This window comes from Anolis carolinensis, chromosome 5, assembly GCF_035594765.1.
Source record: "Anolis carolinensis isolate JA03-04 chromosome 5, rAnoCar3.1.pri, whole genome shotgun sequence".
In the NCBI taxonomy this organism is placed as follows: domain Eukaryota; kingdom Metazoa; phylum Chordata; class Lepidosauria; order Squamata; family Dactyloidae; genus Anolis; species Anolis carolinensis.
The window spans coordinates 51,134,083-51,276,915 of NC_085845.1; the positions used below are offsets into that span (position 1 = coordinate 51,134,083).

The following is a 142,833-nucleotide window of genomic DNA, read 5'->3' on the forward strand; positions in this document are numbered from 1 at the left end:
TATTAAACATCAAATTAGGTTATGATTTTACAAATTAAGCACCAAAACAAATTTGACAGAAAAAGTAGTTCAATATGCAGTAATGTTATGTTGTAATTACTGTATTTACGAATTAGCACCAAAATATCACGATATATTGAAAACATTGACTATAAAAATGGCTTGGATAATCCAGAGGCTTGGATAAGTGAGACTCTACTGTATCTGTTCTTTCACCTTGCACATTGAAAACTAGATTCAAAATGGAGGCACAAAATGTTGTTGTCTCAGTAATTCCATGGTACTGAGCCATGACAGTCAAAGTAGTGAAAAACTGCATTAATGGATGCTCCATTTGTAAACAACACGTATATGTCCATATTTACCTAAATGCAAGAAAATGTTCATTGGGGAATCAAAATGGAGACACACAAGGCTAAGCAACATCAAGCTGCTATCAAATGGCAGAAGTTACTAATAAGGAACAACCCATAAACTAGAAGAGGCCACAAGAGTTTGATTTTGCCTGATGTACTGGGAATGGCAAGGGCCTGCCCCCTGTTTTCCTTACTGAGTTAATACTTTGAACTCATTTTGCAGAAAGCTCCCCATGCTGGGACGTAAAATAATTATAAATACACACAAACATCAAAATCAGTTATATCTACTTTAAAATCAGCTGTTTAAACCCACTCAGGACAGCATGCTGACTCCAATCAGGGGCGCAGGTTTCCTATTATTGCCTCATTGTACTGCCCCAAAGGCTTGGACCCACAGCCAGGTCTTGACCATCTTTCTGAAGGACAGGAGGGAGGGGGCTGATCTAATCTCGCCAGAGAGGGAGTTCCATAGCCGGGGGGCAATCACCAAGAAGCCCTGTGTCTCGTCCCCGCTAATCGTACCTGTGACTATGGCGGGACCAAGAGCAGGGCCTCCCCAGAAGATCTTAGTCTTCACAGTGGTTTGTAAAGGGAGATGCGTTCAGACGGGTAAACTGGGCTGAGGCCATTTAGGGCTTTATAGGCCAAAGCAAGCATTTTGAATTGTGCCCAGTAGCAAACAGGCAGCCAGTGGAGCTGACGTAACAGGAGTTATGTGCTCCCTATATGCCGCCCCAGTTAACTTGGCTGCCTCTCGTTGTAGCTTCCAGACATTCTTCAAAGGCAACCTCATGTAGAGCACGTTGCAGTAGTCTTTTAAAGACCTACTTGTGCAATCTAGCTTATGGATTTTGCCTTGACATCGGATATCTACCTCAGCCAGCTGTTGTGGTATACTATATTATGCTTTTAATATATTGAGTTTTAATTACTCTGACCTTTTGTGTTATATTATGTTTATTTAGTTTGCTTGGTTAAGTTTGAGGCTATAAGTTATATTTAGTTTATTTTATTTTAAGTTTGTCTTGATTCTTGATTGTGGATTTCACAGTGTGGGAAAGAACCAGTTGGTTGGTTTCTAGAATATATAAACTAGATAAAAGAGTTCCCAGTGGTTATGAGTTCTTAAGTATGAGAACCAGACGACAACGATGATGGTGGTGGTGCTGATTGCCTAGGAATCCAAAACATTTAATTCCATTCAGAACCAGGATATAAGCACTGGCTCCAGTTTTGGAAGGTTCTTGTGATAGAATGGGTTCATCCCATGCGCTGTGAATTTTGGACTCTGAGAGTACTCCTGCCTAAAGGGCAGGAGAAAATGCAACACAAATGGAAGAGGCTGCTGGTGATGGCTTTGGCTCTCCTGTCATCTGAGATGTGTCAGCTCAATTATCCCCATTATTGCCACTGTCCTGCCACCATTGTAACCCCACAGGCTCATTATTGCTGCCAGCTATCCCATATCTCGCTCTGCGGGTGATGCAGGTGACAGACAGATTCTGTGAAGAGCTGACCTTACTACACAAATGTCTGGCTCTGACAAGTCCACAGAGACAGGCATGTGAGACCTGGCCCTCTCGTGAATCTCATGTGGTTTTCCAGAGCCAGAATGGCAGGGGTCCTCCAAGAGAGGAATAAGGAATACCTTCTCTGCGCTTTGTAGTCGGCCTACTGCTTTCAGATGTGAAAGGTGCTACTATATGATCACCAGCAATCCAGTTGAGTTTTGCACAGGGAACTACCTTGTTGCTTCTGTCTTAGGCCAGCCCTGGACAAGTTCCTAAGGCTGTGTGATGTGAAAGCCCTCCAGACCTTCATAAAGAAACATACGTTTCTCTGGCCATTCTATTGTGAAGCATTCTGTGTGAGTTAAATGCTTTTCCTTACAGTTTTAAAGGCTACACTGCTAAATAATTAAAGGCTAAATGGCCGGAACTGCCTTCTTCAATATTTCTTATTCTGCAGGACAATTCCAGTTCTTGCTTTTTTGGAACTGTACTATTCAGAATGAAAATTGGGAATGACAGGTGTGCATTATATTGCATTATGTTATTGTTGTGTTCCTTCAAGTCATTTCTGACTAATGACGCCCCTTAGGCTAACCTACCGCAGGGTTTTTTGGGGTTGAACATGTGTGACTTGCCCAGGGACATCTAGTGGGTTTTGATGGCCACAAGAGGTTTGAAGCATGCTTACAAAATATGAGAAGATTTCACTATTAAACTGTGTAATCTTCCTTCCTATGTTCATAGTTGATTTTTTTTTCTTGTGTCAGAAGCAAATTGAGGCAAGTTGCTTCTGGTGTGAGAGGATCGGCTGTTTTTAAAAATGTTGCCCAGGGAATGCCCAGATGTGTTACCATCCTGCGGGGGGCTTCTTTCATGTCTCTGCATGGGAAACTAGGGCTGACAGATGGGAGCTTGCCCTGTCTCACAGATCCGAACCGCCAATCTTCAGGTCAGCAGTTCAGCTGGCACAGGGTTTGACCTATTGTGCCACCATGGCTCATCCAAGGAGTGACTATTTCTGTTTAGAGGTATCTCTGTCCCTGTCACATTTTCTAATATTATTCCAGTTCATTGTTCAGAAATATGTTCTTGTTACATCCATATTTCAAAAGAGTTTGTCCCTGATTATATCTTACTCAGAGGATTTCCGCTTTCCTATGTTAAATGCACCCTCCTGCCAAATGTTGCTGGACTGCAATTCCCAGAAACCCTAAGCAGCATAATCAATGGTGAGGGATGCTGGACTTCCCATTCAACATCTAGAAGGCTATGCTATTCGCATGTCTGTGCCAGATACTGTCCCACTCTTTAGATCTTGCTATTGTTTCTTTGTGATTCTATTTTGTAACTGTTTTTAATTTCACTTTTCAGCCACCTGACGAGACCAGTCCTTCAAACTTCATGCAAAATTGAAAAGTAATTTAATGGCTTGTGATGTAGAAAATAGACCAGACTATGTGCAAGGTCTATATTATCTTCAAACACTAGTTTCCCATAATACCAGTTCTTGACATTGGTTTTAGTTTATTACTTGGTATATTGTGTGGCTGTTATATGGCATAAAACCCATACATGTTTTAACCACGAGATACCCTCCCATCAGATATTTTCCAAAGATTCAGCTATAGTGTTGGTTATAAATAAGTTCAGCACACTAGAAACTTCTTTGAGAGTGAAGCTGTTTATTTTATTTAATAGGCAGAGGTCTCTCAGTTGCATTTAATTTGTTTGCTTTGGAATAAAAAAAGCATATGAATACACACACACAGAAAAATCCATAATTTTGAGGTATATATAATTTGTGAAGTTGTTCTCCTCCCCAACATCTAGTCTGTTGCTAAAGGGCGAATTTTCATTCTAGTGACTTTAAGAGAGTAGTCAGAGGGCTTGAAGGGTACCCAAACCACCCCGTTTTCAGTTTCATAGGGAACATTGTTCCTTGGGTCATACTGACCTCCTGGGTAGTAAATCCCATTGAGATTAGCAGCTTGGCAATTATTGTACCACCAGCCACCTCCATACACCTCAGCACAGTTTTCCTCCCACTGATCACTGTCTCTATCAAAAGTACTGAATTTCATGTTGTTGTGAGCAGTATATTCACTGCCTTCTTCCTCTGAGCCTTTGATAAGAGCATCCCCAGCTGTCCCCACATAGTCAGACACACTGAGTCTATAACTTTCTGATTCAGAACCTATGTGTATAATATACTCTGCATAAGCTTCATTGCCTGCCCAGTCCTCTACTTCAACCCGGAGGACCGTGTCCTTCTGAGTCAATAGGTAGAGATTTTCATTGCCCAACCAGAACTCTCCTTTCCCTCTGCCATCCACGTTGCCGAAACCTTTCTTGTAGTCTTCCCAGGTCCGGTTAAAATTCAAAGACCCATCCAATCTCTGTTGGATCAGAAGCCATCCTCCCAAAGTGGTCGCTTGGTCGCAATACACTGAAAAAACCTTAGCGGATCCCGCTGGCTTGATTCTGAAAATGCCACTTTGGGCACCAGAAGTGTGTTTTTGATGGATATCCTCACAGTCTAAAAAACAAAGTTGATCTGGTTGGCAGGGATGTTCAGTAAAGCTTTATTACAAGGTCACAGGAATCCAAACAGTAATCATGCTGAAGTCGATTGACTAAACTTAATTTAGTGCTACAGTGGAAAAACACTTTTCACCTTCCCTGCACCCCAAATTGATCACTTTTCATGCAAATTTTATTACAGATGAAACTGTGTGTGCAACTGTCTTGCTATTCAATTACTTATGATAAGAACACATTATTCTGTGCCTTTTCTAAATGGCAACAAACAGACACATTGCTTTTCTTGTTTAAAAAGTGTCATGAATTGCAGTAAAGCTTTTAGCCTGTGTCAGTCGATTGAAAACTTCACTCTTGTTCCCTCAACAATTATTTTCCAGGAAGTGGATGGATACCTGTCCCGGTGTAGCTTTCCCCCAGCTTCACTCCTCCTGTGGCCAAGCTCCGCGCTCGGAAATCAGGATTATCCTCTGCACTCTCGTCATGCTGCACCACTTCTGAGACTTTTCGTGACTTGGTTTCAAAAGCGGAACCCCCTTTATTGAAGCCTGTAGTACTGCTACTGCTGGACACAACAGTCTTGGAATGGCCTGAGGTGGCACTGCTTGTTCTAGAAGGGAACCCATGAGAAGGGTCATCAATTCTTGAGAAGTCATCATAATCTTCCTCATGTAGATGGGAGAAAGAGTCTGGTCTTCCAGGTGTTGTCACATGACTGGCAGTTTCTGACACTCTGCTGCCATGACCAAGGTTAAAAAAATCTCTTACATCTGGATCAAAGGAAGAAAAGTCAGGCAAGCCGCTTCCACCACCACCACTAGAGCTCTCTTTGATATGATAGGTGCCTCCAGCTTCTTTGACCAGTCCTTTCAAGTGGGTACAGTCTGAACCATCGGGAGTTTTAAATTCTTCAACAGTCTCTTCTTTGATACCTTGAGGGCCCTGAATTATTTTTTTGGTGAAGGTTCTGATGCAAGTCTGTGTGGCATGGCCAGTTGCAGAAGGTATCACTTTCATATCAGAGCCACCTCCTCCAGGCTGGCTGTATCTAGTTGTCACTGCTCCAGGCACGACATACTTGGTGTCCACTGGAGTTCCTCTGGACTCTGCTGTTGAATCTTCCAAGACTGCTTCAACCAGTTTTATATGGCTGAGTATGTTTGCTTCTTGTTCAGACAGAGGAGCAGTTTTGAAATGGCTAGGAACAGTAGACTCCTTCAGGGGTCTCATTTTCAGTACCCTCATAGGTTTTGTGTCAAATGTTGGTTCAAGATTGATGGAACCGGACTGTATGAGCTGTTTCTGTATGTTGTCATAACTTTCTGTGTCCACATGGTAGTTGTAAGTTCGAGCGCAAGATCCTTTGCAGGCACGTATCTTAATATCAATGTCCACCTAGATAGAGATGGATGAGGGGAAAGATATAGATCTTCAAATATTTACACAGTGATCCCTCGCTCACATCAGGAAATTCTGTTTTTTAAACACTGGGTCATTATACTGCCAACAGGGCTGTTGCTAATGGCAGGCTCACTGCTTCTTAAAACAGTGGCTAGGCTTTTGTGCAGTGTAAAACCCTCTGCAATCTCATCCATAACAATAAACCAGACCCAAATTTAGAGTTTTTGGTGGCATAAAAAGATCCCGTGGGTCTAGAAATCCCAATAGTCCCAGCGACCATGCTAGTCTGAGAACTCCAGGAGCTCTCCTCCAAAAAATTCTGGTTTGAATCTCTGGTGTAATCCTTCTACAACAGTGGTTCTCAACCTGTGGGTCCCCAGATGTTTTAGCCTTTGATTCCCAGAAATCTTAACAGCTGGTAAATTGGCCGGGATTTCTGGAAGTTGTAGGCCAAAACACCTGGGGACCCCAGGTTGAGAACCACTGTTCTACAGTTTCTTAAATCCCTTCTCAACATCATGAGAGTTCTATTGTCCAGCACACACAACAAACTCTGTCTTGGGGGAAAATGAATGACACAACTTACCTCCAAACGCTTCAGCTCCCCAACTTGATTTCTGATGGTATTCTGCAGGACTTTAATCCTGTTTACTTGATTAAAAACTCTCTGCTTTAGTGTCACAAGTCTCCTCCTCAGGTCATCAGAAATTTGTCCATAGCCGTTGTCTAGCTCTGAAGGAGAAGAAACTCTTAGTCAGAGGCCTTCCCCGTACTAGTTATTTAACAGACCTGAAATACTAATTTTGGCATGTAAAGATAAGTGTGTTTCTTAGACATAGGAAAATCCACTCAAATTGTAGTTTTACTCCAGCTGCCAGTTGGCTACCAGCCTGAATTGAAAATCTTGATGATGATCTTTAAAGCTCTATTCAGTTTAAACCCTCAATGGTTCAAGGAGTTCCTTTCCCTATATATACTTATCTGAGGATAGAGATCTGCAAGAAAGAGGTTTGATGTTTTAATATACTATTATTATTATCTTTAGAACTGTTTTAAATTGTTTTTCATTTTATCTGTATGCCACACTGAAATTCCACTAATAATAATAATAATAATAATAATAATAATAATAATAATAATAATAATAATAAATTTTATTTATTACCCACCTCTTCTGATGGCTCAAGGTGGGGTACAACCATTCAAAAACAAATCATGCTAAGAAAATCCAGCAATAGGCTTATCTTAGCATCGCCATAGTCAAAAATGACTTGAAGATACACAACAATAAGAAATGTGTACACATGAATGGATCTGGAGACCAGACTCTGAATCTCCCCTTGGTCATGGAAAGTTACTGATGGCTTAGGGCAAGCCACACTCTCAGCCTCAGTAGGAGCCAAAGGCAACCCCCCACTGAACAACTCTTGCCAAGAAAACCCTGTGATAGGGTTGCCTTATGATTACTATAAATCAGAAATTACTTGAAGGCACACAACCACTCTATCTGTAATGTGTGTATTTTATCAGAAAGCGATATTTAGAAGGGATCTAAGAGGGGTTCGCTTAAAAATTGTACCACATACATGTGATCTTTTGTGCTGTAATGGCCCCTGTCCCTCTCTTTCTAATACATATTTTTGTGTTCATCTCATATTATTCACATTTTTTTGTTACGAATGAACAGCACAGGAAAAGTAGTAATCAAGGACCATCACTTGGATTTGTCATCTGTTTAGAACTAGCTCAGCAGTCTTTCAGAAAGAATATAATCCTTTCAGGAATTTGGTCCAAAACAATGGGCTAAAATTGGGAGGGAGGATGCAAGTGTCTGTGTAAGCACTGCCATATCTCACAACCCCAGACACTGAAAGAACAATAGACGTTCATGTGATAAAATTGGGATTCCATTCATAGCTTTGAGATCACATTTCAGACCTTTGCGCCCAATGAGTAAAGGTGCTCAAAGATGTTTGTGCCACCATGCATTTCTTTGGCACTAATATCCATGTATGTAAGTATCAAGGAGATAGATGAACATTTGTTCTTGGATAGTAGGATCATCCAGGATCATCCCTAGCATTAAACAGACTGGCAACTTTAGACAGCAAATGTTAGTGGTTACAAAAGGACATTAAACATTTGATGTATGAATAATTACTGTTGTATTTTTACTGGAAGGGTGTGAAATTTTGGGATTTTCGGTCCCAAAATAATCTGATTGGCCTTGAATATCTTGGCTGGGAGAAGGCAATGCCATTTGTGGATGGGCCTAGAGGAACAAAATGATTTGGTGGATTGTGCAGGCCTCATACCTAACTAGGGGACAAAATGCATCCTCAGGTTTACTTAAAAATGGAGTTGAATATACATCAAGCAGTCTACTTTTGAAAGGGAAGATGGGGAAAGTTTATTTGAAAGGTTTTCACCACAATATTGGGTTACAATGAAGACGATTTCATTGTGCTATCAGAGGGGTTGAAGGGTCTAAGGGACCTTCCACACAGCCATATAACCCAGAATATCAAGGCAGAATAACCCACAATATCTGCTTTGAACTGTGTTATCTGAGTCCACACTGCCATATATCCCAATTCAAAGCAGATAATGTGGAATTTTATTCAGGTGTGTGGAAGGGGCCTGAGGGACTGAAATGGGGCGCTAAATTGTTACCCCCAATTATCTCAAATTATAGTTTCATCCCTGTGCTAATTTATGTTACTGAAGAAGGAGCTGCTTTGCATTTTAGCTCATTTAACTTTGCATAACAAGTGCAGGAAATGAAACATTACTTTCAATTGGTGAATTTTCATCATCAGAAGACAAGATAGTTTTCGGGGTACAACTCACCTTGTTCATCGACCAGATTCCTTTCTAGAAAAGAAGTGAGCTCCTGTTTCAGAATATTTGATTTCTTATAGCTGTTTTGATTATCCGAGAGCAGTTTCTTAATTTTGTTTATCCTGTCGTTAAATTCCCGATCCGTTTCATCTATCAGTCCCTGCATCCTGCATCCTGAGGGACATTTAATGCCCTTAAAGAAGAAAATAGTAAGAAGAAAGTAGCGTTCAAACTTAATTGTTCCTCAAGCTTTATATGATGAATGGAATCTGGCTAATCGTAACATGTTATACAGTGAAGACATCTGTCCTTGCGCTTTGCTACTCTGTGGTATGCATGGCCGGTGTGGAACACATCTCACCATGTTAAAACAGAGGATGTGACTCTTAATGAGACATGCCGCATTATCACAGGATGTCTATGCTCTATTATTATACTGTTTAGCCAGTATTGCACCACCTGACATCTGCCGGGAAGTAGCAGCCAATAATGAAAGGACCAAGACATTGACATCTCCAGCCCATTCCCTGTTCAGATATCAGCCAGCACACGAACGCCTTAAATCAAGAAACTGCTTTCTAAGATAGATACTTGCAGGAGCACCTCAGCAAGCAAGAGTCAAAAAATGGCAGGCTAAAATCCGGAACCTCAAGCCATGGCTAATACTGAATGAGAGACTCTCTCCCCTGGGCACACAAAAGACTGGACAACTTGGAAGGCACTGAACAGACTGCGCTCTGGCACCACAAGTTGCAGAGCCAACTACAAGAAATAGGGCCACAAAGTGAAGTCCACGACATGCAAGTGTGAAGAAGAGCAAACCACAGACCACCTATTACAATGCAGTCTGAGCCTTGCCACATGCACAATGAAGCAATACCAAAGGCACTCCAAGTAGTCAAAGGACATTTAGTATTATACCAAGTTTTTAACTTTGTGTTTTTAAATACATTACAACTGTATTCTTGGTTCACTTCTGATACAATAAATAAATAATGGTTTTAATTTGTTTATGTTTCATTGTGATAATAGCATTATAGCAGTTTTTACATATGTATCCTTAAGAAGTATGTCCTTTAAGGCTTGCATGACATCCCTGTCTCCAGCCCATACATAAACAAGAGTATTTAAACAATTTAAAGAGACTTCATCTAGAGTAATCCTATTTATTTAGACCCAGAATTAGTCAGAGAAATCCGTTGCATCTGTTGACATCAGAAAGTTAATCATGACTAACATAATTTGGGGATTTATTTGTATCTGCTCTGATTCATTTGTTGATATTGGTGCTAAGTATAAGATGCCAAATGCTAAACCTTGTAGACTAGTCCTTTCATCTCACTGCTACTGATATTCTAATGCTTAATTGCATGACCTCCAAGTAGCACAAAGTATTTGGCTTGTAGAGATAAAAAAAAGATTTCATACAGATCTATTCTTACCCTACCACGTTTATTGTGTTTTTATAAGTCACATCTCTTCATTTTAATCTCCTCCTTTTCTTCTTCTCTTGATATGGCCAAATTGTAGTCACTTAAATGTCACTGAAGTTAATAGAACTTAAGAGGACTCATATATTAAAGAACATGCATATATAGTAAACAGTAAACATGTATATAGACTAAGTTCTGTAATAACCAGGCATTTGTAATTAATCTATAATGTTTATGAAGCTAAGCATGGCAGAAACAAGTCCCCCTGAACTGTGATTTAATGCCAGGTAAATGCAAAGAATTACAGCCTGAATCACTTTCTTACCAGATTTTTTTTTCTCATAAATATATGCTTCTTTAAAATTATGTAAAATTTATAAATAGTACAGTTTCTGTTGTACTGTGTACGCCTTGTGGCATTACATACATCTATGATCTTTATGTCTATTACTTTGCAACCATAATGTTGTATTGTGTGGTTGGCTAATATATTTCAGGTTCTGCATTATCTGTTAGCTCACCCATTCCTCATCAGAGCATGTTGGCCAACTCTTTTCTTGCTTGCATTGACCCTGGGCTTTATGCTCCACTATTCTAGGACCACGTACTCCTCCTCCATGTTCTTCGAAAGTGCTTCCTTGTTCTGTTGCCTGTCATGGAGAAAAATGGGGGAAACATCAAAATTAAGACCGAATTAGTCTCATGGTAATAATTACTTTAGTTAAGAACACCCCATATACCCATACTAAAAAAGCTCTGCTACTTGAAGGTGCATTGAAAAGAATGTAGGTTACCACACATGGATATTTGCTTTCAATTGTTTCACCAGAATGTTTTCAAAATTTGAAATATGTACTAGTGTTCCAAGTCTAAAGTATTTTGATGGATTATTTTAAATTTTCTGCAACAATTACTTATGCTAAGGAAACATTTCTTAATAGATTTGCATGTATATTATTATAGAAGAGATTCTATAGATTCATCTGGTTTCCATTGCTGCTGCTGGAATTGACTCCAATTTGTCCAAGGAACAAAATTCTTCCTTGAAAACCCAATGACATTAAAGGAGAGATCCTGTCATTGGCATAACTATGCTTTGAATCTGGACCATAGATATTTTGGCAAATATTGAGGAGGGTTTCATTTGGTTTTAATTTCACAATCACAACTCAAACCTAGGAAAAAAATTTGGACTGCAACTCCCATAATCCTACAGGCAGAATTATTACAGTCATGTTAACCAAAAAATAACATTTCTAGTTCTGTTCAGACTGAAACACATATAACTTTCCAAATAAAAGCTCAAAATATGGGAATTCCTTGGAGAATTCCTTAAATGATAGATGGAACGACTTTCACATCAAATAGATTTGAATCCAGAGTAACTGATTTCTACATTGATCATATTGAAATCAATGTGAAAACATAGCTAGGCATCCACTGATTTTATTGGAACATCATTATGACTGTTTTGCTTTTGTGTTGCTAGTTTTTTAAAAAGTAGTACAAAGTATTTCCATAAATATGCATCACTATATAGATTTAATATGTTTGCAGTGCTATAAATGCCACTTTACAAGTTGTCCTGTATCTTCAGTTTATGATAGAAGTGCTCACTAAAGAATATAGTTTCATGCCATTATTTAAGCTTTTGTAACATCAACACAGATAGTGATTACTCATTGTGACTTACCCAAATATCGTGTTACCGGAAAAATATAGGAATTATCAAATCACTATGACAGAATCAATTTTTGACATACTTTTTATTGTTATGGTAATAAAAGTGTTGTTAAATGATAAAGTCAAGAATTAACATCTCATATGGGATATAACCCACCTCATTTAAAATCCATTAGTTTTAATCATGCTCTGAATGTAGGATTATCTATTTAATTAATGCAAGTGGACTAAATAAGTAAATGTGGCATAGCTCTGATGGCTCCATTACCACAGATGGATTCGACGAGATTGTAATATTACATTTTAATATCAAGTGTTCTCCTGACTCAGGTTCCAAGTTCTGAAGTGAGGGAGAAGTTGATCTTCTATCAGAAATACTTTAATAATAAATAGTAAAGAAATTGTAAATAGTAAAGAAAGAGTGTGAACCATTTATTTTATATGTTTTAGGGATTTGGATTTCATTCAAAATACCCTAGTAGTTCAGTTTTTGGAATGCAATTAATTGGGGGTACCCTTCTGATCCCTTGGAGTGAATTGAGCTTAATTCTTAGTATATTTGCGCAGTCAGACTTTATTGTAATAGAACTGTAAACACACTTTTTAAAACCCTCATCTATGACATAGAATAATAATTCTTATAAAATAATTTATAATAATAATAACAATAACAATAACAACAACAACAACTTTATTTGTATCTCGCCCCATCTCCCCAATAGCATGGAATTAAATTATTTCAAGGAGTACCTAAACACTCTTTCTGGATTTCATATGAAGCAGATACACACAGATATAGGCTTATACTATCAATAAACGTTTGTAACAAACTAATGCCATGTTTTCGCCAAAATAAGACATGTCTTATATTAATTTTTGCTCCAAAATATGTGTTAGGGCTTGTTTTCAGGGGCAGTCTTATTGTTTCAAATTGACTTTTTAAATGAACTATATCTAGGGCTTATTTTTTAACTAGGACTCATATTTCAAGCATCCTCAGAAATGCTAAAAACATTATGATAGGTCTTATTTTCAGAGTAGGTCTTATTTTTGGGGAAACAGGGTAGGCATCGCTCTATCAAGCGAGGTGCAGTAACATACTTGGATGGGCATCCACTGCAGTGCATATGAATCTCATAAATGGGTCCCACCAATGTGGCTAGAGACTGGAGAGCTGTTTATGAGCCATCATTTGATGGAGAAGCACATCAAAGGTAGCTCTTGCTACCGCCTTACCCAGGTATTAGTTACCTTAAGTCCCCATGGGGAGAAAGGCAGGGTATAAATAAAAAATAAATAAACAAAGAGGTGGTTGAGCCACAGTCTCTTTTTGTATACACACAAACAGAAGTAAGATTGCATCCTAGCTACCAGGTATACCAAGAACCACTCCTCTCCAGTTTAAGCATTTAAAAAGTTAAAAACTTGCAGTTTCTTGCCTCCCTTATGGAAGCAGGTTAGTATTAATTGAAATATATCAATAAATAGATACGCAACGGCAAGAAAAAATATCAATATAACTGGTAAAGAAACAGGAGAGTCAGATAAAATTAACACAGTTTCATACCCAGGCAATGCTGAAGCACAGAAGGGCGCAGAGGACTCTCATCTGGAGCATCTTTAGAAAGATGTAGATGAGAAGCCGTGAGTTGTTTTTCAAAAAGGTCTCTTTGGCTGAATTTAAATCTTATCTTTTCCTGCTTCCCCCCCCCCCCCCCCGCTCCAACCACTCAGTTTAATGATTAGTTTTTCTTCTGTTTGCAGGGTCATAATGCAATATGTGAGTGTGGTGACCCAGGATCTATTGCACAAGCTCTTAACTTTGTTTGCTGGAAGACTGCTTGCACAATGCCAGAATACATGGGGGACAAATGGGAAATGGCAATCCAGCTATATTCCGGGAAGGGTTTTGCCTGAAGTTTGGAACAGATTGTTTATAGGTAAAATCATCAGTAAAGATAAAGGTTTTCCCCTGACATTAAGTCTAGTCCTGTCCAACTCTGGAGGTTGGTGCTCATCTCCATTTCTAAGCCGAAGAGCCGGCATTGTTCGTAGACACCTCCAAGGTCATGTGGCCGGCATGACTACATGGAGCGCCGTTACCATCCCATCCTATTAATCTACTCACATTTGCATGTTTTCAAACTGCTAGGTTGGAAGAAGCTTGAGGTAACAGCGGGTGCTCACTCCGTTCCTTGGATTCGAACCTTAGACCTTTCAGTCCGCAACTTCAGCAGCTTTAACACACTGCGCCACCGGGGGCACCAGGTAGGATCATTGGAGAATTTTAAATATCATACAGGCACAAACTCTCGTCTTGGAAACTAAAAAGGGTTTGCCCTGGTTGGTACTTGTATGGTAGACTGCCAACAAACTGTCAGTTGTAGGCTATATTTCAGAGGAAGGCAATGGCAAATTCTTGCCTAAGAAAATCCTACACAATTCATAAGATCACCATGAACAGGAAACTTATAGGTACATAAACACACAAGTAAGATAATTAGAAGAAAAACTATCTAATTATTGGAAAATGTCAATGTGCTATAGCTGGTATTTCTTGAACTGCATGAGTGTCATGTTTTAGTACATAGCAGGGAACATATCCCTTTGCAATCCATGTTGTTGATGGCATAATAACATCACAAAAGAAGAACCAAAAGTAGGGGTAAAATGTCCCACATTAAAATGAATGAATAAGTAAAGGTAAAGGTTTTTCCCTGACATTACGTCCAGTCATGTCTGACTCCAGAGGTTGATGCTCATCTCTTTTTCTGGGCCAAAGAGCCAGCATTGTCTGTAGACACCTCCGAGGTCATGTGGCCGGCAAGACTGCATGGAGTGCCATTACTTTCCACCAGAGCAGCACCTATTGATCTACTCACATTTGCATGTTTTCGAACTGCTAGATTGGCAGAAGCTGGGGCTAACAGCGGGAGCTCACCCCACTCCCTGGACTCAAACCGCCCACCTTTCGGTCAACAAGTTCAGCAACTCAGTGGTTTTATCCGCTGCACCATCAGGGGCTCCAAAATGAATGAATACTCCAAGTTAATAGCAGATTGAACCCATTTTAACTGCCCTTATTCCATTTTGATGGAATCATGGGATTTGTTGATGAAGCATTTCAGATTTTATGCCAGAAAGCCCTATCACAGTCCCCTACCTGGCTGTGCTAAAATACTTCAGCACAGGATTTGAAGTAGAGCACAAAACAACCAATCCCAAGATTGCACAAGATGAAGTCATGACAATTAGAAGTTAAGTAAAAAAGTAGTTGATCTCTAACGATTAAGAAATTAATCTAAACCACCCCTCCTACCTAAACAGTGGGGCTTCTTGCCTCAAAGACAAATAACTAGGAGCCCTTCCACACAACCATATAACCCAGAATATCAAAGCTGAAAATACCATAATATCTGCTTTGACCTGGGTGATCTGAGTCTACACTGCCATATATTCCAGTTCAAAGCAGATAATGTGGGATTTTATTCAGATGTGTGGAAGGGGCCTGGGATGATTTCTTTATTCACTATTTGTTTCTATCAAGTGAGCTTTCATTGGAGCAAAGTCTTACAGCAATCTGAGGCTACTCCTGTTTCTTGAATTATGGATTTAAAAATACTCCAAGTTGCTCAGAAATTATTCTCTTCTTTATTATCTACCATTAGGAAAGGCAGGCAACAAATAAAGTTGTTGTTGTTGTTGTTGTTGTTGTTGTTGTTATTATTATTTTCCTTCAAACCAGTGAACTTTGAAAGAATGACTTGGAGAAACTCCCCTTTGCACAATGATGCCTTGGCATTTCATTTCTCCACAACCACTGTGCTTGTTAAAGAGAAAAGTAATCCAATCTTTCAAAATTTGTTTCCTTACTGACCTCAAAGTCTAGGACCATCTGAGTCATTGGGCAATGAAGCAACTATTTCTGGTGTTCTACTGCAGAGGGGCATCACCAGCCTCTCATTGTGTCCTCTTGAGCTCCTGACTTTCCACATCTCAGGGCCCTTCCACACAGCCATATAACCCAGAATATCAAGGCAGATAATGCATTATATCTGCTTCAAATTGGGTTATCCGAGTCCTCACTGCCATATAATCCACATGGAACTGAATTATATGGCAGTCCAGTTATACCTGGATTATCTCAGGCCTCTTCTACACTGCTATATAAAATCAAGATTATCTGCTTTAAACTGGAGTGTCTTGCTGTGTAGACTCAGATAACCTAGTTCAAAGCAGATGTTGTGGAATATCTGCCTTGATATTCTGGGATATCCTGAGGCCCCTCGGATACCTTGAGGCCCCTTCTACACTGCCATATAATCTAGATTAACAAAGCAGATAATACACATCATCTGCCTTGAACTGGATTATATGAGTCTATACTGCAAAATACTCCACTTTAAAGCAGATAATCTGGATTTTATATAGCAGTGTAGAAGGGGCCTCAGATAATCCAGTTCAAAACAGATAATGTGGATTATCTGCCTTGATGTTCTCGATTATATGGCAGTATAGAAGGGCTCAGAACCACTTGTCCTACACATACTGAGAATTGTCACTTAAATGGCTGTTTGTAGATCTTCCATTGTTGATCTAGACAGCATCTATAATCCACTTTATCTATGCAGCAAAATGTATTGGATCAGATTAAATAAAGAATTCCATACTGCAAATGCATCAAAGATAGACTATGGCCCCTTCTACACTGCCATATAATCCATTTTATCTGATTTGAACTGGATTATATGAGTCTACAATGTCACATAATCCAGTTCAAAGCAGATTATCTAGATTTTATATGGCAGTGTAGAAGGGGCATATGATCTTCCTAAGAGAGATAGTTTCCCCAACCCTTCAACATGGGAGACACCAGGAATAGGCCATTCTAAGTGAGGATGATTGTTCCATAGTGTCTATTATTTTCCTGTCCTTTATTAACCTTATACAGTAGAGTCTCACTTATCCAAGCTTCGCTTATCCAAGCTTCTGGATTATCCAAGCCATTTTTGTAGTCAATGTTTTCAATATATCATGATATTTTGGTGCTAAATTTGTAAATACACCAATTACAACATAACATTACTGCGTATTGAACTGCTTTTTCTGTCAAATTTGTTGTATAACATGATGTTTTGGTGCTTAATTTGTAAAATCATAACTTAATTTGATGTTTAATAGGCTTTTCCTTAATCCCTCCTTATTATCCAAGATATTCACTTATCCAAGCTTCTGCCGGCCCGTTTAGCTTGGATAAGTGAGACTCTACTGTATCAACTACTGTCTATCACTGAGCTGTGATGCTTCTCCCATCTAGATTTCATGCTAGAGATACAAGCCATTCATCCAGAGATAAATGCCTTCATGGTTTCACAATAATTTATGCCTTGAAAGCTTAAGAACAAACTATTCATTATCCTACTTCATTTTCACTAAACTGTGAATGACAAGGAAAGCACCACTTTCATTCCCACGTGTCAGATGTCATAGGATGAGAAGAAATCTTGCTACATTCAGGGTTAGTTGTTCTTGGTGAAGCAGCTTATTAAGAATTCAATAACCACCATTAAATATCTTACTTTCAGCACCAGAATGAGGAAAGTACTTTTTGGGTCAAGGTTTCTGCAATTTCCCAGTGCAAACGTAGTATGTGTTCTCTTTGGAAAGTAATGCATACATAACAACATTTCACCTCCTTAGAAAGATATTAACAACCCATCTGAATTTTATGATACTTGTTCTTACAATTCATATAGACAATGTATTTCATGTGAGTTTAGAACATTTTGCACATGTGAATAAGACAAGTGATGGTTTGGATTACCACTTTGCACACTCACTGATGAGTGAGGTTAATACAACAATAATAAGCACGGACTGGCATCCTGTTAGTAGCATACTCACCTATGAGTTTCCCTTGCACCTAGGTGGGCTCTTTTTTAGGTACTGCAAAAGCTGATATTTTTCCCTCCTTCACAGCAGCAAAAGCTTCCCTGGTTGACCAAATAGCCTCTGACCATAGGTGAAATGTTTATAGTAGTAGAGAGGAATCTGGATGATCATGGCAGATCTCAACCAGGATATGACTTCACATCTGGCTACACACAGTGGTTCTCAACCTGTGGGTCCTCAGGAATTTTGGCCTACAACTCCCAAAAATCCCAGCCAGTTTACCAGCTGTTAGGATTTCTGGGAGTTGAAGACATCTGGGGACCCACAGGTTGAGAACCACTGGGATACAGGGACATAGTCAGATGCTTCTATGATCCTGCCTGCTCCCTTCAAGCTATGGAATAGCCACGAAGGCTGGGAAGTATAAAGTAAGTTGAAATTGAATAGTTAGTATATGGCTCAGCCTAGTGCAGATCATAAGTAAAACTATTACTCTATGTTGAGCCACATAGGATTGCAGCCACAAATTGCACTCATTGTTATAAAGTTCCACAACTTAATTTGTTGGTTGATTGTATCATGAGATTTTCCTGGCAAGGTTGGTTCAGAGCAAATTTATCTTCTTTTTTGGCTGAGTGTAACTAACCTCAAGTCAACCAGTGAGTTTCTGTGGCTCGGTGGGGAATCATACACTGGTGTCTTAGATGGTTAGGGCAAAATTCCAATTGCTATATCACACTAGTTCCTTTCAGAGTTATGAGAAATTGTGTGTGTGAGTGAGAGAAAGAGATACTTCATAGAGCCACAGAGTTGGAAGGGGCCCTATGGTCCATCAAGCCCAAACCCCTGCTCACTGCGGGTTCTTGTGGAAGAGCATCCCAAGCAGGGAGATATCCAACATCTTTTTGAAGGCATCCAGAGAAGGAGACTCCTAGACAATTGTTTCCATTCCAAATTGCTTTCACTGCCAAGATGTTTCTTCTAATGTTCAGTAGAAATCTATTGTCCTGTCACTTGAAACCATCAGACTTGTGACCTCATCACACGAGGAGAAATAGGTCTCCAGAGCCCACCAAGATGGCATCACACGATGTATGGCAACTTCCAGCGGGGTCCATGGAGGAAGCATCCTGACAGCATGGTAGGATACTTCCCTCAGGACACAGGAGGCTTCCCATGTATTGCAGGGAACAACCGGACTAGCGCAGAGGGGGAGCCACGTGGCAATACTTCCCAACATGTGATAGGGAAGTGTTGCTGCAGACAAGGCAGGGTGCGAGGCAATAAGATTGCCTCGCTGCCACACAGATTTGCCACGGAGGTTGGTGAATCACTCCGTGCACCTTCATCACCAGTCAGGGGCACCAGAGAACAAACCTGCCCCATTCCCTCAGTAGCAGACATTGAAGTCATAAAAAGTGCAATCACATAACTCCTTCTTGTCCCTTCAACAAGCTGGACATGCCCAGCCTCTTCAACCTTTCCTCATATATTTTGTTCTACATATGCTTAGCATTCCTGTTGGCCTTCTCTGAATCTGCCGCAACTGGTCTATATCCTTCTTACAGAACTGAATGTAGTATTCCAATGAGGTTTGATCACTCAGTGCAGGATGTTATTGAACTCTTGCTTTCCTCAACTTGGAAACTATGCCTCTATTAATGCAGACTAGAGAGGATTTGCTTTCTTTGCTTGCAACATTACACTCCTCTCTCATGTTCAACTTATGATCAATAATAGTCCCAAGATCCTTTTTACATGTGTAACTCATTCTATACCTATGCATTTGGTTTGCCTGAATGAAAATGTTTACATTTGTCTCAGTTCAATTTCATTTTATTAATTCCAACTCAGCTTCACAGCTTGACAAGAATCCTTTCAAATTGGGTTCCTATCTCTCAAACTTGACCATATAAACATCTAACTAAAATATTTCACCATTTAGAGTTAAAAAATAAACCTAAGGCTCAAAGTGTCTGTAAAATATTTGGCACAACTGTATTTGATTTTTGCTACAACTTTATTTAATTCCTGGCTTTAAAGAAGGTGGTTCTCATAGTGCTCTTTCTATTCCATTGAAATACAGTGGAAATATTTCTGAAAAAATAAAAAAGCAATGGAAGAATAACTTTGCATTTAATAAAGATGGATGCATTATCACTGCTTCTTTTTCAGTATAATGGGTTTACCAGATTTGGGTAGTTTGGGTTATTGACAAGTCAATTTGCATTCTTAAAATGCAGTTGTCTAGTTGGTTAATGTTAAAAAGATCATTCAGCAACAGGTAAATATATGTAATGCAGCTTTGTCTGTGTGTGACATTGTTGATTGACAGTTTCATCAGATGAGGTGATTTGAGCGTACTAGGACACTTTCACCCCATGTGGGTGGTGGAAGCCAACACCGAACATCACATTGTGTGAATTCTGGTGTAGAGCACGTCCCCAAATGGAGTGAAAGCGTCACCGGACACTTCCCCAGCAACATGCGAGGCCTCTTGTGTTGTGCTGGCTTCAATGAAGGGCCTTTCCGCAATTGCGACGCTTTCCCCATATGATGGGGAAAGGATTGCCAAGAGGGAGCTGTGCACAAGGCAACAGATTCAAGCCGCTATTCCTTCTTTCCTCCCCAGAAGCCTGGCAAAGTGGGACACTTCACCAGAGCTTTATGATGAGGTCCTGAAAGTCATATAATATTGATGCATAAACTAATAGTACACATGTAGATTTATAAGCTTTTTTAATGTTTGTAGATTTTTTCATATGAGTGTGATAGCTAAGATGCAAATAGGCACCTCTTATTTGTTCATAATTACTGAAATACTCAACTTTTGAGATATATTTGTGGCTTGTCACTGTTGTGGGGGTCCTGAATCCCTAACCCTGCAACTGCAGAAATAATTTGATATACAGATGGAAATGCCATATTAATATTTTACACAGACAGACATAATCTTAAAAATTAGTTATAAACCTGAACTTGTGAGCCATCTATTTTTCCAATACAACATTGTACATTTGTGATACATACTTGGGTTTATGCAATACATAATATCCCATTGGCAAACAAAACAAAGGGGATATTTTACACCTTTACAGTCCCATCAGTTTTAAAATTATCTGAGTATGTGAGGATCCTACACCATGTGAAGATCCTACACCATGTCTGGAACCAATCCCATGAATTTGTCTAATTCAGAGATTTATCGGATGTTATTGGATTGTAATTCCCAGAATTCTGGGATATATAGTACAGAAATATCTGGAGAGACAAAGCTGGGGAACACTGGCTTAATACATCTTTAAATCCATTCAAGTGAGTGGCCACTGCTACATGATATGGCAGCAAGTTTCACATATTTGTGATACAATTTAGGTCTTTTTTAAAATGAGACAACAATCATGTATTTGTCTTTTATGTTTTTTTAAAAAAATGATATTGTGATTTGTTTTCAATGGGAAAGTTAAAATCTGAGAAGAGTTTCATCAGAGACCAGTACAATAACTCATGTTGTTCAGATCTCATAGTGCTGAGAACAGTTTCCGTAAGAGACTTGTGTGATATTGAGACATTGTTAAGATATAGAGTTGCCTTTGCCTAAATTTACAGTGAGTTTCATTATCGCTTCTTATTTTTCTAAATGTCTCCTCGATTTCCTAGTCCAACTTCTTTTACTCCTCCAATTTGCTGTCCTGATACTGATGAAAGCCGACTGAATGGAATGATTTTCATCACTGTTTTCTTCATGGAATACCACCGAGAACGCCAGGTTGCCCAAGTAATACCATTGTCATGTCCTCCTGGACCTGCATCTTTCTCAGTGTAACTGCCACCTGAAATGCAAGCAACACCATCATATGTAAGAAGATTGTGTGAGATATTTCCTACACATTTTGAAGAACGATATCAACTATTTCATGCAGAACTTGGAAAACCTACTTCTTTTTACTACATGACTATACTTTCTAAAGGATGCCGGAATTGTAATTACCAAATAAACATTTCCATAATTTAATATGTATATGTATGTTTTTGTATGCAGCTTTCTCTTTATGTTTTTTGAGGTTGTAGGAGGGGATGCAGACCACATGATCACTCCATTTTAGAACATAGAGATGCTTTAGACTTCAGATTCCAGTACAGCACAGTCTCCATCAGATCCCATGAGATGCCATGAGACTTTGGACTACTAAGAGGAAACTCAGGTTGCTGTTGATTATAAGAAACATGCTCTGTGTTATCTGCACAGAGAAACTACTTCAAATCCTATCTGTAACTGGATTGACAAGTTATGCACCTGTATGCTGAATACATGAAGGTTGTGAGTAAACCAGATATGAACTCTACTTAATTTTAGTCTACTGAAAGCATGATATAGAAACAAGATGTTTTATGAGAGAGTAGGTGTTTTTGGGCACTGAAAATAATACTTTCAAAGAACTGCTATATGTTGTGCATTGGCATAATCTCTGTTCGTAACAGATCAGAGACAACTAGGTTATCAGTCTAACAAGTGAAAACCAAATTGCCTTGCATAAGTACATGTGGATATATACCACTGAAGAGAAGATTTTACTCAATGAGTTTTCGGCTCTTCTCTGGAAGATCATACTTTTACAAAAGGTTATGATTTTCAAATGGTTGTGAATGCCATTTTTCTCCAAAAGGTTATGGAGATTCTGGTTTTCCAAAGGTTACGATCTCTAAAGAGGCCACGCCTTTCCAAAAGTAGCACCATTCCTTGAATGTTTGCTTAGACCAGTGGTTCCCAAACTTATTTGGCCTACCGCTCCCTTTCCAGAAAAAATATTACTCAGTGCCCCCTGGAAAGTATTTTTAAAAAATTTTTAATAGCAATTAAACAGAAAGATATATGTATTAATGCATATGGCAAATGCACCTATGGCCATCACCGCCCCCCTGGATCACTGCAGGGCCCACCAGAAGGCGGTAGCGCCCACTTTGGGAATCACAGACTTAAGACCCACTGTATTGGACCCATGGAACTGATCATCTCCTAAACTGCTTCAACATTCTAGGAAGTTCATGTTGTTACCTTTGTAATATTTGCCATTGAGGTGAGCTGCATGACATTTGTTCATCCACCAACCGGATCCATCCTGCTCAGCACAGTTGTCATCATATCTGTCATTGTCATTGTCATGTGTGCTGAACTGCATGCCATTGTGGGAGGTAAAGAACTTGTCACTTGGATCATCACCAAAATCAAAACCATCAAAGGCATCTCCGGCATCCCCTCCAACAAAGAAGGCATAGGTCAAACGGTACTTGTCTAGTTCACTTCCCACTTTGAAGTGGGCATAGTCTGCATAGCTGGTAAAAGAAAGAAACATTAAAAATCCTTAATGTTAGGGGTGTATATTTTTCCTGCCTTTTATTTCATGATGCAGACATGATAGTTGTGTTGCACCATGCAAACGCTTCAGGATTAACTGAGTGCATTTACCTTACTTTCTTAAATTGTAGTTTATTCCATCAGGAGCAAAGTACTTGATTTCTTCATGTTGACAAATACACAACAGTAATTTTCACCATGCCACAGTTGCAATGTCAACAGGCAGAAGAGACATTTTCTATCTCTGCAATTACCATTGAATTGCAAGAGCACATACATGGTATGCCAAATTTGATTCTATCATTATCGGTGTTATTTTAAGGTAAAGGTAAAGGTTTCCCCCTGACATTAAGTCTAGTCATGTCTGTCTCTAGGGTTGGTGCTCGTCTCCATTTCTGTGCCGAAGAGCCGGCCTTGTCTGTAGACACCTCCAAGGTCATGTGGCTGGCATGACTGCATGGAATGGTGTTACCTTCCCGCTGGAGTGGTACCTATTGTTCTACTCACATTTGTGTGTTTTTGAACTGCTAGGATGGCAGAAACTGGGGATAACAGCGGGAGTTCACCCTGCTCTCCAGATTCAAACTGCTGAGCTTTCTGTCAGCAAATTCAGCAGCTCAGAGGTTTAACCCGCTGCGCCATCAGGGACTCCTATGTGTTATTTTTATTAAACATAATTATTTTTTTGATCCAACAAAATATTGTCAAAAGAAAAGAATACTGAGGTATATCAGTGCTTTTTCTTTAGTGCTGTATAGATATGTGTTTGGAATATTTCACTGGTGATTGAAAATCAGGTTCTTGGTTGATGCATATTCCTTACAATCTCAATAGTAATTTATACTGTGTTAGATGCCAACTAAATAATGAATAGTTGGCATAGGAAATATCAAGTACGACATGAACAATAAGGAAAATCCATTTGTTTTCAGAAATATATTCCAAAATGGAAACTCTAATATGATCCAGGAAACAACAGAATCTATAGAAACCAGTAACAGTTGACTTTAACATTAACAATATAAGATATCAGATATAGGCAGATGGGGAAAATGGTATGTAATGCTGTATAATCAGCTGGCCTAATGTTAGTTAGGTAAAAGTTGTATGTGCAACTATGAGCAGAGGTGAAAAAGAAAGGGGGTGTCAGGGGTGGAACCAAAATCCTCTTGGCTAGACCTTAGGTTTTCACAATGGCATTTATAAACTAAGAGTGTATAATCATTTCAACATTGAGAAACATCTGATGGTATCTTCCGTGGTGCTGCAGCTGCACACACATGCTCTTAGTGTTGAAAAAAAAAACCAATACTCTTGGAGATGAGATTGCTGGATGTTGAGAGATATTTGCGCCTATCCAATCCCAGCAATCTTGCTCTGTATTCTTCCATTGGAGCTCAGCTGCTCAACTGGGCCACAGCTTGGTCATCCCTGGCATGAACTCTGAACGATAAGAGTTCAATAAGTCTGAAAACTATACCATCATGTAATCAAGAGCCAGAAAGCACACTGCCCTTGCTGTTGTGGAACACGGTTCCAACAATGTCAGAGGACCATGTTTAGAATTAAGTGAGGGAAAATCCCTATGGTGTCCTGGGTCATCACCACAGGAGCTTAATAAAGTGCCTAGAATGTGTCCATATAGTTAAACTAAAATCTGATCCATTCTTTGCATATCAGACAAAAACAGTGTGCCATACCACTGAAGAAATACAACTCATGGCATACCTTTTTTGGCCACTCCAGTCTTCGAGCTCTATTCGCAAAACATATGGAATATTAGATTGAGTGGTTACTAAATGAATCTTTTCATTTCCCAACCAGAATTCTGTCTGGTCATTGGGTGACAGGTGTCCAAATCCTTCTTTATATTGAACCCAGTTTCGATTAAAATCTTCGCTGCCATCAAGTCTCTGGTAATAAATAAAAGGAGATTTAGAATGACCTTCATTTTATAAAATTGATATTTTGCTTTATATTTCAAGACAAATCCAGGGGTTAGTTCCAACTACAGTGGCATAAATGGAATACAAGTGATGATTTACCATGTTTTTATTGATTTGGTGGATTTAATCTAGCTGGGACTAATAACTGGATTTATCCCCAAAGACTTCATTTCACACAAATAGTTTACAGACAACCTACCCTCTGGAAAACTGTCCATCCATTGCCTAGAGTATCAATTTCACAATACACCAGGAATTCTTCTTTGGCTTTTAGAGGTTTGATGAAATAGAGACCACTTTGTCTGCCACCTTTGTTTGCAATGTCTTGGCAATCTATAATAAATCAATAGGGGCGGGGGGTGTTCAGTTCACTGTATTCACATTTTAAATAATATTTTCACAATGCCATCTTAGTAATTTTTATTTTGTTTTATCTTGTCTTTTGCCCAAGGCATTTGGGGCAATACTAATTGTGTACTCACTTTCACTTTACTATCACAACAATCCTACAGTATGAAAATACTTAGGCTGAGTAAGATCTGAACCCAAGTCTCCTTGGCCTAAGGCCCAAATTCTGTCCTCTAAACCACACTAACTATACACTGCTTTATTGATTTATTACAAAATTTATAGGGCTGAAGTATATCAAAATTATCATCCACATGTCCCATGTATTGCTTTGTCACAGCTAGACTCATATGTTATGTTCTTGAAACTATCTTCTATGCAGTAATAACACTTGTTCTTGACTTTGAATGTGGACATGTTTTCAATATATGGCTGCATGGGTTATATATCAATTTATTATGAACTAATTTAATATTGCCTGAGCATATGAGTATGTCCTTAATACTATATGTGCCAATTGGAATGAACTGCAATTTTTGTTAGTTGATGCATGTTTAAGAAAGTTTTCAAGCAAAGCATGGAAAAGTTACTTCTTTGGAGTAAAATAAACTTGTTGAGTAGGAAATTATGGAAAGTGTAGCCACCAAAAGTAAATTTTCCAAACTGCTGTCATTCAAAAACTAATGGCTGCTTCAGCATGAGAAGTAGATGTGCAGAAGAATAGAAGACTATTGTGAACGATGATGATGACAACAATGACAGCAAGGTTGTCATTGATAAGGATATTACTCTGCTAAAATGTTTTGTCAGAATCTTCACATGGTGGAAGCAGAAATACTTTCTATAAAGGCTGACAGTCCTATAATTGTTTGCTCTCCTATTTCCAGTGCATGAAAAAGCTTCTGTTCTCTACTATAACTCCAGCACTAATAGGAAAATTCTTTTTTGTAATCCAAAAAGTAATTTTCCCAACTAACCCAGCAGTTTATCTTTCAATCTTCAGATGTCAGCTCAATTATTTCAGTGATTATTATTTACAGTAGTTCTGTTTCTGTTAGGTGCTTTGAACTCAATTTGGAGGAAAAAAAATGTGAAACATAAATGATATTATAAGCATAAATTTAAAGTATAGCTACTCCTTTGCCAGACTTACCTTTTCCACTTAAAGTCTGTATCTGGACAGTGTCTCTACATGGCTGCTGACACTGTGCCTCAAGCTGAGCAGTCTTCTGCTTTAGCTGTTGGATGTTGTTATTATTTGATATGATTATGTCTGTCAGTTGTCTGGAAATGAAAATATTGATGCCATATAGATATATTAGAACAATTCACAATGCTGCTCAGACTTCTGATACATATGTACACTGAATGTGTGGAAGAAAAAATGGAATTGTGCCATGCGTGGTTGCAGCTGGTGGCTCTGATATCCGTGTGGCCATTATGAACATTTAAATGGCTATTGAAAATGCTGCTTAAATACTCTAAAAGTACTAGATCCTGCCTGATCTTGGAGGCCAATCAGGGTCAGCCCTGTTCAGTACTTGGATGGGATACCACCAACCAATACCAGGTGCTGTGGGTTATATTTCAAAAGAAGGAACTGAGAATTCATTGCCTATGAAAACTCTATGAAAAATTAATGGGGTGGTCATAAGTCAACAGGCAACTAGATGTCACATAACATTTTGAAGTTGCCAAATTTATTCTGAGGAACACCCCATTTAGCCCATTTAAAAGTCAGACTAGATATTGAACCCCCAACCCATTGATATCAGACACTAGTGGCCTCTCCTCTGCACAATGAACTATCCATGCATTGAGTACACAGAATTTGGGGTGGGGTTACCACTGAATTACCTACTCAGTTCTACATGCATTTAGAACACATATGGATGGCTCTAATGTTTTCAAATCAACTCCTATTCGTTTAGATGTGATGCATGAATATGAACACTAAGCATGATACAGAAATAGAAACATAAGAAAATAATTTCTGGTGAAGAAAGCTAGAAAAGCAGAAAGGTTGCTTTCTGCTTATGAAACCTTATGTTTTCTTAGGCCTAGAAATAGTAACCTTGGTCCAGTTACTATTTCTTAACCTAAGATAATTGTTGTGAGAGGAAGAACCCTAAGTCCTCCGGAAGAAAAGATGGGACAAGCAAGAAAGCAAACATTTATCCTGAATTCTTTGAGTAGAACAATCATACATGATGGAAAATAAATACAGTAGAGTCTCACTTATCCAACATAAACGGTCTGGCAGAATGTTGGATAAGCGAATCTGTTGGATAATAAGGAGGGATTAAGGAAAAGCCTATTAAACATCAAATTAGGTTATGATTTTACAAATTAAGCACCAAAACATCATGTTATACAACAAATTTGACAGAAAAAGTAATTCAATACTCAGTAATGCTATGTAGTAATTACTGTATTTACGAATTTAGCACCAAAATATCATGATGTATTGAAAACATTGACTACAAAAATGTGTTGGATAATCCAGAATGTTGGATAAGCGAATGTTGGATAAGTGAGATTCTACTGTAATTAGCTTTTGCATTTGTACAAATCCTATCTGATTTATCCAGCAGATTACACAAGCTATGCCTTTTTTGGACGCATCTAGTATATACTGAGTCCAACCGCATTTACATAAAAATAACCCCAATGTGTTCAGTGAGGCTTACTTCCAAGGAGAATTGGACAGGATTGCAATCTCTTTGGTAGGTAATAAATTAATTATAGATGGTGATTACGCAGATACGTCAAACAATGCAAGCATCTTCTATGTGTTAAGAAAATTAGATGTAATAATAGGTACATACTGTATTGTATTTTCATGGCCCACAATAACATTTTCATATCTGATGATTTCATCAATGATTTCTCTAGACTTTTGAGTGTAACCTGGAATCACATCTGTAAGACAGGTGCAACGTTTCACAGAACATTAGTGATACAATGCTGACTGAACTGGGAAATAAAGTAAAGCTATGCCGTAGTGGCATCTATGTTCTCACTTGGCTGAGTGGAGGGGTTTGGGGTGTGAACTTGTTTTATCTGCTGCATCAAATGTTCTGTTAACGATGAATCGTTGGAGACATGCTGTAAAGTGCGTTCAAGGATCTGGAGATCTCGGTCTACCTCAGGTTGATATGTGCTTAAGAAGGCTGCTATGCCACATGTTGTGGGGCAAAAGCTACCCTATAGCAAAAGAGAAGACTTAATTATATTAAGTAAGACATTTAATAATCTGCAATTTTTCCTTTCCTTTCCTTTCCTTTCCTTTCCTTTCCTTTCCTTTCCTTTCCTTTCCTTTCCTTTCCTTTCCTTTCCTTTCCTTTCCTTTCCTTTCCTTTCCTTTCCTTTCCTTTCCTACTAAATATACAAACATGGGGGCATTCAATATGCAATATGGGAGATCTAACCGGTGACCCCAAAAAACCCATTTGAAATATCACTACCCATAGGTAAGTAACTTAAAAGCTAATTATATTTTTCAATGTCAGTTTGATAATCTTAACAGTGATGCCCCTGTAAGAAATATATTAATTAATAAATAGTGTGGAATTAAATAACACAAATATTGACTTACAAATCGTTCATCTAGGATGCAGCAGTTATCCTGGCTGGCAACATACTAAGTTGAAAAGAAAAAGAAAATGGCAGTTTAAGTGATTTTGCTACTTTCCTGAATACTTTAACTATTTAAAAAATAACCACCCCCCCCCCCCCAGATCATTATCATGTAAGATTACACTTACTGCAGTACAAGTGAAAAAGAGAGAAGACAGAAGAGCCAACCAGGTGTTGAACTTTGGTCTCATTGTATCTGTGAGCTCCGAACGCTGAAGTCAGTGCTTAATCAATGCCCTGCTGTGGGCTTCCAAGGTCTGGTCTTGCCTCTTGAATTGCACAGCGGCAGCTTAAGAAATCAGGTGGTACACAGTGGGTGGACACAGAATTGTAAATAGGTGGGATGGTGTAGAGGAAGGTCAGCCTCTTCCTGAGCTTTATGGGAGCATTTCCAGGGTTTGTTGGCTTTTGATCTTTCTATGTTGAACACCAATGTACGTATTTGTCATCTGCTGGCCACCCCCACAATTCCTACTTTGAAAAGTGGGGGGATGCTGTAGAAGAACAAGCTTGTCTATGGGGCAATCTCTTCCAGTAATCATTGTTAAGAAACCTGACTTATATCTTTCTGAGGACATGAATTGAAAGAGGATCTGAAGAGGAACACCTGGGTGACAGCCATCTCCCAATTTCACACAACAAGAAAGTGATCCATTGTTCTGTGAAATGGCTCATATTATTTGAGAAATTTGCTATTGTTACTCAAGGACCATTTTTCAGTCTTGCAACTTGGAAATGTTTTCCTGTCCATCTTTAAGATTTTGAGAAGTCTACAAGTTTATGAGATTCATGGAGTTGAGACTGATCACCTTATCACATTAACGTCAGGATTCGCTACACATCGTGGTGAATCCGTGAGGTCCTGGTGGTGGTGGTGGGGGCATGGAAAACCCTTCACCCCATGCCACACACCACCCATCTTACTTTTGGCCCTAACCCACGAGGGGAAGTGCCCGCCTTCCTCCCATTGTTGCAAATGCAACATGGGAAACCTCCCGTGTTGCTGCGTCCTCGTTGTACGCCACTTCCTCTCCTCTTTTGCCATGGATCTGCACTGGAAATAAATTAGCCTATATGATGAGGTTGTTAGTGCCCTTAACAATCATGTGGGAGCATAAATTTGTCAGTATATGGCAATAGAAGCATGCAAAGTGTTTTTTGAAACCTAAGCAGGGCTGTTATTTATCCTCCCACTGTGAATAGCAAGCATGTGGCCCTGGAGTGTTTATCTCCTTTATGCAACAGTCCAGATCTGGCTACCTTGCTGGTTATTGTTAATAGTATCAGTCACATGACAATGACTGATGACAACCATAAGGCTAACTTCATGTCGTTGGACCGTAGCATGATTCTAACTTAGTTTCCTTAACTAGTTCATATCCTCCTGAAGAAGTTTTCAGAACTAAAAAGAATGAACTATATCAGGAAATCACCCTGAAGACAGGCTGTTTCTTGTTGTGGCTGCCAGTCAGGATAGATAGAAGGTGGCATACCTGTGGTAAGGATGACTATAGTAGCCCCTCCATATTTGTGGGAGTAAGTTTATGATTTGACTATCCATTGACTTGAATTATATGTTCTCTAGGAATATCTAGGTCCTAGCATGACACTATGGCCAACTTCTGCCAGAAGTTGATTATATAGTCATTCTCAGGTTTAAATGGTTTCCTCTACTTTTATGGGGGTGCTACACCCCTAACCCCTGCTAAAATCTTGAACCCACTGTAATTGGTTTATATTTTAGCATGAACTTCTCTGGATATGACCACTCTACTTCAGATGCAGTACAGAGTTTACTGTTTACATATGCTTTATAGCTTGGGGCTTCAATGTCACTTTGCACTGCATCTGAAGTAGTAGATTCCTATTCAGAAATGTTTATGATAAAATAACCAGTTAGTTTTAAAGATGTTACATTTTAAATTCATTCCCTAAATTCCTTCCTGTGCTGCAAGAGACTAACATAGCTCCGTCTTTGAAAAAAATCTGAATTTAAGGACTTCTATTATTACTGTAAATTGCAGGAAGTGCCTTCCACATAGGAAGAAATTACTTGTAGAGCAGTGATTCTCAACCTGTGGGTCCGCAGGTGTTTTGGCCTACAACTCTTAGAAATCCCAGCCAGTTTACCAGCTATTAGGATTTCTGGGAGTTGAAGGCCAAAACATCTGGAGACCCACGGGTTGAGAACCTCTGTTGTAGAGGATGACTTAAATTATATTGTGATTCCTGACCACAATAAAGCCATGGAAATATTGAGATTTACCTATGTATCGATTCACCCTTCAGCAACTGAATAAATTGATTTGTTCTATTTAAGATTGTCAACAGGATTCCATGCTGATAAGCAGGTGATCATAAGGACTAATGGTTTAAAGTTAATTATGTGCAGTAATATATTAGAGAACCCATGATGTCAGAATGTGATACTTACAACATTATCACATTGGCCACCAGAATTGCCGCCCCAAGCCCCACACTGCTGGACTTACCCCAAGCCCCATCCCATGGGGGAAGAGTCAACCGCTCGGCTTACCCCGTTGATCCCTAAGCAACATGGAGTATGGCGGCATACTCCGGTTCCTCTCCATTTTTGCCACGGAGCCTCACTGGAAGTAGCTCTAGATAGTGGGATGGTATCCAGTGAGCTCTGTGGGGCAAGTGGAAAGGAACCGGAGTATGATGCCATGGGAGGCTTTAAGTCCGTCCGATGAGGTCGCCAATGCCAGCATCTCTTTGCTTCACTGTGACCATCATGGCACTAATTAGAGTTTAGGAGTCATTCATATCTTATAACTTAAGTTCTTCATCTTAGTCAATACCTTGAATGTGCATATTTAAAATGTTTTGCACAAAACAGTTTTAACGTATTGATAGAACTTAATATTTTGGTTAAATTGTCTGTTCTTATCCTTTCTCACGAGCTATAATTATTGAATTGTGAATGTCAGAAAAATTTAGATCTCCAGATGTTTTTGATTACAAGTCCTAGAATCTCCCACCATATGTTATGCTAGTTGTGGCTGATGGGAGATGTAGACAAAAGCATTTGGAGTGCCGAATATTCCATATCCTTGGTTTAATGGGATCCTGGGACTAAACAGCTCTGTGCTGCTCTTTAAGACTACAGCTGTACAATGTAGAACCATTTAACTGTCATAGCTCAATGTTATGGAATCATAGAGGTTATAGTGTGGAAAGGTACCAGCATTTTTTAGCAGAGAAGGCTAAAGACCTTGTAAAACTGTAGCTCTAAGGATTCCATAACATTGAACCATGACAGTTAAAGTAAGGTAAAACAGCATTCGTTCTACAGTGTAGATGCACCCTTTGACACATTGAAAGCAGTGGGTGTGACTTCTGAGAAGCTCTGTATAGGATTTTCTGCACAACAACAACAACAACAACAACAACAACAACAACAATTTTTATACCCCAACAGCATTTCTCCGAAGGGACTCAGGGCAGCTTACAAGCATAACCAAGCAAAGGAAATACAAAAAAAATTCAACAACTTAAAATGCATTTAAAAATATAATAACAAATAACACTCCGTGACACAATTAATTAATTTATTTTGTAGTAAAGCTTTATTGTTTTATCTATTTCACAGAATGAAAAAACAATGAATTCTTACTGCAAAAAATAGAAGGACTATAGGTGTGGTGGCGCAGTGTGTTAAAGTGCTGATCTGCTGAACTTGCAGACCGAAAGGTCGCAGGTTCAAATCTGGGGAGCGGAGTGAGCGTCCGCTGTTAGCTCCAGCTTCTGCCAACCTAGCAGTTCGAAAACATGCCAATGTGAGTAGATCAATAGGTACCATTCTGGTGGGAAGGTAACAGTGCTCCATGCAGTCATGCCGGCCACATGACCTTGGAGGTGTCTACGGACAACGCCAGCTCTTCGGCTTAGAAATGGAGATGAGCACAACCCCCAGAGTCGGACACGACTGGACTTAACGTCAGGGGAAACCTTTACCTTTACCTTAGGTGCTACGATACCTTCTGCTTTACTTTGTTGTTCACATTCCTTTTGCTTTTGATCCTGTGACCTTTGAGAAAATCCTTCAGATAGAAATCCTTAATTTTTTTAAAAAAGAATGGGCAATTCATTTTTAGAGGACAAAATGATTTAGAGACTGACACAATTCATTTTTGGAGCTAACAACTGTGTTCCATTGAGCAATTTGGGCCTTCCTGTGATGTGCTGACAGATTTCTTAAGAAACCAATGATTAATACAAAGGGAGATTGAAGGAACATTTCTTAAACCTGGATTATTGCAGTCCTTTCCCAAAATGATAAGAAAGGTGAAATTAGTGTTTATTTAGAATTTCTTTTTTAAAAGGAATTGACCCCTTAATGCAAAAACATCTCATTGCATTTGTTATGTAAACATAGACTTGACTCAATCTTTGTTAGCTTTTGTCTTCAGTGAAACATTGAAAAGTTGTCCTAAATGTTCTAGCTGAACGTTCACATTTGACAAAACAGAAAGATCTGGGAATTATCTCTGAGTTTATAGTGCATTTACGGAAACTTGGGTAATAGATAGGACACTTACAGAACATTTACACAAAATCTGTATGTCAGTTTTGTTTATATTTGAACATCACTTCAAAGTTGGAAATGAAGTAAAATTCTAAAACTCATAAGAACATGGGATGCTGGCTTTTCTCTGGTCAGATTACGATTTAGCTGTCTGTAGTCCAATAGGGATGAATAAACATTTGATCCCTAGCCATGGAACTGGTGGTTTTCATTTGGTATGGCAAAAATATACTCTAAATTTTAGTCTGAATTCTAAAGGAGGGGATAGCATACAGTTCCTTGGAATGCTCTAAAAGTTTAGAATAAAACTCAGAACAGACACTGCCTAACTGACATGGAAGCCACCGGTCATCATAGCTTTCTTGCAGTTTTGACCTATAATTCTCCTGTGTGCCACCTTGTGTGGTCAGCAGTAAGGGATTCTGGGAGCTCTATTTTGCTAAAGTAGTTTCTTTCAGTTTTACGCAAATAGTGATCTATGAATTGGTGTCAGCCTGCAAGTTATTGGCTGCGTCTGTGAAAGTTTCTAGGAAAAAATGAACCCATTATTGGACATAAATAACGTACCACTCCCTGGAACATTGGGGGGAGGAAGCCTGGTTCCCACATCAGACAGCAAGAGAAGCAATGGTATCTTCTGTTAGGAAATTCTCTTAATGTTTAGCTGAAATGTCCTTTCTTATTATTTGAATCCATTGGATAGAATCCTATCCTCTGGAGAAGTAGGAAACAAGCTCAATCCATCTTCTCTCCATTGCAGCCTTTTAGATATTTAAACATGGCTATTGTATCACATGTAATTTTTTTCTCCATGACAAGCTTTATAGCATTAATATTTTCAAATCTCAACAGGTATTTTCAAAACTGAGTGTTGGGAGGGATAGCCAACACTCCAGAAGACAGGAGCAGAATTCAAAACCATCTTGACAGACTAGAGAGATGGGCCGAAACTAACAAAATGAAGTTCAAGAGGGATAAATGCAAGATACTTCATTTTGGCAGAAATAATGGAATGCAAAGATACAGAATGGGGAACGCCTGGCTAGACAGTAGTACATGTGAAAAAGATCTTGGAGTCCTTGTGAACAACAAGTTAAACATGAGCCAGCAATGTGATGCGGCTGCTAAGAAAGCCAATGGGATTTTGGCCTGCATCAATAGGGGTATAGCATCTAGATCCAGGGAATTCATGCTCCCCCTCTATTCTGCCTTGGTCAGACCACACCTGGAATACTGTGTCCAATTCTGGGCACCGCAGTTGAAGGGAGATGTTGACAAGCTGGAATGCGTCCAGAGGAGGGCAACTAAAATGATCAAAGGTCTGGAGAACAAGCCCTATGAGGAGAGGCTTAAAGAACTGGGCATGTTTAGCCTGCAGAAGAGAAGGCTAAGAGGAGACATGATATCCATGTACAAATATGTGAGGGGAAGTCATAGGGAGGAGGGAGCAAGCTTGTTTCCTGCTGCCCTGCAGACTGGGACATGGAACAATGGCTTCAAACTACACGAAAGGAGATTCCACCTGAACATCAGGAAGAACTTTCTCACTGTGAGGGCTGTTCGGCAGTGGAACTCTCTCCCCCAGACTGTGGTGGAGGCTCCTTCTTTGGAAGCTTTTAAACAGAGGCTGGATGGCCATCTGTCGGGGGTGCTTTGAATGCGATTTCCTGTTTCTTGGCAGGGGGTTGGACTGGATGGCCCATGAGGTCTCTTCCAACTCTACTATTCGATGATTCTATGAACATGAATGAATAGATGTTTGCTCATCTCTTGAGTATATTTTTCATTCCAGCATGTAAACCTGGTGTCTTTCATTATACATACTCCACAAACAAAATACATGAAATGTGCAAGAATCATTACATTGTTGATTCTGCTAGATCAAGCAACTGTATTTCATGCTTGGTGCATCTTTCTCAATCAATGCCTTCTGCAATATTTTAAGACCTTCTTGGTGGCACATCCCTCAACTGGCATGGGATTTCATTACTAACCATAAAAGACCTTTTCTTTGTCATGTTCTTTGCTTAAACAGCACATTCTAAAGACACAAGATAATGATCCAGTCAAGGAAAATATACACCTTCCAAGCCAAGCCAACACTGAGATTTTTGAAAGTTTATCCATTTAAATATTTATTTGTTATGTGCCTTTCAGTCATTTCCAACTATGGCAACCCTAAATTGAATCTATTACAGAATTTTCTGGGGTTGAGAGTACAGAACGTGGCTAACCTAAGATCTCCAAGGGATCTCCAAGTTTGTCTCCACAGACAAACAGGAAATCAGCCTCTGGCCTCCAAATTCAATGCTCAAACCACTACACCATGCTAGCTATACCATATATGATATATATAGATAGCCTATCTTATATCTGTGCTCTGAGGGTAGTGTACAGGAACAGGATAACAAAATCCTGCATGGTTTACAGATTTGGATTAAATTATTGAGGCTCTAAGGCATTAGCATAAGAGATGTGTTTTTACTTGGCACTAGAGCGACCAATTGCACTTTTCAGAACAGGGTATTCCTCTTTATAGATTTATGGAGGGATAATTTGATAAGGTCTACAGAATATGGGATCCATGAGCTAAATGCAGTCCATCAGTACCAATCAAATATGAATGGATTGGTCGAAGGCCAATACAATGAAGCTCAGTTTAAAGATATTAGAGATACCATTGGGGAATAGGTCACTTATCCTGGGGTGGGCGGGGGGGTTGATTCAAATCAGGCCCAAGTGGCTTTCATTTTACATAATACTTTCTACTAGTTACAACTTCTGCTAAACAACATGGATAGGTGATAATGCAGAGATTCAAGGAATGTTAATTCCAGAATAGACACATTAAAATGAATTGAACATATGAATCACCATTTAAATACACCCCACTGATTTTAATGAGTCTAGTTGGAAATGTATTTTCGCATAGTGGTTGGAATTGTGCAGCCGTTCAGATGCTATTGAACTTCAAAATGTCAATGGTCCACATTATTGGTGATGCGGATGGCTGGTTCTCGTAACTCAACATCATTTGTAGGGGTGCACAATTTCCATGCATAATTTAGCCCATTATGGAAAAAGACTTTTTAATATTAACATTAGACAGAGAAAGGACTTTTTTCCTGCAAGTTACAAGGTAACTCTTGTTCCATATTCTTTTATTTGCTATTTGAACATGTGGATTATATTTATTTTGAAATGCACTCATACGAACAACAAAAGTTGGAAGCATTTTCAGATCAAACAATTGCTTGCCTTGCATATGCATCAACATTTGGAGTATTTTCTTAGTTCAGTGATAAATAAAAGACTGTTGTTTAAACTTCTTCATTCAAAAGGGATTACAGTGTATGCTTTACCTTGAGCTGAAGAGCAGTGAACTCTGTTTGCTAAACAAAGAACTGATGCACTAATGCTCAAGAGAAAGGTAAATAATCAGCTCAAATATTTGTATAATGCTTTGCACTGAGGTGAGGACAGAGTCTACAACAAATTCAATTGTTTTCAATAATTATTGATGCAATAGGATCCAATAGGAAAAGGCTGGAAATAGAAATTATATAAATATAATTATACAGACATATTTTCAGTGCATGTTGTGTTGAACAGATATCAGAAACATGTACATTGTTCAAAAAGTGATCATTAGTCTTCAGTAAACAAAATTTGCTATCTATGCCCCTAAAGCTGATATGTGGATTGATCTGGAACACAGTGTTAGTTCTTGTTTGTACTTTCGGCTACAACTGAGGTTGAAGTCCCAAATTCTTTGTGTTCTTAATCTTAGTTGCGGCATCCAATAGTTACTTATTTGATTAGATGTTACTCAGATAATTGCATCCCTGTATAGCAAGGGAAATACTTTTTACAGCAAGGGAGATCCCCTTTTAAATTCTGTTTCTGGTTCACATTTGAAGGGTGTTTTCATGTGAGGTCCATGAAGTTAACAGAGGCCACAAGAGACTGTACACTTTGTGCTGTTAGTCCTACTCATGTATTATTCATGTGAATAGGGTAAACTTGGTCAAAGAGAGGGAACATTTAGCTGTAACCTCACATTTCTTGTCCAAGTCTCTTGTCTTTAAGTCTGGAATAACTTCTGAAATTGCAACCTTTCCGTGGTTGTACATGCTCCCATAACAAACTAAATTTAGAGCTTGGGGAATTGTTGGGCCACAGAATCCTCTTTGGTCCCATGTCTGGAGAAAGGTGGGAAATGAATCAAACCCCACCCAATACAGCCATTGAACTCTATTAAATCTAATAGGGACCCTCCCCTAATAGAACAGGCTTCCCTAATTAGACATTATGCCAAGAACAATGACAATCTTGGTGAGAAGAGTATCACAATGATGCACCACTGGCCCTTTCACTATTTCTGCCCCATTCATATGAGTAATGTGTGAAGATGACTGCTACCTTTCTTTTTAAAACTAGACTCTTCTTGATCTGCAGGAATTAGAAGATAGTGCATTTCTCCATTCCAAGGAAAGTTTGACCTATTAATTCTCTTGAACAAGTTGATGTCAAAATATACAGGAGCAGCCTTGAAACATAGATGACTTTAGAGCTCTGTTGAATATATCTTCTTCTGCATCTGAGACCACCCACTTACATAAAAACATGGCACAGCATAAAATAGAGGGCCTTTTCATAGCTTCCCAGAGGAGATATACTTCATCCCTTCATTGTCTATTTTTAGGAGAACATTAAAAATAATGGATTTATAAGGCTAGTGTTAGAGTAACATCCTGTAAACGTGTTTCTCTTATGAGTTACTTTGTCAGCTTCTTTAGACGGCTCTTTCTGGTACTTTTTCATTTAATGTTTACTGGTTTTTCCAGAAGTCAGTGGTTCTGAAACTTTTCATGGCTGGCATCAGAACGATAAGCTTGTAAGCAGTGTTGAAACTGCAAATATTTTGTAAACCTGTGTCAAACAATAGTGTGTACTTCTCTGAGTGTTCCTTCACATTGCCTGCTGACGTACAGAGGCCCAATCATAGACTGTGGTTATTTTCATTAAAAGACTGCCACCTACTGTCTTTTTGTCTTATTTGACTTCTTTAGGGTTTGTGTAGTGACTTAAGAAAAAGAATAATTAATAAAACTTTGATTATTTTATAGACAGTGCAATAGAGTCCCCTGCTGGTCAGAGAATGTACACTGGAGAAAGGGTTTGGGCAATTGCTCAAAGGATGTCTGGAGCTGTATTAGCATGAGATTTTTTTTTTCGTGTCAGGAGCGACTTGAGAAACTGCAAGTTGCTTCTGGAGTGAGAGAATTGGCCGTCTGCAAGGACGTTGCCCAGGAGACGCCCGGATGTTTTGATGTTTTTACCATCCTTGTGGGAGGCTTCTCTCATGTCCCCACATGGAGCTGGAGCTGATAGGATGATAACATGAGATGAAATGTGCTTCTGCTTCTGTAGTAACATTGCAAAATCTTATGTTCCCACTCATTCTTGCTATACATACAAAGTGCTTCTTTGAAGTCCGACCAAGACTTTTGAAGATGACATGTTCTTAGTTCTATTTATGAATATGGTTTTTTAATTTAAAAGAAATCCTTTGACACCGATTGCACTACTACGGCTCAATGCTATGGAATCGTAGGAGTTGTAGTTTAACAAGGCTTTTCGCCTTCTCTGCCAAAGAGTTTTGGGGACTCACCAACCTACAAATTGAAGGATTCCATGGCAGTTAAAGAAGTGATTCCGTTTAATCCTCATTTTGGCTAGTCAATCTGAAGACCATAGGGAGCAGAAAGTGTTAGAACAAGGTCTCCTTTCCTTAACATGAGATCCAGATGCCATCTTTGAAGAACAAGATGTGAGAAGATAGTATGATCAGGGTGGAGAGAGTGAACAATGACATTTCCATCATGTTCTCTATCCACATTTTTAAACCATATGTCCTTCATGTAAGAGGAGGAATCCCAAATGCATCTTCAAATGGTGGAAACATCAGCAGTGAGTCCTTCTCCTTCCTCACTATAAGTCCAAGGGGAAGATGGAAAGTCCATAGATTCTAAGTATGACCTAAATAAGGAGCTCATAAATAGGATTGTCCACCAAGAAAGCTAATAGGGTTCCCACTTTCCCTCATCCCTTGGAAATGCCCTGGGGCCACTCTTCCTCCAACAGTCATGAAATCTCACAAAGAACTTGGAATAGTTCTCCTGGCCCCTCCCTACTTCCAGGATTACCATAGGAACAGAAATAAACAATTTTGCATCTTCGCCATCATCTTTCAACTGCCCACTCCTTACCGAATGCTCAAACAGCGAGGAGATTAGAAGTGGAGGTCTTGAGTCACTGTTCAGAGACCTTGAGTAGAGCTTTAGGATCAGCATGACAAGTAAGAAAGAGGGATATTTAGATGTCTAGGTGGGTCATTGAGTCATTTTATTCTCAGAGTTAGTTCAGATAAAAAGCTATGTGTTCAGGTTTGGAGAAAGAATAGAGACAGGTTAGGGAAGAGAAAACTATTTTCATTTGAATATTTTTTTGTTTCCTAAAGTGGTGGGTTTGAGAGGATTTTAACATTACAGTTGCAAAACAAAACATCCAGATAAAATGCAAAAAGACAAAACTCTTAGCAATGGATGCTCCAATACAGGGAACCAAGTTTAATGATTAATCAACCAATACCTAGAATAAAAGAGTAAAGGAAGATCCAAGACTACAGAACACAGTGATATCCCAGGAAGGTCAGCAGGACTTGAGCTGACCAAAGAGTTCAGGAGGACATTTGATGTGGCCAAGGAGGCAAAAGACACCTCTGGTTTGCAAAGGGTTTTTTTTTGGGGGGGGGGGGGGCACACTGATAATAGAGAAAAAGAAAAAAATGGCTGGTAGGGCATCTAGAAATGTTGTCTAGATGCTATCCAAGGGCTATCTTTCTTATTGGGACAAGGGGAAAAGTACTCAGGTGACTTTGAAAGGTGTCAGTATTGGGATGTCCATATTTATGGACTGTAGTCACTTAAGAGTGATCCTTGTATCTCCAAAATATAGACAGAAATGGGTCAGTACTTGGAAATGGCTTCCACTTGCAGAAGACATCTTCAGAAGACTCAAGAGTCCAATTTCAGCCTTGTTTTGGTTTGACCCGAGCTACCTAACAAACATTAGATCTATAGTCCAACCTGGCCAACTCACCCTCACTCTAAAACTACTTTTATATCACATCATTTTTGTCCTCCTGGCATCTTGGGGTTGCTCTTGTGGCACCAAAAGACAGTTGAGAAGGCCCCAGTTCTGTGGGTTCCCTTGACTGACGGCTTCATGGAGCAAATCCCACATCACTGTTTTCTCTTAGGAATAGCCCAAATATCTCACGGCTTCTTTAGGATCCAGTGGGATGACCTGGGACAGGATCTCTTAGTGGTTTAGGCCAGGTGTCTCCATGTGGCTGATCAGGAGGGATTAGCACTAGTAACACATTTCTTTTTGTTACAGATCAGATGCCAAATTAGCAGCCAATAGATGGCTCCAAAGAACCAGTCAACCCAGCCCACCAACCCCCAAAGAACCTGTCCCATCCCACAATGTCCCTTCACAACCCTCCCACTATGCCCTTTCTCTTCCAACATCTTCCTCCTCCCGTTATCTGTGCCCCACCCACTGGAATCACTTTGCCCATAAGGAGCAAAAAGGCATTTCAGGTTTTGCTATTACACCCAAGCCACACCTCAGCCCATTCAGTCATGCTGTTTGCATGAGAGAATTGACTTTGTTTGGTGCCCCTAGCCTCTCTTGCCTTGCATTCCCTGTCCAGAGGGTGACCCCTCTTTACATGGGCTTTTCATCCCACTTGTCCCAACCAACAGTGTGGCTTCCCTGTCAGAAGGCGAAAAACCCAATCCTCTTCAGGGACCTCTACTAGCTCCACCACATTCTCCTCCTCCTGTCATAAAGGTGGGAGATATGGGCTAGACTGGGGGGATTGGCTTTGCAACCTAACATTTTAGGTGTGTGTTCAGCTGTCAACTAGCGCATAAAATGATGGCATTTCCAACTCCCAACTAGAGGGGTGCAACTATCAGACCTTTGTTACAATCTTTTGCTGCAGCCCTGGTAACTGGTGTAATGAGAGGAAACTCTGTTCTCCAGATCATAATGGACAGCTATGTAATAACTGATGTGTAATTCATTAAAAAGAATGTGATGTAGAAGGTGGGTCTTTGTAATTGAATGATTGAAAAAGACAGTGACCATCTGCTGCATACTGAGACACAAAATTATACCTCCTAGAGAATTTTCCATCTAGGGTAAGAAAAGTCAAGGGAGGAATGGGAGCGATTAAAAAATCCAACAAAAGGCATGTTCTTTAGAGGCTGCTTCTACCCTCAGATGTAGATTTGTTCCTAGGGATGGGAAGGGTAACTGAGCTGAACTGGTCTTCTCTTCTTCTCTTTCAGCCTCAACCTCCTTTTCCAGAAACCTCTCCTTAGGCCCCTATGGAGAGAAGAATGATAAGGAAGGTGGAAGAAGCTGGATGGGAGTGTAGCCCAGAAGAGAAACTGTGTGTCCAGTGGAGGAGAAGCATCTATGCAAAAGAGATGGGCAAGGACAGATCAGGGACAAATCCACCTCTGATCCTAGGGATGGGAAGAGTAACTGAGCTGAACTGGTTCTCTCTTCCTCTCTTTCAGTCTCAACTTGCTCTTCCAGAAACCTCTCCTTGGGCTCATATGGAGAAGAATAGTAAAGGGCAGTGAGAGAAGTTGGATGGGAGTCTAGCCCAGAAGAGAAAGTGTGTGTCCAGTAGAGGGAAATCATCTGAGGGACCTCCATGCAAAAGAGATGGGCAAAGGCAGATGAATCATAGAATCATAGAATAGTAGAGTTGGAAGAGATGAGGCCAAACCCACCTCTGCTGACCCTGACAACCCAGCTGCCAAGAGCAATCTGGTCCAGGACATGCTGTAGTCCATTCAGGCCTTCTATCCCATGGGGAAGAAGCTCCAAATCCTCCTCACAAAGGTGGCCCCTCAGAGCAACCACTGCTCACCATGGCCATCATGGGTCGGGGGGTTGGGATGCCACTTCTCCCAATACCTCAGACCTTCACCTCAATCTCGGAGGCAGCAGGACCCCCTCTCTCCTCCTAACCAGTATTGAGACCACTGCAATACCAGCCCACCCCTGGAGCCATAGTGGCCCGGCAGGTAATTCAACTCAACCCTCCCCAAATCTGCACAGGGAGAGAAGCCTTCTCCAAAGCCACAGCCCTTCCTTCCATAACTACTACAGGGGTGGAGAGGACATCAAAGACCACCAGTAGACCAGGTCCATCATCTCCTTCCTACAGAGGGGACACCTACATCCTCTGGACGCCCGATTCCGACATGGTCTCCCAGGCTCTTTGCAATGTCTTGGGGATGATAGGGATTGTGGTCCAATACATTGGAAAAGCTGAGGACAGTATTCATGAAGACCACCCTGACCTTCCTCTGAGCCTGGGAGAAAATCCCTAACCAATGCCTCCCATTGAATTTCCATGACAGAGGCAAAGATGAGCATCATCCTACTCCTTTTGCTTTACGAGAGGGCGATGATAACAAAGAGACACACATTCAGTCTCCTTTTTGGCTGAGATAGGGTTAGCATCCCTTCTCCAAAATGCTCAGGACCAGAAGCATTCCATATTTCAGATCTTTTCAGTTATTGTAAAGGCAGTCCGCCGGGAAAGCCAGGCCCCTTACTTGGCTCGGGTCTCCTAGGGGGCCAGAGAATGAGGCCCTTCTTTGTGCAGCCTCGACCAAGCAGCTGTGTCCCCTCTGCTGCCTCAAGTCTACTGCTGGGCTTCTTTGGCTGACATCTTGGGCACTAGCCAGGCCTAGCTCTGATCCTTCCCGCAAGTAAGTGGAACACATCATCACGAGAGTCGCCATGATGAGGGTAGGGAGTTTTGCGCATGCACAACTCTTCTTTCATGCTCCTGCCCTTTTATACTTTAGAGCAGGGGTTCCCAAAGTGTGTGCCAAAGAGTGGTTGTGAAGGGCTTCGCAGTGCAGAGCTGCTTCCCTCCTCCTCCTTCTCTTTCTCTCCTCCTCCCCTTTCCCCATCTTTGTGACACAGGTTGCTGGACGTGCAGTTCATCCAACTGTGATATTTATTGAAAGAAATATTAACATCAATAAATGTAGACTGGGGACTGAAGCACACTTCAACCTAGTATCAAAACATATTGAATTATAATGTAAAATGCATGCGTTTTTACAGTGAGTGAAATAACTGCCACCTTCTGTTGAATGATAAGTGTTGGAAAAGTGATTTCCCCATGCAGACCTGAGACATAAGTAAAAACTGAACAGGAGAAACCTGAATATTGGCTTTCTTTTTCAGAGAGGCTGCTGTGCCTTTTATCATAGAATCATAGAATAGTAGAGTTGGAAGAGACCTCATGGGCCATCCAGTCCAACCCCCTGCCAAGAAGCAGGAAATCGCATTCAAAGCACCCCTGACAGATGGCCATCCAGCCTCTGCTTAAAAGCCTCCAAAGAAGGAGCCTCCACCACAGCCCGGGGGAGAGAGTTCCACTGCCGAACAGCCCTCACAGTGAGGAAGTTCTTCCTGATGTTCAGGTGGAATCTCCTTTCCTGTAGTTTGAAGCCATTGTTCCGTGTCCTAGTCTGCAGGGCAGCAGAAAACAAGCTTGCTCCCTCCTCCCTATGACTTCCCCTCACATATTTGTACATGGCTATCATGTCTCCTCTTAGCCTTCTCTTCTGCAGGCTAAACATGCCCAGTTCTTTGAGCCTCTCCTCATAGGGCTTGTTCTCCAGACCTTTGATCATTTTAGTTGCCCTCCTCTGGACGCATTCCAGCTTGTCAACATCTCCCTTCAACTGTGGTGCCCAGAATTGGACACAGTATTCCAGGTGTGGTCTGACCAAGGCAGAATAGAGGGGTAACATGACTTCCTTGGATCTAGACGCTATTCCCCTATTGATGCAGGCCAAAATCCCATTGGCTTTCTTAGCAGCCGCATCACATTGCTGGCTCATGTTTAACTTGTTGTCCACAAGGAATCCAAGATCTTTTTCACATGTACTGCTGTCTAGCCAGGCGTCCCCCATTCTGTATCTTTGCATTCCATTTTTTCTGCCGAAGTGAAGTATCTTGCATTTGTCCCTGTTGAACTTCATTTTGTTAGTTTCAGCCTATCTCTCTAGTCTGTCAAGATCGTTTTGAATTCTGCTCCTTTCTTCTGGAGTGTTGGCTATCCCTCCCAGTTTGGTGTCGTCTGCAAACTTGATGATCGTGCCTTCTAACCCTTCGTCTAAGTCGTTAATAAAGATGTTGAACAGAACCGGGCCCAGGACGGTCACTGCAGGCAATTCAGTGATGAAAGATGAATTTCCACTGCATTTTTAAATTGTTCATTAGACTTGGAATCCTTGTAGGGATGCCATTTCAGGCAAGGGAAGCATATAAATCCAGTGAAGTCTGATGATGTTCCATGGTCACTTTCACATCACACCTTTACAGGTGACCCTCCGTATCCACAGGTCCTGCCATCCAGAGCTTGAAAATATTTTTTTAATCCAAAAAGCAAACCTTGATGTTGTTTTATTTAAAGGCCACCATTCTACTATGCCATTCTATACAATGGGACTGGAACATGGTTTGTATTTTAAACAGGGATATTCAGCATTTCCTAACCAGAAGGATCTAATGCAGGGATTTCTAAAATATGGTCCATGAGCCAGATGCAGCCCTCCAAGGCCTTTTATACTTACATTGGCTTGTTGCTTTTTATCAGTTCCATATAAACCATCAACCTATCTTTAATTTCTCTTATTTTACTCTCTTGCACATCATCCTGAGTTAAATATGCTATAATGTCAGATTGAATGCAAAAAAGTAAATGATGTAATACAAAGCAACCCAACGAATACACTTTTTGGCAGAGAAAACTAAAGACCTGGTAAAACTAAAACTCCCATGATTCCATAATATTGAGGCATGGCTGTTAAGGTGGTGAGAAACTGCATTAATTTTACAGTTTCAAACAAAACACAACAAAATGGGGAGCCTTCTGTTTACGTGCATCTGGATTTAAATCAGTTTGACACCACTTTAACTGCTATGACTCAATAGTATAGAATCAAGGGAGTTTTAGTTTTATTATTTATTTATTTATTTATCTTATTTCTACCCTGCCTTTCTCTACCCCAAAGGGGACTTGAGGCAGCTTACATATGGCAACCATTCAATGCCTTAAAAATACATATAGAGCAGAGACTTTAAAAAAATTAAAAATTAAAACATTAAACATTTAAAAACATCACACTGCACAGGTCTTGCACCACTCCCAAACAGCATTCACCAAACTATCTCCTATAACTTCATAGCAATGAGATGCATCTAACACCTCCATATTAACCCAGTTTCTGAATCCAGATTTTCTGATTTGAACTGGATTACACAAGCCCACATTGCCATATATTTCAGTTCAGAGCAGATAAATTGGACTGAGAAACCAGATCATATGGCACTGTAACTCTGTCTCCCTTCCACACAACTGTATAAAATCGCACAGTATCTGCTTTGAACTGGCAGTGTGCACTCATGACCCTTTCACACAGCCTTATAACCCACAATATCAGGGCAGAAAATCCCTTCCACATAGTTGTATAAAATCCACATTGAACTGGATTATTTGGTAGTGTGGACTCAGATAATTCAGTTCAAAGCCCTTATACCTCCTAGGAGCCCTATTCAGAGTTCTACACAATTTTACCCTCTGAATGTTTAGTTATGATGATTGTCCTGGTTTTAATTTTGTTGATGTGTTTTATTGTTTTATGTAGTTATAATTGTTTGTAGGGGGCCCCTGGTGGCACAGTGTGTTAAAGCGCTGAGCTGCTGAACTAGTGGACCAAAAGGCCTCAGGTTAAAATCCCGGGAGCGGAATGAGCGCCCGCTGTTAGCCCCAGCTCTTGCCAACCTAGCAGTTCGAAAACATGCAAATGTGAGTAGATCAATAGGTACCGCTCTGGTGGGAAGGTAACGGCGCTCCATGCAGTCATGCTGGCCACATGACCTTGGAGGTGTCTACGGACAATGCCGGCTCTTCGGCTTAGAAATGGAGATGAGCACCAACCCCCAGAGTCTGACATGACTGGACTTAACGTCAGAGAAAAACCTTTACCTTAACCTAATTGTTTGTAATTGATTATTCTGTATTTTAACTTGTGTTGTTGGGCTTGTTCCCATGTGAGCTGCCCCGAGTCCCTTCGGGGAGATGGAGGTGGGATATAAAAATAAAATTATTATTATTATCATTATTAAAGCAGATATTGTGTATTATTTGCCTTGATATGCTGGGTTATATGGCTGCGTGGAAGGGCCCTGAGTCCACACTGCCATATATTCCAGTTCAAAGCAGGTAATGTGGGGTTTTATACAGTTGTGTGGAAGGGGCCTTTGTCAGAGAAGGCTTAAAAACATTACGAAACTATAACGCTCAGGATCCCATAGCAGTGTGCCATGGCGGAGTAATCGGCGTCAAAACTGGATTAATGCTAGTGTAGGCGCAACCAAGATTGAGAGAGTAGAGCGGGCTCCCTTGCCAAGGCGAGGCCTCCTTCTACTCCCAAGGCAGGGTCCGAGGGCGGCCTGCTGCTGCTTCTCTTCCGCTTCTTCCCCCGGAGGAGCCCGCCCAGGCCGCGCCTTCGGAAAGGGCGCCGGAGCTATGAGTGGCGCCGCGTTGTTGCTGGGCCTCCGAAGACATGCTGCTACTCGGCGGCTCTTGGCGGCGGGAAGCGGCGGCGGCGGCCTTCGGTGCGGCCTCAGCCGTGGCCGGAGCACCGACGCCTGCGCCCCCGGGCCCAGCCCTGTGCGAATTGGCTGCGCCTCGGGCTTCTGGGGAGACACGGCCGCCTCAGGTAGGAGCCAGGCCTCTCCCTAATAGAGAAACGCCTCTGTATGCTGTGGAATCCTGGTAGCTGTAGTTCGACCAGGCTTCCTCTGCCAAACAGTGCCTCACAGAACAGGCAACCCTCAGGCTTCCATAGCACTGGGCCATGGCAGTTAGAAGGGTCGTCGACCTGTGCTAATTCGACAGTGTAACTAAAGCAGGGCCAACTTCGGCCCTCCAGGTGTTTTGAACTTGTTGGAGTTGAAGTCCAAAACACCTGGAGGGCCGAAGTTGGCCCATGCCTGGTGTAGCTGCACACCTCCCACCTTTCACGGGGTTTTTCTTGGCATGTTTTGTTCCTCTGGGAGTTGCTGCTTTCGCCTTCCGCTGAGGCTGAGAGGGAGTGAATTGCCCACGACTGAGGCTGGATCTACATTCTGCGGTGCCAAATAATAATAATAATAATAATAATAATAATAACAACTTTATTTATTTATTTACAGTATTTATATTCCACCCTTCTCACCCCGAAGGGGACTCAGAGGCATAAGAAATAAATTCTTATTTCTACCCTGCCTTTCTCTACCCCAAAGGGGACTTGAGGCAGCTTACATATGGCAACCATTCGATGCCTTAAAAATACATATAGAGCAGACTTTTTAAAAAATCAATTAAAATTTAAAACATTATAAACATTTAAAAACATCACACTGCACAGGTCTTGCACCTCTCCCAAACAGCATTCACCAAACTATATCTCCTATAACTTCATAGCGATGAGATGCATCTAACACCTCCATATAACCCAGTTTCTGAATCCAGATTTACTGATTTGAACTGGATTACACAAGCCGACATATAAGGCAAACATTCAATGCCATAACATAGAACAGAGACAGACGCAGGCATGGGCCGTCCTCAAACTCATGATCTCTTGGTCAGAGTGATTCGTTGCAGCTGGCTGCTAACCTGCCTGCGCCACAGCCCGGCCTATTTATAAATAAATTTATTCATCTGTGTGGAAGGGGTCATTGTGGAGTTTTCTGCCTTGACACCCTGGGTTATTTGGCTGTGTGGAAGGGCCCTGAGTCCACACTGCCATTACTTAGGCGATCCCTCGTAGATGGAGGATGATGGTCCTCCAATTGCATTGTCCTGGGGGTGAGTCCGTAGGTGGCTGAAGAGACCTATTTTTTATCTGCATGTTCTCCCGCAGTGAAGACATCAGTTTCCAGTTGGAAGGCGGTCCCAGTCAGGGTTGGCTTGACGCACCTTCCTCTTGGCACGTTTCTCCCTTAAGCCCTCCATTCGTGCCTCTTCGAATTCTGCAGCACTATTGGCAACACCTGACCTCCAACTAGAGCGCTCAAGGGCCAGGGCTTCCCAGTTCTTGGTGTCTATTCCACAGTTTTTAAGGTTGGCTTTAGGCCCATCTTTAAATCTCTTTTCCTGTCCACCAACATTCCTTTTTCCTGCCATATATTCCAATTCAAAGCAGAAAATGTGGGATCTTATACAGCTGTGCCTCTGTAACACGGTTTTTGTTCCTGTATTATAAATATCATTTCCTAATTGGTTATATCATTAAAAACATGAGAAATGCTTTTGTTGAACATCCTGCAGCACATTGGCTATAGCTTTTCAAGGAAAATCTCCATGCTCTTGGCATTTTTTCTTAAATCAGCGAACATCTTAGAATCGATGAAATGTGAAGTTGCCATTCAGCACAATGCCTTCGAAAAAGCAACAACCTAAGGCCCTTCCACAGCACCATATAACTCAGAATATCAAGGCAGATAATCAACTATATCTGCTTTGAACTGGGTTATCTGAGTCCATACTGCCATATATCCCAGTTCAAATGAGATAATGTGGAATTTTATACAGCTGTGTGGAAGGGGCCATAGTTTGTGGCAGCCACAAAAACAAAGTTTCTGGAGGATAACAACTCTTTTTGAAGTAAGGACCACACAATTGAACAAAAAATAACACTTTCAAACCAGGAACAGAATTTTGTTTTGAAGTTTTGTTACTATGGGCCCTTCCAGACAGGCCCTATATCCCAGGATCTGATCCAAGGTTTTCTGCATTAAACTGGATTTTATGAGTCCCCACTGCCACATAATTTGGGATAAACAGAAAACCTGGGATCAGATCCTGGGATATAAAGCCTGTCTGGAAAGGCCCATAGTGTTAATCTGCTTTGAACTGGATTATATGAGTCTGCACTGCCATATTGTCCAATACAAAGCAGATCCAATTTATGGATTCAGAAACTGGATTGTATGGCAGTGTAGATGGGGCCTGAATGGGGACTCAGGGCCCTTCCGGACAGGCCCTATATCCCAGGAACTGATCCCAGGTTTTTTGTTTATCCCAGATTTTCTGGCAGTGCGGACTCATATAATCCAATTTAAAGCAGAAAGCCTGGGATCAGATCCTGGGATATAGCGCTTGTCTGGAAGGGCCCTCAGATCTTGGTCTCCAGAGCCCTTGGCTGCATCTACACTGCCATATAATGCATGCTTTGGAATCAGTGCAATACAGTTGTTTATAATCTGTCTCAAAGTGCAACCACCAGCATTGAAGTGATATAAATGTTGGACTTTGGCTAGAAAGTTAATAAGAGTCCAAGTTCCTTCTCATTATAAGATTCCACAGCTTTATCCATCGCTATATCAAAGATAAATAGAATAATCCATATCCAGTGGTGTCTGATGGGGTATCCAGGCTTTCCTCATACCAAAATCCATGGAGGCTTAATTCCTATTATAGACAATGATGTACCAGTAGTAAAACGAAGCCTCTTATATAAAATGGCAAAATCAGAGTTTCATTTTTGGATATATATTTTGGAGATGGCTATTTTCCACCCTTGGATAGTCGAATCTACATACAGAATCATGCTCTGCTTAATGTGTAAATTAATACCTAACACATGTAAGTATCAAAATAGAATTAGACATAGAAATGCTAAAATACATAATTAAATCCAACAAAACCATTAAACAATCTATTAAACTACACAAATGCTGTAAATAATAGTACTGTTCTCCAACGTGAGTTTCATGACTGGAACAGGTCCAACATCTATCCTTCTCCTGTAAGGAAAATCAAACTTGTTAACAGATTAATTGGTAAATATTGATCATTTTTAGGTAAATGCATAACATGAAAGGAAGTTATGCTAAACAAACCCAGAAAATGAAAGCAAAACACTGTTTCCAAGGAAAACAAACAAATTTGACTCATCCCTACTCCCCCCCCCCCCATGAATAAAATGTTTGTGAATTTGGAAAGAATAGGACGGCAGATGGCGCCAGAATTCCTATAAACATGGTGTTTGACAGCAGCTCAAATTTCATTTGTAACCAAATCTGAAAAGTGAGCCCTACTTGAAAAATCAGGATTTCCCTTTTAGTTTGCATAAGATTAGATAGCAAGTATTATATCTAAGGCATAGCCCATAAATACTATACTGTATTTGATTAAACATAATATAAAATTCAGTGATTAAAAACATTAGCAACAGTTTGCTCACAATTGCATAGGCTAAACTAAGAGGAAAGTACAGTAGAATCTCACTTATCCAACATTCGCTTATCCAACATTCTGGATTATCCAACGCATTTTTGTAGTCAATGTTTTCAATACATCATGATATTTTGGTGCTAAATTAGTAAATACAGTAATTACTACATAGCATTACTGAGTATTGAACTACTTTTTCTGTCAAATTTGTTGTATAACATGATGTTTTGGTGCTTAATTTGTAAAATCATAACCTAATTTGATGTTTAATAGGCTTTTCCTTAATCCCTCATTATCCAACATGTTCGCTTATCCAACATTCTTCCGGCCCGTTTATGTTGGATAAGTGAGACACTACTGTATATAATTTGGATTGTGAACATTAAGCATGAAGGAAAAAATACATCTAATTTTTGGCATGCTTTATTTCTGGATGTATACATTTTATTAATTGTAATACAAATGATCCACATCACAATAACATGAGAAACAAACCAAGGGATGAGAAAAAAATAAAGATATGGAAAAGGAAAATAATAGCATGCACACATGCATATATAAATATATACAGTATGCATATATCCACTAAAATTGAAACTAAATTAAGATTAAACATCTTATTAAACACTATCTTAACTAAAACGATTATCACAGTCTAATACCCTAAAACACTAAGTAACTAAAACATATTAAACACCATGCCAAGATCTTAGCTAAGATAGCTGTCACAAGCAGTCCAATACTTTAAAAAACAAAGTAACTAAAACTAAATACAGACATCTCTGGTCAAACTAAATAGATTACTAATAACCATAACCACAAATGATTACATCGTTAGGATAATGGCTGTCTAAAACTGGGCAAGTAAAGGAGACTCATGGATTCCACTGTCATCTGAATTTGGTACTATCTGTGGTGGCAAAATTCAAATACATAGTCATGTTAGTCTGGAAAATATGCAAAGGGGTCTTATAGCACCTTTGGGACTGAAAGAAAGACATTTGCAGCATAAGCTTTCATAGATTTAAGCCTGCTTCATCAGATGCACTTATAATTTTTTATAATTTGGTATCCCTTGTTTTATTTCTTCAAGATTCCTTTTATTTGTTCGCATGGCCTTATACATTGCAAGCTTCAAATTCTGTGGGGATTGTCGTTAAGATGCTGCTTAAGAATGTTAGCTTATTTAAAGAAAGGCCTTAAACTGCTGCAGTTTCATCTTATCGTCAGTCACTGTGAATGTGGAAGATTATTTTAGATGTGTGAGGAATAATAGCTGTCATATCTTAGAAAATAATTAATACCTGTTTCTTTCCTATAAATGTCAGCAAATAAAATGCCTTCTTTGTTCCTGATTTCAGTATCCCAAAAGTGAATGCTCCTGGAATCATACGTCATGTAAACTTGATGGTGGCCTCCTCACCACCTTTCCATATTAGAAAAATGTAATCTAAATATCTTCTCTATGCCATGATATATGATATTCTTTAAAAGGGTTGTTTCTTTATTAAAGATTTGTTCAAATGATTCCATATATACTAGCTAGTTCTGGGGTGAACTTCAACCTATAGCTGTTATAGTAAATTGAAAATAGTCTTTCTTTAATACTGTTTCAATCAGTGTACAAAATAATGGGACAAAAACCATCTGTTTTATTAACTTCTCCATGAATGACTGTCATAGTTTCTTCCTGAGGCATTTTAGATAAGTATAATGTCCCTCTTTGTCAATTTTTATTTTTTATTTTTTTTGCAAAACCCCTATTCCAGAATTGCTTCACATTTTGTTTTCAATAGCAGTGTGGTTTTTCATTTTCTGATACTAATTTATTTCTTTGCATTAGTTCCTCAATTGCTATATGGAGGGAAGCTGGATTTCTTGGTTTTTGATTACCTTTCTGAAATCACAATGTCTTTACTAGCTACTGCCAAAGCAAGAGCTCCAGTAAGTAAATTTATTTTCTAGAGGGAAAGTCCAATTAATAGAATTCAATTTATTGAAATACTTACTTGTTGCCGTTGGAGGATATGTGAAATATACTTTTAATCTAACTAATTTGTGACTTAATTATTTGAAGGACCGGGACAATGAAATGCATTAGAATTTCAGTGATTACTTGAATATTTGTTGCACTTCCCTTACAGGTCTGGTAAGCTTTTGGGTTTGTTAAGCAGTTACTGGTAATTTTTCAATTTGCACATTTCATAGCCAATTTCTGCCCCTCCACTGAAACATTTTGAAATTGTCAAATTGTAAAAAAAAAAAAAAGTGTCCTCAGAATGAAAAATCTGTTTAGCATATTTTACTGTTTAATTTTTACTTATTTCAGGACTTGGGGTACACACCTGATTTTGTATTGACCGCAGTGGCTCCTTATATAAAGGATATACACAGAAAAGGTATGAGGCTGTTGTGGTTTTAAATTGTCTTAGCAACTTATAAATATATTTATTATATTTACTTCGCTATTAAATCAAATTTTGGCTCTTTAATAGGATTAATCTCTGACTAGGCTTTACTCACCATGCTTTCTTCCAGAGAGGAGATCCCCTTAATTGTCACTTTCCTCACCTGGAAGGTAAATTGCCTAAATTCCTAGGGCGCTTCCAGGCAGGCCCTATATCCCAGGATGTGATTCCAGGTTTTCTTCTTTAAACTGGATTATATGAGTCCGCACTACCAGATAATCTGGGATGAACCTGGGATCAGATCCTGGGATATAGGGCCTGCCTGGAAGGGCCTCCAGTCATATTTTCCTCTGGGAAATAAAAGCTTTAGTTTGTGTGGACTGCCTCCATATAAACAAAAAAAATTCCTCTTCTAGTCAGGCTTATATATGGAAGAGATGTGAATGCAGGTGGTCACTGGCTACCATGACAAGGAACATGTGGTTGAATGACATCTCAGGCTCCTTCCTCACAACTGAATAAAATCCCACATCTGCTTTGAACTGGAATATATGGCAGTGTGGATTCAGATAACCCAGTTCAAAGCAGATATTGTGGGGTTTTCTGCCTTGATAATTCTGGGTTATATGGATGTGTAGACGGGACCTCAGCTAGGCTTCAGAGTGGTCAAAAATGTAATGGAAACAACAATTCAAATGTAATACAAATGTGGCCGAGGAATGGATTTTCAGTGGGAGTTGGACTTAGACATGAAGGAGGGTGGTTGACTGGTTTCAAACACATACTGGGTTGCTTTGTTGGCTTGCCAGGAGATTTTATATTCATCCAGATGCAATGGGAAGTCATATCTTAATAAGAGCCAAGAACTTTGTGCCAAAATTGAAGAGCAACAGGAGGAAGGGAATGGTTATAGAGGAACATTTGGCCCCATAGTTTCCTGAACAACAGTTCATATGAAGACTCAAACTGTCATCAAAATCTAGCCAAAGAGAGAAATTAATCTGACTATGTTTATGATCTTCTTAATTCTGATTTTTTCTTCCTCTGTTTTAGGTGTTCGCATTGTCAGCAATGCAGGTGGGATGAATCCACTTGCATGTGCTGCTGCGCTCGGACAGGTGGCAGAAAAGGCTGGTGTGGACTTGAAGATAGCTGTGGTTACTGGGGATGATTTGATGGGGGAGGTATTTCAGTTTTTTTAAAAAAAAAAATTGGCCTGATCTGCATTTGGGAAGCTTGTTCATTTTTGTACAATAAAAAAGTGGTATGTGTGGCATAGAACTGCAAAACATGACCAGAATCTTGGTGTTTCTTTTACATGCTTATCAGAATTATACAAATACAGTACCAAAGGTGATTGACTTATTGTACTGGTATGGCTAGGGCCCTTTTCACACAGCTGTATAAAATCCCACATTATCTGCTTTGAACTGGGTTATATGGCAGTGTGGACTCAGATAATTCAGTTCAAAGCAGATATTGTAGATGATCTACCTTGACATTCTGGGTTATATGGCTGTGTGGAAGGGCCCCAAGTGAGCACTAGAAGCAAAAAAAAACGAGGTAGACCAGGAACAAAAGTGAAAAACACAAGTTAAAAATTAAACTTGTTTCATGTTTTCTTAGATGTGAATCCTAGTGTATTCAGTAAGTATACCTTTGGTTGTCAGCTAGATTTTACAAATAGAATTTTTATTGTGGAATTTAAGAAAGAAGAAAGTCTCTATGGGCTCATCCACACAGTCATATAACCTACAATATCAAGACAGATAATCCACAATATCTGCTTTGAACTGTGTTATCTGAGCCCACACTGCCATATAACCCAGTTCAAAGCAGATAATGTGGGATTTTATACAGCTGTGTGGAAGGGGCCTATGTGGACCAGAAGGACTGTAGCTCTAATTAATTTTCTTTTTCTAAGTACACTAAACTAGGGCTAACCCAAAACATATTGGAGCTTGTTTCCAACTGCTCATGCATTTAAGACACAAACTACATTTACTCTAGATTTCATATTCAGTTTTGGATAGCATTCAAGCCTTTTTGTGTCTTTACCAGATTTGTAAACCTGGTTTGAAGAGGTTGTTCAGCCTTTAATTCTTCAGATATTGTGGTTATCTGTAATAGATCACACTCTTTGGGGAAACCAATAAATCTTAAAGGCAAGGTGGTAAATATGTGGCATATGGGCCCTATGTGGCCCAAGACTGTTTCTGCACCACTTTTACTCCCCATGTCATCTCTTTTTTGGCTTAAAATTGCCTTTTATGGGCCATGATAGGTCATGCTGATTCTTTTACACCCAAATAAATATATATATTTAAAAAAATGGGGAAGAAACTAGAATTCACTTTCAGTTTTAGAAAAAAAAACCCTCTTGGGGCCGTAAGGGATCCAGCCTTTCCACAATCTATAATATCCAGTTGTGCTTATAAAAGTGACATTTGGACAATTTTAAGTCAGAACCCCAGAGATGTGTGGAAATGGCAGATGGAGGACAGGGATAGCTCTCCGTGGCCTTGAACAGATAGTACATTCTCACAGAATTTGGACATTGCACATTCCTGATTTAAGGCATGAAATAAGAAAAAAAATATCCTTGAAGTGACTGGCTTGACCTTGAGAGAACTTGCGGGGGGGGGGGGGGGACTGCCGACAAGGAGCTCTGGCATGGATTGGTCCACGAGGTCACAAAGAGTCGGAAACGACTGTGTGAATGAAGAAGAAGAAGAGAAGAAGAAAAAGCAATTATCAAGCTTATTGCTTGCCCTCGATTCTTCCATTTATGTGGTCATGGATTATTGATTATATATTTTACACTCTTCTGAAAAATCATCCTTGTGTATCTTGTTTGGTAATTGAGCAACGTTACCTAGAGTTATTACAAAATGTATGTCTTGAAAGTTAAAAGTTGTAACAGAATAGTTTTATATCAATTGTTTGCAGTTAAATAACATTAAGAAAGCTGTCTACAAAGGAGAGAACGGGATGCCATTTCCAGAAAATATCCAAAGCATGAATGTATATCTTGGGTAAGATTTATAATAAACATTGATGTAATAGGAATGTAATTTGCACTGGTGCTATCCAGATATTGTATTTAAGCTACATGATTTTGCATTTTAATTTCATGCAAAGGTTCTGAATATGCCAGTGATAGATAGCCACCAGCAGAACTGCAAAAGAGATTCAATTATCTGCAAAAAATTTCAGGGACTATTGACTAGTAAGATGTCAAAGTGAAAGGAAGTGGCACAGACTGTTGGCTTAGCAAAATGGAGGGATATCTGTACCTTGGGAAAATTTCCTTTATTAAAAAACTTCAGAAAGTAGGGGTCACCTTGCTGAACTGCATCTGCCCTACTGAATTTTGAATCTGAAAATCAGGTGTTGGATTATTTTGAATGGTGAATAAAGGAGTCAAGATTTTGATGTCCACAACTTTCTTTCTCCAGTGCAAGACCAATAAGTCGAGCTCTTGACCTGGGAGCAGATGTTGTAGTGACTGGAAGATGCGTTGACAGTAGCCTTGTATTGGGACCACTCATGCATTCTGTAAGTCTGAATCACTGTCTAAATCAATGCAAAATTCAGTTATAATTTTAAAAATGTTTTCATATTCCTACATTCGTAAATTATTTATTTCTGGACAAGTAAGAAAGTTTGGGCCTTTTGAAAGGTTTCCCTATAGTTCTAAAGAATGATGGATGTATCTGTACTATAGAATTAATGCAGTTAGACATCACTTTTACTGCCATTGCTCAATGCTATGGAATCATAGGAGATGAAGTTTTACAAGGTCTTCTGCCTTCTCTGCCAAAGTGCTATTGCCTCACCAAATTACAACTCTGACAATTCCGTAGCATTGAGCAAATGGTTTCAAATTGCATTATTTCTACAGTTCCCAATGTGACAATCATATCCCTCATATTTCCATTTTTTCCAGACAAACTAGATATATTTTGAAGGAAAGGTGGCATTCATTCAAATGGTTTTGATCAATCTCCATTGTTAACATAGTAGTGGTTTTTCCTGTAAAACATCATCATGTAATCTATATATATAAAAGAGTGATGGCATCACGGCAATTCACAAAACAACAAAAGTACAGGCCCCCCAACCTCAAAATTTGACAACACAACCCATAATCCACGCCTCAAGGTTGATACAACAAAAAGAAAAGAAAAATAAAGTCCTAATTAGAGGGAGAGCAATATTTTTTTTTATCCAATTGCTGCCAGTTTAGAGGGCTAATCTCTGCCCACTTGGTTGCCTAGCAACCAAGGGACAGCCAGGTTTCAGTTAGGGGACAGGCAGATTTAGGCCTCACTTAGACTTCTTCCACAGATTATCTAATTTGCACTGGATTATATGGCAGTGTAGACTCAAGGCCCTTCCACACAGCTATATAACCCATTTATAATCTTATATTATCTGCTTTGCACTGGATTATCTTGACTCCGCACTACCATATAATCCACTTCAGTGTGCATTTTATACAGCTGTGAAGAAGGGGCCTCATATAATCCAGTTCTGAGCAGATAATATAAGATTATCAATATACAGTAGAGTCTCACTTATCCAACGTAAACAGGCCGGCAGGATAAGTGAATATGTTGGATAATAAAAAGGGATTCAGGAAAAGCCAATTAAACATCAAATTAGGTAATCGTTATACAAATTAAGCACCAAAACATCATATTATACAACAAATTTGACAGAAAAAGTAGTTCCATGCGCAGTAATGCTATGTAGTATTTACAGTAGAGTCTCACTTATCCAACACTCGCTTATCCAACGTTCTGGATTATCCAACGCATTTTTGTAGTCAATGCTTTCAATATATCGTGATATTTTGGTGCTAAATTCATAAATACAGTAATTACTATATAGCATTACTGTGTACTGAACTACTTTTTCTGACAAATTTGTTGTCTAACATGATGTTTTGGTGCTTAATTTGTAAAATCATAACTTAATTTGATGTTTAATAGGGTTATCCTTAATTCCTCATTATCCAACATATTCGCTTATCCAACGTTCTGCCGGCCCGTTTATGTTGGATAAGTGAGACTCTACTGTACTGTATTTACAAATTTACCACTAAAATATCACAATGAATTTAAAACACTGACTACAAAAACATTGATTATGAAAAGGCAGATTGCGTTGGATAATCCAGAACATTGTATAAGCGAATGTTGGATAAGTGAGATTCTTCTTTAATATGAAATAATTACTGGGATAGAATAATGCAGAACAATATAATCTCTAAAACCAGGACAGTAAATAAACAGGGGAATTCCACACAGGAAACAATCAGGGCCAGCTAACACCTCCCAACCAAGTATTCCCATCATCAAAGTCTGGAAAATCCTGTTTTCTCAGGGCCACAGACAGTAGAAGCACATAAAATATCGCAAACAACACTACTCTGAAAACAAGGGAATTCCAGACAGGAAACAATCAGGGCCAGCTAACACCTCCCAACAAAAAATTCACTCAGGGAGGAAATAGCCAGGCTTTAAAGCTGCAAGGCCATTACATCCTAATCATTTTTCCTAATTGCAGCATTCATACTTGCCTCCAACAAACAAAAAAAACCAATCAGAAATATTGTATATTCACAACCTTTAGGAAATAATATCCCCTGATGGCGCAGCGTGTTAAAGCGCTGAACTGCTGAACTTCTGGACTGAAAGGCCACAGGTTTGAATTGGGGGAGCGGAGAGAGCCCCCACTGTTAGCTCCAGCTTCTGCCAACCCAGAAGTTCGAAAACATGCAAATGTGAGTGCATCAATAGGTACTGCTCCGGCGGGAAGGTAACGCCGCTCCATGTAGTCATCCCACATGACCTTGGAGGAGTCTACGGACAACGCCGGCTCTTCGGCTTAGAAATGGAGATGAGCACCAACCTCCAGAGTAAGACACGACTGGACTTAATGTCTGGGGAAAACCTTTACCCTTGACCTTAACTACCACCAATTCCTCAATACTTTATTTCCCATACCACCATACTTCGCCACAGCAACGCGTGGCCGGGCACAGCTAGTTATTCTTATAAATCATTTAGATTTTCCTATGAATTAACATGAATGCTTCATTTATAGTATGCAGATTCTTTTGCTTGCCACAAGGTGGCACCAAGAACAGTTGCTTAATTTCCCTTTCTATTTCTGAAGTGTTTAAAAAACTTAAATGTCCAGTTCATTTAAAAACGCAGTGCAAGCATATGCACCACTGAGCCCATGCAGATTGTTGAATCTGCAAAATGAAAGGTTTGGGATAGTCATGTATTTTGCCTTGTAAGCCATTCATTGAAGTGTTATTAATGAAGCAATCAGAAAAGCTCATGCTAAATAAATTCGATAGTAACCGTTTCAGTTCTGAAAGCTACCTGCATTGTGACCTGTATTAAAAATACATTGGAAGACCCCTTTTTATGTCTGGAAAATAATACATCTATTGCCAAGGTCATTCATCATTTCACCATTATTTAATTTTCAGCATTATTCAGTTCACTACAGTCTTACCCTCATCCCTGGCCTTTTCCTGACTAAGGGTGCAGCTACACTGTAGAATTAATGCAGTTTGACACTTTAACTGCCATGGCTCACTGCTATGTTAACTTGGGATTTATAGATTGAGGAGGCAGCAGCACCTTTTGGTACAGAAAACTAAAGACCTTGTAAAACTACACCTCCCATGATTCTATAGCATTGAGCCATTGCAGTTAAAGAGGTACCAAACTGCATTGATTCTGCATGGTAGGTGTACCCTAAGTAACCAAACCAGCAGTTTGCAGCAAAACAAAACCTGTGTGATAGTATGTGAATAGTGCATAATCATCATATATCCCTTTTGATGCTACCTGCAAATGTAGTATCAAAAGAAAGGGAATGGGGCTGAGCTGAGCCCTTCAAAATCTACTGCAGGGCATTGCTTTGGTTATGAACATCATAAAACTTTCTGTATCTTAATATATATATTACAGTAGAGTCCCCCTTATCCAACATTTGCTTATCCAACATTCTGGATTATCCAACACAGTCTGCCTTTTAGTAGTCAATGTTTTGTGGTCAATGCCTTCAATACATTGTGATATTTTGGTGCTAAATTCATAAATACAGTAATTACTACATAGCATTACTGCGTATTGAACTACTTTTTCTGTCAAATTTCTTGTATAACATGTTTTGGTGCTTAATTTGTAAAATCATAACCTAATTTGATGTTTAATAGGCTTTTCCTTAATCTCTCCTTATTATCCAACATATTCGCTTATCCAATGTTCTGCCGGTCCATTTATGTTGGATAAGTGAGACTACTGTATTATGTATTTTAACATATATTTTGTTATGAACTGAACCATACTTTCTGTGTTTTAACACATATGTATTCATTTATATATTCATCCAATACTTCAGACATTGTTATTTTTATAGTTTGGCTGGAACAGAGATGAGTTCAACCTCCTCGCATCTGGCAGGTAAATGATATAACTCTTCACAAATGTTCCTAAAATGTAATAGTATCACGCTATCAAGTATAGTATTAAATAGAAACTTTGTTTTGAAAATTGCTTGTTTAACACTCCCCATACAGAACTTATTACAACTATATTGGCCCAGAAGATAATATTGTTTGCCAGTAGAGAATTCACTACTGTTCTAAGTAAAGTGTTTTTGGGAAAACATGATTCAGTAAGGTTGAACTGTAGTGTGCACCAAATAAGTGTTTTTTGCTCTTAGATTTTGAGCTGTATTGAAACTAATGTGGTCTTAGGCTGGAGCTTGGAAACATTACACCTTTGGACTACAGCTTCTAGAATCTCCTAGCTATGGGCTATGTTGGCTATGGGATTCTCCAGGTCTGTCCATTCTAAAAAGAAATACTATGTGCAGTGACATTCATAAGTAAATAAGTAAATGAATAAATAACTTCTCTTCTAGAAGTGATCAACAACTGTCATTGATATCATTAATAAGGTCTATTAAAGCTGTGGTAATGAGGTTATTTTCAAAGTCTCTAAAATGATTGGATTAAATTAAATTAGCTGCTGATAATCCAGGTCTGTTTAAAATGGTGATCCAGTTGGATAGTAGTATAGTATATTACTTTTTCATTCCATCAAGTGAAAAAAGCCATGTAAGTTGGATTCTCAAATTGGATTAAAATGGTAAAAACTGCCAATGATTTTCAGTTTTTGAGTGTTTCTTCATAAAAGTAATTTTTCCCTCTTGAAGAGTACAACCCTATATAATAAAATGGCTCATTATAGATTCATGTAATAATGTGCATAGAAATGGCTTTGGCGGAGCAGAGTAGATACTTTTTTCTTTAGACTGTTTGTAATTTCATGGAAGACAACCCAACTAAGGTCTGCCATTATATTAAAATAAGTTGTTAGAATATGCCATATTTCATTGCATAATAGTCACACTTTTTATCCTTTTTTATCAAATGGGGAACAATTGTTGTGGGCACTGTTCAGAAGTCTATGTGTTTACATATTATGTAAATGCAGATTTTGGGGGATGGGAGAGGCAGGAGGGAGGGGAAGCAGTGATACCATTGTATTGCATTTGATCTTCATCAGAAATGTAATTCTTGCAACATGAATGTGAAAATAAAACCTTTCATCCAACAAAAAGGAGGGAGGGCTATTACAAAATGAAAAAAAATCTGCCTTTGATTCTCCATTTTCTGTTTGTTTGTTTGTTTTTTAAAAAACCTGTCTTACCTACAAAAGTAGATGAAGAGGTGGGATGTTAGCCTCAAACAAACAGCTCTGTTTCTGTTTGTTTGTTTATTTATTTATTTTTTAAAAACTGGCTTGCCTGCCTGTCTGCCTTTTTTTTTACCTAGCTTCCTTCCTTCTTTGAAGGCAAGGCAGTTTACAAAATCCAAAATGGAGCTCTTTGGAGAAATGAGGAAGGAGGGAAGATCTGAGTTCCAGAGACCTCAATTTCAGGTTTTTTAAGCTGCCTTGCCTTGGGAAAAGGAGGAAGGAGGGGGGAGCGGAGCTCCAGAGACCTCAGTTTCATAGGTTTTAAACTGCCTTACCTTCAGGGAAGGAAGGAGGGATCACCCCATACAGCTCTGTGACTATCATGTGAGGGACACAAAAATACCAATTTTGTCACCCAAAAAATGGGTGTGTGACTCTTATGCAGTGGCAAATATTATGCAATGAAACATGGTATACAGGCAGTCCCCAAGCTGAGTACAAGATAGCTTCTGAGGGTTTGTTCTTAAGTTGAATTTGTATGTAAGTTGGAATAGGTTCATTTTTAAAGTGTAACTCCAGCCAAAAATATGTATTTTTTAAGCTTTGGATAGCATAGAGAAAAGTTAGCATAGGGAAAGCTTAACACCACTGTGTTGTTTGTTTTGCTATCTATACCCCTGTTTAAAAGATTTCAGCTCACATCTTGTCCCTGTGGTAATTGGATTTTGACAAATTTGGCTTGTTGCGGAAACAAGGATTGGTGATAAAACTTCAGTGGAGACCCCCTTTCCCCATGATAACCCTTTCAGGAGTGAATTTCCCTTCCTAGGGGTAGATTTCTCTCACTTTCTGTTGTCGGATGTTTGTAATTCAGGGACTGCCTTTATTATTATTTATTTATTTATTTACATCATTTATATTCCGCCCTTCTCACCCCGAAGGGGACTCAGGGCGGATCACATTACACATATTAGGCAAACATTCAATGCCTTTTAAACACAGGACAAAGACAAACAAACATGGCTCCGAGCGGGCCTCGAACTTATGACCTCCTGGTCAGTGAGTCATTGCTCTCCCGTCTGCGCCACAGCCCCGGGCCAAATCATTATTCCAAATCAGGACATTATTCTTTGTTTCTAGTCTTGCAGGCCATCTGATTGAATGTGGTGCTCAGTGTACAGGAGGAATATTCACTGACTGGCATGCTATACCAGACTGGTATGTTGATTCAAGTTTGATTACTTGGTGAAATCACTTTTCCATTGTGGCAGTTTTTATTGATTTTCCTTATGTTGCTTTTGTCATTGTTTTCTCTCCAACTAGCCTCTATATAGTGTTTTCATTCCTAATATGTCGATGATTAACTCATTTTGCTCAGGCAAGATGCTCTGTGCCTTAATTTAAAACTTAATATTTTGTTGGGTTGTTGTGAAAGCCTTCAACAACATATTAATTTTTTGTTCTTGGGCAACATCAACATTATAAAGCAGAAAGATTTCATGGTTCCTCACAAAGTTACTTCATAGTAGGATTTGTAAAAATGAAAAACTATTGACAGCAGTGGGGCAACTTCTGCCATCTGATATGAAGAATTTGGGTACAATCATCTCAATTTACAACCAGTTACTGTAATGACAGTACAACTTCAAATAGTTGTTGGTGTCCTCCATGGTAGTTGGTGGGGCACTAAATGCTTTGGATCAGTGTTTCTCAAACTCTGCTCCTCCAGATGTTTTGGACTTCAGTTCCCATAATTCCTAGCATCTGATATCTGGCTGGGATTTCTGGAAGTTGAAGTCCAAAACACCTGAAGGAGCATAGTTTTAAAAACACTGCTCTGGATTTTAGTTTGCATGTTAAAGAAACTATCCACTGTGTGGATCTTAATCACCCAAATAGGTTCAGAACTTTTGATAGATCATTTAAAGTTTATACTGATGCCAAGTGCACTAGCATGGAAGTTATTAGTTGTGGCTGGATCTTTAATCCTTGGATCCTTATTCCTTGGAGCTAGCTGGTAGAAGAGAAGCTGATTTTGCAAGGCTATTTGTGCCTCAATATATCCTGTGATAATTGTTATTGCTGCACCTCAATGACAATCACTGAATTCCTCCGCCATGTATATCCATATTGCTTTTTGGGAAGAAACATACTTTTCAAGTGAGTGGAGGATGTCGAATGAAAGAATGGGCAAGCTGTTTCTCACCCTGCACAGGATATATTACATTTGGTCTCTTTGCACATATAATACAAGGTGGGACATAAAGATCTCTCATATTTTGAAGGGGTATAAAATGAATGAAGATATCTAGAAAAAAGTACACATTTCTGAAAAGTACATAAAAACAGTTTAGTTTTAATGGATTTTAAAAAATCTTATCAGACAAATCATTTTTGTAAGTATGCAGTTTTAAATCGGCATGCGGAATCCTCCACAAATTCCGACTTGATATTCCCAGTACCCTGGCATGCTTATAAGCGAAACCCCTTGGCAATTGCTGGATGGATGCTTTTACTGCTTCCACATTTTCTGATATTCTAATGGTCCTTAGTCTGCCAGGTGATTTTCTTTTCAGTGTGGATCCAGTTGCCTGAAGATTTGAAATGCATAGTGAAATCATTTTCCAATATAATACAGTGCATTTTGACTGACCACGAAGTATGTACAGAATGCTCTCTGCCTCGTTATCACAAAATGGATGTCATCATAACACTCCTGCATAACAAAATCCCAATGTTCACTGGTCCAACCCATGATGGGTACTGAAAAGAACAGAGCCTAACCCACTGAATTAGAACTACCTCACCTCTCTACCTCTGTTACAGTCCACACAGTTCCCCATGAAAATAAGGGAGATCTCTGCCCCACCCTGTATGTTAGTGATTTTGGATGCTTTTTAATCCACAACTTTATATGTGTGGCAATAGCCCAGATATAAAGTTCATAGATTGTAGAAGACATTAGGCAGATCATCTTTCCCTAGAAAAGGTCAGGTTTTTTTTAAAAAAATATGTTTTTATTGTAAATCCCAGCGGAACAACAACAAAATCCATCAACATACACATCCAATCGCATATTCTCGGTAACATTACACTTGCTAATTCCACTTTTATCTCCCATTTATGTCAAGTAGTTTTTCACCCCTCTCCCCTCCCCCCACCTTCTGGGAACAGTACTTTCTTTCATTCAGATATTATTTTAATTGATCAATCGTAAGTAGAGAATGATTCAATTCTTTATATTTTCTTTGTCCTTTGACTTTATCTATCAATCTTCCCAATTTCAGATCCCAATTCTTTTTGATTCGGCCTGATATATATTTAGTTCTCCTTTCAAGGATACAATCCTGAAGCATAAAATCAGCTAGGTATTCAAACCATTTTTAACTTCCCACTTTGTTTGCTCTTTCCAACCCAAGGCAACTGTTGCTTGAGTGGCAACTATCATGTATTTTATAATTTCCCCCCAGTCCTTAGTAATTTTGTTCTTATCTAATTTCTGGATGAAGAATTCTTTATTTTTCAAAATCAATTTATGTCCTGTTAAATCTTCAATTTCCTTCTTTACCTTGTTATAATTTTTTTGTACTTTATCACATTCCCACCACATATGAATATATGAGCCAGTTTTCCCACATCCGTGCCAACACAATTTTGTGGTTGTTTTAGATATATAAGCTAATTGGATTGGGGTTCTATACCATTTAGTCAGTATTTTCCTTTGGGTTTCTCTTATCCTTATCTGCTTGATTTTTTTAATTGAATTGACCCAGTATTCGATGTCAGAGTCATTAATGTTCATGTCCTCTTTCCATATCTTGGCCAATGTTTGTCTCAATTTATATTGTTTTTCAATTAATTTCTTATAAATAAAACCCATCAGGCCTTTTTCCTTTTCTAATTTCCATTTTAAAATTTGGTCAAAATCTGTTTCTGGACCTTCCTTTTTCTTCCAATTCATAATCCTTTGTTTCAGACCACTCCAAAGATGCCAGTTACTTTGCCCACAAATGTCTTTTAAAGGTTAGGTTTAGAATACCATACCAAGACAGTTAAAGGAAGCCCTGGCTGCACATGGGAAGTGGGCATCCAGATGTAAAGCTATATCCATGACTCAACTGTAAGGTGGGACCTTGCATTTTGAGGACTATTTCAGGACTATAATATTCCATTAATATTACAATTTGAATTAGCTTATTCATTCACACAGTTCATTACTGCATTAAAAAGATGTAAGATCTAGTAGGTTTTTACAGCTGGTTAAAAGAGTGCGTGCCTGACAAGTGCGAAATACTTGAGAAGTTTAGCAGCCCTATCCCCTTTTTGCACTACACCAAAATAAGCAGATTGGAAAAAAATGACAACAGCTGGGTATCATTGGCCATTTGATGTTTTCCCTACTTCCCATATGACTTTTCAGAGAAGTCAGTGGCAAACCCCTTCTGACCAAATCTAGTCAAGAAAATCCTGTAAGAGATTCACCTTACAGTTCCCATAAGTCAGAAATGACATGAAGGCACACAACAACATAAAAATTCAGTTTCTTTTACTTTTTTCAGTACTAAAATTTCTTGGGGTGTTGTGTGGTTTCCGGGCTGCATGGCCGTGTTCTAGCAGCATTATCTCCTGATGTTTTGCTTGCATCTGTAGTTGGCATCTTCAGAGGATCCTCCGAAACATCAAGATAAAATGCTACTAGAACATAACCATACAGCCTGGAAACCACAATACCTCAGTGATTATGGCTGTGAAAGCCTTCAACAATATTTAAATTTCTTGTTCTTCATGTAATTTTTCAAGAGAGTGTATTCTCTAGTCTGTCTCTAGTAATTGTCAGTGAAGTATTGCAATATTTACTTCAACTAAAATGTGTTTTATATACTGCATATTTTAAATTATTTTATCAAACTTTTAGAATTTTATACTTATCTGCCAGTTTACATCTCAAAAGCCAAATTATTTTTAATTGTTTAAATGAGCTGTTTTAATTTTTTCCCTCAAAGTAGCCTAGCTATCTCAAACATGTCCTAAATTGTTGTTCTCTAGTTACAGATTTAGAATACAGACTCCCTTTTGTAATGATATATTAGTTGGATCTTTTTTGTGGGGCAAGATTTGTGCACCTATTCAGGAGTATAGAACTTTTGAATATGGGGTGTCTTCTTAAAAATGCCGGCAGCATGACCAAGGTAATTGAGAGTTTACTCGGTTATGTCATCTCCAAGGAAACATGCTTATTAAGTCTTCTAAATGCAATCTTGATGAGTTAAAGCTGGAAAACATCCTGGGAGAACATAGTAGTAGACACTCTATTTCATTACTTTGAGGTTTTTTGTCTTGTGAGAATGTCTTTCTGCCCATTGGCTCTTGCTTGAGCTAATAAAAATTAGTGATTTCATTTCTCTTTACAAGTCCAATAAATCTATTTAGTAACTGAAAATGGTCATCTTTGTCATCATAATCCTCTTCCGATACTTCAGCACTAATTTCTGGATGGCTCATCTGGATCACAAACCTGCAAAAGTATTGGAAAATGAGCACGCAAAGATACTGTGGAACTTCCAAATCCAGACTGACAAAGTTCTGGAACACAACACACCAGACATCACAGTTGTGGAAAAGAAAAAGGTTTGGATCATTGATGTTGCCATATCACCTTAGTGGGATCTGCATGCATCATCCTAAAATACATCACACAGTCCTAAACACTTGGGAAGTGTTCGACTTGTGATTTTGTGATACGAAATCCAGCATATCTATCTTGTTTGCTGTGTCATACACAATAATAATAATAATAATAATAATAATAATAATAATAATAATAATAATAATTGATGTACATGGATGACCTGAAGTTATATGGGAAAACAGAAACTGAAATTCAGTCTCTAACCAACACTGTCCGAATTTTTAGCACTGATATCAACATGGAGTTTGGTTTGGACAAATGTTCGACAGTGGCATTGAAGAAGGGAAAAATCATTGAAAGTGAGGGCATAAATATGCCTAATGGCCAAACAATAAGGTGTCACCAGCCAGAGGCCTATAAATATCTGGGCATATTACAGCTGGACAACATCAAGCATGAACATGTGAAAACTGTGGTCAGCAAAGAATACACACAAAGGGTCAGAAAAATTCTCAAAAGCAAGCTCAATGGAGGCAACACCATCAAGGCCATAAACACCTGGGCCATACCTGTCATAAGATATACTGCTGGCATCATAAACTGGACATGGGCAGAACTGGACAATTTGGACAGAAAAACAAGAAAACTCATGACCATCCATCATTCCCTGCACCCCCGCAGCGATGTTGACCGGCTCTATCTGCCTAGAAGATCAGGGGGCAGAGGACTCTTACAAGTCAAACAAGCAGTCAAAGAAGAAGAACATGCCCTGGCAGAATGTGTCAAGCAAAGTGAAGAACCTGCTTTGATTGAAGTCAAAAATCAGAAACTCCTCAAAGCACAGCAGACAAAAAACCAGTACAAGAAAACCACACTACAAACTAGAGCTGACAACTGGCACAACAAAACATTGCATGGAAAGTTCCTTGACAAAATTGAAGGAAAAGCTGATAAGGAGAAGACCTGGCTCTGGCTCACAAATGGGACCCTGAAGAAGGAGACAGAAGGCCTGATCCTTGCAGCCCAAGAGCAAGCCATCAGGACAAATGCAATTAAGGCCAAGATCGAAAAATCAGCTGATGACCCAAAATGCAGACTGTGCAAGGAAACCGATGAAACCATTGATCATATCCTCAGCTGCTGTAAGAAAATTGCACAGACAGACTACAAACAGAGGCACAACTATGTGGCCCAAATGATTCATTGGAACTTATGCCTCAAGTACCACCTGCCAGCAGCAAAGAACTGGTGGGATCACAAACCTGCAAAAGTATTGGAAAATGAGCACGCAAAGATACTGTGGGACTTCCGAATCCAGACTGACAAAGTTCTGGAACACAACACACCAGACATCACAGTTGTGGAAAAGAACAAGGTTTGGATCATTGATGTTGCCATCCCAGGTGACAGTCGCATTGACGAAAAACAACAGGAAAAACTCAGCCGCTATCAGGACCTCAAGATTGAACTGCAAAGACTCTGGCAGAAACCAGTGCAGGTGGTCCCGGTGGTGATGGGCACACTGGGTGCCGTGCCGAAAGATCTCAGCCGGCATTTGGAAACAATAGGCATTGACAAAATTACGATCTGCCAACTGCAAAAGGCCACCCTGCTGGGATCTGCACGCATCATCCGAAAATACATCACACAGTCCTAGACACTTGGGAAGTGTTCGACTTGTGATTTTGTGAAACGAAACCCAGCATATCTATCTTGTTTGCTGTGTCATACAACGTCGTTGTGTCAATAATAATAATAATAATAATAATAATAATAATAATAATAATAATAATTTCTTAGGCGGGTTACAACACAGGTAAATACACATAATCATCTTAGACATTCTATAAAATATTCATGTGTGCCCTACTTGATACTTTGGTTTTAAGAAGGCATCAAGTGGAAAAAATAAGCCTTTGACCTGTAGTAGGTCCACAAAGTAACAACTTACAGCACATCTTGTGATCCCCATGGTAAGGATTTTTTACCCAAGTATTTGGGGTAAAGCAACTACTGCTGCTTGTTCACTACGATTGTGTCAATGGCATATTTTAGTTTTCTTCTGGAGGGAACAAATAAACATATATTCCGTCTCTTAAATTAATGCTCGGTGAGAACAATTATCACTCAACAACAGTGAGAGACTACATTCCTCTCCTTAATCAAGGAGAATTAATATTCATTAACACCTATTTTAATTTTTTTTAATGATGAACTTGATGATGGTAGCTGCTGCAGCTCCTGTTTCTCCTTTTTTTCTACCTTTCTTTTTCCCTTTTGGGGGTTGCTTCAAGTGTATGCACTGCCATCGTTTTCAATTGGTAGTATTTTTCATTTTGTTATCTTCCCGTCTGTATTTCTGGGTTTATTTATTTTTTGTATTCCTACAGTCTTCCTTATTTAAAATAATTCAGAGGTGTGCTTTTTTTTCTTTGAAAAGTTTTTTTCTGAATCGTTCCTGTAATTTTTAAAATACCAAAGTATGTTTTAATGGCTGGTGTTATATTTTTTATCCCTTGTGAATATCATAATGTATTCATTGTCCTTTGTGTCCTTACTTATACACTGTCTGTAACGGTAAAGTATTCAATCTTTTCAACTCTTTAGGCATAACATCGGTTTCCCCATAGTAGAATGTTCTGCTGATGGAAGTTTTATTGTATCAAAACCACCCAACACAGGAGGCCTGGTATCTTTTGGCACAGTGGCGGAACAGTTGGTGTATGAAATTGGCAACCCTAAGGAATATATCTTACCAGATGTCACGTGTGATTTCTCACATGTTTCCATTACCGAAATCCCAGGTTAGTTTTATTTATTTCGTGTCAAAAGCATTGCATAAGCCTATAAGTATAAAAGTGATAAAATAAAGGGAGCACATGTAGTTAAATAATTTTAGACCAAAAATGGGCAACAGTGCCACATTGTCTGTAGCTTTAAACAGTTCTTCCTCTGTGCATGAGGCAGGACATGGTGGGCAAGCATACAGATATTGAATTATTTGTTATGCTCCACAATTGCACGAAGTGGAGGATTCTTTTAGTTAGTGCCATTTTGCCAGGTTATCTTTTGATTTGCCAAATCCACTTTTGGGTCTATGCAGGGATTTCCAAGTTGCCCATTCTTGGTTTGCTCCTGGAGGAAGACCCTCGTGGGGGGCCATCCATTTGGGATTTCCTGGTTTAGTTGCCATGGGGGATATTCTTTCTGTTGCTAGAGGAACATTAAGAGGAGTGGTAGTTCTCATGAAAATTTTCCTTGATTTAAGTCTACTGGAAGGAAGCTGGTAGCCATACAGTGGGTGACTTTTATAGTGTTAAACCTTATTTCTCTCACAATTGACAGCAACTTCCCATTCCACATTGGTGGGGCAATGCCACGTAGCTTATAAAGTCTGTCAGCAGGTGTAAGTTTAAGACATCCTGTGATTATTCTACATGTCTCATTCAGTGCTATATTCACTTGCTCCACGTGGGCAGATTTCTGCCAGATGGGGCAGGCATACTCAACAGTTGAGTAAGACAAGGTCAGGGCTGATGTTCTTAATAATTTTGGGTATGCACCCCACATGATATCAGTAAGTTTCCACAGGATGTTATTTCATGCAGCTACTTTGTGCTTGGTGTTTGCACAGTGTTTCCAGTGTTCAATCTAAGGTGACGCCGATATATTTAGTGTAAGAACAGTGTTCAAGCTCTTGGTCTTTGCAGGTAACTTTCAATTTCCTGTTGGCTTCACAATTTTGTAGGTGAAAACCACACACTTGTGTCTTGGCAGGGTTAGGTTTCAGGTTAGGGTTAGGGTCTTTGTAGTAGCTGGAGAGATCTTTCAGGGCATTAGTAAGTTGGTTAGTGTCTGGTGATGATGGTTGATTCCTTCTTGTTCCAAGAAGATAGTTGTTTCCACATGACTTTCTTGTAAATCAACAGAAGTCCTTTTATGAACAATTGTATCACAGTCCAAAAATATTTTTCCTATTTTCTACTAAACAAAAAAAAAAAATGAATGTAATAGTAATGCATTTACTACAGTTGTCTGACATATATGTTTCCAGGTGTAGTAGCCTTCAGTGGGAAAATATTTTCTTCCAGAAAAATCTAGTTGAGTACTTCCACACTCAATTACATATATACTGTATATAATTTAGCAAGTATTTACTATATAACTTTGAGTCAATATCCAAAAGTCTAATAGGGTGAAATTAATGGGGCCTTGCTTACCGTCATTCTTTTGAATAGGGACCACTATACTCTGTTTCCTGCCTATTGGAATTATACCTGCATTGTTGACTTGGGTAATGTTGGGGGCCATCACTTGGGAAAATATTTGTCTATTTCTGGAGGCATCATGTTTTCTCCTGGGGTTTTGCTCAGAGCAAGAGTTATAATCAACTTTTAAAAAATCTTAGACACTGCCAGTACAGCAATAGCTGTTTCTGGAGAGTTGTGCACTTCTTGTATTTCTTGTCTTCAAAGAGATTTTTAAAGTCTCCCTAAATGGAACCAACCTAGCACATTGCAAAGCAATTTGTTTTTTGAGATTTTTTAAATAAAAAATCCCTGCTGGTTTTGTTTGTTTAAGCAACAGCCTGTGTATATGGCAAGTAGCTGAAATTTGAGGCAGTTGTTTGATCTTCATCAGGTGACAATGCCAAGGAATGCCTTTATTGTAGATCTAGTTCTGTGTGAATTCTGGAACAAAGTATGACTCTTGGGGACTTAAAATGTCCCCTGTTGATGTCCAAGGGTTACATACATAAAGTTAGTTTAAACATACAAAGGGTTCCTTTGCTTCAAATTGCCTGATAAAAGTAATAGCTGATTTTACAGCCTGTTTCCTTTTTTAAAAAATAAAAATATTTTAACCTCCAAATGAACTTTTAGTTTGCAAATGGCCCAGTATGACATATCTGAACTCCAAATGAACTTTCACATGAACTTTCAGTTAGTTATTCTACCAGAAATATAACAGATGGGGAATAGACAGATTTCTCAAATATCTCTAGATATCAGTGTCGTGACAATGTACACTGGAAAAAAGATTGCAGGCCTATCTACTTTAATTGTTTACTTTGCTAAATATTTTGTTTGGAGTACTAGATAAATTAGATGGTTGAACTTAGTTATTATTCACATAGTGAATTCTTCTTCTCATATAAAGGTCACCAAAGTTGAAGTATATATTTTTTGTAATTTTCAAAAGATTTTTATTATATTGATTTTCTCTTACAGTAAATAAGTACCTTCTAGGTGCAAATAATATAAAATTCTGTTTGTTTGGGCCTAAATTCTATTCTTGGTCCCAGATAGAATTAAGGGGGAAGATACATGTCAACATTTCTGTAAATTTCTTTGATTTAATAGGTCTGCTCCACTTGGGACTAATAATTGGATTTAGGATTTGGACTTTGCTTGTCCTGTAGTCAAAGTTTCAAAGTACATGTTAGTATTAAAATTAGTAAAATGCTAAAATGCCAACAATATTAAAATGAAAATTATCTCTCATTCATGAACTGATGGATCAAAATATTTTTACACTCTGGAGTCAAACAATCCTTTTATACTTCGATATATATTTTGTTAACATTGTATATTTCTAAATAATTATGGAGGGAAAATATTAATAAAAGTAGCATTTTTATGTACTATCCACATGAATTTTGTGTGCAATCATATAGTACTAAAACAATGGAATAATATCCTGATTGCATGTACTGAGATAAAGGGGGAAATCTTGGACTTCCTATACTGCACATTAGTTGTTAATGCTCTAGCTACTTCCAGGGTAGCTTATTGCAATACTCTCTGTATGGGTTTGCCGTTAGATACAACTTGGAAATTTCATTCGGTCCAAAATATTTATTTATTTATTTGTTTGTTTGTTTATTTACGGTATTTATATTCCGCCCTTCTCACCCCGAAGGGGACTCAGGGTGGATCACATTATATACATATAGGACAAACATTCAATGCCCATATACACATAGAACAGAGACAGATGCAGAGGCAATTTAACCTTCTCCTGAGGGGATGTTCGATTCTGGCCACAGGGGGGAGCAGCTGCTTCATCATCCACTGTGATGGCACTTCCTCATTCCAACGTCGTAAATTAGTTAAATTTGCCTCCCCACGTTATAAGTGGTACCTTATTTCCTATTTGATAGATGCAACTATCTTTCGGGTTGCTAGGTCAGCAACGGTCAGGGGCTATTTTTTTAAAAAAAATTAATTGATGGGTGCTCACCCCGCCACGGGCTGGCCTCGAACTCATGACCTCATGGTCAGAGTGATTTATTGCAGCAGGCTGCTCACCAGCCTGCGCCACAGCCCGACACCAGGCAAATCGCTGTTTCATGATTTAGGGATGTAATTTTCATCAGATTTTGTTTCATTGCCATGGTTTCCAGAGAACTACATCTTTGCCTAAATGGTCTAGGGCAGTGGTTCCAAATTCAAAGTATTCACATGTTGATTCACCACAATTTCTAAACGTTTTGACCTCTGTCCATGATGGAGTTTCCTGGTCTTCAAGTTCAACAACCTCTGGATATATATATGTTTTGGGAACCTATGACCTAGAGCTTGGTTTTTTTTTTCTTGAATGGTTCCCATGTTAGTCTTTATATTTATATGCATAGATCCTGTGAGTGTTCCATCCTCATGACTACTTAAAATTTATGAGCAGGAATATTAGGAACTCCTGAGAGGAAATGCTGAGGCTTCAGAATGTCTTTCTTGTCATGATTCATCTACTGTATATACTCATGTATGAGGAGTTTGGTCCTCAAAACTGAGGACAGGTTTGGGGGCTAAAATTATGGATTTGGATATGACCCATAGATAAGCCGAGAATCATTCTATGGAGAGGGAAAACCACCCGTGCCAACTAGAGAGTCAAACATTTTCATTTTTTGCATTTTACCCAGAGAAGGGGGTGGTTACATATTTATAACTGCTGATAACCTAAGTTTTTTGAGTGGGTTTTTTTGGTCTAAAATTTCCAGACTCATACATGAGTATGTATACAGTAGTAGTTTCTCTATTGCTTGTTAGACAAAAAGTGAAACTGCCAAAGGTTCTTTTAATACTTAGTTTTGGACTGCAACTCCCAGAATGGTGGAAGTTGAAGTTCAACACACTTGGAGGGCTGAAGTTTAGTTGTTCTGGTTAATTTTTAAATTAGGAATTCCAGTGCAGATTTATGAAATGTTGCATGTATTTGTAATTTTATTATTGCATTTTCTAAGTCGTTTTGTCCTACTCTGCTTTTTCCAGGCTGGTGATGCCCTATGCTGTTTCAGTTGGAAGGCTTAGCTCTAAAAGGTTGCAGTGCCCTTTATGGAGGACCCTTCCACAAGGCCAATCCATGGCCAAAGTCAGGGTAGTTCTAATTTGTCAGAGCCAAGCTAGAGCAGTCAGCACCTTGGATAGCTCTAAGTAATGCTGGTGCTGCAAACTGAATAGAAAAGTCTGAATGTTGCTGCAACAAGGATCAGATCCAAACTGAGACATGAACAGGAACTGTGTCTCCTTGGGTACATCTGCACTGTAGAATTGATGCAGTTTGACTCCACTCTAGCTGTTGTGACTTGGTGCTATGCAACCCTAGGAGTTGTAGTTTAGTGAGGCATGAGCAGTCTTTGGTAAAGAAAGCTAAAGACAGGGTTGTTGTATGTCTTTCGGGCTGTGTGGCCATGTTCCAGAAGTATTCTCTCCTGATGTTTCGCCCACATCTATGGCAGGCATCCTCAGAGGCTTTTTTTTTCTTTTCGTGTCAGGAGCAACTGGAGTTGCTTCTGGAGTGAGAGAATTGGCCGTCTGCAAGGATGTTGCCCAGGGGATGCCCGAATGTTTTTATGTTTTTTTTACCATCCTTGTGGGAGGTTTCTCTCATGTCCCCGCATGGAGCTGGAGCTGATAGAGGGAGCTCATCCGTGCTCTTCCCGGGTGGGATTCGAACCTGGCAGCCTTCAGGTCAGCAACCCAACCTTCAAGTCACAAGGCTTTTATCCCCTAGGCCACCGGTGGCTGTGAGGCATGGATAAACTAGACAAGGAAAGGAAAAAAATATATATCTGTGGGGAGTCCAGGGTGTGGCAAGAGTCCTTTGTCACACCCTGGACTCTCCACAGATATATTTTTTTTCCTTTCCTTGCCTAGTTTATCCATGCCTCACAGCCTCTGAGGATGCCTGCCATAGATGTAGGCGAAACATCAGGAGAGAATACTTCTGGAACATGGCCACACAGCCCGAAAGACATACAAAAACCCTGTGATCCCAGCCATGAAAGCCTTCGACAACACAAAGCTAAAGACCTTGCAAAGTTACAACTCCCATGATTCCATCGCATTCAGCCATAAATGCAAAAGTTCTCCTCCTACTGCTTCCCTACCATCCCAAAAGAATACTACAACTTGAGGCTTCATGTTTCATTTGTGGATGAAATCTACTTAAAGATCTGTCCTCTATGTCTTTGTCATATCACATTTTCAAATTATTATCATGTATTCAGCATAACTTATTTAACAATTTCATCTTCATCTAATACTGTTGTTGTCAGCAGATGACACTTGGACTGTAGCGGCTTATTATCAAAAGCTTATTAGCATGCCTTTCATTATAAGTTATAGTAAATGTATTTTTGTCTTTTTAAAATCCTTTTTAGGTGTTGAAGGTGGTGCAGTGAAGGTTCAGGGAGCTAAAGGATTGCCTCCTTCATCCTGTTACAAGGTTTTTAATTGCTTTTTAATTATTTATTAGATCTTAACATTGCTTTATACTGGTGTGCTACTTTTTCATTTCAAGGAAATCCATTATTATTCTGGTGTCAATTTTGCTTTTGTAGTGTAGTGAGGAAACTTTGCAAGAGTCACTGAAGTTCACTCCTTAATTGTAATATTTTCACTGTTGACATTCAGTTTTAGAAGGTATCACTTTGCCATTATATAACCAACAGTCTCAGGTAAAACCATATAGCAATATAGAAAAATGATGTTCATCTAGTTAACGGTGTTAGTTAATAGAATCTACACATTTACCTGACTGTTACAAATACTATGAGAATGTTCTGCATTCAGGAATGAAGCCTTTAACATTTAGAGCAAGACAAGTTTATCTTGACGCAAAAAAAATCAAATGAAAATGTCGGTTTTAAGAATACTTTAAAAGATTTCCAGGATAGAAGGAAGGAACCTCATTCCCAATGAAAGCTAATTGCTGACTTATATCTAATGAAGGAAGCAAAGTAGAAGAAACAATACTAGCTTAAATATTTTATCCATTCTCTTTCTAAATTAAGCACTTGTAGTGTAACTTCAAGTCATTTCCAACTTATGGCAAATACAAGATGTATATTTTTTATTGATTACTGTTTGGTGTGTGGATGTTTGGATAGGTAATGATAAATCTTTTTCTGTCTTGCCAGGTGAATGCCACATATCTTGATGGATTCAGAGCTACAGCTTGCTGTCCGGTGGGAGGCCCCAAAGCAACAGAAAAGGGCAGAAGAACTGCTAAAAGTATTTTAGAAAGGTTGTGTTGTGACAGAAGCACATTATCAAGTATTCATTGTGTTTGTAAACAATGCATGAAGCAGACTATCAAAATATTACCATAATTATTAAAAATACAGATCACTTGCTATCCATAATCTTGAATCAATTTACAGACAAATAAAATTTACAAAAATATAATTCTATCATTTACACAAAAATATAATTCTATCATTTGGTAATTAAGATGTACCTGAGTTTTTTTTAAAATACATTTTAATAGACCCCAAAAGCATTTAACTCTTGTCATGGTGTATTCTGTATAAAAGGGAAAGGGGAAAGCATTTCATAATATAGTCACCATCACAGAGAAGGCCTTTTTCTGTATTGCTAAGCAACTGGTTATATCATAATGAGAAGCACTGCCTCTTTGGGGAAAGATCATTTTTAAAGTAATCGGTTCCCAAATAATTTAGGTCTTATGTAAATGTTGTCAATCAATAAACTGCATCTCTTAAATTTTATTAATATATGGTTAAATTCCTATGTAATCCTTCACTGCTCTCAGAGAAGGCAAATGGAAATGTGATTTTGAGAACTGTTGAGTAGGGATGGTATAATCAGAAGCCACACTGTTTCTGTATTTTGTTTATTATAGTTAAAAAATAATGTCTGCTTTAAGAAAAAAAAGGAATAGAGTGAAACAGTATATTTTTTCAAATAATGAAAATGTTTTACATCTCCTTACTTTAGGAAAATAGGCAGTTACAAACATCAGACTTCAAACAACTCATTGTTAAGAATGAGGGCGAGACAACAGGAAGTGAGAGAAATCTACCCCTCGGAGGGGATATTCATTCTTGAAAAGGTGTCTCCACTGAACCTTATCACCAGTCCTTGTTTCTACAACAAGCTAGATTTTTCAAAATCCAATTATAGGGACAGAAAGTGAGGTGAAATCTTCTGAACAGGGGCAGAGACAGGGAAACAAAGAATATGGGGGTGTTAACCCCTATGTTATTGGCTGGAGTTACACTTTAAAAATGTACCTGTTCTAACTGACATTCAAATTCAACTTAAGAACAAATCAGCAGAACTTAACTTTTTCGTAATTTTGGAACTGCCTATAGTTAACATTATCTTGATTATTTTTTCAGTTTGTGTTAATATGTATTTTCTTATCAAATCTAAGGTAATAGAAATGAGAGTTTTGTGTATTAAAAATCATATTTGTGACAGATTGCTGAACCTATAGAAGTATTAACATTTGCCTAATGGGAAACTTGACTCTGTCCTCAAATACTTCTTGTTGTATCTATAACCAGTTTTATGCCCCATGAATATAGAAACAGACAGGTCAAAAGAGCACATTAATGAGTTCTAAACCTTCTATATTTTCAAGCTGAGCTAAAGATACAGCAGATCTTAACTGAGGAGAAATGTATTTGGATCAGAAGGCAATCCATAAATTAAGAAAGTAGCTAGAAGTACATCCGTACTAATTCACATTCCTACACTTATACAAGCAGCACAAATGCTTTAAAAGATATGCATCTTCTGTTTTCTCAATGTTATTTGGACTTCAGAATGAAGACCTGTATATTGGCCTCAGGAGCAAATGCTTCTTTCAAAATTGTTTTTGATGACATATGTTTCTTGTTTCAGGACTCGCATTATGTTTGATAAACTGGGATATGGGGATTACAGTGCTGTTAACCTACAGATTTTAGGTTCTGAGGAAACATATGGACCACATGCCAAACAGAACATAGATGGGGTATGTATGAAATGGAATTCACAAATATTTATTTTTTATACTCCTGTCCATAGAAAGGCCAGAAAATACTAGAGACAGAGGTGGTTATGCCAAGGTGAGAAAGTCCCTCTTTTCCTTAGCATTCTCTGTTTCCTTTCACACAGTTTGTTTAGACTGCTTTTTATTTTTTCTAGGGCAAGTGAGGTAGCTTCCATAAACACTCCCATTCAAGTACTGTTATTCAATGTGATGAAGTTTGGCAGTTGAAAATATCGGGATTACAGTGCAGTCAAAATAGTTCTGTTCCTAGACTAGGCAATTAATTGTCCTTTACTGGTGAATTTTAGAAGTTATTGTAGAATCTGTCTTATAAAACAAATATTTGATGAGCAGGAAGCCTGTAGTGATACTTAGTTTGATTATTCATTTTGTTAATTGGTGTTACCGCTGCTGATTTGTGGCTGCTGTTTTATATATGCCCCGTGATACAGGAGAAGTGCGATAGAAATATTTGAAATAATTAGCTGGAACTAATCAGAGCAGTGTTTTACTCACTTGTGAGTAAACACACTACTGATTGGTATAGGACTGTCATGGGGAAAAGAAATCCAGAGTTAATTAGCCATTTGGAAATTGCTTGAAGGGTTTGCAGCATGTGTATCATCATGTTGGAAGTTAAGATCTTCTGGGGAGGCCCTACTCTCGGTCCCACTTCCTTCGCAGGTGCGGTTGGTAGGGACGAGAGACAGGACCTTCTCAGTGCTGGCCCCTCAGCTATGGAACTCCCTTCCCAGTGAAATCAGATCAGCTCCCTCCCTCCTGACTTTTAGAAATAAATTAAAAATCTGGCTGCGGGACCAAACCTTTGGAGAGTAATCAGTGCAATAGGCAGATATGAAATAAGTGCAACATGACTGGAATGGCTCCTGGATTATGATTTTGGATCTGTGTGGTTTTAATACTTAATGTATTAATGTTGATTTTTAAAAATGTTTATGATTTTAAGGTATGCATTTCTTGTATTTGTATGTTTGTATAGCATTTAATTGTTGCCAATTTGGAAGCTGCTCTGAGTCCCCTTCGGGGTGAGATGGAGCGGGATATAAATGTAGCATAATAAATAAATACATAAATAAATATCTTTCTATCTAAGGACAATAGAAACTATGCCAGGAGGAAGTCCATAGTAATATCTTTCCTAAGAGGGAAGGTAAAGGAAGTTATACTGTGGATGTGGGACTACATAGTTGATAACAGACTCTTTGCGTGAAGGGTAAATTTTGACCATTGACTCTCTCGGCCTTACATTGGTGGTTAAATTCCCCTCATCCAGAGGTGCCTGAATATATCCCTGAATATATGTTAATCTAACGAAGGAGGCCCAGATGTATCATAGCGGTTGGAGACTCCCTACTGAGAAAGACAGCAAAAATAGGCTTGGAGTATATATCCAAGATATTACAGAGAGGCTGCTGTGCTCATCAAACCATTTACTGCCTTCTCCACTGATTCATCTGGGAATAAGTAATACAGCCAAAGAAAACGTTGATTGCACATTCAAAGTGTATGAGGTTCTAAACAGAGAAGCGAAGGAAATAGAAACACAAGTGGTATTTTTATCAGTATTTCTTGTTAAAAAAGAACAATACAAAGGGTGAACATGTGATTATGTAGAGTATCTTAATGAGGAAACATTGGTATCACAGACCATGGCTATAATGTTGAAACGTAATCCATATCCATTCTCCATTTTTTTTAAACCTGTAACGTCCAACAAAAATATTTCTAGTAAATCTACCTTTAATTTTGTTTTGGATTAACATGTAAACTTTCACCTTCTTACTAGGCCGAAACCTATGAAAAAAGCAGCCCTCCTTGTTTTGACATACTCCTCAACTCAATGTATTATTCTACAGAATATATAGTTGGCTCAGTGATAGGTTCCACTCAAAAGGAAGCAGAGAAAGTATTATTATATTTACTTTTCTTCCTTTAGGTTTCTTGAGATTGTGCTCTTTATTTCAATTATCATATTCTAATGTTCAGAATCTCTTCTGTATAGATTTTTTTTCAGTGAGAAAAGCCAGACATTAAAAAGTTTATAGTAGGGGACATTAGAGGAAATTAGATTATTTATAGAAGAGAACCAACTTGCAAATTAAAATCTGAGCATTAATGCTCCATATTGTACAGTTGCTGTATATGATGTCTTTGTGTGCAAAGAAACCAAATAAAACTAGTGTCTTAATTTTACATGCAGGTTTAGTAATTATAATCAATGATGCACATAATTCATCACTTTAGAATTAGATTTCAATATACAGTAGACGCTATTGTGCCCTATGATTTATGACTCATATTTTAGATTCTCAATTTTAACTGTCAAATAATCTTTCTGTTGTTAAAAGAATTATACTGCATATTATACAGATGAAACAACCACTTGCTTTTTAATATTTATGTGTATTTTTCCCACTTCTGTTCTAAAAACAGGGCCCTCGGGAAGCTGTTGTTTGGCTTGCTGTACTTCATAAGGAAAAAAAAGCAGTGGAAATCTTTTCTAGAGAAATTGCCCCGGCTGGAACTGGAATGGGTAATTTTTTAAAAACTTTCCCTGTTCAGTCTCTGTTATCTGTATTTTTCTTACTTTATTTGTGATTTTTTTAAAAAATATTTATTTATTTATTTATTTACAGTATTTATATTCCGCCCTTCTCACCCCGAAGGGGACTCAGGGCGGATCACATTATGTATATATAGGGCAAACATTCAATGCCCATAAACACATCGAACCGAGACAGAGACAACAGACAGACAGACACAGAGGCAATTTAACCTTCTCCTGAGGGGATATTCGATTCTGGCCACAGGGGGGAGCAGCTGCTTCATCATCCACTCTGATGGCACTTCCTCACTTCCTCATTCCAACGTTGTAAATTAGTTAAACTTGCCTTAAAAACTATTATTGAACCATAAAAATTGTGCTTCCTTGGTGGAAAAAGTAACTGATGATTTTAATGAGTTCAGTGCCTTTTAATTACAATTTGCAGACAAGTTTGCTGAAGAATGGGCCTGGATAAGAGTTGACAACTAATGTTTCCTGCCCACTGTTTCATATCTCTCCCCCTCCCACCCCCCCAGTTCCTTTTGATCCACTTTATACTTCTGATATTTGTCTGCTTTTCTGCTGTCTCACATTTCCCTGTTCCAAACAACCTTTTCCCCTTCTTGGGTTCATCATGCCAACATTCTCAGTTTTTCAGTCTACTCATTGGCAGCATTTATGGGCGAAGCAGTAATGAAATCTTGCACTTCTTGCTTACCATCTGTCTTGATACCATAGCAACTTCTGTAATATTCAAATGTGGATAAAGAATTAATTGTTGCTGCTATTTGTAATATAATAAGAAAAAAAATATTTATGGTTCTAACTTAGAGCCAAAGAGACTTTTAATATTTACTCAGTACACCTTTATTTTCTATAGTTTAGCATCTTTACAATAAAAGACAGGAAACATTTGTGTACATTTAAAACAGGAAGAATATATGCATATTTAGAGCAAAAGGTAAGCTTTTAGGGTCTGAATTTGCACTGAATGTCTTTTAGACTTAAGTAATCATACTGCTTGGGATGGTAGAAGTACATTAGCCTTGTTGTCATGTAATTAAACAGTTCAAATGGGTCTTGATGCCTGCGTGGAAACCCTCTCTTGGACCTTTGTAGAGCTGAGCAATTTTTCTTAATATTTCTGCAATGGCCAATATAATAAACACACAATTAATTGCTTTAAAATTGTGTTTACATAAACAGGGTCAACAAAAAATCTATAGGATTTTAAGTATTACTAAGATTAGACAGATTTAACCATCCTGACATGTGTTACTGATACTGTTTACGTTCAATTGTTTTCCCGCCTGTAAAAAAATAATTTATTAAAAACACATTCCACATCTAAATAAATGTGCTGTTATATGTTATTGAAAGACAAAAGTACATTCTAAATATCTAAAGTCTTGTTGATAATGTTAATGTTGTTATTGTAATAGCATTGGTCAAAGAATTATAAATGTAAGATTAGAAAGATATCATCAGTAGAACAGAAGCTAAATAGGTCCAGATCTACAGTGTCATTCCAATGAACATATTTTGTGTGGATTCAATCATACTGATTTCAGTAAACCTGCTTCTGAGTAAACAAACATTAGATTAGTTGTAATTTTATCTTTCGTTTGCTAAAAAATGAACTTGTTTTCTTATAAATACTTCTGTCTCCATCCATCCCTATCGATCTATCTATTATTGTAGCCACGCTTGTCCCATTCACACTTTCCCTTGGCTTTCTAGAGGGAATGGTTAGACCACTTGATGGACAGTTATTTTCCCCATTTCTTTTAGATGTAACAATGGCGATCAGAGTAGCATCTTGGTAAACACCCAAGTGCACTTCTTAAAAGGAAGCTGCAAATTGCGATTAGACTTTGCTGAAGAGCTAAGAAATACTGGATGAAAAGGGAAATCAGGGAAAATCGCAAGACAGGTATATTATTTTTATTATTACTGTGAAGAATCTTAACTACAGATAGCAAATTGTTTATACGTGTGTCTTTAGTCTCTGTAGGCACACTTATTGGGAAAATTGACTTGCATGGTGAATTTTCAAAACACTGTATAAACAGATTATTATAAATCATAATATTGTGAAGAAAGATTGGGGTGGAAGGTAGATGTGGTCCAGCAGAATCAGTGCTCATGTCCTAAAGGAAAGCTCCACTTCTTGCTACTCAGTCCTTCTTGTGATTGCAGTAGCAATTCTTTTAGACATTCTCCTTTTCTTTCCTTCTGTTTTTGTGTTTTTCCTTGCTGACTTTTCCTGTGATCCCTGGACGTTATGCACGGTGCTTCTCCTTTAATAGGCAATCCTGCTGACTTATACCAAGTACCTATATAGTCTGGCATCTGATTTCTCATAGCAGCTAATGAAATCTCTCTGAAAATCTGGTGGCACAATGGAAGGGATACAAAATGCCTTGGGGCATATCCAGACACTTGAAACATTATCAGATTGGTATGCAAATATTTCAGTTGCAAGATGAATGGAAAATTAATTAAAAAAAATAATACCCAAATGCTAAGGAGAATTATTCAAGAACCAATTTAGCAAGTTCAGTAATACTCCTGAAGTCTGTTCAGTGCAAGCCAGGAATTATATTTCATTATGTTCCATGTTTTAAGCTTACAACTTTCAGAAAAAGTTCATCCAAGAAATAATTCTGTTATTTTGTTGTTACTTATTTTGAACTACCCTTTGAACTATCTCTTTGGAGACAGCTTAGATTATAAATCCTGTATTTTTATATTGTAAATTAAGGCTTTTTTCAATAAGTACATAATTATGATAAGCAGAAGCTTGGTTTTACTAAATTTTACTAAATTAGGAAATGGTTGTTTGATGGTTCCTCAGCATATCTGCCATACTCTTTTCCATAAGGAATGATCAAGCCATGTTATATTAAAATGATTCAAAACATCCCTCCCTCTTTGCCTCCATAATTAAATGAAAGTCCTTTCTTTGTCATTTCTTCATTTGAAACACTGCAGGAAAATGAATGTTAAAAATTTCCACCAGTTATCTGCAAAGAACATGAACATTTCTTACCCTTTATAAATGCTCAGTTCAGTGGATATAAAGGATCTTCTTATTTGCAAAACTAATGCGCTGACCCTTATTTCACATCAAATTGACCGGAGGTTGACACCATGATGACAGCTGGTTAATGCAGCTTGAGATTTCAAAGTGCCTGAGTATATGTAAATATTATGACTGTTGACAAGTGTTTTGGACGTTACTTCAAGAAATGTTCTAAATTAACTTGAACAGTCCCCATTTATTTTGAATACATAATCCGAAAAGATATCTTATCTCTTTGGGTGGAGAGGAAGTGAACAGAGCAATTAAAATAGATATTTGCAGGCAAAGTTATTTCTATGACGTGTGTAGTAGTTTTGTGGAAAACCCAGGTTCCAAATGGTATACAGTGCCTCCATGCATTGCACTCACTCAGAAAGTGAATCTCGAGACATAGAGAGCAATAGAAATATATAATAAATGAAGGAGGCTAGTGTGTCCTTGTGCGGTTTTATTGCACTTGGAACTGAAGACCTGTATAAAGTTATCAGAGAACTTGATTTAAAATGTAGGTTATTTTGAAATCTTTGTGTTGATAATAATACTCTAGAGCAGGGATAGTGTCAGGAGCGACTTGAGAAATCGCAAGTCACTTCTGGTGTGAGAGAATTGGCCATCTGCAAGGACATTGCTCAGGGGTCGCCTGGATGTTTGATGTTTTACCATCCTGTGGGAGGCTTCTCTCATGTCCCCACATGGGAAGCTGGAGCTGACAGATGGGAGTTCACCCTTCTCCCCGGATTCAAACTGCTGACCTTTTGGTCAGCAGTCCTGCCGGCACAAGGGTTTAACCCATTGTGCCGCCAGGGGCTCCAGCAGGGGTAGTGAGCAATACATATGGCTCTCCAGATATTGTTGGATAACTACTCAATTACTCTAGCCTTTTTTTGTTCCATGGACCCCTTTGCCAGTCAGGTGAAAATCATGGACCCCCTTTTAAAAATGCAGTAGGAGATAGTTTTGTGACACTCAACATCCACATGTCTTTAAATTAAATGTTAGAATTATTTAAAATTATGTTTTACAACTTTCACACAATTTCAATACCTGACAACCTAACACAACGCAACATCTATTCAGTCATTTTCAGCATACTTTTAGAAATCTGATGACCTGAAATCTTTCCATAGATTCCCAAGGCGTTCATGGACCCCTGATTTACTCCCTCCTGATTCCTAAAGACTCTTTCAGATCAAAACTTTGTCTTGTTAAACACCTTTTCTTTTCTGGTTTTCATGTTCTATTCTCATGACCTAAGCATTAATTGTCAACTATCCATCCATACATCCATTTCTCTCTTATCTATATCAGTTAAATAATAAAATATTAAAACAACATTGAAACTACGAAAACAAATTTAAAAGCCACCTTACAAAGATTTTGGCTTTCCAAAATGTATTCCTTTTTATTGAAATGCTACTTCTTTGTCAGTCAAAAGGTTCTTAACATTTTTAGTTTAAATATCGTGTATTATTATAGCGTAAGAAATACAAGAAATTAGAAAACATATTAGATGGGTTTGGAGTTTACTGAAGTCTAAATATGGAAAAATATTTAACAGTTTTGTGAAACTAAACGACCTTTAGAATGTTTTCCTTTTTCCTCCCATATTTAGCACCTGGTCTCACTGGAATTGTTGGAGGGCGTCCAAAAGTGTAAGTTTACTAAAGAGGAAATTCAACAATTTTTTTATCTTTTGGAACTTCTGAGGATATCATCCATACAGAGTAATCCATATACTGTATACTCTTATGTCTAATATTTTTGATGAATGACTACTTAAAATATTATTTTCAGTCTCAGCTGGCTCTTGTATCTTGGAGTGATTTGCCTGTAGCAGTGGTTCCCAACCTTTTGGTCCTCCAGTCATTTTGAACGTCAGCTCCCAGAGTTCCTGATAGTTGGCCATATTTGTGGCTTCTGGGAACACCTGAAGTCCCAAACACCTGGATGATCAAACTTTAGGAACCACTGGCTGATAGGATATTTACTGGACCATTACATTTGTAGGGTTTTGCTAATTTTCTGCTTATTTAAAAGGTTTTTGCCCCACTTATAAGGCAGTTTACAAAATTACAGAAACATGAAAGGTTACAATTAAATATGCATGTCCCCAACAACAAGTAATACTTTTTAAGTGGAGTTAATTGTTTTTTCTAGGGCTATTTTTAAAAGCAAAATTGAAAAACCTATATATTTTTCCCTGTGGAAAAAAAAATCTGAATGGTGTGGGAGTATCGGTAAGAAAGTCCTATTCTTAGCATCTACCAGCCGAATGGCTTGTGCTGATGGGTCAGAGATTAGGCCCTCTGATTCTGAGCTTAATTCTTTGACAAGTCTAAACAGTTTTTGGGTAGCCAGATAATAGCTAAAGGTAAAGGTTTTCCCCTGACATTAAGTCTAGTCGTGTCCAACTTTGGGGGTTGGTGCTCATCTCAATTTCTAAGCCGAAGAGCCGGCGTTGTCCGTAGACACCTCCAAGGTGTCTACGGACTGCATGGAGCACCATTACCTTCCAGCCAGAGTGGTACCTATTGATCTACTCACATTTGTATGTTTTTGAACTGCTAGATTGGCAGAAGCTGGGGCTAACAGCGGGCGCACACTCCACTTCCTGGATTTGAACCTGCAACCTTTCAGTCCACAAGTTCAGCAGTTCAGCGCTTTAGCACACTGCGCCACCAGGGGCAGATAATATGATTCTAAATTTTAGGTTTTAATAGACATGATAGCATCTAAGTACCTAGCTCCCACATTCGAGCTGTCACATTATGTAATAGTGTTCCCTCACTACTTCGCGGTTCACTTTTTGTGCCCTCGCTGTTTTATGGGTTTTTGCGTTATGTAAAGGGTTTTGGAAGGGGGGAAAGGGAGAAATAAATGGAGGGGGGTAGGGAAGGGTTGGAAATAAAAAAAGGGTTGTTTAGCTTCCATTCTTCTCTGCTGGTGTACTGTATATTGGAACTGCTAAAATAAAGTATAGACTGCATTGGAGTAAGTGGTCTGTGGTTTGCTCTCCTCCACACATAGAATAAATATAGTGTCCCTACTTCGCGGATTTTCACTTATTACGGGTGGTCCTGGAACATAACCCCCGCGATAAGTGAGGGAACACTATACTCTGTTTTTGAAACATTTCAAGGTGTATTGCCCTTGGAGGTAAGTAAGGCATGTTTCCTTATGGCTAGTAAACATTGAGTGCCAAACCAGCCTAAACTGGTAAAATGTTCTCCTGGCAATTAATGCTATTTCAGCCTTCATAAATAGTAGTAAACACACCCAGACATTATACCTTACCTCTCTGGAGTGGGTAATGATGTCATAAACCTTCATTCACATCAGCAGATTTTCCATTTCCCAGTACTTTTCTATTAGTCTTTAGGATTATGCTTCAGTCTGTTGATTCTCATTTCTTCCATTACTGTCTCCAGTTATGAGTCCCAATCTTTAATCTTCCTTGGGATTAAATGAGAGAGAGAAAAGAGATACAGCTATGTGTCATTTATATTGATGAGACATCAACCCAAACTTGCAAATGACATCACTCAGTAGATTTGTGTAGGTATTGAAAAGCATAAGGGACGTAAGGGATTTGTAGTTAGGTGAAATATTCTTTGGAAGAGGGGACTAAAAATCATGTAAAACTAAAACTCTCAGGATTCCACAGCATGGCAGGTATCAAAAGGCATTAAGTCTTCAGAATGTAGAATAATGCATCTTCTCTAATACTTTCAGTTATCACATTCAGTTAAGCCACTCTGAGTCCCCTTGCAGAGAGAAAAGCGGGATAGAACTAAATAAATAAATCATTTCCCGATGACCAATGGGTTATGATGAGTTTTGAAAGATTGCATGAAAACCTACTGAATTGCATTTGTCTGATATTAATTTGCTTCCCCTCTGCTCTCCCTCCAGTTCTCCAGTTCTGAAACCATTTTTTTTCCTTTATCCCAAAAAGAATATCAAGGTAAGAGCTAATTGTAGCCTGTCTCTTCTAGCTGCTGCAGCAACATTTAAAAATCTGAGTCTGTTTTCAACAACATCCTATAGTAGTATGCCTGCCTTACTTATAATAATACAGGTTCTCTCTCAATTTTACTATTTTTGGAAGCAATAACTGCTTAGGATCTTCTCTGAGGGCCAGAGAAAAGGACCCTTATCCCTCTCTGTTCTCGCAGCTATAGTAATGTTTTACACCTGGTGAGAGTTGTGGACCTAGTTTGATATTATGCATGACTGAAATAAAAATTTGGTTGCCTGCTTATTTGAAAGTACCTCCATATTAAATATATGCAGTTAACCTTCAGTGTGGAAGATTTTGGTGCAAGTCCAAACTTACATGAGGTGGAAGGGTGATTTCAACAGAAGGTCTACATGTACATTCATTGCCCTATCTTGACCCTCAATTGCAATGAAGTCAAAAGTAGCACAGCCAATATAATTTCTTCCGCTTAATGTTTGGATCAGCTTTCAGTTGTTCTGTAAGAGGAAAACCTATTGCATAAGAAAGGCTCCCAATACAAAGGTTCTGTTATTTGGTTTGCAGTAAAGCTGTGTTCTGTTCTACTGATGAATAAGGATCAGTGGGGCTTTCCTTCGGCTTTTATGTAATTGTACAAACTTCAGAACTGAGTATGTTCAGTTTCTCCAGCTTCGCAAGTTAGAAACCTTTAGCGTTCAGAAGACATGGACAGTAAGCTGATTTCTCCCCCTCTGAATTTGGAGGAGAGGGTAAGGTGAAAACATTTGTGAACACTTTCCCTAAATCAGTATTGTCTTGGGGCTTCCACCTTATTTTGTATTCAGAAAACTCTTGTGAGATAAGTCAGGCTGAAAGAGAATGGCTGATCCAACGTTACCCAGTGCAACTCTGTGCTAAAACAGCACTCAAATATGGGTCAGAATTGGAGTCTAAACACTCTATTCACTAGATTAAACCACACATAATTAACTTTTTCTATGAATGGCAGTTAAAATATTAGTCTTTTAGATATAGCACCATCAAACATCAGTTTCTTTAGCCTGGTTAGCTGTTGCAGAATCCCAGGCTTGTATCAGCAGAGATTTTATGAAAAACAACACAGGTTAGATGTGACAAAGGAGTGCTGACCACAAACACAATTAACAATCTCTTTAGCATTGTGGCTTCTGATTTTGTACGTGTGGCATTACAATGCAATTTGCTTGTTTAATATTTTAATCAGGATATTATTGCAGATTGACATATTTATGAATGGACATCATGTTGAAACATTTGAAGAAGATCTTTCATTCACTTCAGATGCACCCATTTCACCTGAGGAGCAAAAGATTCAAGAAGATATGAAAGGTACTATTTGTTGTTGAAATTTCTCTTTAGTTAATATTTTCATATGTAGGCCTTGCTTGTAATGTACTCTTCATTAATAATTTTTCCCACTCATATTATGTATAAAAAATCAGGTCAATACAGTGATTGCTCAAATCTGGAAATACAGCAAGCCCTTGATATCCACTGGGGTTTGGTCTCAGGACACCCATGGATATCAATACTTGAATACTTTAGTCCCATAATATACAATATAAAATGGTGAACAACTCAAGTGAGTGCTGGAGTCAGCCTCAGGATCTGTGAAATGGCAGGAGGCTACAGGAAAGTATTCCTACACATTTTGGCATGTGACAAAATCAGAGTTTGCTTTTTAGAATATTTTTTACAAATTCTTTTGAGTCATGGTTGAATACATGGATGCAAATCCTATTGATACAAAGGGCCAACTGTAATTTCTTTGTCAAATGTTTGAAATATATTTTCCTTAACAGTACACTTAATCAGTTGCAGTCACAGGCAATTATTAATAAAACAATATCTTTATAAATGTCCTGTTCGCAAGTAATCAAATCTTTTTTAATGTGTTATCAAACAAAAGTAAAACTTCTTAATGAGTAAAGTACATAGAATGAGAACTTGGACATAATTTGCGCAATTATCTAACATGATTTAATGTGCTGAAGATTGGGGGAATTACTGTTTTTAATAGGATAAGCAATTATTTAGGGACAGACCACATTGTTGCATTCTGTTATTCTAGTGCCTTAGGTTATTTAATTGCTAAAAACGGATTAAGCAAGTTATATAAGCAAACAATTGTTTGAGACGAAGATATTGCCGTGCCAAACTAATTACATCTGCAAGCCTGTTAGGGGCATTCTTTGTGGTAAATTTCAAAACTTTCTTGTAAATTAAGAAACGTAGAGTACCAAAAAAAGATGTCAGTAATCCAGAGTTCAAAACCCATTCATAAATTTCTGGTCCCAATTCAAAGTGCAGATTATTACCTACAAAGCCCTCAACAGTTTGGGTTCTGCCTATCTTCATGACCATATCCCCCCTATGAACCGGCTTGAGCTTGAAGATCTGCCAGGGAGTCCCTCCTGTCTGTCCCGCCACTATCACAAGTGTGGTGGGTGGGGATGAGGGAGAAGGCCTCAGTGATTCCCCCCCCCCCCCCCCCGTCTTTGGACTGCCCTCACCAGGGAGATTAATTAGGCAAGCCCACACACTGTCCTCTTTCCGGAGAAACCTGAAGACCTGGCTGTTCAACAAGCTTTTGAGTCCCTAACTGGTCTATGCAATTATTATGCAAACTTGCACTTCACCACATGCCCTCATCCCATGGTTATAGCTTTGCACTTATACCATTCCCTGTCTGATTGTTTACAGCCTGGCCACCTTACTGCCATTGGTTGATGAGTGTTGTTTTAATTGAGTTTTAAATTGTTGTTTAATATGTCTATATGTTTTATTCAACTGTTTAAATTGTGTTTTATTTTATGTTCTTTTTTGGCACGTTGTGCCGTGTGTAAGCCGTCCCGAGTCCCTTCAGGGAGATGGTGGTGGAATACAAGAATAAAGTTGTTGGTTTTTTTTAAAAGGCATATAATAATCTCACACATGAATATATTAATTTGGAGAGGCATAGGGGTTTTTTTTTGTAGGTGAAATAAAATGAGCAATGTGTTTCATTCTGTAGATTTACCAAGTGGTCCACATGCATATCGCCTTGAAGAGCTTGCCTATACCAGGAGTGGCGACAAGGGCAACTCAGCAAACATAGGTATTCTTTCATTCTCGTTTCAAAACATGAAGTCTGTGTTTACTAAATGAAGACAACTGTGATGTCACATTGGGAAAGTGCTTAACATTTAGACCCCTTTGTAATATCTACTAAATGAAGAGAACTGTGACATCATGTTGGGAATGTGCTTAACATTTTGTAATTGAGCTGTCCCCAAAGAGGGGACATGAAGTACCTAAGCTCTGAGTAACTGCTGGAAACAATTCAAGAAGAGGAGTAGCTCAGCAGAGCCTGCATTCACCACCTTGAAATTTGAGAGAGGAAGAGAGAAAAAGAGGGAGGAGTGCTTTATGTGTTTGCAGCCACACTTGGAAGGTGCTTTGGTCACGCAGTGGTTGCTTAGATGCATCTCCACAATGGGTAACTGAACAAATGGGAATGTTTTGGAAACAGCATGTATAGGGTAGAAGCATGAAGGACATTCTTACTGTCTAAAACCCTATTGCTGTAATAGCAAATTGGTGGTTGAGGATGTTTTTTCCATCGATTTCAAACTTTTCCCCAGCAACTTCAAAAGTTAGGAACTGGTCCCACCTTTTGGGACAGGAGAGGCCTGCCTTCTCTCTGTATGATTACACTCTTTAAATATCCCGTGACGTATTTAAAGAGTGTGATCATATCACCCCTCAGTCTTCTCTTCAACAAAGATGAAGCCTAGTTCCTTCAACCTTTTTCATAGATTTTATTCTTCGTGCCTCTTGTCATTCTTGGAGCAAGTTCAGAGAATGGCAACAACTTGTCTATATCCATCTTAAGTGGATATATCCATCTTGAGTTTCCCATCTGGGGTGAGAAAAGTGATATATAAGTGAAGTAAGTAAGTAAATAAATATGAGACACTCAGATATAAGCACAGATGAGGCATGGCCAATAGAGAATATAGTGCAACTATTTTCTTAACTTGGAATCCCATGTTTCTATTAATGCAGGCTAATATGGTGTTTCCCTTCTTAGATGCAGCATCACACTACTGGCTCATGTTCAGTTAATGATCAACAATAACCCCAAGGTCCTTTTCACATGTAGTACTACTGAGCCATGTATTCCCCATTTTTGTCTGTGTGTTTAGTTTTTGTAGCCTAGTGTAGAATTTTGCATTAGTTTCTATAGAATGTCATTGTATTAATTTTTGAACAATTTGAGAATCTTTTCTGCAATCCTTTTCTCTGTCTTCACATTTGGAGCTTAGGCAGCTGACTCCGAGGCAAAAGAGTCTATCCAGTATGTTTGGCTTAGGGATCAGGCAATGTTCATTTGTGCTCTTGGGCCTTGGAGGGTTTCTAATTACATATTTTTTTCTCTTTGACTTGCCTTATCTACAGCTATTTGAGGTTTTCCTTTTCACTTCCAACTCCATTGATTTCTTGTCTGATTTGCTGATTTTGTTTATACTGTTGCATCTGTTTTTATCTTACTGTGTTAAAATGTTTTCATTGTTAGCTGTCCTGGGATTGTTTTGCAAAAGGTGAGATATGAATAATTGAAATAAATGTGGCTTTCAATATGGCTTTTATTTTAGATACTTAAACTAGTAAAAAGTTTTAGTAGTGAAAATGCTGGTTTTACTTTACTGTGTACTGTGTGGCTGTCAGCTCACCACAGCCGCTCCTGAATGAACACACGAGACACTCTGTGATATCACCAGAAACTTTACTGCAGGAAACATAAACATCAGAAAAGCCAAGAATGGGAGACTCCGGCCAACCATCCTTTATATACCCTCCCCCTCATTTGAAAAGTCTCTTCCCGCTCAGTAAAACCCCGCGCAAATTCCCCGCCAAGTCCAGCAGCCGTTTCTTCTCCGAGTCCTGAGACGCAGGTGTCTTATCAATGTCAGTGACCCTGAAACTCAGAGCCACATACAGGCTCTAGTAGCAGGGTTCTGACATGGCGTCCTCCTCCCCTTCGTCCTGGAAGGAAAAGATTAAACACAACTATTGTTCTCCGCTGTCCAGAGTTCCTTTATACTTTTTTAACAGGCTGCAATGGAATACCGGGTGTACCTTTCCTAGGTCCTTGGGTAGCCTCAGCTCATAGGTCACTTCGTTTATCCTTTTCGCTACCCTGAACGGCCCTATATAGCGTGGAGCCAATTTCTTAGATGGGAACCCCAATTTCAGGTTTTTTGTGCTCAGCCAAACCAGATCTCCTTCGCCCAATTTGTCCCCCTCTCGGCGCCTACGATCTGCAAAGAGCTTGTACTTCTTTTGTGTTTCCCGCAATGCCTCTACCACGGTCTGCCACCCTTGCTTAATTTTGGCCGGCCATTCCTTGTCGGTCTGGCCCTCTCCTTCCTTCCACTCGGGTAGCCTGGGGAAAGGTGCCACCTCCTGTCCGTATACTATTTCGAATGGGGCACGACCTGTGGCCGAATGTACGGCCCCGTTAAAAGCCATCTCAGCAAACGGTAGAAGGTCCGCCCAATCGTCCTGTCTATAATTGGTGTACATCCTCAAGAATTGGCACAGTGTCTGTTGGGTACGTTCGACCCCCCCGTTGGTCGCGGGATGAAAAGCCGAGCTCAGATTCCTTTCCGCTCCTAACAGCTGTAAGAATTTTCCCCAAAATTTTGCAGTGAATTGGACTCCCCGGTCGCTAATTATTTTGTTGGGGCACCCATGTAGGCGATATACATGCTTTACATACAAATCAGCGAGCTTTTCAGCCGAGGGGAGTTTTGGCAGGGCCACAAAGTGTGCCTGTTTTGAGAATAGGTCCAATATTGTCCAAATGTATCTGTGGCCTCTGCTGGGGGGTAGTTCGCCTACAAAATCCATTGCCACGCATTCCCATGGCCTCATGGGCTCCACCACCTTCTGCAATAGCCCCTGGGGCTTCCCAGGTGGTGTTTTGCCCTCTGCACATAATTCACACTGCGTGACGTACCCCCTGGCGTCTTTCCTCATTCCGGGCCACCAGCATTGTTTGGCCAACAGTTTAATAGTCCTGGTGGGGCCTAGATGACCTGCACCCTTGTTATCGTGGCATTTCCTTAACATTTCTTGTCTTAAACATTCAGGAATATACAATTTCTTATTAACAAACACCAAATCCCCACACAGTTCTCCCTGTTCTTTGTTCGTTTGTAACCATTTGTCCATTCCATATGCTCGCTTCAACTCTTCCTCCCATATTTCTCCTCCCCCCGTGGAAATGGCAGTACGTTTGTTTTCTTTGGCCGCTTGTGCTCGAGTCAGTACTGCCAGGCCCCATTGCTTATCTAGGAAAAGGCTCCCCTCAGATTCCTAAATTCCTCCCCCGTGCTGAGGCATCCGAGAGAGAGCGTCAGCGAGTATGTTGTGTTTCCCCTGGAAGAACTTGAGTCTGAAATCAAAACGGCTGAAATATTGGGCCCATCTAATCTGCTTCGCTGATAGTTTACGAGGGGATCTCAGATACTGTAAATTTCTATGATCAGTCCACACCTCAAACGGTGTTCCACTCCCTTCCAGAAAGTGTCTCCAGCACTCTAGTGCTTTCAGAATCGCTAAGGCTTCTCTCTCCCAAATCGGCCAGTTTTTTTCTGTATCGCTAAACTTTTTCGACAGATAGCCACATGGCTTCAGGTTCCCCCCCTCGTCTTTCTGCAGCAGAACTGCCCCATATGCCCGGTCTGACGCATCGCAATGTAGTACAAAGGCCTTAGACATATCAGGGTGCTGTAGGACAGGCTCCTCAGTAAAACGCTTTTTAAGGGCTTCAAAAGCCTCCTGGCATTCTATTGTCCAGGTCAGTTTGGCCCCTGGGGCCTTCACTTTGGCTGTTTCTCCCCTGCCTTTAGTTTTTAACAAATCCGTTAATGGCAAAGTGAGGCGCGCAAAGTCCTTGATAAATGTTCTATAGAAGTTTGCGAACCCCAGGAAGGATTGCAGCTGCTTCCGTGTTCTGGGGGCTTCCCACCCCCTTACGTCTTCCACCTTCGCAGGGTCCATCGCCACTCCCTGGGAGGAAATCCTATACCCCAGAAAGTCTATCTGGTCTTTATTGAACTCGCACTTGGCAAGCTTCGCATACAGCTTCGCTTCCCTCAACTTTTGTAGGACTTCCCTGACTAGTTCTACGTGTTGCTCCTTGGTCCGAGACATTATCAATATGTCATCTAAAAAAATAAAGACTCCCTTGTACAATAATGGATGCAACACTTCGTTGATTAATTGCATGAACGCGGCCCCTCCCCCGCATAAACCGAATGGGAGCACACAATAATTGAATAATCCGAAGGCGCAGGAGAAGGCCGTCTTCCACCTGTCCTCTGGTTTGATCTGCAATTTATGGTAAGCCTCAATTAAATCCAATTTAGTGAATATCTGTCCCTCCGATAACTGGGCGATCAAGTCCTTCACTAAGGGTAGAGGGTATTTATTTACAGTACTGATTGCATTCAGGCCCCTGTAGTCAATGCAGAGCCTCAGCGTTTGGTCCTTTTTCCGCCTAAACAACACAGGTGCCCCTAAAGGGGAGTTCGAAGGTTCTATGAAACCCCTCGCTAGGTTTTTATCAATGTACTTTCTCAGTTCCTCCTTTTCCCTAGCCGACATCGGGTATATCTTTGCCTTGGGAAGCTCTGCTCCTGGGACTAGCTCTATTTTCACTTCAACTCTCCGCTTCGGTGGGAAATTGTCTGCTTCCTTCTCGTCAAACACGTCCACAAAATCCCGATACTCTGGGGGTAATTTATCTGCCAGTTCTGCTATTCTGATAGAGTCTTCCTCCCCCCTTTTCCCCGGCTCCCTCTCAACTTCCTGGCTCCCTTCTTCCAAACTCATCCCGAAAATCATGCTCTTATCCTCCCAGTTGATTTGCGGGTTGGCCTGCCCCAGCCACGGCATGCCTAGTATAACATTATAGCTGGCTATTTGTGATATCACAAATGACACCTTTCCTTCCCAACTCCCTATCTTACACTTTACATCTTCGGCACTGTACCTAGCTAACGATCCTGATGCTGTGGATCCGTCCAACTGCGAAAATGCTATTGGGGATTCTAGGTTCGTTCTTTCGCATCCCAATCCCTCGGCCAATTCAGGGGAAATGATGTTCCTGGAACATCCACAATCCACAAACGCTTTGCAGGTTGCTTGTTTGCTGCCATTTTCAAGCTGAATGGGGACCACTATCATAGCTTTGTCCTGACTTACCAACCCCCCCGAATGGTGCCTCATCGGTGTTTCTTCCTCGGCGCGTTTTCCTGCCACGGCTCTTGATTTGGGCTGGCCTCCGCCTTCCCCTTTTCTCTGCCAGCACTCGGCAGCTCTGTGGCCCAACCGGCCGCACACAAAGCAGCCACTCCTGCTGGCGCTCACGTTCCCTGTCGGCTCCGCTCTTCTCCCGGCTGGGGCTGATCCCTCCTTCCGGCTCCCCTCTTTCATCTGCGGCCGTTGCTGTAGCGCTCCTCGGTGCCTCCTCGCCTGGTCCAGCGATGTCTCGACGCGCCCCGCCAGCTGAATCCATCCGCGCAGTGTGTCAGGCTCATCACGATGCACCGCCCAGGAAAGGATCTCCCTCCTGAGCCCCTCTTTGAAGAGTTCCATCTTTGTCACTGCAGACCATTCCGGCACCTTTTCGGCAAGGCATTGGAATTCCTCCACATACTCAGATACCGACCTCTGCCCCTGGGAGACGGTCTTCAACTTCTCCCTCGCCCGGATCTGCTCCAATGGATCTCGGAAACGGGTCTCCAGGGCCCCCATAAAGCGTCGGACTGACCCCAGACATGGGTCACGCCGCGCGTGCAGCTGAACATACCAGCTAGCCGCTCCCCTCTTCAACACTGCACCAATGGCCCGTATCCGGCTGGATTCCGTTCTAAAAGTGTGAGCATTGTCCTCCATATAGCCCCTCACCGTGGTAAGGAAAAAATCCAGTTCAGAGGACTCTCCCCCAAACTCGATCCTTAGTTCCTCTCGTCTCGGTAGGGGTCCCTGTGGTGGCAATCCCCAATTCTCCGCCCGTCGCAAGCCCCCTTGCGGACCAGTGGGCCCCGCTGCTGTCTCTCTTGGCCCTGTGCCACGCCCGGCATTCACCAGGGGCACCAGGGTCTCAGCTGGGAGCGTAGCCGGGATTCTCGGAGGCTTTTCCCCTTCGTCGTCACTCTCCTCCACCCGCGTCAGGCTTGTTTGGGTCTTGGGCCGGGCGCCGGGCTCCTTTCGCATTTCCCTTCCCTTCGGTGCTGGGAGGTCTGCAAAGCCCTGGCTGCTTCCCACGCTCACATCCCACATTGAGCCAGCCCGAAGTTCCCTTCCTCTCTCTGGCTCCGCCAAAAACGCCAGGCGCTCCATCGCCCTCGACATTACTGCCAGGGTGGTCTCCATCGCCGACATCCTCTCCTCCAGAAACACCATCCTTTGTGGGCCTGGGGAAGGTGAACCTTCCTCTCCTCCGGTGCTGTCTCCCCGCACCACTCCACGCCTCTGGGTTACCCCATTTGGCTGGGCATAAACGGTGGATGACGCCAGGGCCGCCAGCTGGTGGAACTCAGCGTCCGGCTCGGGAGTGGCCCTTCCCGACCTTCCTCCTCCTGCGCCCAAGAGCTCTTCATCCTCCACTTGCATGTTACACCTCACCGCTACAGCGGGATGGTGTCTATATTCTTGGCTTTGTGTCAGCTCACCACAGCCGCTCCTGAATGAACACACGAGACACTCTGTGATATCACCAGAAACTTTACTGCAGGAAACATAAACATCAGAAAAGCCAAGAATGGGAGACTCCGGCCAACCATCCTTTATATACCCTCCCCCTCATTTGAAAAGTCTCTTCCCGCTCAGTAAAACCCCGCGCAAATTCCCCGCCAAGTCCAGCAGCCGTTTCTTCTCCGAGTCCTGAGACGCAGGTGTCTTATCAATGTCAGTGACCCTGAAACTCAGAGCCACATACAGGCTCTAGTAGCAGGGTTCTGACAGTGGCCCTTAGTATCTTAGTATTTTTTGGATTAAAACTATGTATTTTCAAGCCTTGAATGGTTGGATTCATAGATACAGAAGCTGTGGTTGGGAGACCTGACTGTACTAGTAAGAACAGATCACAAATAAAGGTAACAGCAGTTGTGGTGGGGATTACAGTCTCCAAAGAGATTTATGTTTTATTCTGGCTAAAGTCTGTGTAACTATGGAATTTATGATAATTCTATACTGCCATTTAATGAAGTGTAGAGTCACATTAGCTTGTGTGTGTCCACACAATGCATGCAGGCTGATCCAAGTTAACCCGGGGTAAGCTGCTTAGTGTGGCTGGCTACACCAAGGTTTTTAAAAAACCACAGAGGGAGATTCGAATTCTGCAGCCGGATTTGGCTCGCCCCCTGTGTTATGACAGTAGAGACACTCATTCCAGGTCGCTATGTGCAATCCTGAATCGGTGTCTTTACAGCTATTGTGCATTCCTTGGACTCAGGCAAGCTGGAGAGTGGCTGTCCCTCATGCCCCCTAGCACCTCAATTCCCCCCCCCCCCAAAAAAGAAAAATATCACATTTATCTGAGCTCCATGCTGTTTACTTCCTGGTTCCTGCCATGTGACTGAGTAAGGTAGTTTGGAAGAAGTAAGCCCCCTCCTGCTTTTTCCAAGCTGCCTTGCTCAGTCATATGGCAGCAACCAGGAAGTAAACTGCACGAAGCTCAAGTAAATGCCAATTTTCGTCCAGGGGCTGGTTGGAGGTTAATTAGAGTGCTGGGGAGATAGAATACTGTGCCATTTCCAGCTGTGCCAAAGCAGCTTCAGCACGGCTGGTTTATAGGGTCTCTGTCTTGCCATAGTCACCAACTATGTCTGGCTATAATGTGGTGCTGAACCAGTTTGTTTTGTACTGGTTCAGGGCTGCATTTTGTGCCCAGTTTTGCATGTCTTCTTTATTTTAAGAAAATTGTATTTTTAATGTTTCATACAGAACAATAAGTGGGTGTCTTATTTGTGTGTAACGACAGGTGTCATAGCCCGGCATCCCCTCTACTATCCATACCTCAAGAAAATTTTAACTGCTCGGGCAATAGAGGATTATTTCCATCATCTTTTAGAGAAAGAAAAGTCTGGGCAGAGCTTGGTCACAAGGTATGCACTTATTTGTATTAATGCATTCATGCTATGTGTGGTTTGGAGGAACTACTTGGGATTCTTTGATTGCAAGGAAATATTCAGATTTGAAATAACCTGTCAATGTTATATTAGGCAGTAGTCCAATTTAGGAAGAATTTTGGTCACACACAAATGCTCCTAATAAAGAGTTGTTCCATTCTACAAGTATAAGTGTAGCATGATTGCCCAAGAAAACTGCAGTAAGCTATTTTTATTATAAAATGGAACTGACACTGTACTCTTGTACATTTTGAATGTGACAAAGGATCATATGGTGACAGGATCACAATATCTGTAGTACTTAAAATGTCTGAGTCAATCAATTTTGAAATTTGTGAATTACTCTGTCCAAGCCCCTGTCAGTTTATAACAGAGATTACAGTTAGAAAGATGACTTTCTCATTTCCAGAATTCTGGCCTAAATCCAGTTGCTAGTCCCAGCTAAAGTAGACCTATTGAATCAAGTAGTGGAATTTACATAAGCATTGACTCATCATTCGTTGAAAGATTCAATTAGTTTACTTTAATTGGGAGAAACAATTGGATTTAGGTCTCTATGCATTTATCTCCCCACTGCACGGTTATACTTAGATGAAAAATGGGAATTGAATGTTTTTACATTTAAATTAATGAAGGTATTTCATTGGTTAGTCTTCAAGCTGTTCTAGAAGAAATTGAGATGTATTGAACATTTGTTCTGGTTTTCTACAAGGGATTCGACTCTTACTCAGCTGTTTTTCATTTTTATATAATGTAACAACTATGTCTCATGCTTCTGTTTTAGCAAATAGTGTTCATAGTACAGGTTGAGCATGTCCAAATTTCTGAAATCCAAAATTACTCTGAAATCCAGAATTGTCCACATGGGTGGCTGAGATAGCAACACGTTTAGTTTTCTGATAGTTTAATGTACACAAACTTTGCTTCATGCACAAAATTATTAAAATATTGTATAAAATGGCCTTCAGATTGTGTGTAAGGTGTACATGAAACATAAAAAAGTTCATGTTTAAATTTGGGTTTCATCTTCATTCTGTACATGTATGCAAATAAAGGTATTCCAAAATCAGGAAAAATCCAAACACTCTGGTCCCAACCATTTCAGATAAGGGATATTCCATAAGCATTAAAATGGTCAACAGGTTTGATGAATTTATATGAAGGTGTGTCTAACTCATACCCACATGCGTCCTAGTTCTTTCTACATCATGAACTAATTTCATGAAAACATCTGCTCCACTAAAGACAGAAATTTCTAGATTAATTAAAGTTCTCCGATTAAGCAAATAATGCACATTTGTTTTTGGTGTGTCTTTTAAAGATGGGATAATATAATAGCATGAACAGTGTGAAAAAGCAATCAGAGAGAAGAAAGAACACTTTTGTCTCTCTCCTGAGGATTAGAGAGAATTATACTCACATGTTCTCAGATCTGAAGGCTTCTTAATTTCACTGTGACACAGTGTGTATGCTTGTGAGAACAAACAAGCCTTCTGCTGAAACAGAGAATGATACATAAGTAATTTTTAATTGCATCCGGAAAGAGGATTGCATTGTTACATTCCAATAATACAATTTTGCTTTTTCTCATGCTGATAAACAAATAAATACAGATAAGAATTCGTAGTGTTTCTTCAGTTCATTGTCAAGTTCAGAAAGATACTGTAGATATTATTCAATCAAATTTAAGTCCTCTTTGTAGTTAAACTGAGATGTACACAAATGATTAATGATTATCAAATGACACCAATTAACAAGCTTGGCTCAGTGCTGTGGCATCCTGGGAGGTGTAGTGCCTCAAGATCTTTAGCCTTCTCTGCCAAAGAGTGCTGGTGCCCCACCAAACTACAGCTACAGTTTCATACCTCTGAGTCTTGGAAGTTATAATGTCAAGCTGCAGTAATTCTACAGTGTAGACGCACTCCCAGTTTCCAGTGTGGTTTTCTAAAATTATCTATGATGTCATTTTCCATTCAGTTGTATTGGAAGTTCATGAGGGAAACATTTTTTTATTTTGGTAGATATGAACTGCCTGGAATATATGGACTGAATTTTGTACTAAAAAACTCGCTTGGTGGCGGTGGCACAGCATCACTGAGAAGTGATCCACAGGTAGGTATCTAATTTTGAGTGAGTGGGTCTTACTTTGATTTTAAGAAAAAAATAACCTTAACACTTTCATGAATTCGAGCCACTTAATCAAATTTTTTTGCTTTTTTCCTTAATGACATTTGTTCATTTTAACATATTGTATTCTTTAAGCATATAGTAACTGTTGCATTCTCACTGTTATTAATTAATAGAGTTCCAAATGTTCATCATATGCACTTTCTAAGTGACCATCCCACTTATTGCATTGACCTCTGGAAACACAGCTTCTGGGTAGTAATTCCAATAACCATTAGCTCATATGATGTTTTATACTGAAATTCTGTGCACTTTGGGAGGTCTTGCCTTTCATTCATGCACCTCGTTCTTCAGTTTCCCTTTCTATAGAGATCTGTTCAGCTCAGTCTTTTGCATGTATGCTTAGAAGTAACTCTCAAGTTGTAAGAACAAATCTAATTCTAAGTAAATTAAGTACAGTGGAACCTCTACTTAAGAGCATCCAAATTTAAGAGCATTTTGAGTTAAGAGCTATCACTTGGCCCTGATTTTGCTTTGAAATAAGAGCAGTATTTTGAGTTAAGAGCTTAGTCATTGAACAAATTAAACTCTTAACACAAGGTATCACTGTACACAGTGTTTTTCTTCCCAAGAATGTTGCAATATAATGAAGAGGGTACTTTTCTCTTTTATCTGAATGTGGGATTACTTTTCTTGCATAAATCTAACTATTTGTAATTTATTTTATTTTATTTTTACAGGGCAAGGCATTTGGGCAGATGTTGCTGGACTTTAACATAAAAAATGTTCCTGATCTAAAGTCTTTGATAGAATAAGATAATTATCAGCTTTCTGTTTTTAAAACTACGTTAAATAAAAATCAAGTAGAAATAAATTATCAAGTAAAAAATCAAGAAACTCCTAAATGTGGTAGCACTTAACTAATTCCCAAAGCAGAGATAATGAAATGTTATGAGTAATTCCAGATTTGTTGCTTTGCAAGGGACTGGTATTTCCCATCTACTGCTTTGAATAAAGAGCCTATATTCTAATGGTTACAATTAAGCAATAAATCTATATTTTTCTGAGAAATAACCATAGTTCCAAATAAAAGGTGCCTGTTTTTCCCAATGGTTTCTGTAAATAGAAGTAACACTAACAATACTGTTTATAGAATTTCCCTCCAGTAAAAATCATTGTCTGTTAATAGGTGCGATCCTTTGGAATTGAAGTGTTGTTACTGCTACTATTCAGTATTCTTGTTAACCATCTTCACGTCAGTATTGGTTTATATTAATTCAGAAATAGTTTACCATTATTTTCATTCTGGGCTGAGAAGGTTTGACTTGGTAATAGCTCAGTGGAGATTTGAACTCTGGTCACCTGGAGTCCTACTCCCAACTCTCAAATTACTATGTCTCACTGGATCACTTCTGTTAGTAGCATCTCTAAAAACACTAGTTACTCGTAACAAATGAACACTCAGTTAGACATAGCTATGTTTCTTGTTGAGTTTCCCTCCACTGGTTTTGTAATTGCTTTCAATCTGCAGCTAGTTGAGTATAATGTAGTATTTATTTGGTGACAATTGTTACCATACAATTACAACACTAACCAATGCACATTTGGGTGCTTCAAATGTTAGACCTGTTTTTGGGTATATTTGACTTGCTGATTCCAAAAATGGCACCAGTTTCCCCCTATCAGCTTAGTTTTTGAGATACAGAACATATGCCACCTACCAGTCTTCATCTGCTCACCCATAGAAAACCATGATAACCAGATCTAAGAAACTAGTGCTGATACGGTCCATCCAGTGCAATTTTCTAAATCAGCGCCTCAAATAAACCCAGGAACAGGCCTAAAAATCAAGACACCAAGAAAAAAAATTATAATGGATAACTTGTAGTAGTCCCTTCACATTCGCAGATGTTAGGTGTGCAGTGTCCCTGCAAAGATGGAAAAAACTTGAAAACAAATATATTATTGGGTTGCTGTGAATTTTTGGGGCTGTATAACCATGTTCCTCTGAAGATGCCAGTCGCAGATGCAGACGAAACGTAAGGAGGGAATGCTACTAGAACATAGTCATACAGCCCGAAAAACTCACAGTAACCCAGTGATTCCAACCATGAAAGCCTTCAATAAAATATACAGTTTTTTTAAAAAATCCAAGATAACTATTCTCTCAGCATGTCTAGGTTCTCCGGTGCATTTCTATGGTCAATGTCTAACCTAGAAGTCCCAAAGAGAACATATTTTTGGTCATATATAGGGTAGATAAGACTAACTTACTGGAGATTCACTTGTAATCTTGGAGCATGTTTCCCAAGGGAAAATGTACAGCAACCTACCAACCTAAATATACGTTAGAGCATCTACTTCTCAGAAAAAAAGGCTTTAATTGCAGTATCAACTCTCTGTCCTTTATCAGCAGATGTGTTTTCTTTAGAGATCCAGCTAGAATTGGTTGATAAAATTTGATCTGGTACATATAGTTCATGTTGACTCTTTAAATTGTTTATTGTTATGATTTCTGCCGCAATATTATTAACATTTTTCTCTTTAATCTTGTGTTTTATAAAAAGAATAGAGTAAATTTCTCAAATCCCTCAAAGCCAAAATAAACTTTTATTATACCTTCCAAAGAAACACAAGAGATGTACTCTAATATTTGATTCCAGAAAGAGAAAACACTTCTGATTCAGAACACAAACAAGAGCAAGGAGATTCCTTCTTCCCCCTGAATGTCACAAGTAAAGACAAGATTTGTGCCCCACTTTTTGTTATTGTGGATTATTATAACTTGATTTCAAACACATAATTGTTTTATAATTGGATAAAGTGTAATTATTTTCCAGGTTAGACTGCTTTATAATATTTCACACATTTTTCATTAGCCTGTATCATTTAAAGTCTTTTCTGACAGAAGTGGTTAGTCAGATTGTGCTGTAATACTTGCATTGGATGGAAATTAAATTATTCAAATGGCCCATCAGTATGCACATGCTTTTAATTAGCACTGATCTGTAATACAAATCTCTTTGCTTTGGGGATAGGTTTAAACTTGCCATTTTGCTATAAATTTAAAGGGCTTTTTTCCCTTTTTGAAAAATGAAAATTCAATAAAATATGCTATGAGATAGATTATATATATGCAGCCAATGAAAAATCACTCTAGATTATGTGAGGATATTCTGTACTTTTGGATACAAAGGGATTTTCTAGCACTTTTGAAACATAGCCCAGAAAACTCACAGCAACCCAACGTTTGAAACAAAGTAATAAATCATTGTGGTATCAGTCTGATGAAACAAACTGGGTCTAAATCTTTTAATAGATCTCAAAGATGCCACAAGATCGCTTTGTATTCTAATGAAGACTAGCATGACTATTTCTTTGAATTATGACCACAGTACTTTTTGTGTCAGTTTCACAATACAAAAGAAATATTCCAACAGCCTTATGTTGCTGATCAAGTGAAGCAAAAATGATCAGACTATATAAGCAATTTGAAGTACCAATATTTGCTTTTCCTATTGACATTGAAATTACTTTCAGGTACATGTGTATGAGATAAGGAAGGATCCTTTCACACATGAATGTAAGCTTTACATTAAGTGTTCGAGATCCAAAGAACTATTTTAGATAAGCCTAATCAGGTAAAGCATTTCATACTCTATGGGAGAAAAAAGAACGTGTATTTTAAAAAAGTTTTTGTGGGAATTGTCAGGTACAAACATATACAAAAATGTAGCTATTAGGGAGATTAGATGTCTAGGAATGCTTGTAAAACACTGTAAAGTTTTGCTAACACTGGCATGAGCTATTCCAGCTTCATCCAAAACTTGCATATTATACACATCATCTCTAATTTTCCTACTTGTAATCAATAGCAAAGTTTGAATGTATTGCACAATTTATGTTCACTTGAAGCATATGTTTAGATAAGTAAAGGCAAGAAAGACAGTATTAAAGGCACAGTTTGTTATGTACAAAAAAGTAGAGTATATCTGGGTACTGTTATTTCTTCATTGTTTACATGACTATGTATACTTTTAACATAAAATAAATGTGAAATTATATCAATGGTTTTGTTGTGTCCTTTTCCATCTTTTTCATCTCTGATTATTTTCTCTTTATTCATCATAATGTAATGATGTCTGACAGCATCTTTATTATTCAACCATAAAAAATTGATCAGGTCTTATAGGGTCTGACAGAAATATATATGTTTTTTCTAAACATTGTTCAGCTTTCTTTTTGATTTTGCTCCATTTCCTCTCCTGGATGGAATTTGATTGTTAAATTTGTGAATTTGATAGAGATGGGTCTACCTGGTTTCTGTGGATAGATCTCCCAAGCAGAAGACAGACCACATTCTAATGACATCTCTCACAGTTACATGCACTATATGCAAGATAGATTTACTAAATGTTAATGTTGCTGTTGTTTGGTCCTTAAACAAGAAGTAAAGTTCAAGGAAATTAGCCTTTTGTCTTAATGTGGAGTCACTAGGTCAGATTGCATTCCACACATTCTCTCTCAATAGGTTTTTCTTTATAAAGAAAAGCAGCTGTTGGAGATAGGAATGACAACCAAGGCGAGGGAGAAAATCTTAATTTATCACTGCCCCTTGCTGCTTTTTTTCTTATAGAAGAAAATATTAGGATGTTTTCCTTTCAAAGTGGAAAAACCTTGGCAATTTACTTGTATGCATATGCAAGACATTCTTTAATGGTAATATGATTTTCCACATTTACTATACCTTATCACAGCCTCCAGCAGATGCTTTAACTTAAAGAAAAAGATGGGAAGGATGTTACACTGAACTCCACATAATGTATTAATTGGCTGTATGTCAAATCTTCTGCCTATGATATCTTTCTCCATTTTCTCCACACCCCCCCCCCCCCAAAATAGAAAAGAACTGGTCTTTTTGCTTGTGGCCTAACTTCACTTAACAAAAGCTGTAGAGATTAGAAAGTGTTTACTAGCAGTTGGACCCCTCGCACGCCCTACATGTACTTCTTGCAACAGCTAAGTGAATAGAGAACTTCAGTTGAAAGCAAGCAAGGCAACAGCACCTGTGGGAGGGGGGAACCACATAGAGAAGCATCCTACTATGCAGCACTATATGTCTTTTTAGGAAGTATATTCAGTTGAACTGAACAGAATACTCAGAGTACATGCATGAGATTTTTTGTCTTGTCAGTACAGGGTAAAAAAAGCCAACTCTAAATAAGATTCTTTTTTTAAAAGGTTATAGCAGCTGTAGAAGGATTTTTCAAAAGGTAGTGGTTGGGAATGGAGTGACAAAATGTAAATATGGTTAAGAGGAGAAAGTTGGCTTGAGCTGAATCTACACTGCCATTTAACGTAGTTTGGAACTGTATTATATGGTCACTGCTGTGCCCGGCCACACATTGCTGTGGCGAAGTATGGTGGTACGGGAAATAAAGTATTGAGGAATTGTTGATAGTTAAGGTAAAGGGTAAAGGTTTTCCACTCACATTAAGTCCAGTCGTGTCTGACTCTGGGGGTTGGTGCTCATCTCCATTTCTAAGTCGAAGAGCTGGCGTTGTCCGTAAACTCCTCCAAGGTCATGTGGGATGACCGTTACCATCCTGCCAGAGCAGTACCTATTCATCTACTGTCATTTGTATGTTTTTGAACCTTAGGGTTGCTGGCAACAGCAAATCTATTATGTTGTCTTTTTTAAATATAGTTTACAAAAGCTTCAGGAGAGTCTACTACAAACGCATGAAAGAACCCTCAGAAGCTACCTGAAGAAGGGATTTTGATCCAGAAACAAGTATTACAAAATACCCTGGAATCCTTGTTGTTCTACATTCCTTTGTTTTACATTCCTTTTGCGCATCTCCGAGACATTAACTTGCATGGGACAATGATGAATTTATCTAAAGTGTGAACCACAATTTACAGAAGAAATTATCAGTTGTTTATTCCTTTGACCATGCATTTCTAAGACTTTTATCTACGTGGGACAATACTGGAATTCAAAGTGTTGTACTCAGTCACTGAACATACTTATTTTCATGGTTCACAGCAACACAATAATAATAATAAGGATCCAGCAAAAGGAGCAGCACCAGGAAACTACAGGCCAATAACATGTCTGCCCACTATGTTTAAACTACTGACTGACATCATAGCTGACAGAATTCAAGACAATCTTGGAGAAAAAAACATCTTGCCAGATGAACAGAAAGGCAACAAACAGAAAAGCAGGGGCACGAAAGACCAGTTGTCGTTTGACAAAATGATTTTGGAGAACTGTAAAAGCCGAAAAGCTAATCTTCACATGACGTGGATTGACTACAAAAAGGCCTTTGACTCACTCCCACACAGCTGGATCATCAAGTGCCTGGATGCCATCGAGATTTGTAAAAACGATGGCACCTTTATTGAAAACATGAAGGAGCATTGGAAAACTGAACTGTTTGTTGGAAATGAAAGCTATGGACTTGTCAACATCAGAAGAGGAATTTTCCAGGGAGATTCATTGTCCCCTCTGCTTTTCATTATTGCCATGATCCCTCTGTCAACAATCTTACAAAAAACAAATATTGGCTATCAAACATCTAAGAAATCTCACAAAATTTCACATCTGATGTACATGGATGACCTGAAGCTGTATGGGAAAATGGAAACTGAAATCCAGTCTCTGACCAACACTGTCCAAATTTTTAGTCCTGATATCAGCATGGAGTTTGGTTTGGACAAATGTTTGACAGTGGCATTGAAGAAGGGAAAAATCATATTTTAGTAGTCAATGTTTTTGTAGTCAGTGTTTTAAATTCATTGTGATATTTTGGTGGTAAATTTGTAAAGACAGTAATTACTACATAGCATTACTGCGCATGGAACTACTTTTTCTGTCTAATTTGTTGTATAACATGATGTTTTGGTGCTTAATTTGTATAATGATTACCTAATTTGATGTTTAATCTGCTTTTCCTGAATCCCTTCTTATTATCCAACATATTCACTTATCCAACGTTCTGCCGGGCTGCTTATGTTGGATAAGTGAGACTCTACTGTATATTTATAATCTTATTTTATCTGCTTAGAACTGGTTTATATGAGGCCTCTTCTACACAGCTGGATAAAATGCACACTGAAGTGGATTATATGGCAGTGTGGAGTCAAGATAATCCAGTTCAAAGCAGATAAGATAAGATTATAAATGAGTTATACAGCTGTGTGGAAGGGCCTTGAGTCTACACTGCCATATAATCCAGTTAAAATCTGATAATCTGTACTTTATAGGCAGTGTGGAAGAGGCCTAAGTGAGGCCTAACTCTGCCTGTCCCCTGGGCTGAGTAGGTTGCTAGGAGACCAAGTGGGCAGAGCTTAGCCTTCTAACTGCACGATCTCTTCGTTCTTCGGGGGAGGCCCTCCTCTCACTTCCGCCTCCGTCACAAGTGCGGCTGGTGGGGACGAGGGAGAGGGCCTTCTCCGTGGCGGCCCCCCGGCTCTGGAACGCGCTCCCCAGGGAAATTAGGCAAGCTGCCACCTTGGAAGTGTTCAGGAAGAGCCGGAAAACCTGGCTCTTCAAACAGGCCTTTGAAGAAGTTCCGCCCACTGTATACTGCTACTAGTGGGTTCTTCTGACCAGTTGTACCTCTTGGTTAACTCCCTGACATAGCCTCAGTGTTCACCCCAGTCTAAGGCTCTTCCCATGACCTTGTAGCACCTTAATTTCCTTCTTGTTTACAAGTTCCACTCAGTGCACTTTGCCCAGCTCATTTTATGTTTTTATTGCTGTGTTTCTCAAGTGTTTTATAATGACTGTGATTTTAATGCCTTTTAAATTTATTTGTGTGTTTTTATATTTGATATTATTGTATGTTGGTTTTATATCTGTAAGCTGCCCCGAGTCCCTCTGGGGAGATGGTGGCGGGGTACAAAAATAAAATTATTATTATTATTATTATTATTATTCTAACTGGCAATTGGATAAAAACAATTATTCCTCTCCCTCTAATTAGGACTTTATTTTTCTTTTCTTTTTGTTGTATGAACGTAGAGGCGTGGATGAGGGGTTGTGCTGTCAATTTTCGAGGTTGTGGGGCGTTTAGTTTTGTTGTTTTGTCCGGTGCTGTGATTCCATTACCCTTTTATATATATATATAGAAAAGATTGTAGACCCATATAATGCAGTTCAATGCAGTTAAACTGCAATTGCATATAATGCCATTCCAAATCTCCATTACAATATATGACAGTGTAGATTCAGCCTATAGCATTAAGCCATGACAGTGAAAGTTATATCAACCTGCATGAGTGCTACAATGAAGATGTACCCTTATTTGCTTTAATTTTATTTGGTCATTATGGGAGCAGTGAGTTCAGGACTGCTAACCTGAAGGCTGGGCTGCTGACCTGAAGGTTGAGGTTCAAATCCGCAGGAAAGGGTGAGCTGCCATCTGTCAGCTCTAGCTTGGAGAGACATGAGAGAAGCCTCCCAGCAGGATGGTAACACATCCCGGTGTCCCTTGGGCAACGTCTCTGTAGACAGCCAATTCTTTTGTACCAAAAGCGACTTGCAGTATGTTCTCAAGTTACTTCTGACACAATAAAAAAAATTGGTCATATTTCAATTTTGTCATTTTTTTCCTTTGGTTAAAGTTCTCTTTTGTCTTTATTTTTACATATTCATAAAATACAGTGAAACAAATCAATATGCATGTACATATGAATGAACCAATACAATACTTCCCAGCATCTATTAACCTGTTAGAATTAGTGTAGGGAATTTGTCTTTATTTTTAAAGACTATACTAAAACGTCTTCCAACAGCACATTCCAATAAATAAACCTCTTAGAAGTTGTAAGGGCCATGTTGGGCCAGATCCAATGCATATCCAGTTAGCATGATGTTACTACAGTAACTGACCAGATGCCTATGGGAATCCAGCCGTAGGACATGACCTCAGCAGGACCGTCTTGCACATATTCCCACCAACTGATTCTGAAAGACATACTGTTTCCTATAGTGGAGCTAATAGATAATATGACTAGCAGCCATTGACACCCTTAATCTCTATGAATGTATCTAATCCCCCTTTAAAGCTGTCCATGTTGGTGGCCTTCCTGACATCTTGTGGGACTGAATTCCACCATTTAATTAAGCATCTTGAACCATTCACTATTTTGCTGTATTTTATGAGCCTGAAATCAAGTAATGAGAGACAGAAAGAATTTTCCCTATCCACTTTGTCCAGGCCAGCAACTCAAAATGGTGGTCCATTGACCAAAAGAAATAAACATACAATTATAACTAATGAACATACACTGAACAGCAACAATTGCCAGTCCACCACATCAAATATCTTCGGAAGCATTGGCCTAAACTATGTCTAATTATACATACTTCATTTTTCTAAGCTAAAGAGCCCCAAACATAAGCTTTCTAGAAAATTATTTCAACTTCTTAGCCATGTTATTTTGTCATTTTCTATAATCTCCCCCAAATGTCATGATTTGAGATTGACCACACTATGTTTACTAAAGATATAATGGCAGATTTTAAAAATCCATTAATGATTGCCAACACAGTGGCCTTCTATTTCTTTAAAACAATAGTATCCACCCAAACTTACATCCCATCAGTCACTGCTAGCCCAGATTCTATTAATATATATGAAGCCAGGATTTTTATTTCTACATTTTGATTAATTGGCTCCAGTACATGGTTTGATGTTGAACATGGATCCCCACTTTCTGCCTAAGAGAAAGATTATAGCAAACTTCTGAGTAAATCTTGCCAGGAAAACCCTATAATAGGTTTCAATTAGGGTTGTCATAAGGCACAATGACCTACAACATCAACAACAGCAATGTGGCACGTATTATGAGATGACATGACCCGTTGGAAAAGACAACAGTGTGTGGTAAGGTAGAAAGCAGTAGGAATAGAGTTAAGGGCTTAGAGATTTCTCATTCGTAGGATCACCATAAGCCAAAGCAGCGCTGACCGTAAATAAGACATTTTACAGTTGCTAACACTAGTCTGGAAGGAATCCCACTGGATTGCAACACACCAAAATATCTGGGAGTTACTCTGGACCATGCTCTGACTTATAAGAAGCACTGTTTGAATATCAAGCAAAAAATGGATGCTAGAAATATTATTATACGAAAGCTGACTGGCACAACCTAAGGATCACAACCAGATACAGTGAAGACATGTGCCCTTGTGTTTTGCTACTCTGCTGCTGAATATGCATGCCCAGTGCAGAATACATCTCACCACATTAAAACAGTGGATGTGCCTCTTAATGAGACATGCTGCATCATCACAGGATGTCTATGCCCCATGCCACTGGAGAAACTACTATTTAGCCAATATTGCACCATCTGACATCCGTCGAGAAGTAGCAGCCAATAATGAATGGACCAAGGCATTGACATCTCCGCCCCATCCTCCGTTCGGATATCAGCCAAGTTGTCAATGCCTTAAATCAAGAAACAGCTTTCTAAGACCTACAGAGTTGCAGGAACACCTCAGCAAGCGAGAGTCCAAAAGTGGCAGGAAACTTGGAAACCCAATCCATGGCTGATACTGGATGAGAGACTCTCTGCTGGGCACACAGAAGACTGGGTGACTTGGAAGACGCTGAACAGATTGAGCTTTCTGGCACAACAAAGGGCAGAGTTAATCTTAAGAAATGGGGCTATAAAGTGGAGTCCACGACATGCGAGTGTGGAGAAGAGCTAACCACAGGCCACTTACTACAATGCAGCCTGAGCCCTGCTACATGCTCAGTGGAGGACCTTCTCACAGCCTCATCAGAAGCACTTCAAGTGGCCAGCTTCTGGTCAAAGAAAATCTAGCATAATGCCAAATTTTTAACTCTTGTGTTTTTAAAATATATTATAACTGTACCCTTAATTTGCTTCTGACAAGATAAATAAAAATAAATTAGATGGCAGTTCAACTATATTTAAGTTGAATTGAGTTCACTCCCTATTAAGCATGCATTTTAAACTAATGATAAAAGGATGATCTAGAGTTGTGAGGTATAGACTATTCACAAAAAGCCTTCTGCTGTATGTGGCAGTTGGACATACAAAACTATTTTAAAAATCAGCCAAACAGTAGCCAAAGTAGACACTGCAAACCATGTAAGGATTGGAACAAAAGCTATCTGAAATTGTCTTCGAATTTCAGTTAAACTCATAATGTTAAGTATCTGACATTTAATCTGGATGGAGTTGCCATTTTAAATTTTCTTACAAGGCAGATAGGCAAGCACCCATGCTGTTTGTCTTCCTGATGTTTAAGTGGCCCCTACTAATAAAGGAAGTAAAGTTAAACCATCAGCTGTTTCTAGGTGGTGGAAGTAGCAAGAAGAGGACTGTTGTTTTTTTATGTGTGTCTTTTGTGATTCACCCAAGCAATTGAGGCTTTTACAGCAAAAAGCCCAAGTATCTTCTCCAGTTTCATTGTCCATTTCCTCTCCGGATTTACTTGTAATGGACCCCTGCCATTTAAAGTATTGGGGGGGGGGGGGAGAAGCTTAAGAACCACTTTGAGAACAAAAACAAAGGCCATTTCTATCTAGATGATAACAAATAGTTGAGAATGTCTTTTTTTTTTTACTTTCTAAGTGTCTAGATTTAACTTTTAGCTGGCCTGGTCTCTAGCTACTGAAAATGCCACAAGAACTTTCACCAGTACTTTTTAAAGTATCTCTGTAGCAAGCAGTCAGAAGAAGTGTCATCAGATTCAAATCCCAAAGTTTCACATCTGAAAGAAATTGCAGCATAAGTATTGGTAAAGATTCAGACTTGTGAAATGACTGTTTTAATCCAGAGTTTGGGAGTTATTTATGGAGCTACAGTTTATCAAATCCACCAGCCAGCAATGCCAGCAGCCTCACTAATTAAAGGATTCTTTGGGATCTATAGTCCAAAAAGTAAGTTTCCCAGGTTCTGCTAAATTACTTTAATCTCTCCTAGAAGAGATTTGTACAGAAACCCCTTTGAGCCCTCAGGGTCACATTGCACCCTTTGTTAACACAATCTACAAGCAGAGAACAAGCAATTCCCAAAATGCTACCTGTAAACTTTGAAGAGCTGAAAATACTCATCTTTCTGTTGAAGAAGGTTTGGATAGATGAGAAGTAGAAGGAAATGTTTGCATTTACAGTGCAGAATTAACATAGTTTGACATGACTTTAACTGCCATGGCTCAATGCTATGGAATCGGTAGCTCGGTAAGGCACCAGCATTAATTGTCAAATAAGGCTAAAGTACAGCTCCCATGATTCCATAGCATTGAGTCATGGCAGTTAAAGTGGTGTCAAACTATGTTAATTCAACAGTGTAGACCAATGTTTCTCAAACTGTGCTCCTCCAGGTGTTTTAGACTTCAGCTCCCAACAACCACAGCCAGCTTACTAATTGTTAGAAATAGTGGGAGCTGAAGTCCAAAACATCTGGAGGAGTACAGTTTGATAAACTCTGGTGCAGATGCATCTTTTGTCTCCAAAATCACACTTTTGGCTAGATAATTTTCCTTTCCACATGTTTATACTATCCAACCATTTTCTTGCTCTGATTTGGCTCCGTCTGGCCCCACTTGTTTTCTCCCACCCCCCCTTCACACTGGATGCCCCTAGCATTCAAGAATCCAGAGACCAAGCTGTGTGAAACAGATACAATAAGTTAATAAACATTTATTTTGGAAGCATAATATTACCCCCTGACTGGATGGCTCACCTGTACCAAACTGTAGCCCTGGGCATTTGAAGAGAGAGAGAGAGGCAGGTGCGCATTTTTCAGCCCAAGAGACAGAATATTGAAGACCAGTTCTAGAATTTGCCATCCAATTGCTGGCTGGGGGATGCTGGGAACGCAGTCCAGAAAGTAACAATTCCAACTGTTGCCAAGAGATGTCCTCCATGACCTTGTATCCTGTATCCCAACTTCTGTTTCCCAGCCTTGGGGATGATGACAGCTATAATCAAACACATCCTGATATAGGCTGGAGAAAAGACATAATAAATAATAATAATATTATAATAATAACAACAACAACTTTATTTTTGTATCCCGCCCCATCTCCCGAGGGGACTCGGGGTGGCTCACATGAGGACTAGGCCCAGCACAGCATAAAATACAGTAGCAAATGCATTTAAAATAAGGACATATAAAATAAGCATATAAACAATAAAACATAATGAACAGTCAACCAGTAGTCGAGGCACTATTACTGTAAGGATTCCTGAGCTGCATCTCCTTGTGGCCACCTGGGATTTGTTGTTGTGCAGCCATAGATTCAAATGACAGGAAGAAGTTCCTAACAGTGAGAATTGTTCAATGGTGGAATATGTTGTTTTGGAGTCCAGTGGAATTGTCTTCCCTGGAGGTTGCTAACCTGAGACTGGATGGCCCTCTGTCAGGAGGGCTTTGGTTGTGTCCTCCTGCCTGGCAGAAGGGGGTGGACTGGATGGCCTTTGAGGATCCCTCCCTTCCAACTCTAGTGGGATATAAGCTGCCTGGGAGTCAGGCGGGGCTCCTTCTATGGAAGTTTAGAAACTGAGGTAGGGTGGCTGTCTGTTGGGAGGGCTTGGGTTATGTCTTCCTTCCTGGAAGAAAGGAGGAGGTTGGACTGGATGGCTCCTGGAGGTCTCTTGTACCTCAAGGAGTCTGTCATTTGAATGCAAGCTGCACACCTGCATCCTCATTGTTGTGGGTTTCAGTCCTGGTTGAACATCCTAAAACCTTTACAGAGAGTTGTCCCAGATCTCCCCGTGTTGTCAAGACAGATCCCGAGGCATTTCTGTCTTTCACTCCTGATCTCTTTCTACAGCAAGGGTGTCAAACTCATTTTCACTGAGGGCCACATCAACCTTATGATTGCCTTCAAAGGGCCGTTTAATCCATGGAAAGAGAATCTGTGGATTCAGAGATCAAACTGTCTTTTTTATATGTAGTGGTTGGTGCTCTTTAGTTTTTACCCCGTTTGGGTCACCAGGTTATTGAATGACAACTTCCATCACTTTTGATTATCTGCCATGTGGACTGAGGATAATGGGAATTGCAACTCAACAGCACGTGTGGTTGGAGAAAAGTCAAAGAACATTTTAAAGTCAGACATCATATCCACAAGATTTGAATCCACATTCAAACCTCACTATCCTGACTGAACAGAACAAACTGCAGCCTTCCAGATGTTACTGTATCACAACGCCCATCAGCTCTAGTCATGATGTCTAATGAGGAGGAATACAGGAGTTGGAATCCATCACCCAGAAGGCCACATCAAATGACATGGTGGGCTGGATACGGCCCACGGGCCTTTATTTCAACACATGTGATCTAGAATTTAGGATTCTTGGGTATACAATCTCTCCAAAAATGTTTATCACATTTTTTATCTCAGCCTTTCAGGTGGTGATGCAGTTGGACCTGGAGTTCCTTGTGTGTTAGTGAAAAACCTCACATTCCTGATCTTGGCAGATTTTTGGAAACTAGAAGCCTTTATGGTCACCATTCCAGCAGATCATAGATTCTCTTTCTTTCAACAGCAGCCAAATTACACTGTGTAACACGATTTTTGTTTCTGGGTTATAAATGTCATTTCCTAATTGGTTCTATCACAAAAACATAGAAAAGGTGTATTAAACTACAAAATCAGTTTTTGTGGGACATCCTGAAGGACATTTTGCTATAGTTTTTCAATGAACATCTTGAGTCTCAACCAATTCAACATAGTTTGTGGCAGCCACAAAAACAAAGTTTCTGGAGCATAAAAACTTTCAAAGTACAGTAGAGTCTCACTTATCCAAGCTAAACGGGCCGGCAGAAGCTTGGATAAGCGAATATCTTGGATAATAAGGAGGGATTAAGGAAAAGCCTATTAAACATCAAATTAGGTTATGATTTTACAAATTAAGCACCAAAACATCATGTTATACAACAAATTTGACAGAAAAAGTAGTTCAATATGCAGTAATGTTATGTTGTAATTACTGTATTTATGAATTTAGCACCAAAATATCACAATATATTGAAAACATTGACTACAAAAATGGCTTGGATAATCCAGAGGCTTGGATAAGCAAGGCTTGGATAAGTGAGACTACTGTATTGCACAAAAACAGGAAATAACACTTTCAAACCAGGAAAATGAATCTTTTCAAATTTTGTTACATACTGTTACTCGTTTTTCCCCATAGAAGAGATCAGCACGGTTTGAACCCTATGCTGTTTTCAAAGCCTAAGTGCTTTAAAAAACTTTGAGCTTCCAGGTGTTCTTGACTCCAACTCCCAGAAGCCTCAGCCAGTTTGGTCCACATTCAAGGATTCTGGGAGCTGGAGCCTAAAGCACCTGGAGCCTAATTTTGATGTCACTTTAAGCATCAGGGATCACTGTTACAGAATCGTGGGAGCTGAAGGTTTACAAGCGCCTCTTCTGCCAAAGAGTGCTGGTCCCACACCAGGATGCCAGGACAGTTCAAAGTGGTGCCAAACTGCACTGATTTCACAGTGTGGATGCACTCTAAGACCCAAGTGGGAGGCAGAGCCGAGTTCCTCATTCTTGGCTGCGCCTCTCGGTCCAAAATGACTCAAAGGAAGCAAAGGAAGGCCGGGCAAAGGCAGGGCGGGGGCCGGGAAAAGGAGGAGGAGGAGGAGGAGGAGGAGGCAGGCAGGGCTCGAAGGCTGGCGTTGAGAAGCAGCCTCCTCCTCCTTTCCTTCACTCCAGCCCCGCTGCTTCCCTCCCTTCCTCAGGTAAGACAAATCGCCTTCTTAGATCCCCCGCCAGATGCATGCACAACGAAGAGTAGCTTTGGAGATGATTCGAAAGAGAAGCGAAGGCATTAGTGTTAGAATAACTTTGCTCAAAGTTTTGAAACATCCCATGCTAAGTGAGAGGTTCTCATCGTCGCCTGCGCCCTGAGCAGCCAACTTCACTTGGAAAGTTTCTCTTGCAACTTGGCCGCACTTGCCTGCTTATTGGCCTCTTTTGCTCAGTTAAGGGTCTATATCAGGCATGGGCAAACTTGGGCCCTCCAGGTGTTTTGGACTTCAACTCCCACCATTCCTAACAGCCGATAGGCTGTTAGGAATGGTGGGAGTTGAAGTCCAAAACACCTGGAGGGCTCACGTTTGCCCATGCCTGGTCTATATATCTTTGAAAAGATATATAAAATATAGGATTGAGGATAGGTAGACTTGGGGGTCTCTCAGTCACAGGGTCCCCGAAAGCACCAATCTATGTCTGCATTTATCTATGTACTAGCTGTGCCTGGCCACACGTTGCTGTGGCGAAGTATGGTGGTATGGGGAATAAAGTATTGAGGAATTGGTGGTAGTTAAGGTAAAGGGTAAAGGTTTTCCCCTGACATTAAGTCCATTATAGCTGTGTGGAAAGGCCTTGAGTCTACACTGACATATAATCCAGTTAAAATCAGATAATCTGTATTTTATAGGCAGTGTGGAAGAGGCCTAAGTGAGGCCTAACTCTGCCTGTCCCCTGGGCTGAGTGGGTTGCTAGGAGACCAAGTGGGCAGAGCTTAGCCTTCTAACTAGCAGCAATTGGATGAAATACAATTATTCCTCTCCCTCTAATTAGGACTTTATTTTTCTTTTCTTTTTGTTGTATGAACGTAGAGGCATGGATGAGGAGTTGTGCTGCCAAGTTTAGTGTTTCTGGGATGTGTAGTTTTGTTGTTTTGTCCTAGGCCGAAATTTCATTACACTTTTATATATATAGATATTAGCCATTGCAATTGGGGGGGGGGGGGGGGCTTTCTGGGCTGGTTTGCGAGGAGTTTTGTGGCTTCAAGGGCTCCCTCTCCGGGTGCATCCATACTATAGAATTGATGCAGTTTAACTGTCACATCTCAATGCTATGGGATCCAGTGTATTGTAGCTCTACAAGGCTTCTTTCCGCCTTCTCCACTATCCAGCTGCAGTTCCCACAGTTCCAAAGCATGACGCCATCGGAGTTAAAGTTGTGCAAAGGTAAAGGTTTCCCCCTGACATTAAGTCTAGTCATGTCCAACTCTGGAGGGTGGTGCTCATCTCCATTTCTAAGCCAAAGAGCCGGCGTTGTCCGTAGACATCTCCAAGGTCATGTGGCCAGTATGACTGCATGGAGCGCAGTTACCTTCCCGTTGGGGCAGTACCTATTGATCTACTCACATTTGCATGCTTTTGAACTGCTAGATTGGCAGAAGCTGGGGCTAAGAGCAGGAGCTCGCCCCGCTCTGTGGATTTGAACTGCCGACCTTTTGGTCAGCAAGTTCAGCAGCTCAGCGGTTTAATCTGCTGTGCCCCAAATTTGTGCTAAACTGTGTTAATTCTGCAGTGTAGAAGCATGCTCTGCCACACTGAAAAGCTACTTTCCCTTGGGTTTGCCTTCATGTTCTGTGTTGAGACATGACATTTTGAAGGCTCTCTGTAGTTTGGGAAGAAATGGGTCGCCTGAAACTTTTGCCAAGTAGAAACAGCAAAAAATCTTGCTTCATTTTGGGGTGGGCATTGATGCCCTCTGACTTGGAAACACTGAAGGGAATGCTTTGAGCATGCAAGGAGATTCCCTCCACAATGAGCTTAGCAGTAAGAGGTCCTGAATTTGCCAGAGACTTTATTTTCTGTGTCAGAAGCGACTTGAGAACATATTGCCAGTCGCTCCTGGTGTGAGAGAATTGGCCATCTACAGAGATGTTGCCCAGGGGATGCCCAGATATGTTACTGGGAGGCTTCTCTCATGTCTCCACAAGCTAGAGCTGATGGACATAAGCTCACCCCATCTCACAGATTCGAAACAGCAACCTTCACGTCAGCAACCCAACCTTCAGCTCAGCAGTTCAGTTGGTACAAGGGTTTAGCCCATTGTGCCACCGCAATGAGACTGATCTGGGCTTTTCCACCATTATTATTATTATTATTATTATTATTATTATTATTATTATTATCATTATGTTTATTTATACACAGCTTTCTCTCTCCATAAGGGTGATTGTATGATTCCACACATACCCCTTTCAAAACATGTAGGGGTCTACCTCTGAAAAACCGAGCATTGAAACCACTCAGCTATCAGGTTCATGTGCAGTCCAAAAATCTGTCACTGAAGGAATCTAGAATCGAAAATATTGGTTTTGTTACCTTGAATTATCCACTTTTCTTTTTTATTAGCACCACAATCCCTCTGATGTATTCTGCTGTGGATACATCCTGCAAGAAGGCTCACATCCAAAGGATGGACTCACACACAAGAAGCGGCTTGCAGTATGTTCTCAAGTCGCTTCTGAAACGATTAAAAAAAAATACCACAACATATGCTTCCCACTTTGCAGTGCCGGTCAGTATTCTTTAAATGCTTGCTACTTGAATGTTGTGGCTTGAAGGTTATACTATGCTTCTAGAGACTAAGGTTCGAATCCCTGTGTTGTCATGGGAATTTTGGTCAAGTGACACTCTCTCAGCCTCAGAGCAACGCTAAGAGAATCTCATGCCAGCCTTAACATTGACATAAGTCAGAAATGAGCTGAAAGGACACCACAACACAACCTGATTTGGCTTGATAAGCTTGTCTGTAATAGGAATTCTATTCAGGGCTGTAGTTCTGTACACAACTATCTGGAGGGAAGCAACACTAAAAGCACTATAATAGAACCGAATTCTTGGTAAACATGTTGGATTCACACTAAGAATAATAGTTGGAAGAGACCCTTTGTCCATGGGAAGCCTGCACAAGTCAGTGCAAGTAAATCCCACTGGAATTATTTTCTACCTGCTATATCATGTTTAGGATTAAAGTGATGTAATCCAATCCTCTATAAAAAGTTCTCCCAAGGAAATGGGTATTCCTTGCCTAAGAAAACTCCATGAAATTTAGTGTAATACTCATGTGTTTGTGCATGCCATCAAGTCATGCACATGACTTGAAGGCATGCACATACACATGAGTATTATTTTTTTTCTGTGTCAGGAGCGATTTAAGAAACCACAAGTTGCTTTTGGTGTAAGAGAATTGGCTGTCTGCAAGGACGTTGCCCAGGGACACCCCGATGTTTTGATGTTTACCATCCTGTAAGACAGTGGTTTTCAACCTGTGGGTCCCCAGGAGATTTGGTCTACAACTACCAGAAATCCCAGCCAGTTTACCAGCTGTTAGGATTTCTGGGAGTTGAAGGCGAATACATCTGGGGAGTCACAAGTTGAGAACCACTGGTGTAAGAGGCTTCTCTCATGTCCCTGCATGGGGAGGTAGAGCTGACAAGCAAGAGCTCACCCCGCTCCCTGGATTCGAACTGCCGAACTTTTGGTCACCAGTCCTGCTGATACAAGGGTTTAACCCATTGCACCACCGAGATTTGAAGGTTTCATGTTGTTAATAGCAGAATTTGGACAAGTTATTCATTTATACTACAGCTCTCATCATCCCCCAGGCAGCATAAGAAATGCGGTATCTGAGAATCTTAGTCCCTTATAGGAATTTCCCCAAGTTCTGTATAGTAATATAGCAACTTTTGACTAAATCCACTCTCCCAGATGATATGTTTGAATTTCTGTACATCTTTATAATCTGTCAAGATGAAGTTTTCGAAACTTGTGTAACAAAATCCTCAATGCAATGCTTGATCTGGGGCTGATTTTGTTGTTTTTATTGTTGTGCCTTCAGTCATGAATAAATCATCCGATCTCCTGGAGCATGTTTTCTGCAAGAGCCACTGTCTGAGTCAAGGTCTGTTTCATTCTACAGGGGCCACCCACTTGCCTGTCTGCCAATCAAAATGGATTCGGTTGGTGGGATGGACCCTCTTGCTGTGATAAAAAGGCAAGATTTTGAAGCCGACTGAGGCAATAACAGGAGCAGCTGTGGCGGTGGCAGCATCCAGAAACAAGATCATGAAGAACCCTATGTACGAAATAGTGTCGCTGCTACTGGAAAAGTTTCTCCTGATCACCAGGCTCCTTGGTATGGGCTCCAGCAGTGAGGAAGATGAAAAGAAAAAACATGCTTCTTATTATGACACAACCTATTTCAAGCCAGGAGATTTGTTGGAAGTGCCCCGCACGCTTTTCATTCACTTTGGCATCTACCTGGGTGACAACCGGGTGGCCCACCTGATGCCAGACATCCTGCCAGCTCTCACCAACGACCAGAAGCAGATCCAGAAGGTGGTGACTAATAAGAGACTCATCTTGGGCGTCATTGCCAAAATGGCCCGGATCCGTGTGGACACAGTGGAGGACTTTGCCTATGGAGGCTGCATTCTGGTGAACCACATGGACAGGCTCTTCAAGAACAAAGTCCTGAGTAATGAAGAGGTGGTCAGTAGAGCAGAAAAGTTGGTGGGGGCCACAGACTACAGCTTGCTTTGGAACAACTGTGAACATTTTGTGACCTTCTGCAGATATGGCTCTGGGGTCAGCTTCCAGACTGACAAGGTAAAGACTACCGTTGTCCAAAGCTATCCAGACAAAGGGTGTCAGTCTCCAATCTAAGCTTTAGGATGCACTGGAAGAGGGAAGGATAAAGGTGCAATGGCTTGCACATAGTTGGTTGGTATCTCTGAATGGATTTTCCTCCCTGAAACAGAAAGTGGGATATATGATTAGGTAACCATCTGTTTAGAGGATGTCCTTTTATTCTAGAGCTTGAAAATGTTCCTTTTTGAACAATAATTCTCCGAACTGGCCAGGATAGCCAGTTGTAGTATAAAAAAGTAATTTATGAACTCTGGCCAGCAGTAACAAACTCTATTAGTAAATGTGTTGTCGAAGGCTTTCATGGCCGGAATCACGGGGTTGGTGTGAGTTTGCCGGGCTGTATGGCCGTGTTCCAGAAGCATTCTCTCCTGACACTTCGCCCACATCTATGGCAGGAACCCTCAGAGGTTGTGAAGTCTGCTGGAAACTAGGCAAGTGGGGTTTATATATCTGTGGGGAAAATAACTCTTGTTTGCTTGAGGCAAGTGTGAATGTTGCAATTGGCCATCTTAATTCGCATTGAATGGCCTTGCAGCTTCAAAGCCTGGCTGCTTCCTGCCTGGGGGAATCCTTTGCAGGGAGGTGTTAGCTAAAGTATTCCCTCAGGCAAGAAGCAGCCAGGCTTTGAAGCTGCAAGGCCATTCAATGCTAATCAAGCTGGCCAATTGCAACATTCACACTTGCCTGAAGCAAACAAGAGTTCTTTCTCCCACCTTGGACCTTCCACAGATATATAAACTCCACTTGCTTAGTTCCAACAGACCTCACAACCTCTGAGGATGCTTGCCATAGATGTGGCCAAAACGTCAGGAGAAAATGCTTCTGGAACATAGCCATACAGCTCAGAAAACTCACAGCAACCCTCTATTAGCTAAAATAAATAAATAAATTCAAATCAGTCATAAACATTAATAAAGGAATAAAACTTAATCAGTCATAACATCTTTCCTGTGATCCAAGTCCTAACTTGCCATGCTTCTTTCAACAAGATGATTCCCCTGACATCTTGTGTGTTTCTCTAACCTGAATAAGCAAAAAACATTGCTGCCACCAGATCATCCAAAAAATGGACAGTGTGCTTGATGCTGCTAAGACAACACAGGCATAATGTTATTACTCTAGTCATCTAGTTCTTCTCTCTGAACATGGATCCAGTACAGAGTCATTATTTTCTAAATAAAATAAAATAAACAATACTATTCCTAGCTGTAAGAGTAAAGGCAATTGTCTGAATGAACTTCTAAGGAAGGAACACCTATAAACAACACTCTCTGGTCAGGATTTATGTCAGGATGCCGACATTTCTTTAGCTTCTGTCTGGTGTTTGTTGGAAATTTGGCAAGTCCTTTTTTAACACTGAGGTTTACTCTTCCTCTTAAACCAGTCACCTGACATCTTAACACATTAAGGTTGAATAGTATTTAGGTAGACTGCTAATGGCCATAGCAGTTGGGATGTTTTTCAAAGACCTTTCCACCTAACGAATAGTGTTTAAATGGAAAGTAGAGCTCCGTGTATATAACCCCCCTTGCTTGTTTTTAGTCTCCAGGTTTGTCCTCCCCTTCTTTTTTAAACTTTTCTTTTAGTGTGGGAAGAATTTTGATTCTTCTGCTTAGTAGCTTTCTAAAAGCAAGACTTGAAGCATAACATTTTTCACACAAAGTAGACACATTTGTGTTAGCCAAAAAAAAAAAAAGGGGGGGGGGGACCTTCATTAGGCCAATCAAAAGGAACCTCCGGTGGTGCAGTGGGTTAAGCCGCTGAGCTGCTGAACTTGCTGACTGAAACATTGGCAGTTCAAATCTGGGGAGTGGGAACCTTTAGGTCAGCAAGTTCAGCAGCTCAGCTGTTTAACCTGCTGTGCTGGTGCACTTTTGGATACCTATTATAAAAAGCAGGGAGAGGTTAGATGAAGCTGGCTATGGGATTCTGGGACTCTATAGTCTCTTTCACCCACGCTGGGCCTGCCACAGATATATAAACCTCCCTTGCTTAGTTTCCAATATACCTCACAACCTCTGAGGATGCCTGCCATAGATGTGGGCGAAACATCAGCAGAGAATGCTTCTGGAACACGATCACACAGGTCAAAAAATTCACAACACCCCAATCTCAGTATAATTTTATTAGCCTCTCTTTCTTGTGAAATAAAAATGAACAAGAGTGTATTGTTAATTGTTAATCCACTATGTTTTGCCATTATAATCTAGAAAGCAGTGAGAGCCTACCATGTTTTCTTTGGTAATGCTTGTGTGATGCAACAATCAAACATTAGAATGGTTGCTTTTCTATTACAGCACACAGAATCCCTCAGTCAGCATTGCAACTGGAAAAATTCTAACAGTTGCTGAGAGAAAAATAACCTAATTCCCGAACTCTAGGCCAACTGAATGTGTTAAACTCAGGGTGCTGGGTGGTGGTTACTAGCATTAGAGTTGATTCCTTCTCCAACATTTGAGTGAAATAAAGGTCCGTTTGTGCAGGGATTGAGGGCAGCAGGAGCAGTGGCTTCAGGTTGGCTCAAGGGCATGCTTTACAAGCAGAGTTTACTGAAGTCTGCGAAAGGAAACACGTCAGGTTTATTTGGGTCCCAAGCAAATACTTTGCTGTAGTGAAGGCACTGTTTCTGGGTGGCTAATTAGAATGGAATACATATTAGCTCTCTGTGCTCTCTGTGAGCAAGAAATAAGAGCAAGGGCTTTTTTTTGGCTTGAATTTCTCTCTTTTTGTTTTTTTTAATACTGAATTTGTGTTTAATGCCAGTGAAGTCTGCTAAGTCTGCCAGGTCGCTGAGAAACAAGCCCAGGTTTTAATTGGTGTTACTGTTTACCACTGCTCATATAACAGGGGTTTTGTATAATGTTACAATAGGCTAATAAATAGCTTGGGTGGAAAAAACGCACAAACTTAAAACCCTTAAGCCCCCTGGTTTCATTTTTTCAAAGTGCATGCTTCTTTTAGAAATAGGACACTTAGTTCTGTAGCCTTCATTTGGTCAGGTTAAATACTCTTTAATTAATGTATACCACAATAATATTAATTTTTCAGTCCCCCAAATTGGATGTCATTGTGAACTGGCTGACTGGCCAAAATCTATCACTTGGTTTGAGTGCTGGATTAGGACTCTGAGAGACCAGGGTTCAAATCTATACTCACCTATGAAAACCCTCTTGAACAGTTCACAATCTGCTGTCGAAGGCTTTCATGGCCGGAACCACTGGGTTGCTGGACCATTCTAACAACCACCATGTCTGACTACACATAGAAGCCATTGAAATCCACAAGCACATGGAAATTTTCAACAGAAAGGAGGAAACCATGAAAATGAACAAAATCTGGCTACTAGTATTAAAAATATATATCTAAAATCAGGGCAGTAAATAAAGAACATCACTCAGAAGTCAGGGAAATTCAATACAAGAAACAATCAGGGACAACAAAGGATTCCCCCAGACAGGAAGCAGCCAGGCTTTGAAGCTGCATGACTATTCAATGCTAATCAAGCTGGCCAATTGCAACATTCACACTTGCACACAAGCAGACAAGAGTTTTTTCTCCCACCATGGAGCTTCCACAGACATATAAATCCCACTTGCCTAATTTCCAACAGACCTCACAACCTCTGAGGATGCCTGCCATAGATGTGGGTGAAACGTCAGGACAGAATGCTTCTGGAACATGGCCATACAGCCCGGACAACTCATAGCAATCCAATTCACAATCTCTCAGCCTCAAAGGCGATGGCAAACTCACTGAACAATTAGTGCCAGGAAAACTCCATGCTAGGGCTGCCTTAGAATCGCCATAAGTTGGACATGACTTGAAGGCACAAAAAAAAAAAAAATTGTTTCAAACCAGTGCACATATCACCGTTTGGGTGCCATTTTGTGCAGAAACTACCAAGAGGGAGGAACATAATATAGGGTGGGTAACAATCAAATCATTTTAAAGTTCTGCTCCATCAATACAGACTTTGCAATCACCCACGCAAATTCTCTTAAAATAGCAGAATAGCCTCCTTGCGCATGCTATACAGCAAAGGATGGGGGAGATTTTAGCCTATTAGTTGTTTCAGACTACAACTCTCAGAAGTCTAGGACAGCATGTCCAATGGTTAAGTATTATGGTTGATAGGGATTATGGGAGCCCCTGGTGGCGCAGTGGGCTAAACCCTTGTGCTGGCAGGACTGCTAATCTGAAGGTTGGGTTGCTAACCTGAAGGTTGCCGGTTTGAATCTGGGTAGAGTGCGGATAAGCTTCCTCTGTCAGTTCCAGCTCCCAATGTCGGGACATGTGAGAAGCCTCCCACAAGCAGAGCCGGTCCAACAATGAGGCGAATTAAGCAGTCGCTTGGGGCACAAAACATACAGTCGAGACGGCTTTTTCTGTTGATTTCTTGTAAAACATGATGTTTTGGTGCTTAATTTGTTAAATCTTAATGTAATTTGATGTTTAATAGGCGTTTCCTTAATCTCTCCTTATTATCCAACATTTTCATTTATCCAATGGTTTTATTTTTCAGTGATTGGTTTGGGGGGGGGGGCGCCAAAATTCTGTTCGCCTACACTTGAAAAATACCTAGGGCCGGCTCTGCCTACAAGAATGGTAAAACATTAAAACATCCGGGCATCTCCTAGGCAACGTCCTTCCAGACGGACTATTCTCTCACACCAGAAGCGACTTGCAGTTTTTCAAGTTGCTTCTGACATGACAAAATGGGTGATTGGGGGGGGGGGGGCGGGGCGGGAATAACAATTCACAGTGGCATTTTACTGGATGGTTTTCCGTTTTCCGCTTAGTTTGTATTCTCAATGTTTTTGTTTTGGTCTTTGCAGTTCTGTGAAACAGTGAAGATGATAATTCGGGACCAGAGGAGTGTTGTTGCTACTGCGCTACTGGGACTGGTTTCTATATTCTGCCTGGGCCTTGCACCATCCACCACTCTCCCCACCATCATTATTCCATTCATGCTGTGGATGGCTGGTTAACAAAGCCACCAGAGTGTGTTGGCAGCTGTACATAGGATGTATAATGTATTTATGAAGGCTCAAACTCCTTCCAATGTTTTGTGAGCAGAGGAGAATGTGACTTGCAGTTGTATCCTCATTTATTGATACCCGACGGGGCAGAATATGGTGAACAAGCAACATCTTACTGCATAAGCTGCTGGGTTTTTGTACAAATATTTGCAGAAAGCAACTTCAGCAATGGATTCATGGGGTTTGTTCCCGAGCAAATGTGCATAGGCAGCAAACCCAAAAGTAAACTCAGCTAAAATTGGTGGGATTAGCTCTCAAGTAAATATGCATAGGATTGGAGAGAGGGTATAATATGTGAAAAGCTTTCCTTTGGATGTAGGGGAAATCAATGAAGCCTTAGATGAATCCTCCCCAGCCTAGCAGTCGCCAGATGTGATGAACTACAGTCTCCATGTTCACTAAGGAGCACGGCTAGATCAGATCTAGTCCAACATCCTTTGTATACCAAGGGAGCAAATCCAGTGGCCCTCCAGATGTTGTCAAACTACAATTCCCAGAATTCCTCACTATAAACTATACTGGCAAATGCTGGTTAGAATTAAACATGATTACCACCTACGTGAAGTTTGTTAGCAGACCATAGATCAGTGTTTCTCAACCTGTTGGTCCCTAGGTGTTTTGGTCTACAACTCTCAGAAATCTCAGCCAGTTTACCAGCTGTTAGGATTTCTGGGAGTTAAAGGCCAAAACATCAGGGGACCCACAGGTTGAGAACCACTGTCATAGATGATAAAGTATCCTCCCAGTTATGTTTCTCAGGAACTGAAACACTGAGACTCAGGCTCCTTCTACACTTGTGGTTCTCAACCTGTGGGTCCCAGATGTTTTGGCCTTCAACTCAAAGAAATCCTAACAGCTGGTAAACTGGCTGGGATTTCTGGGAGTTGTAGACCAAAACACCTGGGGACCCACAGGTTGAGAACCACTGGTCTACACTGTCCTTATATCTCAAGATCTGATCCCGGATTATCTACTTATTCCAGGTTATATGGCAGTGAAGACTCACATAATTCAGTTCAAAGGAGATAACCTGGGATCAGATCCTGGCATATAAGGACAGTGTAGAAGGGGCTTCAGTGCTGACATATAGCCATCCTAAGTAGTAGTCTCTGGTGATCCTAACTCCATGAATTTATTGATAAAATTATCATCTTTAGAGCCATATGTGATAGAAGTCATCACCGCACTGAATGCAGTAGTGCTGAAATATGTGCTGAAAAATCATTCCTTTCCTCCACCTTCTAACATTTAGCTTCATAGGTGACTTCAGGTTCTAATATAATGATAGACCATTCTTGCTATCCCCTTCTTTCATATCATGCATAATTTTGTAAACATCTGTTTTGTCTTCCCTTCCCTTTTTTATAAACTTAGCGATCCTAAACATTGTAGCCCTTTTTATAGGCCTACACAGCTGGAGGGCACTGGGCTGCCTTAAGACACACAGGTGGACAATGGAGACACGTGACTAGTACTCAGTATTCCTTCAAGATGTATTTTGAAAGGTCTTGCATAATCGTCAAGGCAATTAAAAGAGAGGAGGGGAAACCCAGGAGTGTATTATTACTGTTGTGTGTTTCTATCATTGCACATTTCTAAGAGATTATATCTGATCTTTTAGATTTCCATAAAGAAAGAAGTTGAATTCACTATGGGCATTTCTTCTCAAATGGCACAAAACTCCCTTCCATCCTGACTCATTTGGGTGCTGCAGATTCACCTTGGTATTAAATGTCAACAACTCCCAATTCAAATCATGGTGGTAGCGGCAAATTCTTTTGAAGCCTCAAGGCAAGATTGGCACAAGTGACTAAAACAAAAACACAAAGAGCATTCTGTGTTTGTGGGAAGATGAAAGGGAGAAGTCTAGTCCTTTTGTCTTTTCTTCACAATGAGATCAAGTAGCATGGAAATAAAGAAGCTGCTTTATGACTTCTAATAGCCCTGGTCTTTGTCACTAGCCTGGAATTCTTCAGTCATCATTGTGTCTAGTACCAGACAGGCTATTTCGCAGAGCTTGGCAACATTATTTTTTCAGACTACAGATACCAGAATCCCAAACCAGAATGGCCATAGGACATGTAGCCTGATGTGATTCCAGAAGTTGTAATCCCTCGTCCCCCAAAATGACATTTCCAAGCAATGACAGTAGACAAGGTAGAACAGCTCCACTCAGGATAAGGGGGTTCAGATTGCAATTGAAAATGTGGACAACTGTGATTTTGGTTGCAATCCTATACACATTACATAGAAGTAAAAGCAATGGGTAGGGCCAGGGCCAGTGTCAGATTCCGGACAAATAAGGCCCTGTGCAAATTACGAGGCCCTGGAGGAGTTGGCCCAGCATACCTACACTGCCAGCTTTCCTTCTTTTTGCACTACAAATGAGATATGTGCAGTGTGCGTAGGAATTTGTTTGTGTTTTTTTTAGTTCACACAAACACTCTCAAACCATTTGCCACTAGCCTGACCCATCTGTCAATTTCTAAACCACAATGCCTATCCATATCCTTCTTGAACTATACTTCTCACAACAGGGCACAATATTCTAGAGGAGGTCGGAGCAAAGCTTTCATTAATCTAACCCCCCCCCCCCCCCCCAAATTACAATCTGGCTTTTATATTTATTGGGGTTGGGGAGATGGGACTCCACCACAAAAGTGGGAAAATGTTGATATATCCACTTTTTAAAAACCTGAGGAAACACCTCTCTAGAGAATGCTAGGTTATCCAGCATGACTCTATGATAAATTCTACCATAAGGTGATCTAGAATTGTTCTGGAAGGACCTAAAAATGCCTAGAAAAAGTGTTCTCACTGGGAATGTCTAGATTCCGCAGTGCAACTATCTTTTGGCAGCATTGCACAGGAGGGCCTTGACATTTTTAGAGAGAATGTATTCATCAATTATCTGTAAATAATCAAATCTGTAAAAGATCAGCCCACAAATATGGAAGGATTTGTGTATAAATACTTCTATTGAAATTTTGATACACCCATAACCACCCCTGTGAGTAACATCTAAACAGTTGAGATTCACTCCTCTGGACTCTGCGTTTCCGGGCACCTCCATTTTTCCTGCTGTTTTCCTCCTTTCTCTCTAGCTTTCTTCAGGCATTCTGCAACGTAGTCATTCAAAAACAGTCTCTCCCTTCACACTGGGGCAGTGCATGCATCTGCCACTGTAGAGAGAGAGCAAATCCAGATTTTATCACTGCTTCTCCAGTAGTTGTTCTGGGAGGCATTTAGTCAGGGCCATAGCCAGAAAAAAAAATCAGGGGGGGGGGGGGACATTTTTTAGCGAATCATGAAATAATTTAGAAATCAGGCTCCATCGATAAACTTCAATGGACACTCAAGACAGATAAATTTCAGTGGACACTCATGGGGATGTGGTTAATTAGTTAAAATTCGTGAGTAAACCAGGTTTAAAAAAAAACCTGAAAATTTTCAGGGGGGGGGGGTTGAACCCCTAACTCCCACCCCCCCTTGGCTACAGCCCTGCATTTTGTTGCTTGTGAAGTATTTAGAACTCTGTATCTGAGAGTTTTGGTGCCTCCAAAAACCATAATTCTCAGAATTTTGCAGGATGTACCCATGACAGTTCAAAAGAAATCAAAGCATATACTGACGTAATGTGATAGGGCACTAGCAAATTCAGGGCAAAAAAAAAGAAGAAAAGAAAACCACAGTGAACTTTTTACTCACCCTACGTAGCAGTGTTCTGCTTCTTTTTCCTCCACTGAGATTGTTTTAGCCATATTACCCAACTCCTGAATAGAGCTTCCGTTACTCGGAACATTTGAGCCACTTTCAGTTTTTCTGTGCATTTCAACTTTTATGTTTTCAGCTAATCCTACTTTCCAGGCCTCCTCCTGCCTTTTTTTTCTACGCACCTGGATCCTCCCCCTTCAAAAAACCCCTACACTTGCTTTCTAATGCCAGTCCCCAACTTTTTGTTTGTCAGTGCATCTTGAGCTCCTCCTCTAACTTTCCATTTTATCATTTTATCTGGCATATATGAGATCTTATACTGGGCTGGGCTTAGCACAGCGGGCTAAACCACTGTGTTGCAGAAAAACCCTGCTGATCAAAAGGCCAGCAGTTCAAGCCCGGGTTGGGGTGAGCATCCGCTGTCTGCTTCAGCAAACCTGCCCACCTAGCAGGTCGAAAGCAGAAATATAAATAGATAAATAGGTCCTACTTTTACTGAAGAGGTAATAAAGGTGCCCTTAAGGACATCAATCAGGAGAAAATGCTGCTTAGCATAGAAGATGGAGTGACAGCACCCCGCTGGCTAGAGTCAAGCACAGCCTCCAAGATGCTGGAAATATGATGGGAAAAACTGCCTTTACCTTTGTTTATGTTGTCTGCCCTTGTTAATTGTGTAATTGGCATTGGATGTTTACCATATTTGTGTTCTGAATCCCCTTCGGGGTGAGAAGGGCAGGTTATAAATACTGTAAATAAATAAGTAAATAAATCTCTTCCCCACATACTGAATGTGGAACACTGCTCTTGAAGACTGCTCTTCTGTTTAAAAATAAAGGCAATATTCATACACAGAGCAAATTTTGAACATTTGCAATTTCACAAACTATATTGGTTATGTCTTTGATTCATTTTCACTGCAGATAAGGGGATGGATGCTTATTGATGCCAAAATAAGTTTGGCTATTACAACTTTGACTAGGGAATCATAAGACTTAACTTTTCCACCGCAGGCACCACAATGTATCGGGACAGCCCTGCTTATGTCATTCTCCTTAGGTTAGAATTCTTAAAATTTAGGGTACTCATGCCCCCACATTTGTAGGATTCATTTTTGAGAATTTGGTTATTTGTAGGTTTGATCAATATGTTCTCTTTCGGAACCTCTAGGTCCTCCAGTTGACTCTTATGGTCAACTTTCACTACACATTGACTACAGAGTTATGCTGGGGGGCATAGAGATTTCTAGAAAGGTAGTACCTCAAATGTTAAAAAAAAATAATTTTATAGTTTTGCCACTTTTTCAGGGGTCCTGGACCCCTAATCCCCACAAAAGTGGAAGGCTGGCTTTATTTCATTCCTAAAGCAGAAACCTGAATGGGGCAGTATTTATAGACAGAAAATGGCCACAAATTATATTCTTTTTATGCTTTCGTTAGGGAAGTCTCTACAGGATGCACTGTAAGGCTCTCTGTTCAGGGGGTGGGGGAGATAGAGTTTCATTTGGCTGTATTCTGTTCATAGAATATTGTGGGATATTTTGAAGCCTTGAAACAACGAGAGCATGTATTTTTCTTGATGAAAACTTCTCTGGTTTGGAAAGTGGGGGGGGGGGAGTACAGAAGTGTTTTAAACAACCAGGACAGCCACTTCAATGAGCCAAAATAATATTGTATCAGTTTTGCAGATGCCCAAGGATTATACTGATGTCTTACAGCCCAAAATATATTATAGAATCATAGAATCATAGAGCTGGAAGAGACCTTGTGGGCCATCCAGTCCAAGCCCCTGACAAGAAGCAGGAAAATTGCATTCAAAGCATCTGTGACAGATGGCCATCCAGCCTGTGTAAAAGCCTCCAAAGAAGGAGCCTCCACTACACTCCAGGACAGAGAGTTGCACTGCTGAATAACTCTCACAGTTCGGAAGTTTTTCCTAATGTTCAGGTGGAATCGCCTTTCCTGTAATTTGAAGCCATTGTTCCGTGTCCTAGTCTCTAGGGCAGCAGAAAACGAGCTTGCTCCCTCCTCCCTATGACTTCTCCTCACATATTTATTCATCGCTATCATGTCTCTTCTCAGCCTTCTCTTCTGCAGGCTAAACATGCCCAGCTCTTTAAGCCGCTCCTCATAGGGCTTGTTCTCCAGACCCTTGATCATTTTAGTCACCTGCCTCTGAACACATCCCTGCTTGTCAAAATCTCCTTTAAATTGCGTTGCCCAGAATTGGACACAGTATTCCAGGTGTGGTCTGACCTAGGCTGGGCACCACAATTTAAGGGAGAGGTTAACAAGCTGGAATGTGTCCAGAGGAGGGTGACTAATATGATCAAGGGTCTGGAAAATAAGCTCTATGAGGAGGGATAGCATGACTTCCCTGTATCTAGACACTATACTCCTATTCATGCAGGCCAAAATCCCATTGGCTTTTTTAGCTGCCGTATCATATTATTGTCTCATGTTTAACTTGTTGTCCACAAGGACTCCAAGATCTTTTTCACACGTACTGCTGTCGAGCCAGGCGTCCCCCATTCTGTATCTTTGCATTTTATTTTTTCTGCCTAAGTAGAGCAAGGAGTTGGGAGCATAATGTTCAACAAACTTTGGAAATATCACTCTGCAGGTTTGCAACTCTCAGAGTTGGGAGTCTGGACACTGTTTTCAAAAAAGTAAAATTTAAAAGCTTTGGTCTTAAAGAAGCTATGGGTGTCATCTTGTCAGCTGGTACCTCTTGCACACTCTTCCCAAGCTCCCCCCCTTTTAGCACTGCAGGACCAAACTAGTTGTGGGAGAAGCTGCAGTATGAACAAGTGGAAATTGGTAGCAATAGGCAGCTCAGACATGGTCTTATTAGGAGACAAAAGCTTTCCCCTTACTGAAATAAGATTTTTTAAAAAAATATCCAGAAGGCTTTGTGAAATGAACAGAAGTTGCTGGCAGAAGCATGGGGTACAGACAAATACAAGAAGGAGAAAGGCACAGAGAAAGACTGCCATCCTGAGAATAAAAGAGAGACTGGCCCTCTTCTATTCCAGAATCTATAGTCCTGTCATCTTCCAGATTAGATAAATGGCCTCCATCCATCACTTTCGGCAACCCTGGGAGAAGCTGGGGTGGGGGTTTTGCCTAGGCCTTGAAAGATATTAGCCTCCAACTGGCAAGGGCAGCGTTGTTGACCTGACAGAGGTGTTCTTTTGTCAAAGGAGTAGCTAGGATTTAACCATTTGCATAATGGCTTATTGTTTTCACCAAACTCAACCATGTGCTCTTCACTTTCCCAAATGATAGAATGGAAATCAGTCATTTGTGAGGAGCAGGCAGTTGTCAGTCAAATGGAAATCCACAGAGTTAGTAAAGGAAACAAAGATAATAGCACAGCCATGAGCACTTGTTCTTTTCTATTACCAAGCAGAAGAAATTGATGTATAGGGCACCAGATCCTGTCTGATCTTGGAAGCTAGGTAGGGGCAACTCTGCTTACTTGGATGGGAGACTGCCAACAAATACCAGTTATCAAATGCTATATTGCAGAGGAAGGAACTGGCAAAACCACCTCTGAGCATTCTTTGCCTAAGAAAATCCTATGAAATTTATGGCACACACATACATGTACTTAATGTATTTTGAACTTTACATTCATTTGAGAAGAGCTGGAATGTTACTTTCAAGATGAAGTCACAGCTCATAACTGAACAGTGATAGGCTGATGCTTTAATATTGCTTAGAGAGCTGTAAAGGCCACTAAATATTGCATCAATCCTGCAGTATCTTACTTTAATATCTTTCCCCCAAAGCATTGAAATTAAAGAACTGCCAGTCACAAAATTATAGGATTAAAGGGTGCCATGCATCTATTTCAACACATACTTCAGTGGGGTCTAACTTTGATTCAGCCATCTCCCAAATCTGTCCAAGCAAGTTCTGGATTTTGGATTCATTGAAATTTGAAGCACATCCTCGAAGCATATGAATGCCTGGAAGTGGAAAGATATTTGAGAGGGGAAACAAGCTGAAACTGAATCCAGATAAGGCAGAAGTGCTTACTGTCAAGTTCTTGACCTCGATCCGGAGATCGGTTTTGGATGGGGTTATACTCTCCTTGAAGGACTGTTTATAGCTGGAGTCTTCCGGCTGGTTCAACCAGCCATCACAGCACAGGCTCTGCCATCATTTTTCCCCAGCTGCAACGCACCACGTGGCTGCCAAAAATGACTGCTTTCTGTTTCTTTCAGTTGCATGTGGAGCATGGATAGGCAGCTGAGCACACGCGCAGGAGTTCTCTGTGAGCCCTGCCTGTTGACCCAATCAGAACAGAAGAAAGCTATGATGTGTCTTTTAACTAAGCTGGACTTCCATTTTTCTGTAACGAGCAGGCTTCTGAGAGAGACAGATCAGTGATCTGAATTCTCAGTGCTGCTCGCAGCTTTGCATGGTTTGGCTTGCTTTTTGACTCAAATAGCAATAAATACACAGTTTACTTTCTACACACCTAAGGCCGCTACCTATGGTGCTCTTCACACAAGGCAAGCTTCAAATGTGGGGTAGAGGTATCCTAGCATTTCTAAAGTTGCCATAAAATGAGGTAATTTATATCTTTTTTAAAGAATGGCTAATGTTCCTTCAGGTGGTGTGGCTCCCATTGAAATAAGAGTTTAACACAGCTTCATTGAAAGGGTGGTGAGGGCAAAAGATCCCAGAAAGGGTGGCTTCGTAAGCCTGATGCTTTGAATCCAGGTCTTATTGAAATATATAAGGAGAAACAATCCTAGAAAAGGGGGTTTCTTAAAGCTGATGGCCTAAAAATGATGGAAAGGAGAGCCTCGTAAGTTTCTAAATACCGCCAATGGGCTGGATCATCCCGGATCTTTCAGTTGCCAGACCGAAAAACTAATTTTCCTCGACCAAATTCGGGAGGCTTCCAAAAAACGCATCTAGAGGTCCACCAAAATCCAGATACCGAAATCAGAATGGGGTTTAACTGAATTGCATGCCCCTACTGGAGGATGTTTCTGGGTCCGTCAATTAAAAGACAACCGATCAGAGCTGTCCTTAGGTAATTTTCCAGAGTAGGCAATCAGAATTTTGCCGCCCCCCCTCCCGGAATTTTGCCCACCCCCCCCCCCCAAACCGGGGTGGAGCTGAGCAGCAGGGAGGGGAGGATAAGGGCCTGGCGAGAAGGAAGGCGTTCCTTGGCGCTTTGCTGAGCAGAGAAGCGTGGAACGCCTTCCTGGTGAGACCTTCTTTCCGGAGCCAGGATTTGCCTGAACGGCGCCCCCAACAAAATGGTGCCACAGGCAAATGCCTAGTTGGCCTGGGCGGTGAACCGCTCCTGCAACCGATATAGATGTAAGGGACAGGAACATGTAGAATCAGTTTCAGCTGTTTATACCCCTTTCTAGAATGTGGTATGGGTTGCTAGATCTTGCTAATAATGATGATGATAATAATAATTCTAATCATCATCATACATTTGATTTATTACCCACTTCTCTTGATGGCTCAAGGAGGGGTACAACAAAGTCAAAACATATGAACATAAAATACATACAATAAAATACAAAGATAAAAACACACCAATATAAAATAATAATAATAATAATAATAATAATAATAATAATAATAATAATAATAATAAATTTATTTGTACCCTGCCACCATCTCCCCGAAGGGACTTGGGCTGGCTCACAGAAACATTTTGAAGGACCGCATATAAACAGCAACATAGGTTTAAAAACAACACACATAACATACATCTGATAAAATTGTAAATTCCTAAAATGCAGTAGAACCTGCAAACAAAGCTGGTTATCTGTAGTAACAAATCAAAGTACAGAATGAAACAATCAGTGGATCCTCAAGTCTGACCAAAGATTACACAAAAACATACACCAAACACAAAAACAAAATTAACCTATAGCAGCAATATAATGTAAATCAAAACTCATAATTAAAAATTGTCTGGGTAGGCCTGCTGGAAGAGATGGGTCTAAATTTGGGTCTTCAATTCTGATAGCTTGTTTAGCTGTTTGATCTCTTCCAATGGATCATCCCATAGCCTTGGGGATGAAAAGGTCCTCTGGGTGACAGTTGCCAGTTGGGTTCTGGCTGATTGGAGTAAGCATCTCCCAGAGGACCTAAGTGTCTGAAAGAGCAGATTGTGCAGGAGAAGGCGACCCTGTATGTAACTTGGATTCACACTAGTAGGGCTTTAAAAGTCAAAAACAATACTTTGTATTTTGCCCAGAAGCTAATTGGCAGCCAGTGGAGTGACTTTAATAAGGGTGTAATATGTTCACTATTAGATGTTCCTGTAATCAATCTGGCTGCCATGTTTGAACTAATTGGAATTTGCAGATATGGTCTTGTGATTCATACCTAAATTTTTGGCTCTTACTTAGTGAAACAATTCTGATTTGTCTAGAATCTGTCAATTGTTGTTATTTTGTCCTGTTGTATTGCTTTCCCAACTCACTAAAGTAGACAGCCATGTGTGTGTGATGTCTTCACCATAAAAAGATGCTTTGTATGTGAAATGCTTTATCGAAAGTAAAAATTTTAAGAGGGCTGTTGAAGGCAGAGAAAGAAATGGCACTGCACATTTTTTTTGGATCATGTTCTAGAGACAAGGATCACAAAAATGTAGGCTTCAGAGGGCATTAACTAGGGATTTAATCAGTATAGAAATTTTAGGAAAATATTATTGGATTTTCAGTTTGATAATTAAGGTTTACTTTGGTTCTTGTGTTAATGACTGAGTAGGAGGGCCAAATTATTTGCTGAATGAATCTGCCATTTGGTAAACAGGTTAGCTAATGAACTCAAACAGCCAGAGTAACCTTGATTAATAGCCCCATACTTTTTGTGAAAGTCATTTTTAAAAGAAGCAGGATTAATTTTGCATTATTACATTGTCAGCCTTCTCTACCCGGTTCTCTCTCTCCCTCTCCATATATATAACAAATCAGTGCCAAATATCTACATTTATCAGGGCACATATCATCCATATATAACACAGACATTGCTGCTTTGCATGGGGGAGAGTAGAACATTATTTTCTCCAGTGTAGTGGTTCTTGACATCAGAACAAAAGTTGCAGTCCCTTGGTACATTTTACCTTGAGATACCATATTATTTGATTAACTGCGGTGGTAAATAATTTACATGCAGGAAAGTCTAACTTAAGATGTGGTTGAAGTATGAAATGATAGACTTCTAGAAATCTCAAGATCTTAAGTGGAGTTCCACAGGCCACAGATTCACCAGTTGTGGCATTAAATAAATTTTCGGTGATCTTCTTAGCAAAAGCAAACCTTTCACTCATATTATCTTACTGCCATCTATTGGCAAATTTGTGTATTTCAAATTTGAGTCCATGTTGATGTAATACTTTTATTAGGCCAAAAATGCACAAAATAAATTGGGCTAATTTCTAAAGCTCACAGACTTCATCAGGCAAAGAGGTTTTTTTAAAGCACCCAGAAGAAGGACAGCTATGCAGGCTATGTGTTATTTATGTGTTCTATTCAATCCCCCTGATCAATAAAATGACCACAGTGTATTGGACTAATTGAAATTTCTAAATGATTTCCAGTGCCTATATAGAATTAGTTACAGGAATCCAGCAAATATATAATCAAGGCATATGTTATTGTGGCCAGACCTGACATCTCCAGGAACAGGTGGAAGAAGGGTACAACCCAGGTATTGACAAATTTTGGCACTCCAGATGTTTTGGACTTCCAACTCTCACAATTCCTAACAGCCGGTAGACTGTTAGGAATTGTGGGAGTTGAAGTCCAAAACACCTGGAGGGACAAAGTTTGCCCATGTTTGGTATAACCTGTTAAGAATAGATGGGGCAGAAAAGGGAGGAAAGTAGCATTTTATGTCAGAGACAAATTCACTTATATAGAAATCCATGTCAGTGATCAGAATGGACTATTTCAGAGAATTTGTTTAAAAATAGATGGAGAAAGAAATAACATTGTGGTAGGAGTCAATTATGTGTTATCTTACCAAGTCTTCGTGGATTATGCTTTTCTGAACAAATCTCACAAATCTCCAAGATGCAAGAATTAGTATTTATGGGGGACTTCAATTACCCTGATTGCTGGGAGGCTAATTCTGCTAAGCAAGCATAACCTCCCCAACAAATTCCTGAAGCACTTCGCTCTCAACTTACTCTTTTTAAAGTATGATAAAATAACTGGTTATTGGAATCAAAGTAAGAGGAAGAGGCCATGTACTGCTGGACTTTATGATTTTGGAAATCCCAAAGAAGAAAGTTTGTTTGTTTTTCTGGTGAGTTGTATTTTTCTTAATCCCTGATCTCTAAACAAGTAGACATCTAATGGTCATGTTTTAGGACAGATTTATGTTAACAGATAGAATTGTATATTTTTCTTTGCTGAGAGGAACTGGGAAGCACCTCAGGAATTTGTTGGAGGACTCTATCTCCTTATATTAAGGTGCACTTGTGCAGGGCATACCTGCAAGCATCGTGGAGAGGCTGCATTGCCAGTTGGTAAATATGCATGCTAACTAATTTGTTTAGTATCCCATTTATTTCAGGTTATTGTCATCAAATATCTATTATTGTTTAGTGCAGAAATCTTACATAGTACAGATGGAGTGCAACTTTATAGTCATCATATTTTTTCTCTCTATTTTAAGCTTTAACCAATTTTGCAACATTTCATTTATTAATTTGTCATTGGATCATGCTGTTATTTTTTCATACAATGTATGATTTGCTTTATGACTATCTGTGAATTCTCATAATACTGTCTTATTCCAATGCATTTTAAACTGATTTTACTTTGAGATATTTTTCTGTCTTAGCGGTCACTTTAACAAAGTATATTACAATAATCTAACAATTCTTGATTAATTTATTAGAAAAATCAAGATAAGTAACCATTTTTGTCATCTTCAATATTTACAAATTTTCTTTATAAAAGCTTTAGCAACAAAGTGCTAAGAGCTAGATCCTTAATGTTTCCAAATGTTTGGTACTTTGAAGGGGAAATGCATACAAGTATTTTATTATATATATAATATATATAAGAGTTATTGGAAAATGTTATATGCATGTTGCCGAAACAGTTTTTAAAATAAGTTTTGCAAAAGTTGATGTACAAATATCATTGTGAATAGCACTAGAAATTATTGAATGGTTCCATGGTTATCATGGTGAATAGCACTAGACATTATTGAAAATTAGTAGGGCATACATATTTTATAATAATGGCCAATGTTGGCATATTGGGTAAACTGGGGATACACTTGTTTAAATCCGCACTGCTTGGTAACTTCAGTTGGTTTTTCTGCCTGACCTAACTCACAGAGTTGCTGTGAAAACAGAAAGAGTCATATATCTATCCCATTTATTTATCTGAAGGAAGGATAGGGATAAAAACATGGAGCCAAAAATCCCAGTAAGAAAAAGTACTGTCTTGGAAGATGCAGTATATTTGTACAAAGCTATGTTTCTCCTAAGGTTTTTCCCAGCTTTAATACAGCTATTGCTCTCTGAAGAGAGGCACATTGAGTTTGTGCCTCACTATGTAGGGAAAAAAGTCCTTTTATGAACCTATCCGTTTTCATCTAAAAGGAGAGTATGGGTGCATCTACTCTAGGCATGGGCAAACTTCGGCCCTCCAGGTGTTTTGGACTTCAACTCCCACAATTCCTGACAGCCTGCTGTTAGGAATTGTGGGAGTTGAAATCCAAAACACCTGGAGGGCCGAAGTTACCCATGCCTGATCTACACTGTAGCACTAATGCAATTTGATTCCACTTTAACTGCTGTAGCTCAATGCAATAGAATCCTGGAATTGCAGTTTGACATCTTTAGCCTTCCCAGCCAAAGAGTGCTGATACCTTGCCATACTATACATCCCATGAAAGTTACAGTGGTGTCAAACTGCATTTATTCTACAGTGCAGATGTACCCTAAGAGGGATACATGAAAACAATCTCAATTATCTCCAACAACTGATAGAATAAAATAATATTTCTTCTATATCTACTCCATTTGCCATTCCAAATGGAAACAGGAGTAATGCATGGGGATATCTCCCCACTTGGGAAGGATTTTTTTTTAAAAAACTTGACATTAAATGAGGGAATTAAAAAAGAGAGAGATTTAACAAGAATATAGTCCTGTTGGGTCGCATGAGGGAGAACCCAGTTGTGGATTATCTTTATTTCAGTACAAGTTTTGTCTTCCTAATTTGGATAAAATGAGTATCTCTTATCCAAAATGCTTGTGACCAGATGTATTTCGGAATACTTCTAAGGTCCCTTCCACACAGTTGTATAAAATCCACATTGAACTGGATTATATGGCAGCGTGGACTCGGATAATCCAGTTCAAAGCAGATATTGTGGATTATCTACCTTGATATTCTGGGTTATATAGCTGTGAGGAAGGGCCCTTATCGCAATTAGATATCTTGGAGATGAGATTTAAACACGAAATGCATTGATACCTCCATATATTACTTATAGACATAGCCTGAAGGTTATTGCATACATTTAAATAATAATTTTGTGCTTGAAAGGACGCTTGTGTAGGCAGAAATACTGAGGGCCCTTCCAGACAGGCCCTATATCCCAGGATCTGATCTCAGGTTTTCTGCTTTAAACTGGATTATATGAGTCCGCACTGCCAGATAATATGAGATAAACAGAAAACCTGGGATCAGATCCTGGGATAAAGAACCTGTCTAGAAGGGTGTACAGAGAGGGCCCTTCTACACTGCCATATAAACCAGGATATCGAGGCAGATAATCCACGCTATCTGCTTTGAACTGGATTATCTAAGGCCCCTTCCACACAGGTGGATAAAATCCCACATTTTCTGGTTTGAACTGGCATATATGGCAGTGTGGACTCAGACAACTCAGTTCAAAACAGATATTGTGGATTATCCAACTTGATAATCTGGGTTATATGGGTGTGTGGAAGGGCCCTGCATCTGCACTGCCATATAATCCAGTTCAAAATAGATAATATGGATTTTATACAGCTGTGTAGAAGGGACCATAGAGGCTGAAATAGGGACACCTCTGCTTTGTGATGGTTCAAAGCACACCCATGTTGCTTTGTGTGCAGAGTTTTTAAAATTATCATGCATAAATGTGCCTTCAAGTGAGAGATGTGGGTTTAAAAAGGATTTTCAAAGATACTTGTAATTACTGTAAGTCCCATATGTTTTGATTGACCTAAGTTGCAAAAGGCCTATGTTTGAGGAAGGCCTGCACTTGAGAGAAAATGCTGATGTTTGGGAAAAGAGTTGTTCCAGAGAAAATAAGTTACTTTCAAATAATAACAATACATTGCTAGATATGGATCCCAAAGACAGGTTATTATATAAAAATACAGGTATTCCAAATTGCGAAGAACCCAGAAGTCTGATACATTTTTGGGCCCTTCCACACAGCCATATAACTCAGAATATCAAGGCAGAAAATCCCACAGTATCTGCTTTGAACTTGAATATATGGCAGTGTGAACTCAGATAACCCAGGGCCCTACCATACAGCCATATAACCCAAAATGTCAAGGCAGAACATCCCACAATATCTGCTATGAACAGGAATATACTGGCATGTGGACTCCGATAACACAGTTCAAAGTTTCAAAGCCTGGCAATTTTCTGCATGGGGAAATCCTTAGTTGGGAGTTGCCAGAC

General features: G+C 39.7%; 5 protein-coding genes and 1 long non-coding RNA gene across 8 annotated transcripts; 3 read left to right on the forward strand and 3 right to left on the reverse strand.

Moving 5' to 3' along the window:
• Positions 1–3,532: 3,532 nt before the first annotated feature.
• On the reverse strand, positions 3,533–13,462 carry fga (fibrinogen alpha chain). Its single transcript, XM_003221738.3, has 6 exons — positions 13,334–13,462; positions 10,605–10,733; positions 8,660–8,843; positions 6,396–6,541; positions 4,804–5,803; positions 3,533–4,406 (listed from the first exon to the last, which is right to left on the reverse strand). Exons 1-6 carry the CDS (start codon positions 13,382–13,384, stop codon positions 3,697–3,699), a joined length of 2,220 nt encoding a protein of 739 aa, XP_003221786.1. The 5' UTR covers positions 13,385–13,462; the 3' UTR covers positions 3,533–3,696.
• Positions 13,463–20,619: 7,157 nt separating this feature from the next.
• On the reverse strand, positions 20,620–29,244 carry fgg (fibrinogen gamma chain). Its single transcript, XM_003221737.3, has 9 exons — positions 29,076–29,244; positions 28,907–28,951; positions 28,332–28,515; positions 28,137–28,230; positions 26,462–26,592; positions 25,160–25,293; positions 24,743–24,927; positions 22,715–22,992; positions 20,620–21,491 (listed from the first exon to the last, which is right to left on the reverse strand). The coding sequence occupies exons 1-9, from the start codon at positions 29,136–29,138 to the stop codon at positions 21,295–21,297; spliced, it is 1,311 nt and encodes a 436-aa protein (XP_003221785.2). The 5' UTR covers positions 29,139–29,244; the 3' UTR covers positions 20,620–21,294.
• A 17,772-nt stretch (positions 29,245–47,016) lies between these two features.
• Positions 47,017–105,990, forward strand: LOC103279026 (uncharacterized). Of its 3 annotated transcripts, XR_010006326.1 has the most exons (21): positions 47,020–47,400; positions 52,747–52,847; positions 53,233–53,302; positions 54,365–54,495; positions 56,261–56,346; positions 56,770–56,869; positions 60,761–60,804; positions 63,187–63,264; positions 70,283–70,479; positions 76,341–76,405; positions 77,100–77,206; positions 78,832–78,943; positions 81,416–81,515; positions 86,225–86,264; positions 88,525–88,576; positions 89,827–89,938; positions 91,623–91,706; positions 93,168–93,192; positions 99,648–99,771; positions 101,817–101,907; positions 102,663–102,709. XR_010006326.1 is itself a non-coding variant. In XM_008111945.3 (20 exons), the coding sequence occupies exons 1-20, from the start codon at positions 47,208–47,210 to the stop codon at positions 102,735–102,737; spliced, it is 1,962 nt and encodes a 653-aa protein (XP_008110152.2). In that variant the 5' UTR covers positions 47,034–47,207; the 3' UTR covers positions 102,738–105,990. The 3 variants fall into 3 exon arrangements, 2 of the variants coding, with proteins under 2 accessions (XP_016849569.2, XP_008110152.2); XM_008111945.3 differs by lacking the exon at positions 93,168–93,192 and having other exon boundaries at positions 47,034–47,400; positions 102,663–105,990; XM_016994080.2 differs by lacking the exons at positions 91,623–91,706; positions 93,168–93,192; positions 99,648–99,771; positions 101,817–101,907; positions 102,663–102,709 and having other exon boundaries at positions 47,017–47,400; positions 89,814–89,938.
• An 11,303-nt stretch (positions 105,991–117,293) lies between these two features.
• Positions 117,294–121,722, forward strand: LOC100552136 (lecithin retinol acyltransferase). Its single transcript, XM_062981161.1, has 3 exons — positions 117,294–117,669; positions 120,085–120,250; positions 121,574–121,722. Exons 1-3 carry the CDS (start codon positions 117,382–117,384, stop codon positions 121,720–121,722), a joined length of 603 nt encoding a protein of 200 aa, XP_062837231.1. The 5' UTR covers positions 117,294–117,381.
• Positions 121,448–135,444, reverse strand: LOC134299172 (uncharacterized). The gene is made up of 2 exons (XR_010006327.1): positions 135,179–135,444; positions 121,448–122,485 (listed from the first exon to the last, which is right to left on the reverse strand). It is a non-coding gene; the product is annotated as an uncharacterized LOC134299172 (long non-coding RNA).
• lrat (lecithin retinol acyltransferase) lies at positions 121,801–129,363 on the forward strand. The gene is made up of 2 exons (XM_003221736.4): positions 121,801–122,343; positions 127,221–129,363. The coding sequence occupies exons 1-2, from the start codon at positions 121,801–121,803 to the stop codon at positions 127,371–127,373; spliced, it is 696 nt and encodes a 231-aa protein (XP_003221784.1). The 3' UTR covers positions 127,374–129,363.
• Positions 135,445–142,833: the final 7,389 nt, after the last annotated feature.

Bases quoted from the DNA above. Each gene is read 5' to 3' on its own strand.
- fga (XM_003221738.3), bottom strand. From the start codon at position 13,384: ATGCTCCAGATGAGAGTCCTCTGCGCCCTTCTGTGCTTCAGCATTGCC. The intron at 10,734-13,333 runs GTATGAAACTGT...TCTCCATGACAG, and splicing joins TGTGCTTCAGCATTGCCTGG to GCAACAGAACAAGGAAGCAC. The intron at 5,804-6,395 runs GTAAGTTGTGTC...ATCTCTATCTAG, and splicing joins GGGAGCTGAAGCGTTTGGAG to GTGGACATTGATATTAAGAT.
- fgg (XM_003221737.3), bottom strand. From the start codon at position 29,138: ATGAGACCAAAGTTCAACACCTGGTTGGCTCTTCTGTCTTCTCTCTTT. The intron at 28,952-29,075 runs GTAAGTGTAATC...TTTTCAACTTAG, and splicing joins TCTTTTTCACTTGTACTGCA to TATGTTGCCAGCCAGGATAA. The intron at 24,928-25,159 runs GTAGGTTGTCTG...ATTTATTACCAG, and splicing joins GATGGACAGTTTTCCAGAGG to AGACTTGATGGCAGCGAAGA.
- LOC103279026 (XM_008111945.3), top strand. From the start codon at position 47,208: ATGAGTGGCGCCGCGTTGTTGCTGGGCCTCCGAAGACATGCTGCTACT. The intron at 77,207-78,831 runs GTTGTGTTGTGA...TTCTTGTTTCAG, and splicing joins GCTAAAAGTATTTTAGAAAG to GACTCGCATTATGTTTGATA. The intron at 91,707-99,647 runs GTATTCTTTCAT...GTGTAACGACAG, and splicing joins GGGCAACTCAGCAAACATAG to GTGTCATAGCCCGGCATCCC.
- LOC100552136 (XM_062981161.1), top strand. From the start codon at position 117,382: ATGCCAGGACAGTTCAAAGTGGTGCCAAACTGCACTGATTTCACAGTG. The intron at 117,670-120,084 runs GTAAGACAAATC...CTTTTTTATTAG, and splicing joins TGCTTCCCTCCCTTCCTCAG to CACCACAATCCCTCTGATGT. The intron at 120,251-121,573 runs GTCAGTATTCTT...TTGTGCCTTCAG, and splicing joins CTTCCCACTTTGCAGTGCCG to TCATGAATAAATCATCCGAT.
- lrat (XM_003221736.4), top strand. From the start codon at position 121,801: ATGAAGAACCCTATGTACGAAATAGTGTCGCTGCTACTGGAAAAGTTT. The intron at 122,344-127,220 runs GTAAAGACTACC...TGGTCTTTGCAG, and splicing joins TCAGCTTCCAGACTGACAAG to TTCTGTGAAACAGTGAAGAT.